The following is a 144,179-nucleotide window of genomic DNA, read 5'->3' on the forward strand; positions in this document are numbered from 1 at the left end:
TTGCACATTCTTCCCATGTCTGTCTGAGTTTCTTCCAGGTGCTCCGTTTTCCTCCCACGGTCCAAAGATGTGCAAGATAGGTTGATTGGCCATGCCAACATTTACCCTTAGTGTCCCAAGCCATATAGATTGGTGGGGTGGGGGTAGATGTGTGGGGTTGCCAGGATGGGGCAGGTGAGGGCTGTTGTGCCTGGGGAAGATGCTCTATTGGAGAGTTCATGGACTCAACGGGCTGAGTGGCCTCCTTCTGCACTGTGGGGTAATACCAGCTGCCAGCTGTTTTCTCCTCAACCACATGCCACTGCACAGGGCAGCAGTGATGGACATCAAGATCCAGCTGGGAGGAGGTAAGACTGCATAACAGGGGATCAGCGCCCTAGACCTGTGTGAGCACCGGTGCCTTAGGAGGCCCAGGCTTTCTTAGTAGCTCATTGTTGATGTCTGCAGCCTCCAGCGACAAGATCTCCTTCCCAGTGGGCCAGGCTTAAATGCATTGCAAGTTGCCACCAAGGTGGCTATCACTAGGGGAGTCAGCCCTGCTATTACTCCACCTCCTGACCACGACAAGCATCATCCCACGTCAGTCCCTCAGATAGCAAAGCAGGTGAGAGTCAGAGATCGGGGTGGGGGGGGTGTGGTGGGCTTGCAGGTGGGAGTGGTGGCAACCATATAGATATAGATCTCCCCATTCCTGGGGTTTTTGAAGTCCCGCAAATTAATGTACTGTTTAACATTCGAAAGCCGCCACAGTCCATTTAAGTAGAAATCCTTCCTTTGGCACATTCTGCATGTCATCCTGCCCACCCTCTCTGATTGGACAGAGAATTCGGAAGCAGGATGTAAATGTCCTGGTTGAGTTAAAGAGTCAGAGGATAGTCCACTGACAAAACAACAGGGTTTCTGACCCCGTAGCTGATCCCTCTGCTGTGTTTAAATAAAATTTTATTCAATTACAATTAAAATATAGGGGTGAATTACAATTATCTCCACCATCTGACCTGCTTCCCTCAAAGGTATGTAAGCATGATTGCTGAGTTTAAAGTCTTCATTCACCATGTGGAATTCTAGAATCCTACAGTGCAGAAGGAGGCTATTCAGCCCATCAAGTCCGCACCATCCAGATCCCATCCCCATACATTTACCCTAGCTAGTCAGCCTAACATTAAGGGGCAAATTAGCATGGCCAATCCATCTAATTTGCACATCTTTGGACTGTGGGAGAAAATCAGAGCGCCCAGAGGAAACCCACACAGACACAGGAAGAATGTGCAAACTCCATACAGGTAGTGACCCAAGCCGGGAATCAAACCCAGGTCCCTGGCGCTGTGAAGCAGCAGTGCTAACCACTGTGCCATCATGCTGCTCCATGAAATTCCATGAAAGGTTACTAGTTATGTATAAGTATGAGATCAGTTTAGCTCAGTTGGTTGGACAGTTTTTTCATGATGCAGAGCAAAACCAACAGCGTGGGTTCAATTCCTGTACCGGCTGAGGTTATTCATGAGGGCCCCGTCTTCTCAACCCTGCCCATTGCCTGAGGTGTGGTGATCCTCAGGTTGGATCACCCACCAGTCACAATCCATGGTCATCTGGAACTGTTGTGACTCAACCTTTACAAGTATGGGATCTTTTGCTGTTTGTTAAATGGAGGCAGTGGCCATTTGAAACTACATCAAACGCCTGTGATAACAATGCCTGTGCTACAGAGAATCCTTTATCATCCAACCAACTCTACTGTTCCACTTGCTATCAAGCTTCCAATTAATAATACTATAAAATAGCTATAATATCAAAATGTATGGTCTACGCTCTATCTCTGCAATCAAGTCCAATTAATCCTGCCAACCAGTGACAGTTGAAATGAAGACTAGATTCCTCCCATTGACATTGCCATGGAAGATTAGTTATTATCTATAACACGATGTTGCAATCTGTTTAAGATCTGAACTATTTCTTTTCCAGATATCACTAGCAACATAGCGCTGACCACTTGAAATATAACAATGTAGAAAATAAAGAAATAAAGGGGAAAAAGCACCTTTCACAACCTCAGAACATCTTGAAGTGTATGTATCAATGTAGTATGAAGCACAGAGTGATAGGGAAACAGTGTTCCGTAAGCCAAGTGATAAATTTGTGAATTTGGGGCAAGTAAGAATTAGGGTTAGAGGAAGAAGGACCCTTGTTATTTTACCTCCAGAAATTGGGAGTCTCCAGGTCAGGAGACTACCTTGCTGTTGCTGCTCTTAAGCAAATAGGCAACTAGTTAATTAATCAAATAAATAAATGAGGATAAATGTGACAGTAGTGGTGAGTTTTTTTATTTCATTCAATTTTGGCATTACTGGCTGCTGCTCTTGACCATCTCGGTGGCAACAGTTGTGAGTTTGGAAGCTGCTGTTGAAGGAGCCTTGGTGAGTTACTGTAGTGCCTCTTGTAGATGGCACACGCTGTGCTGATGGTGGAGGGAGTGAACGTTCAGAGTGGTGGATGCGGTGCCAGTCAGTGGGTTGCTTTGCCCTGGATGGTGTTGAGCTTGTTGACTGTTGGTGCAGTCATCAAGGCAAGTGGAAAATATTCTGTCACACTCCTGATTTGAGTCTTGTGCAGGCTAGGCTTGTATCCATTGGAGTTTGGAAGAGTAAGAGATGACTTGATTGAAACGTGTAAAACCCTGAGGGTCTTCACAGGATGAATGTGAAAAGAATATTTTCTCTTGTGAGAGAATTTAGAACTAGGGATCACTGTTTAAAAATAAGAGGTCATCCACTGAAAACGGAGCTAAGGTTAAAAATATTTCACTCAGAGGATTGTAAGTCTTTGGAACTTGTGGCAGCAGTCTTTGAACATTTTTAAGGCAGAGGTGGATAAATTCTTGATAGGTAAAGGGATCATAGGTATCAGGGGTATACAGGATGCAGATTTGAGTTACTCTCAGTTCGGTCATGATCTCATTACATGGTGGAGCAGGCTCTGGGGGCTGACTGGCCTATTCCTGCTCCTTAAAATCATAGAATCCCTACAGTGCAGAAGGGGGTCATTAGGCCTATCAAATCAGCACTGACCCTTACCCATCTTACCCAGATGCAAACTCCCACCTTATCTTCCTAACCCCACATGTTTACTCCAATTCCCCCTAATCTACACATCTTGGGACACTAAGGGGCAGTTTAGCATGGCCAACCCATCTAATCTGCATATCTTTGGACTGTGGGAGGAAACCAGAGCACCCGGAGGAAACCCACACAGACACGGGGAGAATGTGCAAACTCCATACAGCCAGTCACCCAAGGCCGCTATTGAATCCAGTGCTAACATTGTTCATTTGTTTGTATTTATATGGCTGGTTCAGTCCAGGTTCTGGTCAATGGTAATTTAACCTGTCTACATCTCTTTGCAGCCTCTTTGTGCCCTCCTTCCAACTTAAATTCTCAACCAACTTTGTGTTATCACCAAATCATTACTGACGGTGTCTTTGCCTCTGGATCAGAGGAGAGAAAAGGAGAAAGAAAAACGACAGGATCCTAATTCGACAAAGGAATTGCAGCAAAGGCAAGTTTCATGAAACAGAACTTTAGGTTTGGAGGTGGTGCAACAGCTGAGATGGAGGAGGGGAAACACTGCTGGAAAGGGAGTCGCTGAATATTATCAAAATAGGAGATTTGACTTGGGATGGTGAGAGATATGTGTCAGTTCGGGTGGAAAAGTGTGACGCAAAAGGAAATTAATAACTGGGAATCATTATAGACCATCTGGCCAAGAGGAGGAAACTGATATGGAATTATTTGAACAAATATGAAATGAATTGGAGAAAGGATGGAAGATAACTATGAAAGACTCTAATTATATGGATTTAAAATAGAATGGAGGAAGGGAAGGAGGCTCCTCGGAAAGGTCGTTCTGTGTAGCAATGAGAAATTGAACTGAACATAACGATGAGATATTCCACAATCCCAGTGGAAAGCAAATTCTCATGCAGTGCAGAATCGAATCAGAGCGTCCTCAAGCTCTGGTCTGCACGTATACTTCTCCTTTTATAGTGCAAGGATCACCATTCAATTGTCAGAAAGACATTACCTTCATTAATAAAAAGAAAGGGAATGTAACTCTGACAATCCATGCAAAGCACACAGCTCCGACAACAACTTTTAAAATGTACTCATTCAGGGAGGTATGGATGTCACTAGCTGGGCTAGCATTTGTTTCACATCTCTGATTGCTCTTGAAAAGTTGGTGGTGAGCTGCCTTCTGGAACTGCTGCATGTCCACATGGCGTAGGTAAATCAACAGTGCTGTTAGGAAGGGATTTGCTGGATTTTAACTCAGTGACAGTGAAAGAACGGCGAGATAATTCCAAGTCACAATTGGAGGGGAACTTGCAAGTGATTGTGTTCTCATAGATCCGCTGTCCTTGTTCTTCCAGATTGGAGGAATTGTTCCATGCAGAATCTCCCATTCAAACTTACCTGTTTGACTGGGATTTTGAAAACTGGCCCCAGGTGCCACACAAAGAAGCTTCATGAGTCACAGTAAGAAGTCTCACAACACCAGGTTAAAGTCCAACAGGTTTATTTGGTGGCACGAACTTTCAGAGCGTTGCCCCTTCATCAGGCGAGTCACTCAGGCCTGTCCAATGTACAGGCAGTAAAAAGTCTGACAACGTCAGGTTTCAGTCCAACCGATTTAACATTAACACAGGCCTGCTGTGACTCATGAAGTGGAGTTGCTGGCATTGGACTGATGAATGGTGGGGCAGGCTCGAAGGGCTAGATGGCCTACTCCTGCTCCTATTTCTTATGTTCTTATGTAAGTAGTCTCACAACACCAGGTTAAAGTCCAACAGGTTTGTTTGGTAGTACTAGCTTTCAGAGCATTGCCTCTTCATCAGGTGAGTGACTCAAAGCTCCAAAAGCTCGTGCTACCAAATAAACTTGTTGGACTTTAACTGTGACTCATGAAGCCTCTTTGTGTGGCATTTGGTGCCAGTTTTCAAAATCCCAGTCAAACAGATAAGTTGGAATGGGAGATTTTGCGTGGAACAACTCATCCAATCACAAGCCAGTTCTCCCCCACATTTGCAGCGTTAGGCTCACTCGTGCCCAGGAGCGGAGAACCAAAGGGTGGGAAACTTATGGCTGAGGATCCCAGGAATGGCGGGAGTGGACCTGGGTAAGATGCTCTGACTGAAAGTTGGTACAGACTCAATGGACCATATGGCCTCCTTCTGCACTGTGGGGATTTTATGATTCATTCTATTCTATGAACATAATGTCCTCCAATATCTGCGGTGGATTGAAAATATCCAGTGGGAAACAATAGTTCAGATTGATGGCATAATTTGTACTACCAATAATAGTCAAATCCTGATTTTTAATGTTATCTTTTGAATAAATCCAGTAAACATATCCTCCCTAGGAATTAAGCTCGATAAAAATAAATCTTAGATTTGTTCTGTTCTGAAGAAAACCAGTAACACCCATAACTTCCAGGCTCTGGAGCATCACAACTGTCCAAAGATGTGGTGGGGATTCCTACCCTTCCCAGAGGTCCCCAAGTAAGGATTGCCTGGAAATTGCCTGGGCTGTTGCATTCAGATTCGTCAAAAAGTACAATTTAAATTGCGGTGTTTGAATGGTTCCAACTGTCTTACAGGAGTAGTTACCCTGGAGAAGTTAGAAAAAATAAAATCACTTCTGACTCCTGAATAACTGTATTGAGCCCCAATTCTGACCCCCCATGGATTTCCCTAATCTGCCGACCATCACCTCCAACCACCCAGCCCCATTCCCCTCCCCACTGACACCCTCCTCAACAATTCAACCGTCCCCCCGAACAGCTGATCCATACCACCTCCACTGACCATCCAACATCCCCCACTGATCATCAGACATTCCCCTTACAAAATAACACCCTCTCCAACCAATCCGACAGATCACCCCCTGAATGTCTTCCTGAACATCTGTCCGCCCCCCCCCCCCTTCCATAATCCTGCCCCCTTATCTTGCAAACAGTTAATGCCATAAAAATAGGGATGTGGGCTTCCTTACCTCCGACTCTGCAGCCCTCGACTGAAAGCCTCAGGATCGTGTTGCCCTCCACACTTCTCGTCCGGCCTAAATTGGAATGTCGGACATGAAAGGTTCAGTTGGAGTTCTAGATAAATAATTGAGCGGAGTGACAATCCCACTCCGATTGCCACTGCAGGGATGTTCAGGCCTATCAGACTCAAAACTCTCTTTCTTTCTCCACAGATGCCGCCAGACCTGCTGGATGTTTCCAGCTCTTCCTGTTTTTATTTCAAATCTCCAGCATTCGCAGCATTTTGCTTTTAGGTAAGATTTAGCTGTGAGCAATCAGTCCAAGCAAATCCATCTTCCTTAAATCTTCAATTTAAATCTTTACCAATGAAAAGTATACTACGAAAAATAATATCTACATCTGGGGGTGTCTATTATAAACTAATTGACAGAGAGTGGTCGCCAGCATTTATTGTTCATGGCCTACATGCTGTGTTGCAACCATTCTATGATTCTACTGCTAGGATGTTCAAAGACAAACAAATCTTTTACCATCTAGCAATTCCTATGTTCCTTAAAGATTGGAAAAACATTTTTTATTCATTCGTGGGACATGGGTGTCACTGGCTGGCCAAATTTATTGCCCATCCCTAGTTGCCCGAGGGCTGTTGAGAGTCAACCACATTGCTGTGGCTCTGGAGTCACATGTAGGCCAGACCAGGTAAGGACAGCAGATTTCCTTCCCTAAAGGACATTTGTGAACCAGATGGGTTTTTCCAACAGCCGACAATGGTTTCATGACCATTAGTAGATTATTAATTCCATTATATGCACGAAAAGGACAATAAATTAAAATGTTTAAAAGAAGAATAAGTATTTCCCTGGGAACCCAGCGGTGTGGCAAAATTGTTGGAAATTCAAATTAAAAAATGGTGAGCTGCTTGTCTGACGAGCTGGCAAACTGACTCGATTCACAATGACCCAGCTCGCTTCCTATGTTCTTAATCCATGCCTTCAACTGGCTGAAAAACAGGACTTTGGAGAGAATGAAACCTGCCCTCCGTTCCCAAACACCGGCAATTGCCGGGAGACATTTAGCAGAGTAGTGGTCTTCCCACTGAGCACCACAGCATCTATGCGTATCCAGCACCAATTTTTTGGCGTCATCAGCTCTGCACCGTGGAGCTGATTTCCATATTTACATTTGAATTGAAATCCCATTAGCTAGCCTGGGACTGAACTTTCCAGGCCCGCTAGCATCTCCTCACCCCTCTCCCCCCACCATCCCCCAACCCCCACCACCAGGAGTGGTTCACTCCAGCGGGGTTTACTCCTGCTCCCCACTAACGGGGAGCTGGCGGCCAAATCGCTGTAGGGAAGAGAGACCATTGAGGCTTCATCAGTAAGTCATGGGTAATGGGGAGAGTTCCCCCTGGGCAGTGCCAGCCTGGCCTGGCATTGTCCAATTAACAATGCCTAAGGGGCACCTTGGCACTGTCCACTGGAGATCAGGCAGTGCCGAGGGAGTGCAGCCGCGGGGTGGGGGGGGAGGCAATTGGTGGAGTTGGGCGGGGTTCCACTGCTACTCTGCAGTCGGGATCAGTGGCAGAGGGAGGGAAAGGCTGATCAGGGCTGATCATTCGGAGGGGGGGGGGGGGGGGGGGGGGGGAGGGGGTGCAGGGGTGGGTGGTGTGGAGGGGTGTGTGGGGCCTGCAGGGGAGGTAGGGAGGGACATCGGATTGGTCAGCGATTGGGATTTGGGAGGTCGGAAGGCCAGTGATGATGGGTTACTGTGCTGGCCAGCGATCGGGGAGTGGGGGGGGTCAGAAAGACAGCAATGTGGGGTTGCTGTGCTGGCCAGTGATTGGGAGGTGGGGGCTGGAAGGACGAACGTTACAGGGTTGCGGGGCTGGCCAGCTATCGGGAGGCAGGTAGTGCAGGGTGACTGCGCATGCGCCGATATCATCTCTGACAGATCGGCGCATGTGTAGTGACCCACTCAGCACTATGCTGCTGGACTCTCCAGCGGGAATAGCTCACTGATTTTCAGTGTGAATCTCACTAGGGCACTCTGCAGGGTACAGAGTGTGGGAGATTCATTCTGAAAATCCCACTCTAAAAACCAGCAGGAGTCACTCCAGTTTTTACACAAATTCGGCACTTCGAATTTCTTTGGGAGAATCCCAACCATTGCGTTTACTTGGCAAGGAAAATGTTTAAATTCTAGAGAGAGACAGGTTTCTGTTCCAGACTCTCTGTAAAACCAGTATCTGACTCTGCAGAGGATGCTGGTGAGTGGATAACACTGAATGCACCACAGAAATATATTGACACAAGAATCGTCACATTGATAAGTCAACCTTTGGAATTGTTGTTGCCTAATTGAGTTAGTGTACCAATTGTGCAGGGCACATTTTTAATCATAAATAATCTGTATTGTTTGTGATTTATCAGCAGATATTTTTCTGGTTTACTCCAAAACTGGGCTGGTCAGCTATATTCATGTGACATGGGGCAGCACGATGGCACATGGTTAGCACTGCTACCTCAAGCACCAGGGATCCGGGTTCAATTCCAACCCGGTCAATTGGGTGACTGTGTGTAGTTTGTACGTTTTTCCTTGTGTCTGTGTGGGTTTCTTCCGGATGCTCTGGTTTCCTCCCACGCTCCAAAGATGTGTAGGTGAAGTGGATTGGCCATGCTGAATTGCCCCTTAAAGTCCCAAGTCACTCACCTGATGAAGGGGCAGCACTCCAAAAGCTTGTGCTATCAAATAAACCCGTTGGATTTTAACCTGGTTTTTGAGACTTGTTACTGTGCCCAACCCAGTCCAATGCATCCCCACACCAAGATGAGTAAGTTAGGTGGATTAGTGGCATATATATGTGGGGTTACAGAGATAGGGGCTGGATAAGATGCTGTATCAGAGGGAGTCAGTGTAGAGCAGATGGGCTAAATAACTTTCTTCTGCACTGCACTGTAGCAATTTGTTGACTTCATGTCTCTGTGATTACAGTGCTGTCACATGTTTTGAAACAAGCTGGAACATCCAACTGTCTACGAGGTCAGTGAAAGTACACAGGCCTTGTATGGCCTGGTTATTGCCATCATTCCATCAGTGCAGAGCTCCCCATGACCCTCCCTTGTCTGCCTGCCTCCTAGAGCTGAATTCAATATCATTCATAGCTTAGAATCATAGAATCCCCACAGTGCAGAAGGGGGAGCATTTGGCCCATTGAGTCTGCACTGACTCTCCGGCACTCCCTATCCCCGTAATCACAAGTATTTACCCCACTAATCCCCCTAACCTACACATCTTGGGACACTAAGCGGCAATTTAGCATGGCCAAACCACCTAACCTGCAAATTTTTGGAGTGTGGGAGGAAACCGGAGCACCCAGAGGAAACCCACACAGACACAGGAAGAATGTGCAGTCTTCACACAGTGACCCAAGGCTGGAATCAAGCCTGGTTCCCTGGTGCTGTAAGGTAGCAGTGCTAACCACTGTGCCACCGTGCTGTCCCCTGTCACATGAATATAGCTGACCAGCCCAGCTTTGGAGTAAACCAGAAAAATATCTGCTTATAAAACACAAGCAATATGGATTATTTATAATTAAAAACATACCCTGTATAAAGATACACTAACTCAGTTAGGCAACAACAATTCCAAAGGGTTGACTTATCATTGTGACAATTCCAAGGCTAGAATCGAACCTGGGTCCAAGGCATTGTCAGGCAGCCATACTAACCACTGTGTCATCGTGCTTCTTAAACATAGGCTGCATTTTTAAAAGAGAAGTGAATTGTGTGACCTGGGAAAGAACGAAGAATGCACAACCTTGTTAGAGAACATTCGCTGAGGATTTTGATTGGCACACTGAAGGTCTGGATGGAGGAGTTGTCTTCTCCATAACAAGCAAGTCATTTGGGTCACTGCCCAGTGTTGAAGAAATAAGATGGACCTCCTGAAAGGGAAGATGGATCTCCAGGAACACACAGAGGGCACCAGTGGAAGATCCAGCGGGAAATTCATGCCAACATAACACCGATTTTTGAACTCCCGCCGAATTCTCCTCTATCCGCCCGCCATTTAATCCACCAGTGGACTTATGGGAGAATTCTGCCCCTAGTGTTAGAAAGATGAACTACAAAGGCATTACATAATAAACCAAAACCCTTCAGTTCCAAAGAGGCCTATACGGGAAGTATATCACATAGGCAACAGACTAGAGAAAAGAAACCAGCGACAACATTATCCGATACAAAAAGAGAGCACAAATTCAAGATGGTGAAAGGTTAAAAACGGGATGTGTTTCTCCACACAGAGGATGATTCACAGCTGGAATGGGCTTCTACGGATAATGGCTGAGGCCAGGACACTGAAGTCAGTTAAGAAACAGCCATGACAGTTAAGAGGGTTGATATTCTGAAAGGATCAGATCAGTTGGGTTGAAAGGTCTTCTTTATCTGAACCTATTGTGTGATCTTATGTTCCCATCCACATTCCCACAGTATTGGAGCAATAGTTTCCAGCAATACTGAGGTGATGTTCCTCTTGATCATTCCTTGCCTCCTCCTTTCTAGACTTCCTTTAAGCATCAAATGAAGGAACTATGGCCTGTGCAGAAAAAAACTGTTCTCTCTAGATACCCTATCAATACAACTTGTGTGGGGGGTTGAATGCCAAAGAAAACATGTGTAAATGCTTACTGAAACAGTTTAGTTTGGAAATAGCGCATGAGGGTGGGGAGAGCTCAGAAATGTCATGGAATGTGTCCAAATCTGCCGGAAAGAAGCCGTGTATGCCCAGCTCACCCCGAGTGTCATGGAATTTCCTGCAACTCAGCTGAAAATACAACGAGGAAATTTTCTCCACTATTTCCAGTTGACGAGGGATGTTCAGTGGGAGGAGTGGGGAGTTGATTTTATAATTGTGATTGCAGATTCACAAACCTGAAACTAATCCGGAAAAGCAAGTCATTAATCATTGAGTGGGAATAGAAGCATTGAATGAAATGCTGTGTGCCCGTAACTATTTCCATCTGCTAATTAATTAACAGAAGGGATGGGATGTTACAGTGTGAGTCCCCTTCCCAATGGCATATTTTCTGATGGTGGAGACTGTAGTAAGTCTTCAGAGGCAGAAGTCCCTTCTCCAGAATTCCTTTATTTACAATTCCAATAACAGTGCACAGAGTGCTATCAGTCAGCAGTCTACCTTCAGGAGTGTCAGAGGAACTGACACTCCTGATTAGATACAAGGAAAAGACTCCCTCTTTGGCCCATCAATTGACTCCTTAATCAGGGGAGTTCATATTCCAATAGGTCAACCTCTTTGAAGTCATTACAGAGACAAACCACCAGTGGCCAGGGATCTTCAAGTCCTGCCAATATTTATTGGGGTTTGTGTGGTCCCCGTCACCTGCCATCAGGGAATGCACTGTGGATAGAGCCACCATTGACGGGACTGGAAGATCCTGCTAGTGGAAAGGACTGGAATATCAGGTCTTTGGCCAAGGTCCTTTTATTATTTTGTGGGGAATATTGTGTTCCATATGAAAAGACCAAAAACCAGAAGCTTCTGGCCTTTGTTGCTGCTACCTACTAGTTACTCTGATAGTTTATACTAAACTGAGAACCTCTTTAATCTATTAAGTTGACTTATAAAAACTTCAAAGGGAGCCTGAATCTCTGGCCAACAGCCCGCAACGCCCAAATAATTTGAAGTCACTGCTGCTTGATGAGGCTGTGAGGGGGATTACATAGCAACAGGAATAGGCTAGTCAGTCCTTCAAACTTGTCCTTCTTTCTTCACTGATTGGAGTGATATCTGGCACAAAGGAAGGTCGTTGTGCCGTTGGAGGTCAGTCATCTCAGCTCCAGAACATCACTGTAGGTGTCCCTCAGGGTAGTGTCCATGGCCCAACCATCTTCAACTGCTTCAGCAACGACCCTACTTCCGTCATAAGGTCAGAGTGAAGAGGTTCACTGATGATTGCACCATTCGCAACTCCTCAGTTATTGAAGCAGTCCATGCTCAAATGCAGCAAGACTTAGACTTAGGCTGACAAGTAACATTTGTGCCACACAAGTACCAGGCAATGACCATCTCCAACATGGGAGGATCTCGCCATTGGCCATGACATTCAATGCCATTACCATCACTGAATCCCCCACTATCAATATCCTAGGGGATTCCGTTAAGCAGAAACTGAACTGGGCAAGCCATATAAATACTGTGGCTACAAGAGCAGATCAAAGGCTAGGAATCCTGTGGCAATTAGCTCACTTCCTAACTCCCCTGTTCACTGTCAACAAAACTTAAGTCAGAAGTATGATGGAATACTCTCCATTTGCCTGGATGAATGCAGCTCCAACAATACCCCACCCTTGATGGCGGCGCGGGCTCGTTGGGCCGAAGGGCCTGTTTCCCGTGCCGGGTTGTTCTTTGTTCTTGATACCATCCAGGATAAAGCACCCTTCTTGATTGGCATCCTACCCACAAACATTCACTCCTTACACCATTAACACACAATGGCAGCCGTGTGTATCATCTACAAGATACACTGCAGGAACTCACCAAGGCTTCCTAGATAGCACCTTCCAAACTCATGACCATCGAGAAGGACAAGGGCTGCAGATATATTGGAAAACAACCACCTGGATCTCCTCCAAGCCACTTCCCATCCTGACTTGGGAGTAACTTGCTGTTCCTTCACTGTTATTGGGTCAAAATCCCGGAACTCCCACTCTAACAGCGCTGTGGATATACCGAGACCACACATACTGTTCAAAAGTACAGCTCATCACCACCTTCTCAAGGGCAATTAAAGATGGACAATAAATGCTGGCCTAGCCAGTTATACCCACATCCCACGGATGAATAAAAAAATAGGAACAGCGGTGCACTGGTCAGTCCATTAAATCTTTTACAAAGGAGCAGGAGTAAGCTGGTTAGCATCTTCCACCCTAACTCCATTTACCCGCTTAGTTTGAAATCCCATGATACTATTAGCCATTAAAAACCCATCAATCCCAAGTCTGTAAAATATTAATTAACTGCCAGCATCCACAGCTTTTTAGGGAGAGAGAATTCTGGACTTACACTACACTCTGTATAAAGATGTGGTATCCCCTAAATAGCCTTGCTGTAACTTACAGATATCGCCTCTCCCCCCCGCCACTCCCCACACCTCCACACCTCCACATTCTGGGTTTCCCTCAGCAGTGGAAATAGATTATATCTTCCTGATTGAAAGTTTTTATAATCTGAAAGACCTTGATTGGATCACCCTGTAATCATCACAAAGCAAGATATTAGAAGCCAGATTTATGTGACCTACCTTCACAGTTTAACCCTTTATTAAGTTTAAGTTTATCTAATAGTGTCACAAGTAGGCTTACATTAACACTGCAGTGAAATTACTGTGAAAATCCCCTAGTTGCCATATTCAAACACCTGTTCGGGTACACTGAGGGAGAATTTAGCATGGCCAATGTACCTAACCAACATGTCTTTCAGACTGTGGGAGGAAACCAGAGCACCCAGAGGAAACCCATGCACACATGCGGAGAACGTGCAGACTCCACACAGACAGTGACCCAATCCAGGAATCGAACCTGGGTCCCTGACGATGCAAGGCAACAGCGCTAACCACTGTGCCACCATTGAATTTCAATTGTCCATGAGGCAGGATATGAAATCCGCACTGTCAGAAGGCGTGCCAGTGTTCCAATGCATTTGGGAGTCATTGCTGTTTTCAAAGCAAGGGTGTGAGGGATAAGAGGAGTTTGGAAACTGCTTGCCTCAGATTAATTTCCTGTTAAGTTTCTTGAGGAACTTGTTGATGGGTTGGGGAGAGTCAGAAGGTGATTTCCAAATCACAGAATCTTAGAATCCCTACAGTGCAGAAGGAGGCCATTCAGCCCATCAAGTCTGCACCTACAACAATCCCACCCAGGCCCTATTCCAGTAACTCCATATATTTAGCCTGCCAATCCCCAACACTAAGAGGCAATTTAGCTTGGCCAATCCACCTCACCTACACATTTTTGGAGTGTGGGAGGAAACCGGAGCACCCAGAGGAAACCCACACAGATACAGGGAGAATGTGCAAACTCCACACAGACAGTGACCCAAGGTCAGAATTGAACCTGGGTCCCTGGCGCTGTGAGACAGCTGTGCTAACCACTGTGGCACTGTGCCAGATCAGCAAAATCCAAACAGCTTCAGTGCATGGCAGTCCGATGCAAGATGGGGATCCATCTAGTGATGTTTATGCTGAAGAAGGTTTTTGGCAAAAATGGTTACTCTGTTAGAGTGGGCCTATTGCTACCTTCTCATTGATTGTTCAGCCACTTTTGCTGGCCTTCTGATCTTCTGCTTGCCCTATTCTGCAAGGTAATGGCAACCCCAGTCACGACTGCTTTTGAGGATTTTACTTGGAATCAGCTCCTGCCTCCTGGCAGCTCTATTTACTGGGCATAGAGCTCGCTTCTGCTTTAATTAGAGGATCTACATTTCAAGATAAAGTTGTGTTGGCAGTGCAGACACAGGGCAGGGTGAGGACCCTGACATAATCAGGGCACTGAACTCCCAAGTTCCAAGAGGGGAATGGGGTTTAATCAAGATTTCACACAGTGAAGGATAGATAACTTTTGCATTTTTGTACTCCAATCACCTTGACATACAGCCTGCATCCTATTAGCCTTTTTGATTACTTCTTGGGCAGGATTTTCTGATCCCTTTTTTGGTGGTTGCCCAGTGGCAATCCTGAGCTGCACTGGTTCAGGGCCTGCTCCTCCCATTGCTCGTTAATTTAATACATGGACCCTGAAATGGAAATTAGGCCACTTATTTGGACATGAAAGGAATTTTACGCTTGTTTCAGGGAGATGCAACGGGTGCCTGTCCAAATGCCTATTTAAATATGGTACCCCGAGACTGACCAGGGATATTACGTGTTGGAACTGGGCCCCTTCACAGGCAAAGCAATGAGACCAATTTCTAGCCCATGGACCTGTTTTCTTGACGAATACAAAAAATGGTTCCTTTGGACGGGCTAGACCATTTCTCCGAGTGAAAGTCACACTTGCAGAGAACACATTTGTTAAGATAGTTGCTGGCACAGTTTTTGATTCTGTATCTGTCGTAAAGGAAAAGCCATTGGCCAGGTGCCCACGAGATGCTCTCTCAGCACTTGCAATGGATTACTCCTATTGCAAGTGCTGGACTACAAAGTCATCAGTTGCTACAATTTCCTCACAGTTTTCCTTGAATTGTTTAATATTATGATTATCTCACTTGCAAGTGTGGTCTGAGCGGACAGTAACAGGACATTGCCATTCATGTCTTGTAGTGGAGTTGTTTAGAAGCCTCTTTCTTGTTTAGTTAAATCCATAATTGACTACCTCCCGGTGGACTGGGAGGAACAGTGGGTGTGTACATTGTCCTTTCCAGCCTAGAACATATTCTGTGACATAAGCACCCATTAAACATGCCTGCCGATTGTAAATGTAGTAATCTCCACTCAACACCAGTAGACGTGGATTACAGTGCAGAACACTCAACGCAAATTACTATCAAAAAGTTAACCTTCCTCAGAGAAAGAAGTCTCTGGTTTAACCTGGTGTTGTGATGCTTCTTACTGTGCCCACCCCCATGCCAACCCTGGCATCTCCACATCATGGCTCCCTCAGAGAGATCACGTCTACTGCGGGAAATGGTTAAATAGACACTGCTGCAATAAGGCATGTTTTCCTGGAGTTCAGATCCAACATTATATTGGGTAGAGTGAGAAAAGAACAATACAGCACAGGAACAGGCCCTTCGGCCCACCAAGCCTGCGCCAATATACGGTTTCTATCCCTCTGCCATCTGCTCATGTGTCTATCAAGATGCCCCTTGAATATTACTAATGTGTCTGCTTCCACCCCCTCCACTGACAGTGTGCTCCTCTGAGTGAAAAACATTCCCCACACATGGCCCCTAAACTTACCACCTCTCACCTTAAACCTGTGCCCTCTTGTAGTTGACCCTTCCACCCTGGGAAAAAGCCTTTGACTGTCAACCCTATCTATGCCTTTCATAATTTTGTCCACTTCTATCAGGTTACCCCCTCAGCCTCCATCTTTCCAGTGAAAACAATACGAGTTTATCCAACCTCTCCTCATATCCAAAACTCTCCAGACCAGATAACATACGGGTAAACCTTCTTTGCACCCTCTCCAAATCATAGAATTCTACAGTGCAGAATGAGGCCATTCGGCCCATCGAATCTGCACTGACCATAATCCCACCCAGGCCCTATCCCCCTAACCCCATACATTTACCCAAGCTGGGCTGTGTTGACACTAAGGGGTAATGGCCAATCCACCTAACCCACACATTTTGGCATCCACGTCCTTCTGATGACCAGAACTGCACCAGACCAGAACCCCAAAAACGTGCTCTTAGGCTGATTGGTGTAACAAATTGTCCCTAAATTAGTCTTCCCTCAATCTTCCTCAATAGGCGTAGACAAAGGTCATAGGTAGAGGAGGGCACTCACAATGTTAAAATGGCGGCGCGGGCTCGTTGGGCCGATGGGCCTGTTTCCCGTGCTGTGTTGTTCTTTGTTTGCACGCAATATTCCAAATGCGGCCTAACTAAAGTTACGTGGAACTTTAGTTTGTACAATTTTGAATAGCTGGAGCTCTACTGGACAGGAGCTGTCGTCAGAGAGCTATGACACAATAGAACAGATTCTCTAACACATTCACATTTAATGAGACCTCACAGCAGTCACCAGGCCTCACACATTTACTCCTCCATCTACCTGCAGTGTACCTTATCCGTGAATGCATGGCGCAAACGCGGAATAGCCAATACAGAAAGGTGCAATTATTTCTTCAACACTGACATCCCACACAAAAGGAATGTATCCAAAATACCAACTGAGTAGCTTTTTACTGGTATTGGTAACTTAATACTTTGCCAATAATAACATGCAGTCTTTCCATTCAGAGAAACAATTTTATATTTACAAAATAAATGCTGTGGGTTGTCACATTTTGCTTTAACCTGTGGATATTTGGTGAAGTGGAATATTCTTATGAAAGCAGGTCTCATGAATGCTTAGACTGCTCTCCCTCTGACAGGAATCTCTCATTGCAGTGTCGGGTGTACACAGATCCTACTGGGTGGCTGTCAGGATAAAAGATGTTGCCATGGGAGTGCCCAACCATTTCCCCCTATTAGGAAACAAAACAAGGTACGATTGGGAAGACCCACAATGAGGAAACGTAGCTGATGAAATTGACCCTCACTCAGAGCACAAACGACCGAGAAAATTGATGCTTCGTGGAGCCAAATGAGAACCTCACAGGTTACCATTGCTGGACAGACAATGTTAAACTTTGTAAGAAGTCCGACAACACCAGGTTTAAGTCCAACCAATTTATTTGATAGTAATCTCACAAGCTTTCGGGGTTTGTCCCTTTGTCAGGTAAATGGAGAGTTCTGGCCTCAGACAGAGCATATAACAGCACAGACAGTTTACAGATTACTGATTAGATGCGCAATCTTCTTGGAGATCCTCTCCATTTGGATCCGGCAGTTTGCGGCGTCGATAGTAGTCGTGATGTGGAATGCGCAATCTTCTTGGAGATCAAAGACTTCACCATTCATCCAAACTTTAGTCCACATGGTAGCACAGTTCCAGGTGACAATCTATAAGACAGTCACTGATAAATCCAATAGGGAATTCACAAGAAACTTCTTTGCCCAACAAGTGAACCTGCAAGTGGAACTCATTCTCAGATGGAATGGTCAAGGCCAATAGCATAGATGCATTTAAGGGAAGTTGGATAGACATGAGAGATGGAAAGAAGTGTAGGTTTAGATGAAGAGATATAGGAGCTTAAACCACAGCATTAACATGTTGAGCTAAGTGGCCTGTCTCTGTGCTGTAAGTAAAGTCCAGGGAATTTTCAGAGGAGGGTGAGGAGCTGGTATTCTGTTCTGAATCTTTGGGTTGGATTACAGGCAGAGCTGCAGCCACTGTAGCAGATACCCCAGGGTCTGGCTGAAATACTTGTAACTCTTATAATACAACTCTACCCATGATCTTTTTGAGGATTGATAGGTCACTCATGGCTCTAAAATGTTAGAATCATAGAAGCCCTACAGTGTAGAAGGAGGCCATTCGGCCCATCGAGTCTGCACAGACAACAATCCCACCCAGGTCCTATCGGCACAACCGCATGTAATTACTCTGCTAATGACCCCTGACATTAAGGATCAGTTTAGCATGGTCAATCAACCTAACCCACACATGTTTGGAGTATGGGTGGAAACCAGAGCACTCAGAGGAAATCCATGCAGTCACAGGGAGAGCATGCAAACTCCGCACAAACAGTGACCCGAGGCCAGAATTGAAACTCAATTGAGTATTGAGGAGTAATAGTATTTTCATTAAAAGGTCCATACCATCCTCCTATCTTTCAACTGCAACCTCAAATCCCACCCCCCCCAAAACACATTAGCGACATAAAGAGACATTCCTTTAAATGTCAAGTTTGGTTAAATGGGGTGGAGAGGTAATCTAACTGAGGTGGGGTGGGAGTGGGGATGATTAAGTGGACGGGGCTCTGCACAACCAGCAATAGATTGGAAGTTTCTTGGGCAAATATAAATGCCTTTTCTGTCACCTCAAAAACTGAGTGCACTCAGGATTTCGCTGAGAAGCTTTAAGGATGGTCAGCTAGATTGCTCTCTGTCTGGTACAAGTGGGTGGAGCATTTGCAGCTGTAATTCCCATTGCTCTCTCCAAGTTTCATTGGGGTCCCAGAGCTTGCACCAGACTCCTGAGTTGAGTAATTATACACTGCTTTAGGAAGGTTCTGCTAGCTGGCTATTTTGAGATCCTGCTCCAAATCCAAGGGTCTGTGTTCCCCCGAATTTAAAGAGTGATCTAGCTGAGGTGTATGAGATGATTCCAAAAACAAAAATGCTGCATTTACTCAGCAGGTCTGGCAGCATCTGTAAATTGAGAAGCAGTTAGCATTTCATCTTGATGATCTGTGCTGACAGCAACATGCTTGGCCAGGATTCTCCCAGAACAAAATTAAGTGACTGATGTAGGTGGGGCAAATTAAGTTAAGAAATACATAACCATTCAGGAACACCAACACGATACTAACTTTAGAATGAATGATGTTGGATTATGGGAACGTAAGCCAACCAAAGAAGAATATGTCCCTGTCTACATCAACAGGGATGAAGTAGAAAGGGTTGCGAACTTCGAGTTTTTAGGTGTCCAGATTACCAATAACCTGTCCTGGTCCCCCCATGCCAACACTATAGTTAAGAAAGCCCACCAATGCCTCTATTTTCTCAGAAGACTGAGGAAATTTTTCATGTCTTCTACAACTCTCACCAACTGTTACAGATGCACCAGAGAAAGCATTCTTTCTGGTTGTATCACAGCTTGGTATGGGCTCCTGCTCTGCCCAAGTTCACAAGGAACTGTAGAAGGCTATGAATGTAGCCCAATCCATGACGCAAACCAGCCTCCCATCCATTGACATTGTTTACACTTCCCGCTGCAAAGCAGCCAGCATAATCAAGGACCGCACACACCCCGAACGTTCTCTCTTCCACCTTCTTCCATTGGGAAAAAGATACAAAGTCTGAGGTCACATGCCAACTGACTCAAGAACAGCTTCTTCCCTGCTGCTGTCAGACTTCTGAATGGACTTACCTCGCATTAATTTGATCTTTCTCTACACCCTAGCTATGACTGTGACACTACATTCTGCACTCTCCCATTTCCTTCTCTATGAATGGTATGCACTTGAAACAATACTTTTCATTCTATGTTAATACATGTGACAATAATAAGTCAAATCAAATATTTCTCATTTAACACATATATTTTGAATTTACAAGGTGGATGTATTTTGCTTTTGGTTACATTTTGTAAAACGTCAGTCAGTGACAAAATACTGAGAGGGAAGGAACAATAGATTCAGTAAAGTAGTGGTGATATCAGCAGTGGTCGGGAACAAGATGGCTACCAATGTTAGCCTTATGAATAGAGTCATACAATTCCAAGAGATAACGCAGGTGGTGAGCAGACATGAAGAATTTCTCAGGGTCGGATGAGAGTCACGTGGGTTTAATCCGATGGGAATCATTTCACTGTCCAGCATCCCATATTGCTGAGCAACAGAAGGGAGGTAACATCCGTATTTAAGAACAAATGAAATCCCATTAGATCATGATGTGTGTTGGCGCTAATGGCAAGACCATTATTGACTGATTTGTATTAATATTTATTGGATAATGCCCACTGGAAAGGTGGACAATATGATTTTGGGAATGTACAATTGCCTTCACAGAGACATTGTTCTTCCAACTGATATCTGGCTGCCCACATTTCTACTGAGTGCAGAGCTTGCTCATATCATTCTCCCATTTGACCGTTTGGTTAAATAAAGTCATGTCCTCAACATCACTACACTGCATTGTGAGCCTTTGTATTAGCTTTAGTAGCTATCCATAGCCTTGAGAGGAAGCCCTCGTCGACAATTTGACCCTGCTCGCAGCACCAAATTGTAGAAGGGGGTTTCCTCTCAAGGCTATGTATGTGCTTAAACTTAAGCTAAATACAAAGACTCAAAGACTGCAAAGACTCAAACCACCTGCCCCACCCCCCCCACCCCCCTGCCACAATGTCCAGCCCTGACCTCCTCCATGAGCAGGACCTCCCTGCCCTCCCCGCAATGGTGAGCCCTGATCATTCTCCTCCCCCCCTCTCCCACCCATCCCACTTGCAGAGTGGCAGCAGGTACCCACCCGCCCCCCGCCCCCCCCACCACCGACTACTCTCCAACAGGCCCTGCCCTCAGTACGTCCCACTCCCTTTGGCCCGAGCCCTTTGGTACTGTCCGATGCCCGGTGCGCAGTGCCAAGGTGCCCCTTCAGCAGTATTAGGGTGCTTCCTTGCAACACCACCCCTTGCCCTGAACACCTGACCTTTGCCCCATTAGTGGGGAGCATTTGTAAAGCCCACTGGTGAGAACACATCACTCAAAACCATGATTTATTAATACAAGCCTCCACGAAAATTTACAGGCAAAACCCACATTCCTGCCCAAACCTCAACTCAAACCTCCTCAGGATTTAGTCGCTACCCTTAAACTATCCTTAAATCTCAGCTCCAATACCCCTTGCATCTGGCTGATACTCCCCACACAGTTGGTCCTTCAGCTTGTAGCTCTAGGTCTGTGAATCTGATTCACCATTCCCATTTCTCCTTGGTAAACTGTCAGGCAAGACTCAACTGTCTTGATCTTTTTATTACAAAACTTTGTCAAAAGTGTCAAAGCATGTTCCCTGGACAAAGAACAACACAGCATGGAAAACAGGCCCTTCGGCCCAATGAGCCCACGCCGCCATTTTAACATTATGAGTGCCCTCCTCTATCTATGACCTTTGTCTACGCCTATTGGGAAAGATTGAGGGAAGACTAATTTAGGGACAATTTGTTCCACCAATCAGCCTAAGAGCACGTTTTTGGGGTGTGGGAGGAAACCGGAGTACCTGGAGAAAACCCACGCAATCACGGGGAGAATGTGCAAACTGCCGCAGACACTGGCCCAAATCCATGTATCTGTGCAACAAACAGTGATAGTCACTGAGCTGTCATGTTGCCCCATCAGATGGTCCAGTTTAAGCGTACACTAACGACGTGAAGCACAAGGCAACTCTCGAAGCAACATCCAAGAGCAGCCCTCGCACAACCCACCGCGTGTATGCTCCTTGTTGGACAACAAGGCGGACTGAATCACCTGAGAAGTAAAAGAAAAGACATCAATAAACATGCAAAACTTAGACAGACATTTACGGAATCCCCAGAAGCTCTTGGAGAATCCCATTTGGATGGTCAGTGCTTTAATCTCTTTCGGCCCACTTCCTGCCTTGGTCCAGACAAAGGCCGTAATTTTACCCGAACTCCTGCCCAGAAATTGGGATGGGTGAAGCTTGCGGAACAGTATTTTCCATTGGCCTTGGGCGGGATCCTACGAGCCTTGGTCAGGCGTGCCGGTAAAATTCCAGCCAAAGCATTCATCACGGTATTGGCCGAAATTCTCCAACCTTGCCACGGCTGGGATTCCCCAGTCCCACTGCTGCGAATGGAGATTTGGCTGAGCACTGCTTCCATGGCCGAAACAATGGTCCCCATTCGGTGTGATGTCTTGGGCTTCCAAGTTGATATCTATGTGATAAAGCCCATTTCCCTTTGACTGTTCATGGTGTTTGTTTGTATATTGTCAGGGGCCTTCACCTCTCATCATTCCCCAGTTTCTCAAATTAGATTGTCTGATGGCCACCATTTTGTCTTTGTGATGATAATGTCCCAGTATCATGACACAATATCGACTTAGTTTTGAAGATTATCCCTGTCCATTGCCTGTTTACAGTGTTTATGTCCAGGAAGCTTTTGAGGTTTTATAGTTATTAAAAGTCCAGTGGGAATGGATTCTGATCCAACAGTTAGAAAGGGAAAAGGGCTCCTGTTGACTTGTACGGATGTGCAATGTGAAAAAGACCAGGTTCAGAAGTGATGCCAACCATATCTGAACATCCTACTGACTTATTGGCTGGAATTTTACCGCCTTGCCCCCTCTGATTTCGGGGCAGACGAGGTTTGCAGAATGGAATTCTCTGTTGGCCTCACGTGGGATTTTACGAGCGAGGTTGTAAAATCCCGCCCATTGCCTCATTGTTTGGAGGGGCTATACTTGATTTAGTGTTGGGTAATGAGCCGGGGCAGGTGGGTGAGGTAGAGGTAGGCGAACATGTGGCTAATAGTGACCACAAGTCCATCTACTTTAGGATAAAAATGGAAAGGGACGAGTGCCGGCCGAACGGGAGTGTGCTGAACTGGGGAAAGGCGAGCTATAGTAGGATTAGGAGGGAGCTGCAGGACACTGATAAGGAGGGACTGTTAGCTGGAAAGTCCACGGTTGGCAAGTGGGAAGCTTTTAAGGGCAAAATGAAATGGTTGCAGGGGAGGTATGTTCCGGTTAAGCGGAAGGATGGGAAAGGTAGGATTAGAGAGCCGTGGATTACAGGGGGTATTGAAGACTTGGTCAGGAAGAAGACGGAGGCGTATGTTAGGTCGAAACGACTGGGTACAGAGAGTGCGCTGGAGGAATATAGAGAGAGTAGGAGGGAGCTAAAAAGGGGAATTAGAAGGGCAAAGAGAGGGCATGAAATGGCTTTGGCTGGTAGGATTAAGGAAAATCCAAAGGCATTTTATTCCTATATTAGAGGCAAGAGAGTAGTTAGAGGGAAAATTGGTCCTCTTAGGGACAAGAGTGGAGAGTTATGTATTGAGTCGGAGGGAATGGGGGAGTTCCTGAATGAATACTTTGCGTCGGTATTCACGAAGGAGAGGGGTTCGGAATCGTGCGGTCTCTTGGAGGGAGCTGAGGATCAGTTGCAGGAGATATCTATTACGAGGGAGGAAGTGCTAGGGCTTTTAGGTAGCGTAAGGACGGATAAAGCTCCGGGGCCTGATGGTATTTATCCCAGGCTGCTTAGGGAGGTGAAAGATGAAATTGCTGGGCCTCTGGCGCAAATCTTTGTCTCTTCTTTGGACACAGGTGAGGTCCCAGAGGACTGGAGGGTAGCAAATGTGGTACCACTGTTCAAAAAAGGTAGTAGGGATAACCCTGGAAATTATAGACCGGTGAGTTTGACATCGGTGGTAGGGAAATTAATGGAAAAATACTTAGGGGTAGGATGTATGAGCATTTGGAGCGTTGCGATCTGATTAGGGATACACAACATGGCTTTGTTAGAGGGAGGTCTTGCCTTACGAATCTGGTGGAATTCTTTGAGGAGGTGACAAAAACGGTTGACGATGGGAGAGCTGTTGATGTCATCTATATGGATTTCAGTAAGGCGTTTGACAAAGTCCCTCACGGTAGGCTGGTAGAAAAGGTTAAGGCGCATGGGATACAAGGCCAGGTAGCTAGGTGGATTGAGAACTGGCTGGGTAATAGGAGACAGAGGGTAGTTGTGGAGGGGACCTTGTCGGGCTGGAGGCCAGTGACCAGTGGTGTGCCGCAGGGCTCAGTACTGGGACCTCTCCTCTTTGTAGTATACATAAATGACTTGGAAGAGAGTGTAGGTGGTGTGATCAGCAAGTTTGCTGATGACACCAAGATGGCAGGGTTGGCGGGTACTGAACTGGATTGTCAGGTGATACAACAGCATATAGATAGGTTGGTGCATTGGGCAGATAGGTGGCAGATGGAATTTAATCCTGACAAATGCGAGGTGATGTATTTTGGAAGGAATAATGCAGAGAGGAGCTATGTGATAAAAGGTAGACAGATTAGGAGTATAGACATACAGAGGGACCTGGGAGTGCAGGTTCACAAATCCATGAAGGTTGCGTCACAAGTGGAGAAGGTTGTTAGGAAGGCATATGGAATGTTAGCCTTTATAGGAAGGGGTATAGAGTATAAAAGCTGCCGTCTAATGCTTCAGTTGTACAGAACGTTGGTTAGACCGCATTTGGAGTACTGCGTCCAGTTCTGGTCACCTTACTACCGGAAGGACGTGGAGTCTCTGGAAAGGGTGCAGAGGAGGTTTACCAGGATGTTGCCTGGCATGGAGGGGCTGGGTTACGAGGAAAGGTTGGAGAAACTGGGACTTTTCTCCTTGGAAAGACGGAGATTGAGGGGGGACATGATAGAGGTATATAAGATACTGAAGGGAATAGATAGAGTTAATAGTGAGAGACTGCTCCCTAGACTGGGTACAAACACGAGAGGTCATGATTTAAGGGTGAGGGGGGAGAGGTATAATTTGGAAGTGAGAGGAAGGTTCTTTACGCAGAGAGTTGTGGGGGTATGGAACGCGCTACCGAGTAGGGTGGTGGAGGCAGGAACGTTGGACTCGTTTAAGGTTCAGTTAGATAGACACATGAGTGAAACGAGGATGGAGGGTTATGGTAGGGGCTATTAAATAAGGTTAGAACCTCAGGAGACACCGGAAAAGCAGGCTTGTAAGATTAACGTTTTTGTCTTTTTATTCCGCAGGTGGAGGTCCACCTCGTGTCAAACGAGGGGCATGCACACGGTGGGTCGTGCGTGGGCTGCTCTTGGAAGTTCCGGGAGTGGCCTAGTACTTCGTGTCGGTGTGTGTGCTTGATCCTGGACCGGTAGACGGGTGCTGCAACAGCTCGGTGACTAGCACTGCTAGCTGTGCAGATACATGGATTTGGGCCTGTGTCTGTGGGAGTTTGCGCATTCTCCCTGTGGTTGCGTGGGTTTCCTCCGGGCGCTCCGGTTTCCTCCCACACCCCAAAGATGTGCTCTTAGGCTGATTGGTTTTACCAAATTGACACTATTCTCCCCTGAATCTGGCTAAGTTAGGGGTTCCATTCGTAGACATGCAGGGTAGAATAGGTGTAGGGTGATGCGGCAGCACGGGCTCGTTGGGCCGAAGGGCCTGTTTCCCATGCTGGGTTGTTCTTTGTTCTTTGTTTGTTTTTTGTTTGTGGATGATATATTGGAAGTCTTGTATTGCCTTTGGGACGATACCACAGCATGAGTAGGCATCACCAGTGGAGTGGAAAATATTTGTAGTTCTAATGAATGATGAAGTGGCGCTCAGGTAAGGAACCGACATAAGGAGCGGACAACTGTGGGACTGCCGCAACTGAAAGGAATGGTGAAGAAGCACTCTGATAGATCACCTTAGCTCAAATCATAGAATTCCTACAGTGCCTGAAGGAGGCCATTGAGTTTGCACCGACAACAATCCCAAGCAAGCCCTATCCTCGTAACCCCACATATTTAACGTACTAATCTCCCAGACACTAAGGGACAATTTAGCACGGCCAATCCAACTAACACGCACATCTTTGGGAGAAAACCGGAGCACCCAGAAGAAACCCACGCAGACACAAAGAGAACGTGCAAACTCCAGACAGTTACCTCAGGCCGGAATCGAACCTGGGTCCCTGGCTCTGAGAGACAGCAGTGCTGACCGCTGTGCCACTGTATATTTGGCATGTACATAAAAATCTACCTTTTTCTAAAAATGTGGTTGCATCGGCACTTTCAAAAATGTACAGTTTGGACCCAAGACTTTGTAAATATAAAAATAATTCTGAGTAGCTGGACGTAAAAACAGAATGCTGAAAATACGTAACATGTGCCATCTGAAAAAGAAGCTTGGAATGCTGGATTGGGTATTCATTTTAGACAGGGGAAAGAAACCAATTCCCTTATTTATGGAACTTAATGACTTGCTGTAGTGCAAGCACCTTGCTGTGTGAGATCACAAATGGCTGGACCACAAACTACAAGGAGAGGAAGAAAACATGGCTCCCAGGTTGTTGTTTTCCTCTGCAAGATTGGCGCTGAGTTGGAACAGGTGTGTGGGAGGGAACCTCAGGAAATCCATCACAAGGCCAGTCAATCCCCTCAAAACCGGGGTTAGTCAGTAGCTCTATTCACGCAGCCACAACAGCCAGCAGCAACAAGCAAATGGAGTGTGTCAGATAAAGCCAATGTATTGTAAATAGGATTAGAATATCGGGAGCAGAGGGCCACCGCTGTACAGCGTGTCCCCGGGGTGATTATCTCTGACTGGAGCTCGGACAGATTCACCCAGGAAGGAGGACAAAGTGAAGAGCTTTATCAGGAGGAGCCTTCATGTCCTGGGGCAGGCAGAGGTTGGCAGGGGTGGGGGTGGGGGTGGGGGGGGGGGGGTGCGGGGGGGAATGAATAGCAAAGGGCTGATGAATACGTTAAGTGGGGCACCTGGAGCTATGGGCTGACGCATCCCCAGCTTTTGTCAGTCTGTGTTACACAAAACAGGTCCTAGCTACGCCTTCCACCACTGCAGGGGATAAACCTGACAGGGGTGTAGGAAGCTCATTCATCAACCTTCCTGAAGGAGCTAAGGAGCAAACAGAGCTAATTTAATGTTAACCCTCTAGGTGATGGTGTCCTCCTCCTCTCTTTTCAGCTGTCTGAACATTTTGAAAGGAAGAGCTAGCAGAGACACTGTTGTAAACATTCAGTCATTCATTAGATAAAGGTGCAGTGGCAGAGGACTAATGAATAGCAGTTCTATCAGGTATTTAAGAAAGGAGATGGAACTATAGATCAGTCAGTTTAACACCAGTTATGGGAAAATATAATGAAATCCCTACTAAAGGCAGAAATAAAAATATCTAGAAATCAGAGACACAATAATTTATAGTCAGCATGGATTCCAAAGAAGAATGCCTTACTTGATCAAGCACACTGAATTTCTTGAATAGTAGATAAGGATAATGCAATTGATCCAAGCAATGGCCTTGTGGTATTATCGCTAGACTGTTGATCCAGAAACTCAGGACTCAGGTTTGATTCCCACCACAGCAGATGGTGGAACTTGCATTCAATAAAAGATATCTACAATTCAGAATTGATCGATGACCGTGAAGCCATTGTCGATTGTTGGAAAACCCATCTGGTTCACTAATGTCCTTTAGGGAAGGAAATCTGCCATCCTTACCTGGTCTGGCCTACGTGTGACTCCAGATTCACAGTAATATGATTGACTCTCAGATTTGCATCATTATAGAATACCACAGTGCAGAAGGAAACCATTTGGCCCATCGAGTCTGCACTGACCACAATCTCATCCAGGCCCTATCCCCATAACCCTATGCATTTACCTAGGTAGCCCCTGTGACACTAGGGGACAATTTAGCGTGGCCAACCCACCTAACCCGCACATCTTTGAACCGTGGGTGGAAACCGGAGCACCCGGAGAAAACCCACGCAAACACAGAGAGAATACTCTACACAGACAGTGACCCAAGCTGGCAAACAAACTTGGGTCTCTGGCACTGTAAGGCAGCAGTGTTAACCACTGTGCCACCGTGCCACTCTCAACTGCCCTCGAGCAACTAAGGGCGGGCAATAAATGCTGGCCAGTCAACGACACCCATGTCCCATGAATGAATAGAAAGAAATTCATCTAGATTTGAAAAAAGTCTTTGTTAAGGTATCTATTAATAGATTCATGACTAAGGTCAAAACATGTGGAGGGTATGACGAGACACAAAATGGATTCCTAACTGGCTGCATGACAGATAGCAGGGACCATAAGACCATAAGATATAGGAGCAGAAATAGGTCATTCAGCCTATCGAATCTGCTCCACCATTCAATCATGGCTGACATGATTCTCATCCCCATTCTCCTGCCTTCTCCCCATAACCCTTGATCCCCTTATTGATCAAAAACCTATCTATCTCAGACACTCAATGACCTGGCCTCCACAGCCCTCTGTGCAATGAGATCCACAGATTCACCACCCTCTGGCTGAAGAAATTCCTCCTCATCTCAGTTTTAAAGGAGCGTCCCTTCACTCTGAGGTTGTGCCCTCGAATTCTCATCTCTCCCACTGGTGGAAACACCCTCTCCATGTCCTCACTCTCCAGGCCTCTCAAGTCTTCTGTAAGTTTCACTTAGATTTCCCCCCCTCATCCTTCTAAACTCAGTCAGAGGTAGATCCAGACTCCTCAACTGCTCTTCATATAACAAACCCTTCATTCCTTGGATCATTTTTATGAACCTCATCTGGAGCCCCTCTAAGGCCAGCACATCCTGAGGTATGGGACCGAAAACTGCTCAAAATATTCCAAATGGGTCTGACCAGAGCCTTATACAGCCTCTGCAGTAACATCCCTGATCTTGTGTTCTAATTCTCTAGAAATGAAGTGGGGTTGCCAGCGTTGGACTGGGGTGGGCACAGTAAGAAGTCTCACAACAACAGGTTAAAGTCTAAAAGATTTATTTGGAATCACAAGCTTTGGAAGCAGTGAAGTGCTCCGAAAGACCATGAATCCAAATCGACCTGTTGGACTTTAACCCGGTGTTGTGGGACTTCTTACTCTAGAAATGAACGCTAACATTGAATTTGGCTTCCTAACTGCCAACTGAACCTGCATGTTAACCTTCAGAGAGTATGGGTAACCTGTCAAAAGGCAAAAAAGTGGGGTCCAACTAAGATTAAAGCTGCTTGGTTATGCGAGTGTGCGGCTGCACAACGGTGTCAAAGGCAACTTTCAGGTCTTGTTCGAGAGCAAGTAACATACATGAGCACTGTACAAAAACATTTAATGACATTGACATACTGAAAAAATAGAATCATGCAAACCAACCCAATTTTAATGGGGCCACTGCTGTCTACGGTATATATGAATGAGATAAACCTTGGAATCAAAATGACAATTTCTAAATTTGCAGACAGCAACAATTTGTGTGGGGTAGGGAGGGAAGGATAGGGCAGTGAATAGTCAATACTGAGAAAGACTGTGACAAAAGATGACACAAATAAACTTGCAGAATGGGCAGAGAATTGGCAAATAAATATCGACATAGATAAGTGTGAGATAGTACATTTTAGTAAGAAAAATAAGAAGGCCAATTTACTTGAAAAATAAGAATCAAAAATGGGGTCAAGGAGCAAAGGGATCTGGGAGTACACATACACAAATCACTAAAATAGTGGCGTAGGTTAACAAGGCCATAACACAAAGGTTCATTTCTTGAGGAATAGAATTGAAAAGTAAAGAACTTACATTAAACTTGTATCTAACCTTTGTTAGCCCATACTGGGAGTAATCTGAATAGTTCTGACCATATTACAATGAGGATAAAGAGAGATTTACAAGGATGATACCAGAAATGGGAAGTTATTCCCTATCAGGAAAGACTCAACAGGCTGGATCTCTTAACTCCTGAAAAGAAAAGGCTGCAAGGTGACGTCAGGGATGTCCTTACAATCCTGAAAGGTTTTGATAGAGTGGGCACAGAAAGGGTGTTTCCTCTTCTGGGGAACAGCATAACTAGCAGTCGACAATAAAAGAGAGTCACCAAGGAACTCGACAGAGAATTCAGAGGTAATCTCTTTACCCAGAGAGTGGAGGAAATGTGCTCACGCTGGTAGGTGAATAGTGGAAGTGCATTTAAGTAGAGGGCAGATAAGCATATGAGTGTAAAGGGGATAGAGGTTTATGTTGACTGAATTAGATGAGGAAGTTCAGATGAGATTTCAGAGAAGCATAAACCGCCAACGAGGATTGATTGGACCAAATCATAGACTCAGAATCCCTACAGTGAAGAAGGAGGCCATTCAGCCCATCGAGCCTGCACCAATAACAATTCCACCCGGGCTCTATCTCTGAACACTCATGTATTTACCCTAATTAATCCCTGTAACAGTAAGAGGCAATTTAGCATGGCCAATCCCTCCAACCCACACATCTTTGGACTGTGGGAGGAAACTGGAGCACCCGGAGGAAACCCACACAGACACGGGGAGAACGTGTAAACTCCACACAGATGGTCATCCAAGGCCAGAATTGAACCCAAGGCCCTGGAACTGTGAGGCAGCAGTGCTAACCACTGTGCTGCCTTTTCTGCACTGGATATCTATGTAATTCTCTAATACTACCCAGTTTTTACTGGTCTCTGGGATTTTATTTGAAAGAGAGATGGAGGTTGAATTGAATCAGGTCATTTGTAGAGGGCTGTTGCTCTGTTAATTCAGGTGATCTGTGGCCATGAAATCCTCACTAAGTGTGGAAACCATGAGTGTCAGGGCCTTGCATATTGACCAGTATAAAAGACTGCAGATTTGAAAGAATCTATACTCAAAGCAGGTAACCTTAACTTGGGATAATGCAAAACAGGCAACATGGGATCAGCCATCCATTATACATCTCTTGTGATTCTTATTTCCACTGTAATCGCTAGAAATACATCACGCTTAGATTTTGATCCTGTGCAATAGTGGAAAACAGGGGACAGTGAATTGGCAGCACATTTTACCTCTTTTCTTGTTTTTTATTTCTCTTGAGTTCAATGGAAGTAAAACGAGGAAAGCAGATCCACTTGATCGCCTAATTTCCTCAGTCGATGAAAATCAGAATTGTCCACAGTAGCTCAGTAACCGCAAGAAGGAAGTATAGTTGTGTCTTGGATTCTTCTGGTCATGCTAGCTTCTGTAAATAGTGATCCTATCTCAAATAAGAAACCACGGCAGCACCAATAGCACATAAAATAACAACGCTTAGCTTTTGCAGTGGAGGAAATGAGCTTGAAGATAGCAGACGGATTCCGTTTAGGTTTAATTTCTGTAGTCATGATTTGCATATTCTTGGTCAGAAAGTTAAAGATTAATTTCATAAAAACAAACTGTGCTGTTTCTCCTGTACCACCTCCACTCCGCCGTCACTGGGCGGCATGGTAGCAGTGTGGTGAACACTGCTGCCTCACAGCACCTGGGACCCGGGTTCAATTCTGGCCTCAGGTGACTGTGGAGTTTGCATGTTCTCCCCATGTCTGCGTGGGTTTCCCTAGGGTGCTCTGGTTTCCACCCAGTCCAAAGATACTGGTCCACCGTCCAAAAGTAAATTGGCCATGATAAATTGCCCATTAGGGTCAGGGGGACTGGCAGGGTAAATATGTACAGTTACGGGAATAGGGCTTTGTGTGGATTGTTGGTGCAGAATCGATGGGCTGAATGGCCTCCTTCTGCACTGTAGGGATTCAATGATTCATCTTATATCCACCCACCAAAATTCACACCAATCCATTCAGCCAGTTGCAAGAAATTAGTAGTATATTCACCAAAACCCTCAAAAACCCAGGACTGTCTGAAACATATACTTGGCTCTGTGACAAGGAGGTTGGACTCTTGAATCATATTGCAATCTATCCAGTATGGACACTTACAATGTCTATTTGAAATATTAGAACTCATATTAGACCCAGAATATAGAAACAGAATGATAAGAGAGCATTCAAATGTTAACTTTATGACTATACCGAAACTCTATAGGTACCTGCCCAATGTGCAATATAATAGAAACCCTACAATCCCCACAGTGCAAAAGGAGGCCATTTGGCCCATCAAGTCTGCGCCATCTAAATGCTGATAGCCTGTCTTTCACAGATATGGAAACTTCAATACTTTTGCGTACTTTAAGTTTAATGAATTGAATTTCATTGTAGCAGTTGGAATTGGCACTCATATCCCATTGGAGCTCTCTGCTCACCTATAAATTGGTTAGACATGTTGCTGTGAGCTTCTTATCTCACTCCACTGTTGTTTCTGGAGTCTAAAATTGGCCCACAGATTCTCAGGGGAGTTTGGGCAACACGGTAAGTCAACGCATTTTAACCCCTCACCTCATTAAACAAAAACTCCCAAAAAGAAAGCTTCAGCCTGTTAAGATTTAAAACAGACAACTAATATCTAAATATTTGGAAATCGCTCAGACTGAAGCTATCTTCTGTGTGTTACAGTACAATGATAAAATAATCTTTAAAATGTGCAGAAAACTCCACTCCCAAAGCTTCTGTGCCTGCTATGTGACATAGAACATAGAATCTGTACAGTGCAGAAGGAGGCCGTTCAGCCCATCAAACCTGCACCGACCCTGCAACAGAGCACCAGGCCCACCCCTGTCTTATTCCCATAACCCCGTATTATCCCACTAATCCCTCTAATCTACACATCTGCGGACAGTAAGGGGCAATCTATCATGGCCAATCCACCTTACTCACATATAGATCATAGAATCATAGAATAATACAGTGCAGAAGGGGATGTTCAGCTCATTAAGTCTGCATCGATCACAATCCCACCCAGGCCTTATTCCCATAACCCCATATATTTACCCTAGCTAGTCCCCCTGACAGTAAGGGACAATTTAGCCTGGCCAATCAACTTAACCCTGCACACCTTTGGGACTGTGGGAGGAAACTGGAGCACTCGGAGGAAACCCATGCAGACAGGGGAAGAACATGCAGACTCCGTACAGACAGTGACCCAATCCTTGAATCCGGGTCCCTGGCACTGTGAGGCAGCAGTGCTAACCACTGCACCACCGTGCTGCCCACCAGCTTTGGACTGTGGGAGGAAACCAGAGCACCCGGAAGAAACACATGCAGATACACAGAGAACATGCAGACTCCACACAGACAGTGACCCAAGCTGGGAATTGAACCTGGACCCTGGTGCTGTGAGGCAGCAGTGCTAACCACTGTGCCACCATGCCACAAAATGGCAAATGAAGCAAAGTTTTACATGGAGTGATTTCATTTGGAGGTATTTGTACAGTCTGAGAGTGGCTGCTCTGGAATCAGCTCTGTAACGTCTCTCACAGGTGTCCCAGCCAAGGCCAAGCTTAAACATAATAAACATAACAGATAGCATATTCTCCAAAAATAGAAACTGCAAATAGCACCAGCATCCAGCACGATGCCCATTATAATGCCCATCCTGTATCTGTCCCTCTCGCTTAACACTGATGGCAGATCATCTTCATTCCTTCCACGGAATGTGGGCATCACTGGCAAGGCTGTTGTTTGCTGCCCATCCCTAATTGCCCTGACTGGCATTCTAAGCTATTTCAGAATACAGTTAAGAATCAATCACATTACTGTGGGTCTGGAGTCACATATAGGTCAGACTAGGAAAGGACAGCAGATGTCCTTCCCTAAAAGACATTTGTGAACCTAATGGGTTTTCATGGCAATCAAAGATAATTGTCATGGTCACCATCACTAGCTTTATACTCCAGAGTTGATGAATTCAATTTAAATTCTACCAGCTGCCATGGTGGGGTTTGAACCCATGTGACTGGAACTTTAATCTGGGCCCCTGGATTGCTAGTCCAATGACATTATCATTACTCAATCATTAATCTAAAGGCCAGGGTATTCAGCCGAGTCCAGTGATGGGACACTGATTACACAAAGTGGTTATTTGTTAAAGGATGACATCAAGGAAGCCAAGGAAAGCAGAATTCAATGGTGGAAGGATTTAATGTGAAAAGCCACAGAGGCCAGTTCTATCCTGAGTGGTGTGTCAGCTGTACCCTCCAAACGAAGGCAAAATGTTTCCGTGCGCTCCTGATCTGAGCTTTGTTGATGGGGAAGAGGCTTGAGGGATCAGGAGGTGAACTGTTCATCATATATTAAGACTGGAATTTTTCTGTCCCGTTGCCACAGGAATTGTAGCAGGGCAGGGCGGAGAGAGGGGCGTTAGGATCACGCAAAGGTCCGTTGACCTCGAGCAGGAACTTCTGGCCTTGGGGCGAACATGGCTGGAAAATCCCGCTCTAAATGCCCTGCTCCTGTGACCACACTATTGATATGGCTGACCCTGTTAGGTCTGGTTACAATGGTGCCATTAAAGGTCAATGGGAGAAAGCTGGGCTGACATTACCTGTTCACTTGTCACCCTCGGTCTGAATGTTATCCAGATCTTTCTGCAGATGCCGTGAGCACCTCTGTTATCGGAATGAATTGTGAACAGAGCTGAACACTCAGGAATCAGCCCCTCTCCTGGCTTTGTAACGCAGGGTAGGTCACTGATGAAGCAACTGGGGACGGCTGAGCCTCGAATGCTGCCCTGAGGAGCCCCCTTCATACTGTCCTAGGGCTAAGGAAAATTAGCCTCCAACAATCCAATCATTTCCCATGTCATAGAGTCATTGAGTCAGAGAGCATGGAAGCAGGCCCTTCAGCCCAACTTGTCCATGCCATCCAGTTTTTAACCATTAAACTAGTCCCAATTGCCCACGTTTGGCCCATATCCCTCTAACCCCATTTTACCCATGTAACTATCTAAATGCTTTTTAGAAAACAAAATTGTACCCGCCCCTACTACTACCTCTGGCAGCTTGCTCCAGACATTCACCACCCTCTGTGTGAAAAAATTGCCCCTCTGGACCCTTTTCTATCTCTCCCCTCTTATCTTAAACCTACTAGTTTAGACTCCCTTACCTTCAGGAAAAGATGTTGACTGCCTCATCTATGCCCCTCATTATTTTATAGACCTCTATAAGATCACCCCTGAGCCTCCTACGCTATGGGGAAGTAAGTCCCAGTCTATCCAGCCTCTCCTTTTAACTCAAACCATCAAGTCCTGGTAGTATCCTAGTAAATCCTTTCTGCATTCTTTCTAGTTTAATAATATCCTTTCTATAATAGGGTGACCAGAATTGCACACAGTATTCCAAGTGTAGCCTTATCAATGTCTTGTACAATTTCAACAAGGCATCCCAACCCCTGTATTCAATGTTCTGACCAATGAAACCAAGCATGCCGAATGCCTTCTTCACCACACTGTCCACCTGTGACTCCACTTTCAAGGAGCTATGAACCTGTACTCCTAGACATACTCCAAGCAGGCAGAGTCCTGACCTCCTTTAAATTCAATTTTTCTAAGGCAGCTTGCTGTCACTTAGTCCAATGCTGCTATCATGTTTCATATATTTATTCTCATTTTACTTTAATATTGTATATTTTTCCACTTTAGAAAGGGTGTGAGTGCATTGGACAGTGTGCTGAAGAGGTTTAGCAGAATGTTTCCAGAGGAGGAACTTCAGGTATGAAGATAGAATGGGGAAGCTGGGACTTTTCCTTAGAGGAGAGAAGATTGAGACAAGATTTGATAGAGATATTCAAAAGCACGAGGGAGATGGCACAGATTAAAACTGATCAGCAGCGGGAGCAAAAGCGACATGAGGAAAATCTTTTTCACTCAGTGAGTGTTAGGGTCTAGAATAATTTGCGTAAGAGTGTGGTGGAGGCAGGCTTAATCAGAACTTTCAAAAAAGGAATGGATGATTATCTGAAAGAGGAGAACGTGCAGGGTCACAGGGAAAAGGCAGGAAAATGCCACCAAGTGAAATGTTATTCAGAGAGCTGGTGCAGACACGATGGGCTGAATGGCCTCTTTCTTCACTGTAAGAGTTTTGTGATCCTATGTCAAAGCAGCCACCTGCAACCCTGTTCTGGTATGGAAGGTTCTTCTCCATCAAGAACAAGATCTGGAACTGAATGGTGCTGGTGGAACCAAACTGAGCACTAGTGAAGGAGTTATTGGGGAGTAGCTGAGGGAGCTATTCACGAGCAATTGCTTCTTGAGAACACCACTGATAACCATTTCCATCAATTTTCTGATGGCCGGGCATGTTGTATCCATTGGCGTTTAAAAGAATGAGAAGTGATCTAATTGAAACATATAAGACATAAAAGCTGGAAAATCTCAGCAGGTCTGACAGCATCTGCAGAGAGAGAATAGGGCTAACGTTCCAGTCTGGATGACCCTTTGTCAGAGCTGCAGAAACATATAAGATCCTGACGGGGTCTTGACAGGGGGAATGCTGAGGAGATGTTTCCCCTTGTGAGAGAGACTAGAACTGGGAGGCACAATGTAAAGGAAAGAGGTCCCCCATTGAAGATGGAGATCAGGAGGATTGTTTTCTCTCAGAGGGTTATGAGTATGTGGAACTCTCTTTCCCAGAGAGCAGTGGAAGCTGTCTCCTTGTTCAAGGCTGAGTCAGACAGATCATTGGTTAACAAGAGAGTCAAAGGGTTGCAGGGAGAAGACAGGAAAGTGGAGTTGAGGCCACAATCAGATCAGTGATGAGCTTATAAAAGGGTGGAGCAGGCTTGATGGACTGAATCGTGTAAACTTGATTTTAATTCATATTTATAATGTTACACGGTGGCACAGTGATTAGCACTGCTGTCTCATAGCTCAAGGGACCCAGGTTCAAGTCCAGCCTTGGATGAGAGTTCATGTGGAGTTTGCACATTTTCCCCGTGTCTGTGTGAGTTCCCTCTGCGTGCTCTGGTTTCCTCCCACAGTCCAAAAATGTGCAGGTTAGTGGATTCCCCATGCTACATTACCCCTTAGTGTCTCAAGATCTATAGGTTAGGGGGATTAGGTTGGGGTGGCACAGTGGCACAGTGGTTAGCACTACTGCCTCATAGTGCGAGGGACCTGGATTCAATTCCAGCCTCAGGTGACTGTGTGGAGTTTGCACGTTCTCATGTGTCTGCGTGCGTTTCCTCCGGGTGCTCCGGTTTCCTCCCACAGTCCAAAGATGTGCGGGTTAGGTTGATTGGCCATGATTAATTGTCCCTTAGTGTCAGGGTGATTAGAGGGGGTAAGTATGTGGGGTTACAGGGACAGGACCTGGGTGAGATTGTTGTCGGTGTAAGCTCAATGGGCCAATGGCCTCCTTCTGCACTGTAGATTCTCTGATTCTTGGGGTAACTGGGCTACGGGAATAGGGTAGGGGGGGTGGGTCTGTGTCAGATGCTCTGTCAGAGATGAGTTGATGGGCCAAATAGCCTCCTTCTGAGCTGTAGGGATTCTATGGTCCTACGCATATTAATTTGCTGATAGAGTAATAATTAGTCAAATTGTATCCCCAAAACAGAAACTGCTGGAGAAACTCAGCAAGTCTGACACCATCTAAGAAGAGAGAATAGAGCCAACATTTTCTTTCTGGATGACCCTTGTCAGGACTGTTAGTTTTGTCCTGCTTTTTGTAAATAGGACAAACCTAGACAATTCTGTGCATTTTCAGATAAACACAATGGCCAGTTCTGTACTGGAACAGCTTAGCTGGTGGTTTGGTAGCTAGGCTTTTTTGAGATTCAACCAGCTTGGCCACACTGGTGACACTACCAAATGACTCCTGGCGAGGGACATTGAAATTGGAACAAAGTCTGTGCCCATGTTTCCTGGAGAGATTCACCAAATGGAGGATTAACAAGTTGGCACGATGGGCAGCGATCAGTGGGATGCTGCCTGATCGAGATGATTCTGTGATCATTCTTTAGCAGCTCTTTTGAACTGTACATCAATTGCCAGAGGTTAGTGAGGAGGATTGGCAGAATTGCCTGGGCTGAGATTGTCTCAGCTGCATGGTGTAGCATAGCGCATAATATTGCTTTACACCAAGTGGGCCATTGGAGGTTGACAAGATAGTGCGCTGTCTCACTCACATGGAGGCTAATCTGGAAAAAGGATGGTAGCATCTTCCTTCTCTGAAGGGCAATATTTTTCCTGATATTAGTCCAAAATGTCTCTATTGAATTCAACACTGACAGTCATTGGTCACTTGCATTACTTGGAGCGGAATAACCTCAATGGGCAGATAAGGGGAGGCGATGGCCTAGTGGTATTATTGCTAGACTATTAATCCAGAAACTCAAATAATGTTCTGGGGACCCAGATTCAAATCCTGCCACGGCAGATGGTGGAATTTGAATTCAATTTAAAAAACTATCTGGAATTCAGAATCCACTGATGACCATGAAACCATTGTTGATTATCTGAAAAAATCCGTCTGCTTCACTAACGTCCTTTAGGGAAGGAAATCTGCCGTCCTTACCTGGACTGGCCTACATGTGACTCCAGATACACAGCGATGTAGTTGACCCTTGATTGGCCCTCAGGGATGGCCAAAAAGTGCTGGCCTGCCAGTGATGCCCACATCCCTTGAATGAGTAAAAAAAAATTGCAGAAAGCTAGCCACATGGATCTTAGTTTTTTCTGTCATGAGAGAGAACCAGTGGTGTAATGGTAATGTCACTGGACTAATATACCGGAGACCCAGGCTTATACCCTGAGGTCATGGGTTCCAATCCCACCAACACAGCCATTTAAATTGAATTAATAAAATCTGGAATTGAACCCTAGTTTTAGTAGTGGTGACCATGAAACTATCATTGACAGCCCCAGAGTCTCGCCTCGCATGTGTATTCCTCTCTCCCTGCCACGCCACTATACTTAACCCTTTACGGAACTTGGTCTAACATACTCCATTATACACTGGGGGAGGTGATGGCCTAGTTGTATTATCGCCAGACTATTCATCCAGCTAATGTTCTGGGGACCCAGGTTCGAATCCCGCCACGGCAGACGGTGGAATTTGAATTCAATAAAAAAATCTGGAATTAAAAATCTACTGATGACCATGTGGGTGGCACAGTGGTTAGTCAGTATTGCTGCCTCACAGTGCCAGGGACCCGGGCTCAATTCCCGGCTGGGGTCACTGTCTATGTGGAGTTTGCCCATCCTCCCCGTGTCTGCGTGGGTTTCCTCTGGATTCTCCAGTTTCATCCCACAATCTGAAAAACGTGCTGGTTTGGTGCATTGTCCCAAACAGGCACCAGACTGTGGCAACTAGGGGAATTTGACAATCATTTCATTGCAGTGTTAATGTAAGCCTTTCTTGTGATCGATAAATAAGCCTTAAACGGAACCATTGTCGATTGTTGTAAAAACCCATCTGGTTCACTAATGTCCTTTAGGGAAGGAAATCTGCCACCTTTACCTGGTCTGACCTACATATGACTCCAGACGCACAGCAATGTGGTTGACTCTCAACTGCCCTCTGGAATGGCAGCTAGGGATGGGCAATAAATGCTGGCCAGCCAATGACACCTATGAATGTCCCATGAGCTACCACACTTGAGCCTGACATCTGTCTGCAGGCTCGCAGAGTAACCTGGCAAAGTAACAACAACTCTCATCGGTTCTGAGCCATCGTTGCAAATTATGGTTTCCCTCTCGAAGTCGCTGAAAGTTGTTACATTTGTCAAGGCAGAGAGAAGACAGCGTAAGTTTGCATCAAAAAAAAAACTCAACACTTGATTCCGGCCACAGATTTCCTGCCTTAACGTTACCTAATGTTTCAAGCACGTAAATGAGACATTGTAGATGTTATCAGACTTACAGGAACACAGCCACATGCATGGGCAAGGGCAACGCAACAGTCTGCCTCTACAGGCCTCTTTCCTAGCCCATGGTGGAATCTGTCTAGCCTGCAGCCATAATAATGATAAAGCCCCACCAGGAGAAAGCTGAAATCTCTATTGTCACCACCTGACAGGTAATAAGCGGATGAAGAAATAATTATGACTGGAAAATAGACTTACCCTCTAATGCTCTGACAGACCCTGTACAGCTGTTACAATGTTGAGTCCAGAATTTCTCTGAAATTATTCCAGATTCCTCACACAAGACAGCAAGTTGCAACAAGGGCAGCTATCACAGAAAAGCCAGATTTTGTTACCTGTAATTTTGATTCCAGGCCTCCCTTGCCCCTAGAAATGAGCTACCACAGTGACAAAACAATACACTAGGTTAGCACAATGTGGCTTTACTACTGGGGCTAACCGTTGCACCCACTCAAGACCAGTGGGATGAGGCCCTCTTCTGTCTCGCGCCAATGCGTCTAACAAGCACGTCTTCAGATTGTGGGAGGAAACTCCATGAAAGCTCCATGAAAAATAAATTGCGCTGTTTCGATACAGAAGACCCAGAATGCAAAATCAGGTTTGCCACTTGGAGTTCCAACTTGAGCAGTCTTAAAGATTGCTGGTACAGGAAATAGATTGGAATAGAATCCCTACAGTGCAGAAGGAGGCCACACAGCCCATCAAACCTGCACCAACTCTGATGGAGCATCTTACCCAGGCCCACCTCCCCAACTTATCCCTGTATCCCCATATATTAACCATGCTAATTCTCGTTCTCCCCATGTCTGTGTGGGTTTCTTCCGGGTCTCTGGTTTCCTCCCACAGCCTGAATGATGTGCTGGTTGGGTGCAAGGCGGCATGGTGGCACAGTGGTTAGCACTGCTGCCTCACAGCACCAGGGGCCCGGGTTCGATTCCCAGCTTGTGTCACTCTCTGTGCGGAGTCTGCATGTTCTCCCCATGTCTGTGTGGGTTTTCTCCGGGTGCTCCAGTTTCCTCCCACAATCTGAAGACATGCCTGTTAGATGCATTGGCCATTTTAAATTCTCCCTTAGTGTACCCGAACAGGCACCGGAGAGTGGTGACTTGGGGATTTCACAGTAACTTAATTGCAGTGTTAACATAAGCCTACTTGTGACTCTTATAAATTAAAAAAAATCCCCTTAACCTACCCATCTTGGAACAGTAGGTGCAATTTAGCATGGCCAATCTAGCGAACCTGCGCATCTTTGGACTGTGAGAGGAAACCCACGCAGACATGGGGGGATAATACAAACTCCATACAGCCTCCCAAGGCTGGAATTAAACCCGGGTCCTTGGTGCTGTGAGGCAGCAGTGCTAACCACTGTGCCACTGAGCCATGGAAAATCAAATCAACTTGCTGCAAATTGAAGGCATCTTTTCTCTTTGGTTAGTGAAGCTACCTGGCCTGTGGTTGCAGCAGGTAAATTGGGCAGGATTTAAACTGCAACAGATGAGGGTGGGGGAAGGGTGGCGGGGGGAGGGGCAAGGGAGATGGCTTGGGTGCCCGCATAGGCTTAAATGACTGGAAAATGCTAGTGTGCCAGAAATCCACCGCGATCTTCCTCACGTCCAGGTTTAACTGGAGCGGGTTCTGAGGCGAGCAGGGACCCCACCCTCCCCCCCCCATCAGCTATTAGCTGATTGGTCATTTAAATATTCAAACAAACAATGAATTGTGGCTTTATCGCAGATTTTTGGTTTTAACAGATAGGGCATGGATTTCCTCATTTAACTCACGAGTGAACAAGGTGCGAATACAGCAGGGCAGAATTGATGAATGAAATGGAGAAGTTGGAAAGTCTTTCAAACAGAGAAACCCAACTTGTTTATCTTCATTCCGACACCAAATTGTGAAGCTTCTTTCGCAGCCAGTTCCATGGGTGCTGTGATTTCTACTGCGGTCAAAACAAAGAACAACACAGCACAGGAAACAGGCCCTTCGGCCCATCAAGCCCATGCCGTCATTTTAACATTATGAGTGCCCTCCTCTACCCATGAGCTTTGTCTACGCCTATTGGGGAAGATTGAGGGAAGACTAATTTAGGGACAATTTGTTACACCAATCAGCCTAAGAGCACGTTTTTGGGATGTGGGAGAAACCGGAGCACCCGGAGAAAACCCTTGCAATCACGGGGAGAATGTGCAAACTCCTGCAGACACCGTCCCAAATCCATGTATCTGCACAGCAAACAGTGATGGTCACTGAGCTGTCATGTTGCCCCATCAGATGGTCCAGTTTAAGCGTACACTAACGACGTGAAGCACTAGGCAACTCTCGAAGCAACATCCAAGAGCAGCCATTGCACGACCAAGCGTGTGTGCCCCTTGTTGACCAACAAGGCAGACCGAATCACCTATGAAGTAAAAAACATGTTCAGTTGGCAATCTTCTTTGGATAGCCTCATTCTGGAGACCACAAACTAGATGATCTCGAGCATCTTTTAATGACTCACCCATCTCAGAATATTGTGCCAGTCTTTTTAACATTGCCACACACTGAACAATGCTTTGGCTTTCTATTTGATTCCTTTAGTGGAACCTGAACCGTTCCATGATGAACGTTGGCTTTGGAGAGAAATGCTCTTCAAGCCACCATAGGTTTTGGTCCCTGACTTTGCTGGATGAATCAAATTCTAAGCAAAACTGGAGATTTTATGTCCTCTTGTACCGTGAAAAGAGCAGTTCTTTCAAAATTTTATTCGCCTGCAACAAGTATTGAAAACAAAGGAACTCCATGATTCATTTTCCTCATTGCAAGTGCCCATGGATCCTAATTGGTCCATCACTTCTCTTGCAGACACTAGCAACTCGAGACTGCTGAGTATATTTTTTTTCAAACGACCCCAGCCGCAAAGCAAAGCATTCCTCTTTTCAAATATGCCAGCTACAGCCTGGAATCTCACCCTTCTCTGATCAGAAAAAGAATCCCCTTTTAAAACCACACCTTTTTCAGGAGAAGTAAAGTCCCTTGGAAACCAAGAGTGAGGCCATTCGATATGCCGACCAGAAGAGGGAAAGAGCACCAAGGCAGAAACGCATTCCAATCGTCTTCTTAAAATGCTCTTGGTGTAGTGGGGAGAGTGCCAGCCTGGGCCCCCAGGCACTATCCAAGGGGCAAAGTGCTAATGCTCAGGGGGCACTTTGGCACTGCCCACTGGGCATGGGGAAGTGCCAAGGGGCTGGGGCCTAATGGGGGGTGGATCTGATGGGCTGGGGCCTCTGGGCAGGGGGTGATCATTGTGGGTGCGGGTTCCTGCTGCCACTCTGCAGCTGAGATCAGTGGGAGAGGGAGGATGGCCAACAGTCAGGGCTGGTCAATGGGGTGGAGGGGGATTTGGGATGGCAGGAGGGGGTTGGGACTGCTAGTGTGAGGGGTGACTGGGGGGACAGGAGATTGGGGCTGCCGGGGAGGAGGGATGGGGAGGCGCTGGACCCAAGCATGTTTGGGAGGCCAATGATCTGGCCATAGTGGGGTGGAGGGCTGATGATGCAGGAGTCACAGGGCTGGCCTAAAGTTGGGAGACAGGGGTCACTATGCATGTGCCGATCTTAGCACTGACAGATCGGCGCATGCACTGTTACTTGCTCAGCACTATGCTGCTGGCCTCCCAGGCAACACAATTGGGAAGAATGTCCAACATTGAGAGCAGAGTGTCACAACTATGGGAAGTTGGGATTTTTTAAATTGTCTGGCAATTAAAGACACAGATAGCCAAAAGAAAGATAAAATATTAAGGGCAAACCACAGTAGAAGAACCACAGAATGGGAAATAAGCTCCATAGGAGAGGTGCGTGAAACAGAACATAAATATTCGAGCATTAGACATGAAGTGGAGGGAAATCCTACAGAGTTTAAAATTAGACACAGGTATAGGTGCTTCAGGTTTATCTAACTAAGTGGCTTTGGCACATCACACCACAAACATCATCCAAACAGATATAAATTCCAGCTGGGATTGTTATAATCCAGATCAGAAACTCCAAGGTATTTTATGAAATCAGCCTAGACAATATGTTTTGCATTTGGAATTTGGTGCATGTAAGTATAAAGGGGGGGGGGGGTACTCCCAAAAAAATTCCAAGTGTTGAATTGACATGAAAACTGGAGTAAATCGCGCTGGTTTTCTCAGTGTGAGTTTAAAAATGAATCTCCCACATTCTGTGCACTGCAGAGTGTGCCAGCATAAATCGCACGAAAAATCAGTGGCGGGGCGGGGGGCACCTATCCCCGCCCAGGAGGCCAGCAGCATAGCACTGAGCAGGTAACTGTGCGTGCGCTGATCTGTCAGCACTAAGATCAGTATATGTGCAATGGCCCCGTTCTTTTGGCCTCCCAACTGTAGGCCAGCCCCATGACTCCTGCATCATCAACCCTCCACCAGCCCATGGCCAGATCATTGGCTCGCAAACATGCCTGGGTCCAACGTCTCCCCGTCCCTCTTCCCTGGCAGCCCCGATCTTCTGTTCCCCAAATCAACCCTTGCACCAGCTGTCCCAACCCCCTCCCGCTATCCCAAATCCCCCTCCCAAAAGGTTTCCCCCTCCACCCCATTGACCAGCCCTGACTGCTGGCCATCCTCCCTCTCCCACTGATCCCAACTGCAGAGTGGCAGCAGGAACCTGTATTCCCACCAATCACCCCCCCAGAGGCTCCAGCCACATCAGGCCCACTCCCCCATTAAGCCCCAGCCCCTTGGCACTTCCCCATGCCCGGTGACAGTGCCAAAGTGCCCCCTATGCATTGGCACTTTGCCCCTTGGACAGTGCCTGGGGGCTCAGGCTGGCACTGACATGGTGCCAATCCCTAGGAGACAGCCCCCCACCGCCCAATGCTCTGGGGGCCTCGATTTCCCCCCTTCATTCCAGCAGGGCTAGGTCACCAGCTCTCTACAAGTGGAGAGCTATAGAAATTCCCACTGGAGTGAAATATTCCTGGTGGCGGTGGAGAGGCTAGCGGTCCTAGAGACATCAGTTCTAGGTCCGCTATGCTACTAAAATTACATTTAAATTACCTGCCACATAATTTATGCAACTCCGCGCTAGCAGAGCTGACAGTGCCAGAAATCCGGCACTGGGAATGCACTCAGGATTGGATGTGGATCGTGCTAATTCGGGGCTGCTTAAATCTCCAGCCCACTGTGCTAAAAAATCAGCACAGCAGTTGGGAGAATCACCCCCAAGATGTTTCACTCCAAATATGATTCAAATGGCCCAGTAGGAAGCTTTTATCAAAAAAATTATTTAAGAATATAAAAAGAAAATTAGCAATAATTTTTCCCAATTACAAACAAGAATCAGCCATGATATTGTATAAATCTTAACAAATAAATGTACCGTTCCAACCAAACAAGCCTACTTACAAACATACACCCATCCCAGTTTTAGCGCAGAAAACAAGGATGCTTACGTTGGATTTTTTGAGCTCTGCAACACCTGCTGTGCAGTTGTCCTTTGGAGAGAGAATTGAAACTTTGACTTCCCAGCCCTGTAACTTCCACCAGACCTCGAGGTAGAGATAGAGCCACTGCTGGTCTCCAACTTTTAGCGAACAAACCATTTCAAGAGACAGAGGCAATCCTAGCCTCCGGCCACCAGCCATCCAGCCACCAAGAGCTAAGTTTCCAATACCAGGGAGAGACACAGGAACACTGCTTTTCAATCTGGAGTCCAGTAATTAGCCAGCAGTCAAAACTGGAAGTAGAAGAACTCCAGGAAGAGGAAAAAAAGACTCTCCAACCTGACCTGTCAGTCAATTTCGCGGCAACGATTCAAATGATCGCAGACTCCCAGAGAATGCATTTGGCCAAGATTAAAAATGAACAAAACCCCATTTAACCGGCAATAAAAGGATATTGAATCAGACAGGTCGGCAGCAAGCACAAAGGGTCTTCTTAAAAGAACTGCAGAGAAACATCATGAAAGTACATTTCTAAAAGGCACAGTAGGCTCACAGGATATACTGAAAATCACTGGCAAAATTTAAATACAAGGGTGGAGAAGTAATTGAGCCTCTGTAGGTCAGACAGAACCAAGAATCGTTACTGTTAAGCAGGAAGGTAAATTTATAATTGAAGTTAATGTATAATGTTGACGTAGTTCTGCTTCTGGAGACCCTCTAGCAGAACTAGAGGGCACAGCCTCAAAATAAGGGGGGAGCGCAGTTTAGAACGGAGTTGAGGAGGAACTTCTTCACTCAAAGGGTGGTGAATCTCTCGAATTCTGAGCCCATTGAAGTGTGGAGGCTACCTCGCTAAATATATTTAAGTCACAAGTAGATAGGTTTCTGATGGACAAGGGAATTAAGGGTTATGGGGAGAAAGCGGGAAAGTGGAACTGATCCACTTCAGATCAGCTATGATCTTGTTGAATGGCGGGGCAGGCTGGAAGGGCTAGATGGCCTACTCCTGCTCCTATTTCTTATGTTCCTATGTTCTGTCAACCTAACCCACACATCTTAGGAGTGTGGGATGAAACCGGAGCATCTGGAGGAAACCCACGCAGACATGGGGAGAACGTGCAGACTCCACATAGACAGTCACCCGAGGCTGGAATTGAACCCATGCCCATGTTTATGAGGCAGCAGAGCTAACCAATGTGCCACCATACCACTCCAGTTAGACTTCTGATTTTGATTAACTTCCCCCCAGAAAAACAATGGGGTAAAATTCAACATTTCCGGGAACACAGAAGACATGGAAAGGGATTATTGACTCAGTGCACACAGTTTCCTTTCCATTCCCAATCCTGCACCCTCTTTGCGTTTAAAATTTATCCTCAATGTTAGGACAGGTCAGAGCGGAACTCGAAAAATCGGGTAAAAAAATCATTGGTACTCATTTTTAAAATTCCAGTTCACCAACCCCTCCTTCCCGTTGTCTGCTGAGAATGCCAGTTCACACTGGTACACGTGTGTCTCCTCCACATCACACCCAGAAAGCCAGTGCTGAGATATACCTGGCGCAGTCATGTCTTTAGGTAGCATCCATGCTTCATGGGAAACATCACTGGATAGTGATCAGTAAACACGTCTAATTTCTATTACATTAATATAATTCATATTAATTAATTAATGACATTAATAACATTTTTTAAAAAGACTGCACGTGTTGTCATGTGAAGCATCTTGGAATTCAGTTGAGCTACAAACCTTTGGCAGCTGAACCCAACCCTGCGAACCATCCAAAACCCAACTTGATCACCTGGCTAGCTGCCAGATTGAGATGGCAGGGGGATCTTGGGCAGAGTGAGAAAGGTAGCATGAAGAATGCAGGCCATCAAAGGGTTAACTCCAGGGTCCTGTTGCTTTCTGCAGGACGTACTCAGTATCAGGAAGCGTTGCAGACTCCAGGCCTGGCTGTTTGTTGTTTTTCTCATCTTCCGTTCAGCTCTGCTTACTGAAGCATGATGAATACATCGGCACCTACAGAGGCTATTTTTATTTTTTTACCAAGTTTAACATTCGTTTAAAAATTACTCTCCAGGATGCATATTTGTGCAGATATCGTAATGATTTAAAATGCTGGCTGCATGATTTGATCGAGTCAGTATTGCCAACAATATAGGATCCCAGAACTCTGTAAGTATCAGCCAGATCATTTCTGACCATTCCCAGCGCCCCAGTGTTGTAACAATGCTAGTGTGACTGTGCCATACACTGGAAACAAGCTGATTGTGACATTAAACTGTGTCACATGCTGATTTGATGAACAAATTGCCACTTTGGAATTCACAGGCCCCGTTACTGATCTCTCTTAATATTAACTCCAAGCTAAATATGCATTCAAATACATGAGGAATTCCCTCATTAAACCTACCCCAAGCCAACCATGAAGGGCCAACCATCCAACTCACAGATGAAGAGCTTTTGGTTGGTTCAGAGTTTGGCTCATGTACCTCCTCTGCCAACCAACAAGAGTGAACCGTGCACCTAAACTGAGAGCCATACTGTGAGTGGGAACATCATTGAGTACACTGAAACAATAATTGTCCAGACCATCTGGAGGGAGACTTGGAGCACTCACCAGAGCTTGTTTCCAAGTTCATAGTAATCTGCTGCATCCTCCACAACCTCGATAATGCTCAGTCCTTCCCATCAAGACTCTGAGGGCACCTCTAGAAATGGAGGAAAAGGAGAAGGAAGGAGAGGAGGAAGGGAAGGAGGAAGTGCAGATGGAAAGGGAGATGGAAGCATCTGGGCCCCGTCCTCCTCAGATGACCACCAACCCTGTTGAAATCTCACCCCCATATTACTGTTAATCTACATTTCTTCATCTTTCCACCTCTGAGTGGCGCAGTAGTTAGCACTGCTGCCTCACAGCGCCAGGGACCTGGGTTTGATTCCCGGCTGTGGTCACTGTGCAGAGATTGCATGTTCTCCCCGTGTCTCTGTGGGTTTGCTCCGGTTTCCTCCCACAGTCTGAGAAGCGTGTTGGTTATGTGCATTGGCCGTGCTAAATTCTCCCTCAGTGTACCTGAACAGGTGCTAGAGTGTGGCGACTAAGAGATTTTCCCAGTAACTTCATTGCAGTGTTAATGTAAGCCAACCTGTAATACTAATAAAATAAACAATCTCCTTGTGGTCATATTCCTGAAATAAAAGCAATAACAAAAAATCTTCATAATAACTTTATTCCACAACAATAATCCATTTTATAAACCATACGATACTGAACTGTTCACCCTAGTATTTGAATTTCCAAAAGGCATTCAATAAGTTGCCACATAAATGTTACTACACAAAATAAAATTTCACGGTTAAAGCATATTATGTTAGTACATATCATCATAAAACCTCCACAGTGCAGAACGAAGCCATTTGGCCCATTGGGTCTGCACTGATTCTCCAACAGAGCATCTTACCAGACCCTATCCCCATAGCCCCATGTATTTATCCCACTAATCCCCGTAATCTACACATCTTGGGACACTAAGGAGCAGTTTAACATGGCCAATCCCACCGATCCTGCACATCTTTGGAGTGTGGGAGGAAACCGGAGCACCCGGAGGAAACCCATGCAGGCATGGGGGGAATGTGCAAATTCCACACAGACAATGACCCGAGCCGGGAATAGAACCCAGGTCCCAGACGTTGTGAGGTAGCTGTGCTAACCACTGTGCCACCATGTAGAGGATTGGCTAAAATAACAGGAAATAGAGGAAGAGAGGAGAGATTGAATGGGTTATTTTCAGATTGACAGGTTGTAACTGATTGGGGTGCCTCAGGAATCAATACTGGAGTGGAACTAGTCACAGTCTACATTAATGATTTGGATGAAGGGACAGGCTGTCTTGTCATTTATTTGCTGATGATACTAAGAGAGATAGGAAAGCAATTTGTGAGGCAAACACAGAGAACGTAAATTTAATCTTGGTGTTGGGGGTCTTGCCCACCAGCTGGAGAGTCGGTAAGAGCCCCACCTTGCCTGTGTTGGGGGAATGCCCGTCATATTACATGCCTATCGGGACTTAGCTGAACAATGGTAGACCTTCTGTAGGATTCAGGGCCCAGGTGTGGAAACCCTGCTGCTCAAAGACTACTGGCCATCCAGAGACAGGCATTTCCCCAAGGCCCAGCAATGCCAGTGAAAGCTGCTGGCAATTTACTCACCAGAGGCCTCACTCGGATCACTGAGGGAGCCAGGACAGGGGCTCGTGGGGACTGGGTGAGTCACAGGAAAGGGTTGCTGGCTGTTGGTGGTTTCAAAGGTTAAAGCGGGCTGCTGGCCTGCAGTGGGCCTCCCATTCCTAATGCTGGCCTGCAGTGGGCCTCCCATTCCTAATGCTGGGGCCTTTGATCAGTATGGACATTGCCCCTCAATCTGCTGCATTGCCCTAAAAGAGGTAATTACCACAATTGGGCACTGAATTCCTTTGAACAAAGGACCCCTCTTGGGATTGCACAAGTAAACACAACAGGGTTCCCACATAGTGAGTCATAGAATCATAGAATCACACAATGCAGACAAGGTCCTTCAGCCCATTGAGTTTACAAGCAAGAAACACCTGAACTCCCCTCAATCCCATTTACCAGCAGTTGGCCCATAACCCTGAATGTTACGATGTGCCAAGTGCTAATCCAGGCACTTTTTAAAGGATGCGAGGCAGCCCAGCTTTATAGGGACTCCATAGCGAGTTCCCCCACTGCTGTGCTTACTGAACTCCAGCAGCAGTGGGAGGAGGCCCTAAAGTGGACATTCATTACGGAGTTGTCTTATGAGGAAGGGTTGATCAGGTTAGACATAAACTCATTGGAGTTTGGAAGAATAAGAGATGATCTTATTGTAACATATAAAATCCAGAGGGTGAATGCTGATAGGATGTTTCCCATCTTGGGGTCACAGTTTCAAAATAAGGGGTCTTCCATTTAAGGCAGAAATGAGAAGAAACTTTTTCTGCCAGAAAGCAGTGGATGTTGGCTCATCGCATAGACTCAAGACAGTTAGATTTCTGATCAAGGATACCAATGATTATGGAGGCAGTCAGGAAAGTTCACAATCAGATCAACCATGATCTTGTTGGTCTTTTTAAGGACACAGTGGTTGACACTGCTGCCTCACAGCTCCAGGGACCTGGGTTTGATTCCTAGTTTGGGTCACTGTCTGTGTGGAGTTTGCATGTTCTCCCCATGTCTACATGGGTTTCCTTCGGATGCTCCAGTTTCCTCCCAAAGATGTGCAGGTTAACTTGATTGGCCATGCTAAATTGTCCCTTAGTATTCCAGGCTGTGTAGGTTAGAGGAATTAGGGGGACAAATAGGTGAGGTTACAGGGTTAGGGCCTGGGTGGGATTGTTGTCGGTGCAGACTTGATGGGCCGAATGGTCTCCTGCTGCATTGTAGAGAATCTATGATACTATGAATGGTGGCCAAAAGAGGCTGTGGGGCCAAGTGGCCTACTGCTGCTCCGGTTCCTTATGGTCTGAGACACAACATCAAGCAGGAAAGAAATAAAGCAAGCAATGAAATACTTCTGAGGTGTATTCTGAGGTGGATAAGTGAGCAGCACACAGCAAGACCCACAAAGAGCAATGCAAGATATTATCTGTTATTTTACCCCTGCACTTCTGTTGCATGAATAAGTTTATGCAAGTCAATGATTTGATCAAATCTATGATCATAGAATCTATGATTCTATAAGGTTAAAGAGAGTGTCCTGTTGCTTGCCCTGTTCACATGTCTCCTTCCTTCTCTCTGCCACTCTCAGCTCACACCTTCAACAAATTTGTGGACAAAAATATTCTGGAACTGAGAGGCGCAGGGGCAAATCTACCCAGGGAGCCCTACTGTATAAAACCCAGCTCACTGGGGTCAGCTATGAAATCCCTGTAATGGGAAGGGAGAGTTAGCAAAGTGGAGAGGTTTAGGGGAGGATAGAAAATGACAGAACTCCCCAAGGATCTCCTGAAAATATTGACAGACTCCAAGAGACTACCTGGAATCCCGGCAAGCTCCCCAGGAAACATTGAAAATATTTGAAACAGTGCTTCAGCTGTAAGATTTTAAAACCAGTGATACATAATGATACAATTGCAGACAGCAGGAGTGACATGGTGGCACGGTGATTAGCACTACTGCCTCACAGCACCAGGGACCCAGGTTCAATTCTGGCCTCGGGTCACTGTCCGTATGGAGTTTGCACGTTCCCCCGGTGTCTGCGTGGGTTTCCTCCGGATACTCCGGTTCCCTCCCACAATCCAAAGATGTGCAAGTTAGATAGATTGGCTGTGGTAAATTGTCCCTTTGTGTCTCAAGGTGTGTAATTAGGTTAGAACACGGTAAATGTGGGGGTTCCTGGGATAGGGTGGGGAGAAGGCAGAGTTGGCACAGCCTTGATGGGCCGATTGGCTTCCTTCTGCACTGTGGAAATTCTGTGGTTCTGTTCTATGAACATCCATCAGTATGCAACAGCAGAAGTAATGTGCTGGTAAGCTAACAAATCGAGGAAGATGTGGAACATGGGACTACTGAAGGTGCACATCCCCACACAGACCTGACCTGACGACCCTGGAGCTAATTGCTGTGCAGGTTCTCCCGGCTGGTAAGGTGATACCGTGAGGGTGGCTTTGGAATTGAAGGAGTTTGCAGAATTGGAAATCATCCACCAATTAGCTTTTTTATATCTCCCCAATGAGTGTTGTGTGATTTACTTTGCTTCAACTCCGTCTGCTCTTTCTCTAGCTGCTGACATTCCTTATCGGGAAGCCCTAAAGGATGATGTGTTCGGAGATCTCATGGTCCTTCTGATGAACTCACCAGCTGCGCCATGAGGGACACCGCTCATTTGTCCGACAGCCATGTCAAAAAAAACCTATAATTTAAATGCTTTCTGTCATTTAATGAGGTTCATAAACACGTTATTCAGGCCAGGGAATGTCTGCACACGGGCTGCGATACAATTGTCAACACTCAAAAGACTGGAATCTGGCCCAGAATGGGCAAGAAAAAGAAATTCTTGCCTTTTGACATCTGTCAGTGTAGATCTTGGAGAGGCACGGTGGCACAGTGGTCAGCACTGCTGCCTCACAGCTTCAGGGATCCGGGTTCAATTCTGGCCTTGGATCATTGTCTGTGTGGAGTTTGTACATTCTCCCCATGTCTGCGTGGGTTTCCGGTTTCCTCCCACAGTCCAAAGATGTGCAGTTTAGATTGATTGGCCATGATGAATTGTCCTTGGTGTCAGGGGCCACCTGACGAAGGAGCAGCCAGTTCCGAAAGCTAGTGGTATTTGCTACAAATAAACCTGTTGGACTTTAACCTGGTGTTGTGAGGCTTCTTACTGTGTTAGGGGGATTCGCAGGGAAAATATGTGGGATTATAGAGATAGGGTCTGGGTGCGATTGTTGTTGATGCGGACTCAATGCATATTTCCTTTTAATCCTTTCACAGGATGTGGGCATTGCTGTCTAAGCCAACATTTATTGCCCATCCCTAATTGCCCTTGAGAAAGTGGTAGTGAGCTGCCTTCTGGAACTCCTGTAGTCCTTGAGGTGTAGGTGCACCATTATGCAGTTAGGAAGGGAGTTCACGGTTTTGACCCAGCGACATTGAAGGAATGGAGATATATTTCCAAGTCAGGATGGTGTGTGACTTGGTGGGGAACCCGGAGGTGGTGGTGTTCCTATGTACCTGCTTCCCTTGCCCTTCTAGATGGTAGTGGTAATGGATTTGGAAGGTGCTGTCTAAGGAGCCTTGGGGGTTTGCTGCAATGCATCTTGTAGATGGTACACACGGCTGCTACTGTGTGTTGGTGGGGGAGGGAGTGAATGTGGTGGATGGGGTGTCAATCAAGCGAGCTGGGTTTGTCCTCGATGGTGATGATCTTTTTCAATGGAACTGTGCTCAGCCAGGCAAGTGGGAAGTATTCCATCACACTCCTGACTTGCGCCTTGTAGATGGTGGGAGGCCAAGAGATGAATTAATCGCTGCAGAATTTTCAGCTTCCGATCTGCCCTGTGTAGCCAAAGCATTTTTGCAGCTAGTCCAGTTCAGTTTCTGGTTAATGGTAACCCCAGAATGTTTATAGTGAGAGATTCAGTGATAGTAATGTCATTGAAATTAAGAGAAGATGGTTGGATCCTCCCTTGTTGCAGATGATCATTGCCAATAGCTGCCCAGGTTCTGCTGCAAATGGACGTGGTCAGCTTTAGTGTCTGAGGAGTTGTGAATGGTGCTGAACATTGTGCAATCATCAGCGAACATCCCCACTTCAGAGCTTACGATGGAGGCAGGGTTATTGATGAAGCAGATGAAGATTGTTGGGCCTGCGACATTACCCTGAGGAACTCCTGCAGAGATGTCCCAAGGATGGAAATGATTGATTTCCAACAATGTCAGCTATCTTCCTTAATGCCAAGTATGACTCCAACCAGCAGAGAGTTCCCTCCCTTTTCCCACTGACTCCAGTTTCCAGACTCCTTAAAGCTGCACATGGGTAAGTGAGGTTTGATGTTAAGGACAGTCACTTTCACCTCACCTCTTGAGTTCAGCTCTTTTGTCCATGTTTGGCCCAAGGTTTTAAAGATGCCAAGAACTGAGTGACCTTGGTGGAACACAAGGTAAGCAGGTTATTCCTGAGTAAGTGCCACTTGATAGCACTGTTGACGACACCTTCCTTCACTTTGTTGATGATGAAGAGTAGCCTGTTGATAAGTATGTTGGTATTCATATCTAACATCTACAAGGATAGGACAGCGGATACATGTGGTTAGGTTGAATTTGTCCTGTATGCATTTTTATAGCACCCAGCTGTATCTCACCGCCACTTGTATCGATGCCTCTGATCTGTCATGTTGATTAGTCAACATCTTCACAGAATCCCTACAGTTCAAAAGGAGGCCATTTGGCCCATCCAGCCTGCACCGACTCTTTGATAGAGCATCTCACCACACCTGCACCCCTGTCCTATCCCCGTAATCCTATGCATTTATCCCACTAATTCCCCAAGCCTACACAACTTGGGATGCTAAGGGGCAAGTTAGCATGGCCAGTCCACCTAACCTGCACATCATTGGACTCTGGGAGGAAACTGGCGGACCCAGAGGAAACCAACACAGACACGGGGAGAATGTGCAACCTTCACACAGTCACCCAAGGCCAGTATTGAACCCAGGTCCCTGGCGCTGTGAGGCAGCAGTGCTAACCACTGAGCTGCCATGTATTGGATGAGCAGCTGGACATTGGGAAAACCATAGTTATTGTCTTTTGTCCCCAGCATAAAGTCCATTCCCTAGCTACTGATTCCATTCCCCATGCTGGTCATAAACTGAGGCCAACCCAGATTGCGGGCAGTGCCCTATACGGACCTGCATTGAACCTTTGACTGCACATTGATTCAATCACAATGAAGGCATGCAGTTGGCTGGTGTTGTTTCTCTCTATTTCAGCTTTGGGTGCCCTGCCTCTGCGGAATGAATAAATACAGAGAACACTGGGAACACTCAGCAGTTCAGGCAGCACCTCTGGAGAGAGAAACAGAGTTGGCACTGCAGGTCAATGACACAGTATTTGACACTTCACCTTGATTTTCTGGGCTAAGATTCTCCCTCTCTATGACCTTTATGTCAATGTTTATGATCAGGGACTTACTCTAAGGCCAGAATATAAAGGTGTTCACACAGGCAGGGATATCCCATCCTGCTGCAGGGAACAGAGATTTGGCTGGGTGCCAAATTCTCCAACCTCGGTGCAGTGGGAGCATGCCATAAACAGCTGGTAAATCGCGCCCAAGTGTTTTTGAATTTAACTTTTCCTAACTTCATCTATCTATTGCTCCAGTTTCCTGACTCTCCAGGACCTACCCTGGTTCACGTGGACTCTGTCCCAACACTACAGCCCCCTCTTTCCCCAAAATGGTTCCACAAGTTGGAATGTCTTCCTCCCATACCAATCTCTCTCTGCCTTGCATTTAACCTCCTAACTTTTTCATCCCAGTGCTATTTTGCGCTTAGCTCAGATTATTACCTGTGACATTGTGCATTTACTTTAGACCGCAGCTCCTCAAACTATCTTGGCAGAATGTCATTCCTAGCCCTACTGATGTAATTGGTTCCAACATGCACCATGACAACTAGATCCTCATCCTCCCATTGCAATTTCATCTTCAACCATAAGGAGATATCCATAACCCTGAAACTAGGCAGGTAAACACAGTAAGAAGTCTCACAACACCAGGTTAAAGTCCAAGAGGTTTATTTGATAGTAAACCCACAAGCTTTCGGAATGCTGTCCCTTCGTCAGGTGAGTGGAGAGTTCCACAAGTGTTGTCAGACTTCTTACTATGTTTACCCCAGTCCAACGCTGGCATCTCCACATCATGTCAGGGCAGGTAACACAGCCATCAGGGCTCCAAGTTGAGAATGGAGGGAACAGTATCTCTCCCCTTGACTCTCCCACTTATGTGATCCACTGTATCATAGTGCAGTGGTCAGTTTACATTCTGCACACTTTAGATTTAAGTTAATGTAATCATCCGGCCCATCAAGTCTGCACTAACTCTCTGAGAGAGCATCTTACCCAGGGCCTCTACCCCACACTCTATCCCTGTAACCCCAACATTTCCCTTGGTTAATCCATCTAGCCTGCACATCTTTGGACACTTTGGCAATTTAATATGGCCAATCCACCTAACCTGTGGAAGGAAACCAGAGTACAAAAAGGAAACCCAGGCAGATACAGTGAGAGAGCAAACGCCATACAGGTAGTCACCCTAGGCTGGAATTGAACCCAGGCCCCTGGAGCTGTGAGGCAGCAGTGCTAACCACTGTGCCACACTGTGCTGCACACTTTTGCCCTCATCCTCACAGGCAGCAAAAACCTTGTACCCGTTGAATAAGGGCAAAGAATGAAGCTCCACCTACACTGCAACAGGGGCCTCTTCAATTGCTTGACACACTCCTGACCTTGATACTAGTCAGATCTGGACCACTTCCTAACCGATGGGGTATGACTGCTTCCCAGTATCAAAATAACTCAAAACGTCCCCAGTGCCCCACAACCTCTGACTCCAACTCAACCACACTGAGCTGATGTTTGCCAATATGCAAACATTCATTGTGGATATGGTCACCATCCAGCATCACAACACACTTCATTCTCATACATGCTGTACTGTGGCACACCCCCGCACCCAAGCTTTTATAACCTTTGGTCGTTTATGTATTTGATTAAAATACATGCAGTTAATCACTTCAGCTTATACTTTTGAGTTTAAACTAATTGCTCTACCTAGTTTAATTCATTGCAAGATTAAACTAAATTTCCAAAGTACAGCGAGCAATGTATAGGAAAAGCAGCCAGAGGGATGAACTTTGTAGAGAGCTGGTAACCTACCCAGTCAGATCACTGCCCAAGCCATGGAGACAATTAATGTTTGAATTCTACAATACACACCCAGTGTAATCCCAATAAGTACTAGATTCCATATTTACAGGGTAAAACTGGCTCCTTCCTGCATCTGTTCCCAAGCAGGACAGGAACACCAAGTTCCCTGGATCATAAATTTTGCTGGGTGAACTAATTCAAATTGTTTCTTTAAATAGTTTCAATGTGAGAAAGGGCAAGTCAATATCATTGAAACCAAACAAATTTTTCGAGTTGAGTTGGAAAGTCGCACCCAAACATTATCTTAGCTGTTGGTCAGCCAATTGTACATTTCAAATATTTTCCCTTTGGAAACTCAAGAGGTGAGAAATGACCATTAGCAATAATAGCCAATGATCTGTATATTCAGCTTGCTCTTTCAATAAAAAATATTTAAGTATTTAAAGTGGTTGACCTAGTTGGTGGAGAGTCCCCTGCCTATTCTCCAACACATTTGATTAGTTGACAACTTGCAATTCAGCATAAGAAAAATGTATAATACTGATATTTTGAAATTCCGATGGTTGCTGTCTCTATACTTGATCAAGTGTGTCAGTTAACATGCTGCAATAGTTTTGTGAGACTATTGTGGCCCATTGGGGTTGAGTCTTTGAGTTCACATTTCTAACTCAACCTTTCACACCCTCACACAAAACAAAAGTTGACTCGAGAAATGTGACACTGTTGAATAATAATGGTGAGATTGGGAAGTTGGGAATCATACTACAGTTCAATTCCAACGCAGACTGATGGGGCAACAGGACATCTCTGCCCTTGGTCTGCTGCTATGTTCCAGTGAAGCCCAATGCAAACTAGAGGAACAACACCACACCTTCTAATTAGGCACCTTACAATGTTCTGGATTTAGCATTGAGTTCAACAACTGCAGGCCGTGAACTCTGTCCTCTTTTTTGATCTTTTTTTTCTTCTTTCTTTTTGCCCCAACTCTCATCCCTCCCCACAGGGCTAGCCTGTCATTTGTTCTTATGATTTGCTTTCAGAGAGTGCTCCCCTTGTTCTGCTATTGATACATTCTGCCATCTGACCTTTAGGCCACTATTTAGTTTTCCTTTAACATGACCATTAGTACTCCCCTTGCCTTGTGTCCACAACACCTTTGTCAAATTTCCCCTGAGCTCCCAGCTATCCCAGACTTTCTATTATGCTCCTCCTCTTCAACAGTATAAAATCCAATACATTTCTACACTCTTCAGCTCTGAAGATGAGTCACCCGGATTTGAAATGCTAACTTTGTTTCTCTCTCCATAGATGCTGCCAGACCTGCTGAGATTTTTGAGCATTTTATGTTTTTATTTAAGACAAAGGTGACTTCAGTTCATTCACCTTCACAGAGTTTCTGACTTGTATTGTCTTCCATTCCAACAGTGCACGATTTTAAAGTTCTTTTCATCATCATAGAAACCCTACAGTGCAGAAAGAGGCCATTTGCCCCATCAAGTCTGCACCAACCACAATCCCACCCCCATATTCCTACATACTTACCTGCTAATCCACGCATCTCAGGGGTAATCTTTTAGCATGGCCAATCAACCTACCCCGTACATTTTTGGACTGCGGGAGGAAACCGGAGCACCCGGAGGAAACCCATGCAGACACGAGGAGAATGCACAAACTCCACACAGACAGTGACCCAAGCCAGGAATCGAACCCAGATCCCTGGAGCTGTGAAGTAGCAGTGCTAACCACTGTGCTACCATGCCGCCCTTAATTCTCATTCCTGTTTTCAAATCCCTTTATGGCCTGACCTCTCCCAACAACTCTCCTGCAATTTTGGATTCTTGCACGCCCCATTATCACTTGTGACCATACCCTTTTGTATTCTTTCACAGGATGTGGGCATTGCCAGCAAGGCCAATATTTCTGTTCATCCCTAATTGCCCTTGACAGGGTGATGATAAACTGCCTTCTTGAACTGCGGCGTATGTACACCAATTGAAGTTAAAAGTTAAGGTTAAAGTTTATTTATTAGTCACAAGTGAGGCTTATATTAACACCACAATGAAGTTACCGTGTAATTCCCCTAGTAGCCACACTCCGGCACCAGTTTGGATCAATGCATTTAAGTGGCATGTTTTTCAGACTGTGGGAGGAAACTGGAGCACCCGGAGGAAACCCATGCAGACATGGGAAGAACATGCAAACTCTACACAGACAGTGACCCAGGTGCTGTTATTGTACTGTTATTTCACCCCACAGTTTTGGCTAGAATTTTCAACTTAAATTTCTCTGTTTCTCTTTCACCCTTTAAGGGAGTCATTAAAAGCTATTTCTTTGACCAGTGGTTTGGTCATCTGTCCTAATATCTCTTTATCATAGAATCCCTACAGTGCAGAAGGAGGCCATTTGTCTCATCAAGTCTGCACTGACCACAAACCCACCCAGGCCCTATTCCCATAACCTCATATATTTACCCTGCTAATCCCTTGACACTAGGGTCAACTTACCATGACCAATAAATCTAGCCTACACATCTTTAGACAGTGGGAGGAAACCGGAGTACCCGGAGGAAACCCGTGCAGACACGGGGGGAGAACATGCAAATGTACGTGGTTCAGTATTGAATTTGTTCAGTAACTCTGTTGTGCTGCACCTCAGGACGTTTTACTGTGTCAAAGACCAATTGTTCAGACAAATATGGAAAGTTTGGTCACATCATGGGTTTGAACTTGTAAGATAACAACCACTCAGTACCTACTGACAATCTCAGAGAGACCAAAAAGGTAGCCCATGTTGGAAATGATGGAGTTGGTGATGCAATATCATGATCTTTAAGGACTGGAAATGCACTGGCAGCAGTATTGTGGCTTTTATGTCATTGGTACTGACACTCGGCACAAAGATTTGGAAAACTCAGACCTTGGGAAAGATAAAGAAAGCAATTGGTAGGTGTACTGCCCAGTGTGAAACTGAGTCATGGGGCCTGAACAGCTTAGAATCATAGAATCCTACAGTGCAGAAAGAGGCCCTTCAGCCCACCGAGTCTGCACCGACCACAATCCCACCCAGGCCCTAACCCCATATATATTATACCCACTAATCCCTCTACGCATCTCTAGGCACTAAGGGGCAATTTCTTAGCGTGGCCAATCAACCTAATCCGCACATCTTTGGACTGTGGGAGGAAACTAGAGCACCCGGAGGAAACCCACGCAGACACGAGGAGAGCGTGCAAACTCCACACAGACTGTGACCTGAGCCGGGAATCGAACCCCGGACCCTGGAGCTGTGAAGCAGCAGTGCTAACCATTGTGCTACCGTGCCGCCCTATTCAATTCATAGCTTCTATTCAAACACTGAGCATGAGACCTTAGCCATCATCTTTGGCATAACCGGGTTTCACAGCCAGCTTCTATTAACCTATAGCTGCGAGGGCACAAATCCAATTCACACTGACTGGATGTTTAACACTGATCTAAAAGGGAGAGGGTAAATTCGCTGGCATCTCATTGAGGAACTGGGGCCAGGCCGTTCCACTCCTTCCCACTAACAGGATCTTCATTTCTACAGACAGAATAGAGATGTTTAGCAAGGCGTTACTTAATCCACCTCAGGTCTTCCTGCTGTTGAAGAAACCACACTGCGAGCAGCAAGTACAGTACACTGGGTAGGGCAGCAACGCAGGTCAATCCCTGCCTCGCCCAGAAGGTGTTTGAGGCTCTGAAAGATGGAAGGGCAGGAGGTGAGAGCAATCAAGTGGGGAAGGAACAGGTGTTTGAGGTGACGGAGCAGTGGGCCCGCGGGGTGGCGGTGGGAATAGTCACTTCGGAATGCTGAAAGGAAATGGAGCGAAAGATTTGTTCGCTGGTGAAATTGTGGAAAAGGGAACAGGAATGACCAAGAATTATCCATCAAATACAGAGACTTGTGGGGTGGGAGCTGAAAATAAGCAGATCCCCTGTAGTATTTCTGGGAGGGAACTTTAGATCTTTCTTGCCTAGTTATGCAAGCATCACTTACCATGTAGATGCCTTAGGAAACAACTCCTTTTGAGACAAGTTTCTACTCATTATTAGAAAATGAGTTATATCTGTATTTTCTTCAGAACAAAATAAGCCCAAACTATGGCATTGAGTCTGAGAAGTTCCCTTTGAGAGGGTGGACGTGAAGAGGTCTCAGAGAGGGAAGATTAGAGAGGATCTTATTCAGAACTGCGCTGAGGGATCTGAGAGTGATCTGAGAAAGAGATCTCATTTAGAAAGTGGTCTGAGGATTTCCATTCATTGAGTCAGTCTCGGGGATCTTACTGAGAAACCAGATCTAAGAGCAGCTCAGGGTTCTCATTAAGTGAATGAATGAGGGAAGTATATTGTGGTTAAAGAGATTACTTAGCGTCAATCCGGATTACTAAGAAAGCAGCCCAGAAGGATTTGATGAAAGTGAGTGGAGGACTTGCGGCACTGTAGCACAGTAGTTAACACTGCTGCCTCACAGCTCCAGGGACCCGGGTTCGATTCCTGGCTTGGGTGACTGTCTGTGGGGAGTTTGCACTTTCTGCCCATGTCTGTGTGGTAGATCAGGAAATCCATTTAACCTGCACATTTAATTGACAAAAATAAATTGCCCCTTTGTGTCCTAAATGTGTAAGTTAAATGGATTAGCCATGCTAAGTGTGTGGGGATACAGGGATAAGGCAGGGGAGAGAGCTTCTGTCAAGACAGTTGTTGCAGACTCGATGGGCCGAATGGCTTCTCCTGCGCTGTAGGGATTCTATGCTTCTGTGACCCACTGTGAGCAGATTGGAAGGGATTGTGAGCAGGTTTGAGGGGGTCACATTCAGGAAACAAATCAAAGGAAACACGTACACTGGATTGTGTTGGTTACTTGCAGAGAGTAAAGGCAAGTCAACAAACAAAGAACAAAGAACAAAATCAGCCCGGGAAACAGGCCCTTCGGCCCAACGAGCCCGCGCCACCATCTCAACACCACCAGTCCCCCTCTCTACCCATGACCCCTATCTAATGTTTTATTGCCATCCAGATTGAGGGAAACTGATTTAGGGACAATTTATTCCTGCCAATCAGCCTAACAGCACATCTTTGGGGTGTGGGAGGAAACCGGAGCACCCGGAGAAAACCCACGCAAGCACGGGGAGAATGCGCGAACTCCCACAGGCACCGGCCCAAATCCATGTGTCTGCACAGCAATCAGTGATAGTCACTGAGCTGCCGTCTTGCCCAGTATCTTGTCCAGTTTAGGCACACACTAATGACATGAAGCACTAGGCCAATCTCGAACAACCAAGAGCAGCCCCAGTACGACCCATCGCGTGTATGCCCCTCGTTGGACACGAGTCCCTTGTGTGTTCACCGCAGGTCGCAATATTTACCAACTCTACTATCATTCAGACAAGAGGTAAGCTTGATTTGTGCAGACTTATCTTTACAAGTGAACACTGATCAATTAGTTAATCGCCTTGACTTCGGCATTCAGATCACTGTGGGAGTGGGGGGTTGGGGGGAAGGCAGGGGGCGGGAGTCGGGGATCCCAAAAAGAAGTGGAGTGCAGGACACCACTAGCCACAGTTCCAGATCCCCATCTATCCTTACCTAACAAACATCTTTCAGCCTCAGAGTTGACGCAGCTTTTTAGAGCAGAGCATTCCAGATTTCTACTCCCCGTTGTGTGGGGAAATGACCCCTGAACAGCCGTGCTCTATTTTTAAAATGATTCCGCCCTGTTCAAGACTTCCCGCCAAGGAAATTGTTTCCCACTATCAGCCCTGTTAAATTCTTTAATCCTCATTAACACTTCAAGTAGATTAGCAAATAAATCTGTTGGACTTTAACCTGGTGTTGTGAGACTTCTTACTGTGTCCCTGTATTAGACACGTTCAGCTTTCACCCAGGAAGTGAACGGCAGAAGACATATGGAGGTTTAATTTACTGTCATTCTATTGAATGCAAGTTGAATGTTTTTTCTTTTCTCCTGTATTATTGCTCCACAGAGCAATACATATGTTTACTTAGTGCACGTTCTTGGAGCTTAAATCTATTTGGAAGCATAACGACAACTGCCACATTAATCAGAAATCTTTCATCTTCCTCAGCCAAGGCCCTGTGAGTATTCCTGAGATGATGTGGAGATGCTGGCATTGGACTGGGGTCAACACAGTGAGAAGTCTCACAACACCAGGTTAAAGTCCAACAGGATTATTTGGCAGTAAACGCCACTAGCTTTCGGATATTCTCTGAGATTCAGGGAGCATGATCACAGGAAAAGAAGAGGCGATGATTTTGTCTGTCCCTGTGGAACATGACCTTGGAGTTTGCTACATCATTTTGTATACATGTTCGAGCATACCAATTAAGAGCAGGAGACCACTCAGCCCCTCAAACCTGCTGCACCATTCAATCTGATCATGGCTGATCTGTTTGTAACTTCACCTCATGCAGTCCTGATAACCTTATCCCTCTTGTTAATCGAGAATCTTGGAGTACTGTGTGCAGTTCTGGTCATTACAAGAAGGATGTGGAAGCTATTGAGAGGGTGCAGAGGAGATGTACAAGGATGTTGCCTGGATTGGGTGGCATGCCTTATGAGGATAGGTTGAGAGAGCTCGGTCTTTTCTCCCTGGAGAGACGAAGGTTGAGAGGTGACCTGATAGAGGTTTATAAAATGTTGAGAGGTATAGATAGGGTGGATTCTCGGAGGCTATTTCCCAGGGCTGAAATGGTCGCTACGAGAGGACACAGGTTTAAGGTGCTGGGGAGCAGGTACAGAGGAGATGTCAGGGGTAAGTTTTTCACTCAGAGGGTGGTGAGTGAGTGGAATCAGCTGCTGTCGGTGGTGGTGGAGGCGAACTCGTTGGGGTCTTTTAAGAGACTTCTGGATGAGTACATGGGATTAAATGGGATTGAGGGTTATAGATCGGCCTGGTAGGTAGGGATATGATTGGTGCAACTTGTGGGCCGAAGGGCTTGTTTGTGCTGTAGTGTTCTATGTTCTATGTTCTATTAATCTGTCTCACTCTGCCTGAAAAATATCACTCTTCTCCTGCTGCCTTTTTGAGGAAGAGAAGTCTAAAGACATGCAACCCACGCATTGTTTCTCCTCATCTCTGTCCTCAACCCTTTATTTTTAAACAGTGGTCCCCCACTATGAGATTCTCCCACAAGAGAAACCTTCCTCTCCACATCCACCCAGTCAAGATGCCTCAGGATCTTACATCTTTCAGTCCAGGTCATGTCTTACTGGTTTAGACTGCAGCAGATGCAAGCCGAGCCTGTCCAAACTTTCCCCATCAGACAACACAGCCGATCCAGGTATTGGTTTAGTGAGCCTTCTCTGACACCGGCAAGCCTTGCTTTACCGAGAACACGCGCTAATTTAAAGAGTGTCCCAATCTTGAAGTGAATTTGGAGACGCCCCTCCCTCTCCCCACAGCCATTGGGACCCCACCCCTCCTCAGTGAAGACATGTTTCCCTCCCCTCCTCCCCAGTATGGATCACTGGCATTGGAGTGCCCCTAATGAGACACCTTCATGCACCACCTTCTGAATGACCCCCTTCATGCCCCAACCCCCCCAATGCCCTCCCCTTCATGGCCCCCACAGGTTCCACCACCCCCCCCCCGCAAGAGGCCCTAGCCCCTTGGTACTTCCCCCAGCACCCTGGCAATGCCCATTTGGCAGTGCCACCTTGCATCCTTGCCAGGTTGCCAGTTAGCATTGTCAGAGTGCCAGGTTGGAACTGCCAGGTTGGGACTGCCAGATGGGCACTGACCAGCTATGTCCCAGACCTCATGAGGGTCTCCAAACTCCCTTTGACTTGGCCATCACTCCTGGCCTCCGTTAGTGGACTCCAGTAATGATTCTCACCAGGTTCCCTCTGTTCCCAGGATCCCCAGGAGCAGGGAGAATCCAGCTTGAAACAGACCAGGCATATTTAAATGCCACTTAAGTGTGGTAATCTGGTTAAATGTGCTAGACCCCTCACCTGCAATTCTCCGACACCACACCATTCCAATGTGATCTGGGCCAAACGCAATACAGCAGGAAAATCGCAGCCCAGGACACTGGGTGACAGAACCACAACTCTGTCACATCCACATAATTGTTAAATATTTGAATCAGTGCAAAATAAAAGCAGAGAGGGAGAGTGAATATGACTGGGAGATTGCTCCAACACCCCAAGGGGCAGTACAAAGGCAATGGGCTGAATTACCTCCTGTGGTGTACCTTTATATGACTCTATTGTTAAAGTATCAAAGGCAACCAGTACAGCAGCACTGAAAAGATAATGGCAAAAGTAAGAGATGTTTTTGGTGTCCCCTCCATACTAGTGTCACCCCAAGGCCAACCAGCATTGAAGGCAGAGGGCCGCTGCCATGAGGTCCAAGAATCCCAGTGACACGATCTGTGCATTGTGTGACTTAGGTGTCACCTGCCTGAAACTCACTGAGACACAACGGGAAGAATTTTCCCAAAAAAAGTGTCATAATGGTGAGAGAATGAGGGAGAACCACTTGGGTCTTGCAGACACGTTCCATATGGCAAGCTTCAGACAGGATTTTACGACCTCGTTTGAGCGAGACCAGAAACTCCCGCCCGAGGTCAACAGACATTGTCCACCCCTCGCCCACTCAGATTCTGTGGTGGGCGAGGCGCTAGAATTCTGGCATCAGTCATTTTTTCGAGGGTTGCGAGCTTGGCCCTGGTACGGGGAAGGGGGGGGCAGAGCCTAAATACACTGGTGAAACCAGCTACAAAGCGCTCGGCCACCATTTTGCAATGACTGATACTGAACATGCCGTTGTGGCATGGTAAACTGTTCTACCTTTGCTGGCCCTCTCTGCACTGAAAATAAAAGTGCCTCAGACCTGCTGACGATGTATCCGATGCTACAACCGTCTGTAATTCTTGGTTGTAATGAGCCAAAATTTCAAAGGAGATTAAAAGCTGCTTAATCCTTTCAAAAACATTTTGCTGGTTCACGTTCCAGTGCCTCGATTGAGCCGGTCTCAATAGCTGTCTGAAAGGCTCATTGACCTCTGCCAAGACTGGTAGGACGGTGTCTACTCGGTTGACCATCCTGAGGAACCTCTGAAGCTCAGAAACGTTCCTGGGATGCGCAAATTCCCTGCTTATTTTTTTGCGGATCAGTTGTGATTCCAGTGGATTATGCTACGTGACCTGTACTCTGTGAAACTTGGTCTGGCAAACTCACATTTTTCATTCAGTGCTGGGCCTGTATTCTCTCAGCCTCTCAGAGTTGCTCTGTTAATGTGATCATACTGTTCACTCCTCGGGGCAGCACAGTGGTTAGCATTACTGCCTCACAGCGTCAGGGACCCGGGTGCAATTCCTGGCTTAGGTCACTGTCTGTGTGGAGTCTGCATGTTCTCCCCGTGTCTGTGCACATTTCCTCCAAGTGCTTCAGTTTCCTCCCACAGTCCAAATGCCCTCTGTCCACATTGCCCTCTTATCTTCAGCCTCACCTCGCATCCGACTCTTTGAACCTTTGTTGCAATGGCTGAATGAGTCCCGTGGCACAGCGCTGCCCAGACAGACACTGCTGTGTGGCCCTTTGGGGGAAGGACACCCCTGTATCCATCAACCCCAGACACTGTACTGATACACAATTATTATCATAGAATCCCTACAGTGCAGAAGGAGTCCATTCGGCCCATCACGTCTGCTCCAATCACAATCCCACCCAGCCCTATCCTCTTAGCTCCACATATTCACCTGGCTAGTCCCCCTGCCAGTAAGGGAGAATTTAGCATGGCCAATCCACCTAACCCGCACATGTTTGGAGGGAAACCAGAGCACCCAAGGAAACCCACGCAGACACGAGGAGAATGTGCAAAGTCCACACAGAAAGTGACCCAGGCCGGAAATTGAACCCGAGTCCCTGGTGCTATGAGGCAGCAGTGCTAACCAGTGTGCCATCGTACCGCACAGTACGGTGACACAGGAGGGTCCAGCAGCAAGGTGCTATCCATGAAGACCAGCTTGGCATGGTGATGGAGGGCAGGAACTGGTCTTCCCCAGCAGAGTGGTGAGCAGTGTATCAGGAGCATGTCAGAAAGGCTTTGCTAAACTGACTGCCCAAAGTCTCTTGTGAACTGAGAACCACATTGTGCACGCCACTCTTTGTCACTCAGGTTTTAGATCAACTGTTTCCCGTTGGCGTGACACAATGTTGGGAGGCCTAACGTGATGCTGGGAGCTGCTGTTTTAATGAGCTTTCACTAGATAAAAATGAATGCAAATGACATTCACACCACAAGCCAGCGCTAAGGCGACTCACCATTAACCCAGGAGAATTACAACGGGACTTTCCTCAACCCGGTTTCTGATTTTTTTGGCTCCCGCTAGATTCTCCGCTCCCACCAAACCCGATCCAGGCGGAATGGGAGAATTCCACCCATTGAGTCAATCATCTCTTGGTTGAGGGGAAAATAATGGATAGAGCTCTTTGATCTTCTTTGAAGCAGTGCCGTGGGATATTCTACATTGACCTGAGAGAGTAGGCAGGGGGTGGGATCTTTCAACCGTGCTTGCCCCAAAGCTGGAAAATCCCATCCAAGGTGAACAGACCTTTGCACGATCTGTGTCCTGCCTGCTCCCATGGGCAGGATGGGAAAATTCTGCCCAGGATCTCAGTTTAGTTTCTCATCAAAAGACAGCATGTCCAGCAATGCAGCACTCCTTCAGTACTGTACCAGCACGGCTGCCTTGATTTTGGGGTCAAGGGTTCTGCAGTGGGACTTGAACCCATGGCCAATTTACACAATGAGGAGGACAAATGTCCTACTCACTGAATTGAACAGGCAATCCAAGATTTGGTTATTCGTCTGTAACACCCTTCTCTCTCCTTCTCGTGAAAGGATTTTGTTTTAATCTTAAGTGTTATCACCCTCCCATGAGAAAGAGTATGAATTCAACACAATTAAATAAACTACATTCAAATTGGAATGAATAAGCCCTCTTCACGCTGCCAAGGTTCAGCATGTTTTTGATTTTAATGGTTGACTGCCTGATTCTCCAGGCAAATCAGTTTGTTGTTAAAGCAATAATCAGTTCAAATGAGACGTAAGCTTCCTGACAAACTGTGACTTTAATTGTTACAAACAGTTCAGACAATTGATTTTTCTCAGTCCCTCCTTCCTACTCAGCTTCCTGAGAGTATATCCTGTCCCCAACACAGAGACTAGTCTGTGCTATCTGTCGACCCTCCATCTAACCCAATGAGCCTGAGGCAAACTCAGGGCAAGACTGCCTAGCCAGGCTGACCCCACTCACCCACAATTATCCACCTGCTAATGAACAAAGCTAAGCACGATTGAGATAACTTCATTAGCGGGAACAAGGCAGCCGCTCCTGCCTGTGTGGTAACATTCTTATCGCAACATCTTCCGTTTCCATTTACTTTAAGCATGATACATATCTTTTGACTGAGCTTAAAGAAAACAGCGCTTTTCATTCTTACAGACACATACTTCCCAAACACAAGGACAATGACTGCCCTTACACTCACCACTCACCTTCAGTAATCGCACCTAACACACTCACTTTTCAAGCACACACACACTTGCTCACTTATTCAAACACACATACACACTCACACACACACTCTTACACACTCATTCACTCTTGCTCACTTGCCTACATTCACTTAGACACACACATGCAGACATACTCACACTCTTTCACTTATTCAAACACACACACAAACTCACACATGCAGACACACACACTCATACAAACACACACACGCACTTGTTCACTTACTCAAACACACACATACAAAGACACACACACTCGTTCACTTAAACACACACTCTCACACATACACAAGCTCACACACACACAAGCTTTTACACACACTCACATTCACACACACTCTCACACAAACTCACATGCACAAACTCTTACACATATAGACACACAAGCACACACACTCTCACACGCTCAAACACTTATACACACACATAAATTCACATATACAGACACACTCACTCTCTCTCTCTCACACACAATCTCACACACCTACAGATGCACTCACTCTCTCTCACACACAATCTCACACACCTACAGACACACTCACTCTCTCTCTCTCTCACACACACACAGACATAGACTCACACACACTCTCATTCACTTTTACACACATACATTGACACATACAAACTCACAGATACACTTGCATGCAGACTCACATGCGTACTCTCACAGACTCATATCCACATACTCTCACACACACTAACTCTCTCTCACACACAGGCTTACACACACTCATATAGCATGCACACACACATACAGACGTTTCTCTAACACAAGACACAGATTCTCTCAAATAGGCTGAGATTCAGTAACATTTATCTAACATTAACAATTGGTAACTGGGATCTAGTCTACCTCATAAGTTTAATGAATTTACCCCCTTCGACCAATAGGGCTTTGCCAGGGCTTCACCTCTATTTGGAGACAGCTCCTGACCTCCCAGCTCCTGTTCCTGTTGAGGCAGACAGCATGCAAACTTTGGGCCCTCCTCCCCATTACCGTGATCTCTGAGTGCAGTCCAGCGTGACTCCTGCACTGCTGGGTGGCTGCATTTATAACAAGGATCTAACAGCGTGTGAGTGTTGCAGTTAACTTCCAACTGTTCTGAGTCACAGGAAAATGTTGCAGACAGACTGTCACAAGGGGATGGATCACTGGGATCTGCAGCTCACTGAGTTATGGAGGTGGATGGGAGGAGAGAGGGACGGGGTCAGGAGACGCTCACGGCAGACTCTTTGGGGGAATGGAAGCAGGTGGCCAGGGAGGCAGACTCTAGGAGCCTGACCCCAATGACCTAACTTCAATTCCGTGAAAGATTTAAAGAGTTCACAGGAGTGATAAATGTCGGTGAATTTCTCTCCACACGGCATCTTCTGCACACACCAGCACCCTCTCTTGTTGCTCTGTCCATCACTGACCCAGTCCCTAACACTCAGGACATACAGCTAACATATACACCCTCTACCTCATTCTCACACACCTTCCAGTGATAACAGCTTCACACACTCACTGCCACCACATCCCTCCAGCTGTGGCAGGCACATCACCCAACACAATCACTGACATTCTGCTCTTAGAACACAAAGTGACACACAGCGGAGGGAGAGCAGCAGAAAGACATCTCATCCAGTGAAGCCAATGGAAGAGGTTGTTGTCTGCATCATGGATCCAGATGTGACGTATCCTGAAACCATTCATAATGCTGATCTTATTTAAAGCTCTTCTCAACATCTTCTTCACCCTCAATCTGTTCTCTGATCTAAAGTTCACGCCACAGATGCTGTTACCATGACGACTTGCTTTCCTCCCCAACCTTAACACTGCCACCAGGGACCCGGGTTTGATTCCTGGCCTCGGATCACTGTCTGTGCAGAGTTTGCACTTTCTCCCCATGTCTGCGTGGGTTTCCTCCCACGATTCAAAGATATGTGGGGTTGGTTGATTGGCTGTGCTAAATTGCCCCTTAGTGTCCAAAGATGTGTAGGTTAGAGGGTTAAGCAAGCTAAGTATGTGGGGTTGTGGGTTAGGGCTTGGGTGGGATTGTTGCCTGTACAGACCCAAATGGCCTCCATCTGTACTGTCGGGATTTCATGAACCTCTGTCCATCAACTCCCCTTTGGATTTTATACTATCAAATAATTGGATGAACAGAGGGAGAGAAATTCCATCCCCATGATGAGGAAGCAATGACGCATGTTTTGACACTCACAGTTACCAACTCATGTATTAGCACTGTGTCTACCCCAGTGCCAGTACAGAGTGAGGACCAGCATGAGGTGAATCATCAGACATGAGAAACCTGCAGTCAGCCAGGGGTAAGGGGTATGTGCCAGCTTACAGAGGGCAAGATCACAGATGGGCTCTTCTACAGTGTTCTTGGATGGGGGCATCAGTGGAGCCAGGTAAAGGAGAACTGTAGTCAGCATGCACTGTGAGGTAAGTGCTGGAAAATCACAGCAGGTCTGACAGCATCTGTGGAGAGAGAATAAAGCCAACGTTTCAAGTCTTCAGATCATCAAACTTTGGTTCTAGTCTCTCTCCACAGATTCTGTTAGAAGTGCTGAGATTTTCCAGCATTTTCTGTGTTTGCTGCAGATTCCAGGCTGGATTTTCTGACCTCGCCTGAGGCTGAGATTCTCCAGTCCCGCTGCTGCAAACGGAGATTCGGCTGAGTGCCAAATTCTCTGCTCTCACCAGCAGCGATGGCAGGGTGCAACCAGCCCCCAGCATCCACAGCAATTGGTTTTATGTAGATTGAGATGTTGGGTGCGGTGGCAGAGCTGTTAGGCAGACCCCTCTCATTGTCAAAGAGCATGAGGAGTCCAGCTCCAACATGGCAGAGCTTGGAGCCCACTCCTTCACTGTGGAAATGGCCAACTCCTCAACAACACAGCACGGATGCACAGTGGTTAGCACTGCTGCCTCACAGCATCGGGGTCCCGGGTTCAATTCCTGGCTTGGGTCGCTGTCTGTGCAGAGTTTGCATGTTCTCCCCGTGTCTGCATGGGTTTCCTCCGGGTGCTCCGGTTTCCTCCCACACTCCAAAGACAAGCGGGTTAGGTTGATTGGCTGTGCTAAATTGTCCGTTAATGTCGGGGGAATTAGAAGGGTAAATACATGGGATTATAGAAACAAAGAGCATCCCAGCACGGGAAACAGGCCCCTCGGCCCAACGAGCCCGCGCCGCCGCATCTTCCCACACCTACCCCGCCCTGTGTGTATGTGAGTGGAACCCCTAATGTAGCCAGATTCAGGGGAGAATAGTGTCAATTTGGTACACCAATCAGCCTAAGAGCACATCTTTGGGGTGTGGGAGGAAACCGGAGCACCCGGAGGAAACCCACGCAACCACAGGGAGAACGCGCAAACTCCCACAGACACTGGCCCGAATCCATGTATCTGCACAGCTAGCAGTGATAGTCACTGATCTGTTGCGGTGCCCATCTGCTGGTCCAGGATTAAGCACACACAACGACACGAAGTACTAGGCCATTCCCGGAACCTCCAAGAGCAGCCCACGCACGACCCACCGTGTGCATGCCCCTCGTTCGACAACAAGGTGGACCGACCCTGTGGAATAAAAAGACAATACGTTAACATATAAAGCTACATTACCGGTGTCGTCCCAAGGCTCTGACCCTATTTAATACCCTCTACTATAACCCTCCATCCTTGCTTCGCTCATGTGTCTGTCTAAGTAAACCTTAAACAAGTCCAATGTGCCTGCCTCCACCACCCTACTCGGTAGCGCGTTCCATACCCCCGCGACCCTCTGCATGAAAAACCTTCCTCTCATATCCAAATTATACTTCTCCCCCCTCACCCTTAGATCGTGACTAGATTATTAGGACAGAGCCTGGGTGGGATTGTTGTCGGTGCAGGCTTGATGGGCCAAATGGCCTTCTTCTGCACTGTAGGGGTTTCAATGGTTCTATGAACCATTGAACATGAGCGCAGACATCATGCTGCAACATCTGGAGGCTGTTACTACTGCTGCTCTCAGGGCAGTCCACGAGGAAGCCACCCAGCCTCTGAGTGCTGCAATGGAAGCTCAGACTGAGGCAATGAGATCCACTCTCACTGTCACCCCCTTCGATCATTCCCATGGTGACTGCGGAGATCAGTGGTCAAAGGGACAAACGGGCTCTCCTGAAATCCCCACTTCCGCATGTTACTGAGATTCCTGAGGTACCATGATTGGAGAATCTCTCAGTTAGCTCTCATTGGTAAAATGGTAGTGGAAATTTTGTGATGAATTCTGCTGATGAGACTGCAGGCACATCATCAATGAAATTGGTTTGTTGTGATTCATGATGGTTTACATAGCCGGATAACACGGTGGCACAATGATTAGCACCGCTGCCTCACAGTGCCAGGGACCCGGGTTCAATTCCCAGTTTGAGTCACTGTGTGTGTGGAGTCTGCACATTCTCCCTGTGCCTGCATAGGTTTCCCCCAGGTGTTCTGGCTTCCTCCCATAGATATGCTGGTGAGGTAGATTGGCCATGCTACATTCTCCCTCAGAGTATCCGAACAGGCATCGGAGTATGGCGACTAGGGGATTTTCACAGTAACTTCATTGCTGTATTAATGTAAACTTACTTGTGACTAATAAATAAACTTTAAAACTTGGAAGAGAAATGAAATCTTGAAAGATAAAGAAGAAACTTACATTTATAGATTATCTTTTACAATCTGAGGAACTCCCAAACATCTTCACAGCCAATGCGATACTTTTGAATATTGAAAAATGTGGCACACAATTTGCATACAGGAAGGTCCGATCAATAATGATGGGATGAATGATCGGAGAATCATGTTTAGTGATGTTGGGTGAGGGATAAATGTTGGCCAGGACATTGGGGTGAACATTCCTTGCTTCTTTTTGAAATAATGCCAGAAGATATTTTAGGAGCTCTCTCAGGGAATGTACATGAGAGCAGAATTATAACACGGGTAAAAGACTTGCTCTTGTCATCATCTGTTCATGCCTTAGGGAAGAGTAAGTTTGGTCACTATTTGTTGTGTGAATATAAGTTTTGAAAGTGTTTAGTGATACAGTAGAAATTCTAACCAAAAACATATTCACAATGTCATCATACATAAACATTGGGTGGCACAGTGGCTCGCACTGCTGCCTCACAGCACCAAGGACCTGGGTTTGATTCCCGGCTTGGGTCACTGTCTGTGTGGAGGCTGCACGTTCTCCCCATGTCTGCATGGGTTTCCTCCGGGTGCCCCAGTTTCCTCCCACAGTCCAAAGATGTGCTGGGTCGGTGCACGGGCCAGGCTAAATTCTCCCTCAATGTACCCGGACAGGCGCCAGACTCTGGCGATGAGGGGAATTTCACAGTAACTTTATTGCAGTATTAACATATGCCTACTTGTGACACTAATAAAGAAACTTTATTTTACTTTACATGGGCTTAACTTCATAGCAGAAACTAATGGAGTGAGGGAGAACTGCCTAACTTTCTCCTGGAGTATCTCCATGGGTGGCACAATTTAAACAGTGGAGGCTCATTAACATCCAGGCAGCCAGCTCTCCATCTGAAATGGATGGTAATAGGCTAGTGATTGGGGGGAGGTTGGTGATAATTAGGGACCCAGTCACTGGCTTCTGGCCCTGTGTACAGCAGGATGGTGCTGGTTTGTATGGACTGGATTGAGGGTTGCCACTCTGGCCTGAGAGATATTGGGCTGAGGAGGGCATTTCTCTTTCTGCCCAGGCAAAGGATTTTCTTTGCATACTACTTGGGTCATCCACTGATATGTATGGCTGCCTGTCAGGACCAAAACAATCAGAGTGGTCAGTATAACGTTGAAATTGTCTCAAGGTTTTTATTTGAGTAATGGAATCCCAATTAACACCCATTACTGAGAGAAGCTTTCTGACTCAGGTGGGCCCCTGCAGTATCGCAGAGTTAAAATTACCCTGGGATTGGAATCAGATTGGGAAAAACTGTTTGTTTTCTGTCTGTCTTTGTTCTGCCATTTGCACATTCTGATCTCCTAATGGCCACTATTAGCACCCTTCCTAGACATGATCACCATCATCTAAGAACATAAGAACATAAGAAATAGGAGCAGGAGTAGGCCATCTAGCCCTTCGAGCCTGCCCTGCCATTCAATAAGATCATGGCTGATCTGAAGTGGATCAGTTCCACTTTCCCGCTTTTTCCCCATAACCCTTAATTCCCTCGTCTATCAGAAATTTATCTACCCGTAACTTAAATGTATTCAACGAGGTAGCCTCCACCACTTCAATGGGCAGAGAATTCCAGAGATTCTCCACCCTTTGAGTGAAGAAGTTCCTCCTCAACTCCGTTCTAAACTGTCCCCCCCTCTCTTATTTTGAGACTGTGCCCTCTAGTTCTATTTTCCTTTCTAAGTGGAAAGAATCTCTCTACCTCTACCCTATCTAGCCCCTTCATTATCTTGTAAGTCTCTATAAGATCCTCCCTCAGCCTTCTAAACTCTAACGAATACAGGCCCAGTCTATTTAATCTCTCCTCATCTCCAGTATCAGCCTGGTGAACCTTCCCTGTACTTCCTCCAAGGCCAATATATCCTTACGCAAATACGGCGACCAAATTGTATAATATATATTCCCTTTGTACATAATATATATAATTATATAATATATTCCCTTTGTCTTGTTGTCTCTGACATCTTTGTCAATGACTCCCTCTATCCTCCCCCCCACCCCCAACCTTACAGTATTAACCTTGTCCTATTTTCCTTCAGCTCTGACAAAGGATCATCCTGACTCAAAATAAAAGCAAATTGCTGGAATCTGAAACAAAAAACAGAAAATGCTGGAAAATCTCAGCAGGTCTGACACGGTCAGTGGGGAAAGAATAGAGCCAACGTTTCGAGTCTAGCAGACCTAGATCAAGGTCTGATGAAGGGTCTTCTCAATTCGAAACTTTGGTTCTATTTTCTCTACCCACAGATGCTGTCAGACCTGCTGAGATTTTCCAGCGTTTTCTGTTTTTGATCCAGACTCGAAACGTTGGCTCCACTCTGTCTCCACACTCTGTCTTTTATTTTCCAGCAGTTTCTGTTTTTGTCTTAGATTCCAGCCTCCTCAGCAATCTGCTTTTATCCAGGAAAATGAGTTTGTCAGTTTCAGTTTCCATTCTGACTCTGTTTCCATTGGCAGGAGTGAGTTAGTGTTCTTCCTACCATACCAGGGCAATTCTGTCCCTCTTTTGATGTGTAAATGGCCTTGAAAAACATGGCAGAATTAAACAACAAGGCAGAGATACTCCGATGCCACACACCCCACCACTGCTGCCAGCAAGAACGGAGAATCTGAACTCAGCCAAAATTCCATTCATTGCAGCGGGACTGGAGAATCCAGGCTGTGGACAAGAACCATAGAACCCTTCAGTGCAGAAACAGGCCTTTTGGCCCATCGAGTCCGCACCGACCGCAATCCCACCCAGGCCCTACCTCCATATCCACTAATCCCTCTAACCTACACATTCCAGGACACTGAGGGGCAATTTTAGCATGGCCAATCAACCTAACCCGCACATCTTTGGACTGTGGGAGGAAACCGGAGCACCCGGAGGAAACCCACACAGACACGAGGAGAATGTGCAAACCCCACACAGACAGTGACCCGAGCTGGGAATTGAACCCAAGTCCCTGGAGCTGTGAAGCAGCGGTGCTAACCACTGTGCTACTGTGCCGGTCGGAGAATTCTAGCCAAAATCTTCAGGAGCAGCAGAGGATGGCAACAGACAAAATAAAATAATGACTTCTGACAAATAAATTTGAATAAATACTGAAGGCGTTGCAATAATTTTCAATATTACCAGCTGGAGGGAAGTATCTACTCAAAGCAACGTGTGGTGTGACAGAGCCTGAGATGGAATTGTTTCCACAGATGCAGTTACGTTTATCATTACCATGTCTTTCTCCATGCACCGGTGTGTCTGCTAATAGCACCGTGCCACAACAATTGTCATCTTCGTTGCAAAGCGCAAAGTGGAGACAAAACACCAATTATTGCGTCTACAGCTATCAGTTGTTGCTAACGGTGTTTGTGTGGGAATGCTGAAATCAGGGGGGAGCCTTTTCCCCACACAGCTGCACCCAGACTGTTTGTCGTATCTACTCAGGCAGAAATCACATCTGAAAAACCTTTGGCAGCATCTGCTGCAAGAAGACACAATCAGATTGTCATTGCCAGGCCTGCAAATTGTACCTTTACCACAAATATTTGTAGCAGTTCCTGCACACTTTAGTACAGGGGAAGTAGTGCAGGGAGGGGAGAAAGCCCAGTGTGTGACAGGCCCCGTGCAACATATCACCTGATACTCCCCATATGCTACACGCTGGAATTGTCAGAAAAACCTTTAAGAACATAAGAAATAGCAGCAGGAGTAGGCCATTTAGTCCTTCGAGCCTGCCCCGCCATTCAATAAGATCATGGCTGATCTGAAGTGGATCAGTTCCACTTTCCTGCTTTCTCTCCATAACCCTTAATTCCCCTGTCTATCAGAAAGCTATCTACCGACTTAAATATATCCAGCAAGGTAGCCTCCACCACTTCAATGGGCAGAGAATTCCAGAGATTCACCACCCTTTGAGTGAAGAAGTTCCTCCTCAACTCAGTTCTAAACTGCCCCCCCCTATTTTGAGGCTGTGCCCTCTAGTTCTGTTTTCCTTTCTAAGTGGAAAGAATCTCTCTACCTTCACCCTATCTAGCCCCTTCATTATCTTGTAAGTCTCTATAAGATCCCCCCTCAGCCTTCTAAGTTCCAACGAGTACAGGCCCAATCTAGTTAATCTCTCCTCACAAGCTAACCCCCTCATCTCCGGTATCAGCCTGGTGAACCTTCTTTCATTTAAATGACATTACTGCCTGGGGCCAGGTTAAGCAAAGGCAGAGTCCATAGAATTTCTACAGTGCCGAAAGAGGACATTCAGCATCCACTTTGTACCAATTACCTGACAGAGCATTCCACCAAGGCCCTATCCCCACAACCCCACGTATTTATCCCACTAATCCCCCTAGCTATCACATCTTGGAACACTAAGCAGCAATTTACCATGGCCAATCTACCTGATCCGCACATCTTTGGACTGTGGGAGGAAACCAGAGCACCTGGAAGAAACTCATACAGACACGGGGAGAATATGCAAACTCCGTACAGACGGTGAGCCATGGCTGGAATTGAACTTGGGACCCTAGTGCTGTGAGGCAGCAGTGCTAACCACTGTGCCACCATGCTGTCCCAGTTCATTATGCTTTCAATGTCGGTGGGTTAAGTCCTTGTAATGAGTCCCCTCTTGCCCAAATCTGAGTTACCATCTCTTGGTTTTGCCAGCTGTTAGCTGTCTTTCTTTGAGAAGTTAAACAATTCCAAAGGACACGCCAGCTCCTGCAGATCCACAAATCTACTTTTACATATACTTCAAACTGCAGGTGGGAGTCACTTAGCTCAGTTGGCTGGACGGTGGGCTCATAATGCAGAGTGATGTCAACAGTGCAGGTTCAATTCCCGTGCTGGCTGAAACTATTCGTGAAGACCCCACTTTCTCACCCTTGCCTGAGGTGTGGTGACCCTCAGATTAAATCACCACCAGTCAGTTCTGGCCCTCAAAAGGGAGAGCAGCCCATGGTCAGCTGGGACTCTGGTGATTTTACATTGCATGTCTCCGTTCACTGCTATTGGAACACTTTGTCTCGTCACCTGTAAGTTTGAACACTCTTCGTGCAGTTCGTCCCAAGTTCTGTGCTGCAGAAACTGCATTCTGCTCACGTCCAAATTCAAACTAAATTCCTTTCCCCTCTAATCTCTGTTGGCTCCTCAGGATGTCAAATTCGAGATTCTTATCCTCACCTACTAAGGTCCTCTGAAGTCTCTTCCCTCCATTTGCTACAGTGTCGAAATCTGCCAAGCCATTGCGTACCTTCCAATACCTCACTCTCCATTATTAGGTGCAGAGAGCTCCAAGAATTATAGGGCAGTTATAATGGGCAACTTAAATTACCCAACTATAGTCTGGGCTAGTAGAAATGTAAAGGGGAGAGGGGGGAAGAGTTCCTAGAATGCGTTCGAGAGTATTATCAAAGGCGGAAGTTCTCCAGTTCAGTAAGAACAGAGGGATTATTACACCTGGGAATGAGGTGGGTCAACTGGATCAAGTCAGTTGGATAATATTTGGGGAACAGTGATCATCAGGTTTAGGTTGGGTTTGAAAAAAACTAGGAACAATCCAGAGAAAGAGTAATTAACTCGGGGAAAGCCAACTTTAGTGGGGTAGCAATGGATCTGTCCCTGATCATTGGAATCAAAGATTGGCAGGCAAGTCTGTAACTGAGCATCAGTAACTGAATCTTTATCGAAGAGATATCTCGGGCACAATGTATATTCATACAAAGGGGAAAGGCAGGGTAAATAAACCCAGTGCAAAAAGACTCCTGCAGACATCTTTGTTTTGCAGGGAACACTCCAATCTCACAGGTTCAGTTTAAGGAGGAGAAGCCGTTTTCAGCCTGGACATTCAACCAGCACACTTTGGGAAGCTGGGATTAGCGCTGATCGGGTAGCTCTACAAGGAGGCAAGAAGCAACTCTAAATATTCAAATGCCCAATAAAGGGACAATGCTTTGCTGAAGGCAAGTCGAGCTGCTGCCTCATGGTCTGGGGACCCGGGTTCGATTCCCAGCTTGGGTTATTCTCCCTGAGTCTGTGTGGGTTTCCTCTGTCTTCCTCCCACAGTAACAAGTCTGACAACACCAGGTTTTAGTCCAACCGATTTATTTGATAATAGACTCACAAGCTTTCGGATTAGTCCCTTCGTCAGGTGAATGGAGAGTTCTGAGGCCAGAACTCTCCATTCACCTGACGAAGGGACTAACCCGAAAGCTTGTGAGTCTATTATCAAATAAATCGGTTGGACTAAAACCTGGTGTTGTCAGACTTTTTACTGTGTTTACGCTAGTCCAACGCCGGCATACCCACATCATTCCTCCCACAGTCCAGAGATGTGCAGGTTAGGTGCATTGGCCATGATGAATTGCCCCCTTGGTGTCCTGCGATGTGTAGGTTAGAGGGATTAGCAGGGTAAGTATGTGGGGTTAGGGGGATAGGGTCTTGTTGCCGGTTCAGCTTGATCGGCGGAATGGCCTTCTTCTGCCTTGTAGGGATTCTATGTATGAAATCATAGAAAGCCTGTAGTATAGAAAAAGGCCATTCAACCCATCGAGTCTACACTGAACACAATCCCACCCAGGCTCTACTCCCATATCCCCACATATTTTACCCACTAATCCCCCTAACCTACACATCTCAGGACATTAAGGGGCAATTTTAGCATGGCCAATCAACATAACACGCACACCTTTGGACTGTGAGAGGAAAGCGGAGCACCTGGAGGAAACCCACGAGGAGAATGTGCAAACCCCACACAGTGACCCAAGCTGGGAATCGAACCCAGGTTCCTGGAGCTGTGAAGCAGCAGTGCTAACCACTGTGCTACCCTGCTGCGTATGTGTGGGAAGCTGCAGGCTGAATGCAGACCAAGGGAACAACTATTTTTTAACTGGAGGCCTCGAGCAGAGAAAGCTGCCATTGTGGGCCCTGTGTTTATAGCTCAGTGGTGCTTCCCCAGTTGAATTTTAATAAAATTTAAATGCTGCTTGGTCCCACCTGGCAAGGTTCCAGGGCCCGTGCAATCCTCAGCCGTGGCCACCGCTCCTTGGTGGCGCTACTGAGGCTGCTGAGATGCCAGTCCCCCACTGTGCTGACAGGTCTAGAGGATGGGCAGCTATCCTGCACAGGGGGCTAATCCATCAGCAACTTGTTAATGAACTGATGCTGGTAAAATTGTGTGTGTTACCAACAATTCAGATTAGCCAAAGGAACTCAAAGCAAAATTTCATTTAACTTCATTATAAAATCCCTACAGTGCAGAAGGAGGCCATTTGGCCCATTGAGCCTGCACTGACCCTTTGGAGAGCATCCCACTCAGGCCCACCCATACCCTTGCCCCATCTCTGCAACCCAGTGCCATCATACCTAATCCACCTAGTCTTCACACTAGGGGCAATTTAGCCTGGCCAATCCATCTAACCTGCACATCTTTGGACACTAAGGGGCAATTTATCATGGCCAGTCCACCTAACCTGCACATCTTTGGACACTAAAGGGCAATTTATCATGGCCAATCCACGTAATCTGCACATCTTTGGACACTAAGGGGCAATTTAGCATGGCTGATACCCCTAACCTACACATTTTTGGACATCAAGGGGCAATTTAGCATAGCCAATCCACCTAACCTGCACATCTTTGGAATGTGGGAGAAAATCGGAACACCCGGAGAAAACCCATGCAAGCACAGGGAGAACATACAAACTCCACACAGACAATCACCCGAAGGCAGAATTGAACCTGAATCCCTGGCGCTGTGAAGCAGCGGTGCCAACAACTGAGCTAGCGATTAAACAAAAAAAAGCAATATATTTTTGGTTATCGTGATCAAATGCAGTTATTGATAGGTCAGTGAGGCCTTGGCAATGTAGCATCCTGTCCACAATTGAAAGGAAAAGATGTAAATGAAGCTGTCAGGGGAACTTCATTACTCTGGTCAAGGAAGGGCCCCGAGGAAAGTGGCACTGACTGGAGCCAAGAAGGAGAATGGCAGACATTGAGGGAACTCATTGCTCATGGTCAGATAATACCTATCCCGTGCTCCAAACTAGATATCAAAAGGGACCCAGACTCATTGTCAGAAGACTATCTGATGGAGTCTAACCCATTGTCAAATGAATACCTGAAGGATTATATTCACTGGAGTTTAGAAGAGTGAGATGGGATCTCAGAGAAACTTATATAATTCTGACAGGGTTAGACAGGGTAGATTCAGAAAGAATGTTCCCAATGGTGGGGAAGTCCAGAACTAGGGGTCAGAGTTTGAGGATAAGGGGTAAAACATTTAGAACTGAGATGAGGAGAATTTTTTTCATCCAGAGGGTAGTGAATGTGTGGAATTCGCTTTCACAGAATGTAGTTGACAAGGTTGTTTACTTATTCCTATGGGCATACACCTCTCCTTGGTGTACATATCTAGTCTCCTCTTAAATACATCCAATGCCCTTCAACTCAGCTCCTGCTTACCCACTCTTTGGGTAAAGAGATTTTTCCCAAATTCCCTGCTGGATTTATCGTAGTTATTTTATATTCATGGTTCTTAGTTTTGATCTTGTCCATAAATGCAAACATTCTTTCTACATGGACCCTGTAAAACCCTTTCATAATTGTAATGATTTCTGTTAGGTCACTCCTCAGCCATCTCTTTTCCAGAGAAAAGAACCCCAGCTTGTTCAGATCATTTACAGTTCAAGAAAATCCTCTCGGTTCAGGCATCAACCTTGTTGATGCCTAATTTCAAAAAGAAATTAGAAATAGCTCTTGGGGCTAAAGGGATCGAGGGAAATAGGGGGAAGAGGGGATCAGGATATTGAATTTGGTGATTAGCCATGATCAAAATGAATGGAGGAGCAGGCTTGAAGGGCCGAATGGACGATTCCAGCTTCTAGTTTCTATATTTTTAAAATCACCAGGACTTTACCATTAAAGAATGATGGCCATTTACCTTAAACAAACAGGGCTATCGCATCAGAGTAAATAAGGAGAGCATTGTAATTCCAGGATTTTACGTTATACATTGGACCTTGTACAGTTTAACATTTAATCCCGATATTTCAGTGTGCTCGTATTTCTCACAATGTGTCTAAATCCATCGAGTAGCCTACCACAAGTAGAAGATTAAGTCCAACATCAATACAATGTGAGAAATATCAAACAGGTGCATGCTCTGCTGTGAGCAATCATTCCGTTATAGACTCAACATCGAGCACATCAGCTGTAAATAAGTCCACAATAAAAAAATCTCCGTGTTTTGCTTTGGCTCGTTCATTTATCAAAGGAGTCTCTCATATCAGAAAAGTGATGCAGACGATTGTTCTGCATAAAATGAAAAGCAAATTAAACAGCACTTTCAAGGTTTCATATACATCTCACAAGTATTAAATCTTCCTGATGTGTGCACGGGGAGCTGGCTATCAGTCCCCATCCCACACTGTCTGGCTGCCTGTCAGGATTACATACAGGTGCATGGAATGTACAGCACAGAAACTGATCATTTAGTCCATGAGTTCCATACTGGTGTCTAACTCCACACAAACCTCTTGCCTTCCCTGTTCACTTATTCCTATGGGCATACATCTCTCCTTGGTGTTCATGTCTAGTTTCCTCTTAAAAACATCCAATGCCATTCAGCTCAGCTCCCGCTTACCCATTCTTTGGGTAAAAAGGTTTTTCCCAAATTTCCTGCCGGATTTATTGACTATTTTATATTCATGGTTCTTAGTTTTGATCTTGCCCCCAAATACGAACATTTTTTTCTGCATGGACCCTGTAAAACCCTTTCATAATTGTAATGATTTCTGTTAGGTCACTCCTCAGCCAGCTCTTTTCTAGAGAAAAGGACACCAGCTTGTTCAGGTCATTTATGGTTAAAGAAAATCCTTTCATTTCAGGCATCAACTTTGCCATTCTTTTCTGTCCTTTTCCAGTCTCAATATAGTTTATAACAGAGGAGCTGGGACTGAGCACAGTGTGGGTCTGCAATATCATAATCCTATTTGTCAATGTGCTGTCACTGTTCAATGATGTCTGTTATGAGGCATCTGTCATCTGGTGTTCTGTAATGTGCAACACACAATTACAATTGCACCCAACTTCATTGGTCAGTATGGTGACCCTGCCTTCATTTTCCAGCAGTCTAGACGTCTGAGCCATTGTTTCACTCAACAAATGGTGACCCGCATTCAAACATGACCAAGGTCTAGACTGCGGATTGGTCTGGAGGTTGGTTTGGGACCTCACAACTTAGACCTGCACAATGAACCAAACATTCACCCTTCAAAAGTTCCATCACAATAGATGGATTCAAAGTAAATGATGGGGATGCACGTGTTCAGTATTCAGTTATTCCAGCAAATAAATGAGTAGGTATTTTTGACCTGAACAAATCTGTGTGATAATGTGGTATTTCCCAATGAGAACTTGTCACACATTTCAAGGGGACATTGGTCCCCATGTTTGCGAAAGGATATATTGGCCTTGGAGGGAGAACAGAGAAGGTTCACCAGACTGATACTGGAGATGAGGGGGTTAGCTTATGAGGAGAGATTAAATAGACTGGGCCTGTACTCGTTGGAATTTAAAAGGCTGAGGGAGGATCTTATAGTGACTTACAAGATAATGAAAGGGCTAGATAGGATAGAAGTAGAGAGATTCTTTCCACTTAGAAAGGAAACCAGAACTTGAGGGCACAGCCTCAAAATAAGGGGGGGAGGCAGTTTAGAACGGAGATGAGGAGGAACTTCTTCTGTCAGAGGGTAGTGAATCTCTGGAATTCTCTGCCCATTGAAATGGTGGAGGCTACCTCATTGAATATGTTTAAGTCACGGGTAGATAGATTTCTGATCGATAAGGGAATTAAGGATTATGGGGAGCAGACAGGAAAGTGGAACTGATTCACTTCAGATCAGCCATGATCTTATTGAATGGTGGGGCAGGCTGGAAGGGCTAGATGGCCTCCTCCTGCTCCTATTTCTTATGTTCTTAAGTGATCACAACGTGACTGAACCTTTGTTAACCTTGACCTATAAGGGCATTGGGTTTGCACAGTTAACACTCTAGAAACTGCATCTCGGCACATTTCATTATGTTAATGGAACAATGCAAATTGTTATTGTTATTATTCATGATCTCTTAACGTAAAACCTTTGAACGTACAAACAAGGAGTGGGAATAAGCCATTTAGCCCCTTAAACCTGTTGTGCCATTTAATAAGATCAGGGATAATCTGATGGTAACCTCAAAAGTGCATCCTGCCTACCGCTAATTACCTATCAACTTCGTGTTTATCAAGATGTTATCCACTTCTGCCTTAAAAATATTCAAAGACTCTGGCTGGAATTCTACGGCCATTCATGCCCCACTGCCACTGCCAGAGAGGATGGAGAATTTGGCCAAATCTCCGTTCACTGCAGTAGGATGGGAGAATCCCCATAGCGTGGACAACTGGACACTCCTCAGGATCGTATATGTTTCAATCAAGTTGCCACTTACTAAACAAGCTGAGATACAAACCGAGCCTATCCAATATTCCCTCACAAAACAACCTACCCATTCCGGATATTAGTTTGGAAACATTCTCTGAGCTACTTCCAATGTATTTCCATCCTTAAATAAGGTGATCAATACTGTACGCAATACTCCAAATATGGTCTTACCAATGTCTGTACAACTGAAGCATAACATCTTTACTTCTGAAATCAATTCCCCTCACAATAAATGACAACATTTTATTCGGTTACCTAATCACTTCAAAGTGGACTTTCACAGTAACTTCATTGCAGTATTAATGTAAGCCTACTTGTGGCACTAATAAATCAAAAAACTTGCTGTATCTGTATACTAGCCTTTTGTGATTCATGCACTAGAACACCCAGATCCCTCAGCACCTTACAACTCTGCAATCTTTCTCACTTAGGTAATAAGCTTCTTTTTGTTCTTCTTGCCAAAACGGACAGTTTCACATTTTGCCATATTATGCTCCATTTGCCAGATCTTTTCACTCACTTAACCTGTCTATATCTTTTTGTAGCCTCTCTACGTCCTCTTCACAATTTGCCTTTCTACTTATCTTTGTGTCATTGGCAAATTTGGAATCCATACCTTCGATCCCTTCATCCAAGTCATTTATATACATTGCAAATAATTGCTGTCCCAGCACTGAACTCTGTGGTACTCGACTCGCTATATCTTGCCAATCTGAAGAAGACCCATTTATGGTTACTCTCTGCATCCTGGTAGCTTCACAACGCCAGGTTAACATCCAACCAGTTTATTTGATAGTAAACTCACAAGCTTTCGGAAATGCTGTTCCTTTGTCAGGTGTGTGAAATGTTCTGATCAGAGGAGGGTGTATAAAGTCACACACAGTTTACAGAATACTGATTAGAATGCAAGTCTTTACAGCTAACCTGCTATTCAAGTCTTAAAGATGCAGGCAATGTGAGTGGAGATAGCATTAGACATAGGTTAAAGAGATGTGTATTGTCTCCAGACAAGACAGTAAGTCAGATTTTGCAAACCCAGGCAAGTCACGGGGGTTACAGATAGTGCGACATGAACCCAAGATCCCGGTTGAGGCCGTCCTCATGTGTGCAGAACTTGGCTATCAGTCTCTGCTCAGCGACTCTGCGCTTTCGTGTGTCGTTAAGGCCGCCTTGGAGAATGCTTACCCGAAGATCAGAGGCCAAATTGGCCCAACGAGTGTGCACCGAGCACACACCCACCCAGGCCCATTCCTGAAACCCCACGTATTTACCCTGCTAATCCCCTGATACTAGGGTCAATTTAACATGGCCAATTCACTAACCTGCACATCTTTCGGACGGTGGAAGGAAACTGACGCACCCGGAGGAAACCCATAGAGATACAGGGAGAATGTGCAGGCGCGACACAGACAGTAACCCAAGCCAGGGATCGAACCGGGTCCCTAGTGCTGTGAGACAGCAGCGCTAACCACTGTGTCACCGCACCGCCCAACCATTTCCGTGTTTAACGTCCTTTTAAAAATAAAGGACATTCAGGAGAGGGGGAATTTCAGAGAGTAGAACGCAGTTCAAAGCCCTGCCACCAGGCGTAAAAGAAGGAACCTGCACAAGATGCTGCATTTAAATGGAAAGAGTATTTAGTGCAGGTGTGTGAGTCTGTAGGAGCTTGCGTGTTTCCTTTTAGTTATTTGTTCACTGGATGTGGGCATCACTGGCAAGGCCAGCATTTATTGCCCAACCATAATTGCTCTTGACAAGGTGGTGGTGAGATGCCTTCATGAACTGCTGCAGTCCCTGTGGTGTAGGTACACCCAGAGTGCTGTTAGGGAGGGAGCTCCAGGAGTTTGACCCTGTGACTGTGAAGGAATGGAGATATAGTTCCAAGTCAGTATGGTGAGTGGCTTGGGGGAGACTTCTGGGTGGTGATATCATGTATCTGCTCGTCAACAATAATCCCCAGGATGTTGAGAGTTGGGGATTTAGTGATGCTAATGTCATTTAATATCAAGGGGAGGTGGATAAGTTCTCTCTTGTTGGAGATAGTCATTGCCTGACACTTGTGTCAGCCCAAGGCTAGATATATTTACAGTTCTTGCAACATATAATGAGATTGAGGGTTATAGATAGTTCTATGGCCTGGTAGGTAGGGATAGGATCAGGGCAACTTGTGGGCCAAAGGCCCTGTTTGTGCTGTAGTGTTCTATGTTCTGTGTTCTATATAACATATGTATATAGACAGGGGAGGCAATGGCCGAGTGGTATTATCACTAGACTATTAATCCAGAAACTCTGCTAATGTTCTGGCAATCCATATTCAACTGCCCCACAACATATGGTGGAATTTGAATTCAATCTGGAATTAAGAATTTACTGATGACCATGAAACCATTGTCGATTGTCATAAAAAACCCATCCGGTTCACTAATGTCCTTTAGGGAAGGAAATCTGCCGTTCCTACCTGGTCTGGCCTACATGTGACTCCAGAGCCACAGCAATGCAGTTGATTTCAACTGCGCTCAGGCAACTAGAGATGGGCAATAAATGTTGGCCAGCCAGCGACGCCCATGTCCCAGAAGTGAATAAAAAAAGATAGTTTCAGTATTTCTGGAGTCGCAAATGGTGCTGAACATTGTGCGAACATCCCCATCTTATGATGGATGGAAGGTCATTGATGAAGCAGCTGAAGATGGTTGGGCCAAGGACACTAGAACATAGAACATAGAACATAGAACATTACAGCGCAGAACAGGCCCTTCGGCCCACGATGTTGCGCCGACCAGTTACAAAACAATGACCCACTAACCTAAACCAATCCCTTCTCGTCCATAAACCTATCCACGGATCTCTTAAACGCCCCCAAACTAGGCGCATTTACAACTGCAGCAGGCAGGGCATTCCAATCCCTCACCACCCTCTGGGTAAAGAACCTACCCCTGACATCCGTCCTATAACTACCACCCCTTAATTTAAAGCCATGCCCCCTCATGCTAGATTTCTCCATCAGAGGAAAAAGGCTATTACTATCCACCCTATCTAAACCTCTAATCATCTTATATGTTTCAATAAGATCCCCTCTTAGCCGCCTTCTTTCCAGCGATAACAAACCCAAATCCCTCAGCCTCTCCTCATAGGACCTCCCCTCCATACCAGGCAACATCCTGGTAAACCTCCTCTGCACCCTCTCCAAAGCCTCCACATCCTTCCTGTAATGTGGGGACCAGAACTGCACACAGTACTCCAAGAGCGGCCGCACCAGAGTTGTGTACAGTTGCAACATGACGCTGCGACTCCTAAATTCAATCCCCCTACCAATAAACGCCAAGACACCGTATGCCTTCTTAACAACCTTATCTACTTGAGTCCCAACTTTCAGGGATCTATGTACACATACACCTAGATCCCTCTGCTCATCCACACTATTCAAAGTCCTCCCGTTAACCCTATACTCGACACATCTGTTATTCCTACCAAAGTGAATTACCTCACACTTCTCCGCATTAAACTCCATCCGCCACCTCTCGGCCCAGCTCTGCAACCTGTCTAAGTCTTCCTGCAAACTATGACACCCTTCATCACTATCTACCACACCTCCGACTTTGGTGTCATCAGCAAACTTACTAATCCACCCAACTATACCCTCATCCAGATCATTAATAAAAATTACAAACAGCAGTGGCCCCAAAACAGATCCCTGAGGCACACCACTCGAAACCGAACTCCATGATGAATATTTACCATCAACCACCACCCTCTGTCTCCTATCCGCTAGCCAATTCCTGATCCAATTCCCTAGATCACCCCCAATCCCATACATCTGCATTTTCTGCAGAAGCCTACCATGGTGAACCTTATCAAAGGTTACCCCGAGGGATTCCTGCAGAGATGTCCTGGGGCTGAGATGACTGACGTCCAACAACCACAACCATCTTTCTTTGTGCTTGTGGTCAGACTGTGGGTGAAACTAAAGACTGGGATAAAAAAAAGTAATTTTAGCTGTTGAAAACAATGTGCCAGCGGGGACTGAGGTATTGGACAAACAAGACTTACTGTAGGATATCCTGGAATTGTGGAACTGTATTTTAGTAATATGCACCACCAAACAATGCTTTCAACAGCTCGAGTCAATTTTCACAGACAATTATAAAGTAAATTTTAAGAAGTATTTGCTGTACTTTATATTTTATTCCTAGTTTCTTCTTTATGCTATTTAGCATAAAAGTTGAAGCTTTATAGAACCTTAGTTAAGCCGTACTTGGAATATAGTGTTCAGTTCTGGTCGCCACACTACTAGACGGATGTGGAGGCTTTGAAGAGGGTACAGAAAAGATTTGCCAGGATGTTGCCTGGAATGGAGGGCATTAGTTATGAGGAGAGGTTGGAGAAATCATAGAAACCCTACAGTAAAGAAAGAGGCCATTCGGCCCATCAAGTCTGCACCGACCACAATTCCACCCAGGCCCTACTCCCATATCCCTACATATTTACCCACTAATCCCTCTAACCTACACATCTCAAGACACTAAGGGCAATTTAGCATGGCCAATCAACCTAACCCGCACATCTTTGGACTGTGGGAGGAAACCGGAGCACCCGGAGGAAACCCACACAGACGCGAGGAGAATGTGCAAACTTACACAAGCTATACTCCAACCAAACATTAACCAAATGAGGGTGCCTAGAATTCGTTGTTGTGGGAAGTAGTGGAAGCAGATCATGGAATCATTACAGCGCAGAAGGGGGCCATTCGGCCCATCAAGTCTGCACCGACCACAATTCCACCCAGGATCTATTCTCCTAACTCCCCATATTTACCCTGCTAATCCCCTGACACTAAGGGTCAATTCAGCATAGCCAATCAACCTAACCCGCATATCTTTGGACTGTGGCAAGAAACCGGAGCACCTGGAGGAAACTCACGCAGATACAGGGAGAATGTGCAAACTCCACACAGACAGTGACCCAAGGCCAGAATTGAACCCAGGTTCCTGGCACTGTGAGGCAACAGTGCTAACCACTGTGCCACCAGGCTGCCCTCCACATCGTGATAGTGATTTTTAGGGGGCATCTTGACAAATACATGAATAGGATGGGAATAGCGGGATATGGTCCCTGGAAGGGTAGGGGGTTTTAGTTTAGACAGACAGCGCGGTCAGTGCAGGCTTGGAGGGCCGAAGGGCCTATTCCTGTGCTGTAATTTTCTTTGTTCTTTAGATTTTTGCTAATATTTGATTTGATTTATTGTCATATGTATTAGTATACAGTGAAAAGGATTGTTTCTTGCATGCTCTACAGCCAAAGCATACCATTCATAGAGCAGGAAAGGAGAGAGTGCAGAATGTAGTGTTACAGTCATAGCTAGGATGTAGAGAAAGGTCAAATTAATGCAAGCTAAGTCCATTCAAAAATCTGATGGCAGCAGGGAAGAAGCTGTTCTTGAGTCGGTTGGAACATGACCTCAGACTTTGGTATCTTTTTCCCGACAGAAGAAGGTGGAAGAAAGAACGCCCTGGGTGCATGGGGTCCTTAATTATGCTGGCTGCTTTTCCAAGGCTGTGGGAAGTGTAATCAGAGTGAATGGATAGGAGGCTGGTTTGAGTGATTTACTGGGCATTACGGGCCCTTTGCTGTTTGTTGTGGTCTTGGGCAGAGCAGGAGCCATACCAAGCTGCGAAACAACCAGAAAGAATGCTTTCTATGGTGCATCTGTGAGAGTTGGTGAGAGTCTTAGCGGACATGTCAAATTTCCTTCGTCTGTAGAGAAAGTTGGTGGTATTACGTAAAATTATACAAATAGCATATTACATGTAATATTGCTCATATATAATCCAAAATGAATTATTTTTCAGTTCAAGAACATTACTTTGATCTCACTGTCACCATGTTGGTCACATGACAGAGACGATGGAGACTTTTGACAGACAACAGTTTTCAGTTAACTGTTCCCATTACCACATTCCCCAGAACAAACACTACCATCTGCTATAAAAGCAACCATGTCAGTACTAAGGACCAAGCCCCTATTGCTACATTATCAGGATTTATTGAATCTTTGAAGCCAACAAGCTGACCATTATTGGCCTTGATGGCCAATTGCTCCAGGTCTCAATCAAACATTAACCAAATCAGTTACTCATTTTCCCTTTATTCATTCGGAGACGTAGGTGTGGCTGGCTGTGTCAACATTTATTGCCTATTCCCTAATTGCCATTTTAGATCAACCACATTGCTGTGGCTCTGGAGTCACATGTAGGCCAGACCAGGTAAGGATGGCAGATTTCTTTCCTAAAAGACATTAGTGAACCAGCTGCGTTATTTTGTCAATCGGGGCAGCACAGTAGCACAGTGGTTAGCGCTGCTGCTTCAAAGAACAAAGAACAAAGAACAAAAACAGCCCGGGAAACAGGCCCTTCTGCCCAATGAGCCCGCACCGCCATTTTAACACCACCAGTCCCCCCCTCCACCCACGACCCTTGTCTAATGTTTTATGGCCATCCACATTGAGGGAAACTAATTTAGGGACAATTTATTACTGCCAATCAGCGTAACAGCACATCTTTTAGGTGTGGGAGGAAACCGGAGCACCCGGAGAAAACCCACGCAAGCACGGGGAGAATGCGCAAACTCCCACAGACACCGGCCCAAATCCATGTGTCTGCACAGCAATCAGCGATAGTCACTGAGCTGTCGTCTTGCCCAGTATCTGGTCCAGTTTAGGCACACACTAACGACATGAAGCACTAGGCCAATCTCGAACAACCAAGAGCAGCCCAAGTACGACCCATCGCGTGTATGCCCCTCGTTGGACACGAGGCGGACCGACTTAAAACCTGTGAATGAAAAGAGAAAAAAAAAACATTATTGTTGTACCATATCCATTTGCCTTACCAGGGATAAAGAGCTCCAGGGACCTGGGTTCGCTTCCTGGCTCAGATCACTGTCTGTGTGGAGTTTGCACATTCTCCTCATGTCTGCGTGGGTTTCCTCCGGGTGCTCCAGCTTCCTCCCACAGTCCAAAGATGTGCAGGTTAGGTTGATTGGCCATGCTAAAATTGCCCCTTAGTGTACTAGGATGCTTAGGTTGTAGGGATTAGCGAGTAAAATATGTAGGGATATGGGGGTAGGGCTTGGGTATGATTGTGGTCGGTGCAGACTTGAAGGGCCTCTTTCTGCACTGTAGGGTTCTATGATCTATGACAATGGTTTCATGGTTAAAAGTGGACTTCAGGTGGGATTCTCCAGCCACATGTGCCCCAAGACTGGAAATTCCCACCCAAACTCAGTGGACCTTTGAACGATCCACTGAACTTTTACTACAATTCCCACAGCAGGCGAAACGGGAGAATTTCAGCCATCCGGATTTTTATTGAATTCAAATTTCACCATCTGCTATGGTGGGATTTGAACCCAGGTGGCCAAAGCATTCCCCTGGATCGCTGGATTATTAATCCAGCAACTAGTCCACTACGCCACCACCTCCAATGAGATTGCTTTTAAAAAAGGCAATACAAAGAGAACAGTAATGTGATGACTGTTGGTGATCACTAACTAACTTAAAATTGACTCACCATTCTTTCACAATACATGTCGATGGATAGCTGGATGGACTGGTGCATAGATAGATGGTAAGTGATGATCCTTCCTATAAGGAATTATTACAATGGGCAGGATTTTCCAGACCAGCCGTGGCAGAACATGCCAGAGGGCATGCAGCAGGAAAAACCCAGTGGCTAATGGGACAGAAAAGTCCCAGCTCATGTCACAGTTATTGGGTAGTGTTTAAATGTGTTGAGGAACAGTTATGAAAGAGGTTAGCATTTACACTTCCATGTTCCAAGCATGTATCAGGACGGCAGATCGAAATTTTGAGTCACCCATGGTGTTACCAGTCATTAAAATTAAGGTGGAGTATCATAGTTTCATAGTTGTATCGGCCTCACCTCTGTCTCTCCAAGGTTAACTCTGCAAAAACAAATTGAATAAATATTATCCACACCATAAAAATGATGATACACTTTTTCTGGGTGCTCCAGTTTCCTCCTCCATTCCAGAAGACATGCTGGTTAGATGCATTTGACACACTAAATGCTCCCTCAGTGTACCCGAACAGGTGCTGGAGTGTGGTGATAGAGGGTTTTCACAGTAACTTCATTGCAATGTTAATGTAAACCTAATTGTGATACTTATAAAATAAACTTTAAACTTTTCAAATTAAGTAAAATAATAATGCTTCTTAATATATTGTTTTCTTTAGGAAAGGATATAGTGTCAATAATTGAAAGAAGTCTCACAACACCAGCTTAAAGTCCAACAGGTTTATTTGTAGCAAATGCCACAAGCTTTTGGAACTGACTGTCCCTTCATGTCAATAATTAACAGAGATAATTTCAACAAACTGTGTAAGAGGGGAATGAATTGTTTCTCATTTGGTAATAACTCAAAGGACTGAAGCACATTTTCCTCCAAAAAGGATTTAGACTTAATTTGGTGTTAAGTGCTTTGTATGAACTTTGGCCTCTGACCCTTGTCAATTGTTAGACTGACCACATCCATGGCCCTTTAATCACTGACTGTGTGTGAAGCTTAACCTCATTTCTCATGGTGTGACGCACCTTTTTAACTCTCCACAGCATCTATCTGTGTGGCATTGATTATCCTCAGGAGCCTTCCCTCTCCAGCTGTGTGATGTGCTGGTACAAAGGGGCAGAAATTTTCTGAGGCATCAGGAGGTGGCTGGAGAGCTGGCGGGAGAACCATACTGCCTTTTTCTGGGAAGACTAGCCAAGCCACATGGTAGTGGTGGACATGATTTCCCCCAAAAAGCAATCAGAGGCCAGCAATTCTTAGGCTAAGCAATGTGATGCAGGAACATAATATAAGAAATAGGAGCAGGAGTAGGCCATCTAGCCCTTCGAACCTGCCCCGCCATTCAGTAAGATCATGGCTGATCTGAGATGGATCAGTTCCACTTTCCCACCTTCTCCCCATAACCCTTAATTCCCTTGTCTATCAGAAATCTATCTACCCGTGACTTATATATTTAGCGAGGTAGCCTCCACCACTTCAACGGGCAGAGAATTCCAGAGATTCACTACACTTTGAGTGAAGAAGTTCCTCCTCAAATCTGTTCTAAACTGCCTCCCCCCCCACCTTATTTTGAGGCTGGGCCCTCTAGTTCTGGTGTGCTGCTACCGGGAGAACATGCACCTGGCATTCCAGGATCACAGAGCAAGCCAGGGAGGGAGGGGTAGTTTCTTGGGATGGGGTCATGGGGAGAGGCGTGTAAGGGCGTTGACAGCAAGTGCAGGGGAGGACAGCTCCCAGTTAACCAATCCAAGGTGAAGTCCATCAATTAGCTCCCCGCCCCCCCCCCCGCACCTCCTCTCACCCCTCACCTTCACACACAGAGGCTCATAAGCTGGCTGCAGGGTTTAGCTGCTCTGCATGCCACATGACAACAGCCCTGCCAATGGTGATGGAATGAGGGCTTTAGCTGGTCATTAATTGGCCATTTCAGAGCTTCAATTGGCGATGGGGCAGGGGGACAAGACAGTGACCATGAGCCTTCCCGTGCTGGAGACAGGAAGGTGGTGAGGTTCAGGTACACCCACCATCATGCTAATTAAATGTCCTACCTGTCTCCAAGCTTGCCACCACTGAGGGCAGGAATGTTCTGCCAAGTACAGCATCCTGTTTTGCGGTCATACAAAAGCAGAAGGCAATGTGCTATGGGGACAAGGTTTGAAGGAATTTGGCATACTTTGTTATAAAATGGAAGATGTATAAACAATACACTGCCTGTTTTGGTGGAGGGAATATCTTCACAAATTATCTGAAACACTAGCACCTGGAAAGGTGTTTATATCAACTTATCATTGGAAATACTTATATACAGAACCCACTCCTACAGCCAGAATGCTACAGTGCATTATGATGATAGATTACTAGATGAAGCAATGTTTGTGAGGTAAATATGCAAATTAAGATTAATCCGTTTTTAAGAAGGAATGACAAGTTAAAACAACACTTGCTCCTGGAACAATTCCCCAAACTAGATAACTTCAAATTACTGAGAATTCAAATAGTATCAGTGTATCACTCCCTGAACTTTCCATTGCTTTTCTGTTTCTTTTTGACACTGCATCTTGCATTCCCTGCTATAAGTTCTTTTCTCCATTACCTGTTCATTGCATTTTATATTGTTGTGTTTATGAAGGCAACAGATGCCTCTGAGTCTAAAGGTTGTGGGCTCAAGTCCACTCCTGGGGATGTAATCCAAGCTGGCACACCAGTACAGTGCTGAGGTAGTGCTGCATTGTCAGAAGTGCCATCCATCTGATGAGGTGTTTAGACTGAAGAACCATCTTACATGTGTGTCAAAGATCCCATTGTACTCTTTCACAAAAGACCAAAGGATTTCTAATTGTCTTTTGGCCAATCCCTCTTCTTTAATCAACAATGATAATAGTTGAGGACTCTTGATCTGTACTCACTGGCGTTTAGAAGGATAAAGGGAGATCTTATCAAAATTTACAGGATACTGTGAGGCCTGGATGGAGTGGATGTGGAGAGGATGTTTCCACTAGTAGGAAAACCTAGAACCAGAGGGCACAACCTCAGGCTATAGGGACGATCCTTTAAAACAGAGATGAGGAGGAATTTCTGTCAGCCAGAGAGTGGGGAATCTGTGGAAGTCTTTGCCGCAGAAGGCTGTGGAGGCCAGGTCACTGAGTGTCTTTAAGACCGAGATAGGTTCTTGATTAAAATGGGCGGCACGGGCTTGTAGGGCCGAAGGGCCTGTTTCCTGTGCTGTGCTGTTCCTTGTTCTTTATTATTAATAAAGGGATCAGGGGTTATGGGGGAAAGGCAGGAGTATGGGGATGAGAAAAATATCAGCCATGATTGGATGGCAGAGCAGACTCGATGGGCCGAGTGGCCTAATTCTGCTCCTATGTCTTATGGCCTTATGATAAACATTTATTTATTTATTCACCATCACATTAATGTTAAGGATTCTTGCTGTGCACAAATTGGGTGCCTTGGGCTAGATTTTTCTCTTTTGGGCAGGAATCACAGGCAGGAGATTTCTTAATGTCACAATCCTGGCAATGCCTACCTGAGTTCCTGTCAGTGTGGGGTGGTGAGAATTGCCTGGAATCCAAGCTAGCACCTTCAGAAGCAAACCCAAATTCTGCACATGAGCGTTAGGGACTCTAGCCCCGCTGATGCCTCCCCCCCAGACACCACCACCTACCCCCATACCCCTCCATACCCCAGGCACCCCATATCCCCAAATTCCTCCTCCAATCCCTCACATCCACTCAAAACCCTCTCGCAACACTCAAATCCCTCCATTTTCATTCACCCAATATCCACTCTGCACAGAATTCATGAGCCCTATAAGAATATTGCAGAGTCTTTTAGATGCTCAAAAATAATGAACAGCCATTTAAAAACCTCTTCAAAAACCATAATTCTCTTAGAAACTGTTGATCTAAACAAAGCTGATAATCCCCTTTATTGCCATGGTTCCACTGCTTCATAGGGTCTGATCTGAAATCAAATAAAATATCAAAGCACAGGGTCCAGCTGACACATTAACATCTAAATATGGTTCTGTTCAGTGCAGAAGAATACTTAATCTACTGGATAAAGTATTCTCATACATCTGAACACTTGCACAATGCTAATCAACTTAATGATCACTTCCCTTTTCAGAACAAACTCTATCAACAATACATTAAAATGTAGTTAACTTATATTACAGCATCTAATTATGACAGGTGAATTAAAATTTACCTATCAAAGATTCCCGAATCATTTGTGTTCATGACCCTTTTGACCTGGCATGAACTACATTGCTGTTGGAAACCTTCCAAAGCTGGCACAGTTGCATGAAAATTCCAAGGTTCTAAAATCGCCACCTGGCAGAATGAAACCACTGACTTTGGGATTAGTGATTGCAGGATATTGACTCACACCCTTACCCTGCACCCTTAAATAAAGGAGAATAGGAAAGGGGTTCAGGAATCCTAGAATTGAATCCCCTCTGTCTCTTTTATGCACAGCCCAATATGCCATGAATTGAGAAGGTAAAATCCAACCTTGTGTTTCCTACTTGGCTATGTTTCAATGGCATGTAATTGTTTAGATTATATAATCCCTACAGTGCATAAGGAGGCCATTCAGCCCATCAAGTCTGCACTGACTCTCTGACAGAGCATCTTACCAAGGCCTAGACCATGCCCTACCCCTGTATTTACCCCAGTAATCCACCTAACCTGCACATCTTGGGACACTAAGGGCAATTTAGCATGGCCAACCCACCTAACCTGCACATCTTTGGACAGTGGGAGGAAACCAGAGCACCCGCAGGAAACACACGCAGACACAGGGAGAACATGCAGACTCCACGCACACAGTCATCCAAGGCCAGAACTGAACCTGATCCCTGGCACTGTGAGGCAGTGGTGTTAACCAGTGTACCACCATGCCGCCCATTCTGCAGTTGTGAAAGGCATTGTATAATTGTTGGATTTTTCTTACTCTAATTCATCACCATCTAGAGTGTGGAGATTTATAACAAGTACATTAATTAATCAGCAGCAAGTTACTGAGAAATCAAAGCAACGTCACTATTTGCCAATCACATCAGTGTCTTGTCCAAACACTCTCAAAAACTGTCATTGCTTCTCTCTTTCTTTACTATAGTGTATCTTCTCATTGTTGCTGTTCTTTTGTAATCTCTTTATTACTTGCTTATTGCTCTTAGTCTATGTATGCTTTGGTACTTAACAAAGAGAAGGGTGCTAATGTTAGCATCATTGAATATCCTCAGTTCAGGTAAGATATAGCGCCCTGTGTGGAAATGCTCTTTCTGTTCCGCTTTGCCCACGTGTGTTGAAGACAAGCCCAGAACAGGAACGCAACCGTCCACGTGCACTACCTCTCATAACTGAAGATGTGCATTAAAAATATAATTATTGCACGGATCTGTTGGTGTCTGATAAATGCAGAGATGTGTTACCTGAGGAGTCTCAGGTGCTGAGCCATATAATCTTGCTTTTGAAACTCAATATTAACTCCACAAATTCTGCAACATCTTGTCATGCATCAATCCTGCAATGGTAGCGAGCAGGTTGTCTGATTTTAGTGGCCAGGCTTTACCTGACCATAGAAGGACCAGCAGTACTGGGCAGCAGAAAGGCCCCAGCAGAATAATTGCTGGCACAAGATTCGCATTTACAGAAGGGAATCCCAGTTAGGAAAACAAGGTGGAGGAGAACCAGGATTTATCCTGAAATCCCTGTGGAGCACAAGGAAACTCTAAAGAATATATTTAGCATTTAATCTCAATGTGTTTCTCTCAGAAGTGGTATTCTGGTCCTGTTAGTTTTGGGCTGAAGGGGAAGTTATCGTTCTTCCTTTCTTGGGGCCCAGGTTAAAATAGTAGATTAGGCCAGACCTGCAGAGAATCCTGATGGCTACAGGTGGATGTTCTTTGCAGTTTAACATTGCGTATTTCTGTAGTACTGTACACAGCATGTTGCTGCCAATCAGATGGATATTTCCAGCTCAGGGAAAACATGAGCCGAACTACAGTGAAAATAAAAATGACCATTCTTTCATAACAGACAGTCAATGCACAACAGTGATATTGTGCTGAGGTGACAGGCCGTAAATCTACCCTGTTAGGCCCTAAGTCATAAAAATCATAGAATCCCTACAGCGCAGATGGAGGCCATTTGGCCCATCGAGTCTGCGCCAACAATCCCACCCAGGTCCTCTCCCCATAACCCTACATATTTGCCCTGCTAATCCCTCTAACCTATGCATTCCAGGACACTAAGGGGTAATTTAGCATGACCAACCAACCTAACCCGCACACCTTTGGTGTCAATAGGTTTTGGATGAGTTAAAGTTGGGCCATTGAGTATGGGATCTTCCCAAATAGAGTTAATCCTGCAAATATTTAAACTATTTTCCTGTTAATCCATTATGAACACTGGCAATGGAAATATAAAAGATGAGTTCTGAGCACGAGGAATATTTATTTTCACAGGAATAATGGGCAGGCAGTACTCACAATTACCTCACCCTGTGAACATTTTCTTCCTATGAGCCACACCAAGTGACGGTTCCCCACCCACGACTGAACGAAAGTGGGAATAAGTGGGAAAATTCCATTACTCATGGCATCCTCCATTGTGCAAGATTCACGAGAAACAATTCTGTTAAAGCATTCCTCCCTAAACAATTAAAGTCAATAAGGTGACTAATCATCTCTGGCCGTGAAATACGTTAATGCAGGGTTCTATTGGAAATATGAATGACTTGGGGAAGTTCCTGAACATTAAGGGAGGGTGGACCCAGCTTGGACAACGCAGTGAGCTTGAATTAATTGCATTGTTTCCAGTGAAGTAAAAAAAGGTCCCTGTAGATTGCAAGTGGAAAACTAGAAAACAGGCTACAAATATTTTGATGATGATAAAGAATTGTGAAAGAATCAGAACCGCAGTGGCACCCAGAAATACTCAAAAACGAACGTAATTTCTTGAAATGGCTTACACATTGCACATTCGTCACAGGGTGGGCAAATGGGTGGGAGATGCAGTTTAATGGCGAGTTATAAGGAGGATATAAATATTTTACGGAGAGATATTGACAGGCTAAGTGGGTGGGTAGAAACTTGGCAGATGGGATTCAGTGTGGCAAAAGCGTAAGGTTGTTACTTTTCGGAAAAACAAATGAGAAGGTGGGTTATTATTTAAATAAAGAATGACTGTAGAAAGTTGTAGCAAAAGGGACCGGGATGTCCTTGTTCATGAAACCCAGAAAGCTAGCCTACAGGTGCAAAAACTGTCAGGGAAGGCAAACAGAATGCTGGCTTAGCGGTAATAGTCACATGGGGGATATACTGGACCACGTGGTTACCGACTGTGGTTGTGTACAATTCTGGTACTGCTCATGGAAAGACATGCCGGATCATCGACACGGATGACATCATCACACGTGAGAACACCATCCACCAGATACACGGTAAATACTCTTGCAACTCGGCCAATGTTGTCTACCTAATACATGGCAAGAAAGGATGTCCCGAAGCATGGTACATTGGGGAGACCATGCAGACGCTACAACAACGGATGAATGAACATCGCTCGACAATCACCAGGCAAGACTGTTCCCCTCCTGTTGGTGAACACTTCAGCGGTCACAGGTATTCGGCCTCTGACCTTCGGGTAAGCGTTCTCCAAGGTGGCCTTCACGACACACGACAGCGCAGAGTCACTGAGCAGAGACTGATAGCCAAGTTCCGCACACATGACGACGGCCTCAACCGAGATCTTGGGTTCATGTCGCACTATCTGTAACCCCCATGACTTGCCTGGGTTTGCAAAACCTCACTTACTGTACTGTCTGGAGACAATACACATCCCTTTAACCTGTGATCAGTGCTCCTTCCACTCACATTGTTGGCTACTTTAAGACTTGAACAGCAGGTTAGGTGTAAAGATTCACATTCTAATCAGTAATCTCTAAACTGTCTGTGCTTTATATGCTCTGTCTGAGGCCAGAACTCTCCATTCACCTGACGAAGAGGGGAACCTCGAAAGCTTGTGGGTTTGCTATCAAATAAATCGGTTGGACTTAAACCTGGTGTTGTCAGACTTCTTACTGTGTTTACCCCAGTCCAACGCTGGCATCTCCACATCATGACTGCTCACGGACCCAGCATCTCGTGGATGCCCACTGTTGAGTTGCTCCATCTGTTCAAAATCTATCCATTTGGCACGGTGGTGGAACTGCAAAACAAAATGGGGGATATCCTCAATATGAAGGCGACACTTTCTGGTCTCCACAACTGGTTATTCCTACCAGTGCTGTCATGGATAGATGCACCTGTGACAGATTGGTAAGGTCAAGACCAAGTAGATTTTTCCATCTTGTGGGTTCCCTCACCACCTGCCGCAGATGCAGCCTGGCATCTATGCCCTCAGCAACTGGGTCTGCTCAGTCAGTAATGGTAATGCCAAGCCACTCTTGGTGATGTTTATTGAAGTCCTTGCGTCACCCAGAGTACATTCCATGACCTTGCCACCCTGACTGCTTTCTGTAAATGGTGTTCAACATGGAGGAGTACAAGTTCATCAGTTGAGAGGAATTGGGGGTGGCAGTGGGGAGTAATCAGCAGGAGGTTTCCTTGCCTATAATGCCACGGTCTGGGGTCAGTATTGACTCCTTCCTGACTCTGTAACGCTCTGCTGCCCTGACCCTAGCCTGGCATACCCAGGGATGCTGATGCCAGGGATATTATCTGTAAGGTCTGATTCTGTGAGATCAGGCAGATCAGGCAGTTGCTTGGCTTGTCTATGGGACTGATCTTGCAATTTTGTCACACGCTCCCAGATGTTAATGAGATGGACATTGCAGCATCGACAGTACGCTGTGTGCCATTGTCATTTCCAGTCTCAATATCAATGTTGGCTGGCCATTCCTTTTTGTAGGCTTTGAAGCAGCTTGCTACAACTCAGCAGCTTCAGGGCCATTTCAGATTGAGAGTCAATCATATTGCTGTGGGTCTGGAGTCACATGTAGATCAGACCAGGTAAGGGCAAAAATTTCCTTCCCTAAAGGGCAATAGTAAACCAGATGGGTTAAAAAAACCAATCAACTATGCTTTTGTGATCACTATTGCCAAGATTAGCTTTATATTGAAGGTTTATTAATGCATTTTGAATATGGTGGGATTTGAACCTGTGATCCCATAGTATAAACCTGGCTTCCTTAATCCAGTGACATCACCACTATACCATCACCTTAGATGAGCTTTTTTTTTTACTTAGAGGTCTCAGTAGCTCAGAAGTTCAGTAGTGGGTGCCTAGAACTTGTTGCCGGGGGAGGTAGTGGAAGCAGATATGGTAGTGACTTTAAGGTGCGTCTTGACAAGTACATGAATAGGATGGGAATAGACGGATATGGTCCCCGGAAGGGTAGGGAGTTTTAGTTAAGTCGGGAGCATGGTCAGTGCGGGCTTAGAGGGTCGAGGGGTCTGTTCCTGCGCTGTAATTTTCTTTGTTCTTTGTTTCTTTCTGCGCTTTAACCATTTACAATTAGGCCGATTTAGATTTCAGTAAACTGATAAATTTACAACATTAGCAAGGGGTGCAAAGTGGCTGGGGTAGTGGGTGAGCCATGATCCAGAATGGCAGAATAGGCACAAGGAGCTGAATGGCCTCCTGTCTCTATGGCCCGAGCTGCCTGTTAAAACAGGAGTTGGTCTCATTCCTCTTTTCACTCAGTCCCAATTACAATTCTGTCATTTTCACTTTGAATTTCAGATTGCTCCTACGGTTGTTATGTGGATGAAATCCCATGGTTCCAATCACTTACCCATTTAATGTACATGATATTTTGGCAGCCTTTGACCTATCTTTGTAGATTTGTTGAGAATTGACCGATGGAGTCAGTTACTAGATCTAGAGGTTTCGCTGTTTTACGGCTACCAGTAACTCAGTCCATAGGAGCTGCTGGATCTGAATCATTAAAAACATGGGAAGTGAAACAGAATAAAAAATCTCTTCTGAAAATAAAGATCAAAGTTCAATTCAGTCAAACTTGGGCAAAATGTGGAGAGGTGGTGGAATTGTCACTGGACTGATAAGCTCAAGAGTGTTACCCAGGGTAATGCACTGGGGACCTGTGTTCAAATACCACCATGGCAGATGATGATGTTTTAATTCAATAAAAATCTGGAATTAAAAGTCTAAGAATAACCTTGAATCTATCTTTGTAAAAACCCATCTGATTCATTGTGTCTATTAGGGAAGGAAATCTGCCATCCTTACCTGGTCTGGCCAACTTATGACTCCAGAGCCACAGCAATATGGTTGACTCTCCATTGCCCTTGAGCAACTAGGGATGGGTAATAAATGCTGGCCAGCCAGTGACCCCCAAGTCCCATGATTAAATTAGAATTAAAATGACAGGAAATGGATGGACAGATGGGCGGATGGATGATGTTAGGGAAGACAGAAAGTCTGTTGCCATTAGTACATGGGTCAACACGCTGGGAATATCAATCACCTCTAATTCTTAATGACCTTCTGACTGTTCATGTCTACTTACAGGTACCTACACAGTTCCATGAGAGATTGTCAACACATCAGATATAATGAACTCATGCGCACCTTTATAAAAGGTTCTGGAATTGTTCACATTCTATCCAGCCTCAGTAGGGGGCAGCACGGTGCCACAGTGGTTAGCACTGCTGCCCCACAGCGCCAGGGACCCGGGTTCGATTCCTGGCTTGGGCCACTGCCTGTGTGGAGTTTGCACGTTCTCCCCATGTCTGTGTGGGTTTCCTCCCACAGTCTGAAAAACGTGCTAGTTAAGTGCATTGACCCGGAGTCAATGGCGACTAGGGGAATTGCACAGTAACTTCATTGCAATGTTACCGTAAGCCTTACTTGCAACTAATAAATAATTTTATTATCGCAACATGACATCGACAGAGTTCATACCTGTGCCAGTGTGTGGTGTCTATCCTCCGCCAATCATAACATCAGCCGTGTGGTGCATGGTATTGTTGTGTGGCTTCCTGTGGGTCACCACACTGTTACAGTTCCTGTCTCTAAAGTGTGACTTCCTGACAGCCACAGTGCTCCTACAGCATCTTGTGCACTGTCTGGACAATGACATCAGGCTGCACCAGTTTACCACAATATCTCCATTCTGTCTATGGGCCTTCTTAATCACACGGCAGGTCAACTGGTTAGCAGTGACAGAGGTCACCCTGGGTCATGCACTTTATTACGGCATTCTGGTAACACCATCCAGCTTCTGACACTGCGTGCTGCAATTCAGGGGCGACTCCACATGAACTCCAAGAGTCAGCTAATGCTGAGTTAGTGCTTGAGTCATCTCTGGGACCAAGGTTTGACCTATACTGATAGAAAGAAAATATTGCTTCAGTCCCGACGGGAAAGATTGTACGTGATTAGATGCAAGGGTAGCAACAATCCAGTTCTTAGAAGTCCAGGATTCAAAGCCAGAAACAGACAAACATTTGGTGCAAATGGTCAGAGTTTCACTGAGAGTAACTAACACGGCCATGGAAAATACACTTCTGTGTGATGCAGGGGAGGGTGGAAGGTTTCTGAGTCTTGGGCCAGAACTGTACTAAACAGTTAACTGTCAGTTCAGAGGCACAGATAGGAGGGCTGGAAAAATGGGAGCTGTGGGCCAGAAGTCCAATGTTGTGACACCTCTGTATAAGGTAATGAAAGGGACGGATAGGGTAGAGTTAGAGAGATTCTTCCTGCTCAGAAAGGACAGCAGAACTAGAGGGCACAGCCTCAAGATAAGGGGAGGGGGGCGTGCAGTTTAGGACAGAGTTGAGGAGGAACTTCTTCACTCAAAGGGTGGTGAATCTCTGGAATTCTCTGCCCGTTGAAGTGGTGGAGGCTACCTCGCTAAATATATTTAAGTCACGGGTAGATAGGTTTCTGATAGACAAGGGAATTAAGGATTATGGGGAGAGGGCGGGAAAGTGGAACTGATACACTTCAGATCAGTCATGATCTTAGTGAATGGTGGGGCAGGCTCGAAGGGCTAGATGGCCTACTCCTGCTCCTATTTCTTATGTTCTTATTTTCCTATGTTCTTCCATATCTTACAGTAGCATGAACAACGGAAGGTGGACTTATGACATTGAGATGGTGAAACACTGGTTGAAGACTTTAGAAGTTCTGTTAACCTGATTTATTACAGGGAGATTTGGATTTTAACAAGGGCTCGTTGGCTAGGGGGCTTTGGAAGATTGTCCGGTGAAAGGAGGTGGCAGTGAAACCAGGGGCATCACGGAAACCCTGTTTACTGCTCTCTCTCCATCGGAGAGCCAGTGTACAGTGTTAGGGAGGGGAGCACACCAACAGAACTGTAAGAGGCTGCAGAAGGTGGGATAAATGCCAGATCCTTGGGGCACATGGGCACTGTGACACTTGCCCCAAGGAGAACATTTGGGCAGGTTTTGGGTGTGCTGAAGTGGAGAAAGTATAAGTTTCAGGCCGTGGGCATTTCTCACCCAGACCTCAAGATGCCCTTTGAGGACGAGGAGGAGCAGCTCAGAGGAAGGTAGGTCCTGACACCAGGCAGGCCATATCACAAACTTCATAACCAGCTAACTTCAGGGTGGGTTCAGCTGACAAGGGCGCAGAGGGGCACACTGAAAGCCATGTGTGTAGAAAAATGCTTATCCCAAGCAGAGGCTGTGCTGAAAGGCTGAACTTCCCTTAATGTCCAAGTGGCAGTGTCAGCACAGACTGGGGCTGGCTTGGGCATCACTTTGCCATGCTGCAGGACAAGTTGACATCCAGTGCCAGTGACCCTGAGGATCACTATCGCACTCAACTTCCATGCCTCTGGATCTTTCCAGGGATTTACCCAGGACATGTGTGGGATCTGCTAATTTACTGCCCATTGGTTCATTAGTGAGGTAGCCAATGCCCCATTGAAGAGGGCTGGAGACTACGTGTGTTATCTCACTGATCTCAAAGTCAGGTGAACAGGATCATTGGATTCACACAGATGTAGGAGGTCATTGACTGGACACACGTCCAACCATCGAGGTTTCCCTGGGCCAGGAAGGGTTTTCACTTTATCAATGTCCAACTGGTCGAAAGATGTGCAGGTTGGGGTTGATTGGCCATGATAAATTGTCCCTTAGCATCAGGGGCACTGGCAGGGTAAATGCGTGGGGCCATGGGGATAGGGGCCAGGTGGAGTTATGGTCAGTGCAGACTTGATGGGCCGAATGGCCTCCTTCTGCACAGTAGGATTCTATGATTCTATGGTCTGTGACCACCAAAAGCAGATCCTTCAGTTCTGTGCATTCTTCCCAGGTAGTAGCCACAATTCTAGCATATTTTGGCTAGGTGTCCTTTTCCAGCCCCCTGCACGCATTCATGGATGGAGACAAGGGCTACTTATTGAATACGTATCAACTCACACCTGTCAGGAACTGTCATGCTCTACCACAGGTCAACTAAAATGGCCTTCAAGCAGGTTATTGACCCTTTGAAGCTGTGATTTAGGTGTGTTGACCAGTCTGGTGGAACTCTGCGATATACCTCAGTGAGGGCCATGGGGATCTGCATTGAATTGAACATTGGCATTGAACAACAATTCCTAATCGTGATGTCCCCACCAATGATGAAGATGTAAAGGAGGACGCTGACCCCAGGCATTGTGAGACAAGGGATCAATGGGATGAGGGTTCAATGAAGAGTTCAGACAGGCATGCCAGGAGGAGCACCAGGCATACTTAAAAATGAGGGGTTAACCTAGTGAAGCTACAACACAGAGCTACTTGTGTGCTAAAGAACGGAAGCAGCATATGATAGCACTAAGTGACTCCACACCCACGGTGGTGGATAATGCCACATCTAACAAGAAGAGCAGAAGGTGCACAATATCCTCATTCTCAATGTTGTGGGGGGGTGCCTAGTACATCAGTGCAAAGGACAAGGTTGAAGCATGGGGGTCGTGGGAAAACTCACCACTCGTTGGAGTAACACCCTAGATTTGTCAGTGGTTATACAGTCCAGGGGAGTGTGTTTATATTTGAAAGAGTTCCACTGCACATTAAAGTTTGAAAGCTAACCAGGTAAGGGAAATTTTATTCGACATCCAGTACATGTCATTCCCTGTTTGGGAGTAACTGGTACAGAAATTGATACACAAAAGGTGGGGATATTTGCACCAAAGCTCTAACTCCTGCAGGTGTAACATAAAAGGACTTGTAACTGCCCGGGTACTGCAGACAAGTAAAAGGTAGACTATCAGTGGTTACAATGTTTTTTTTCAAATTTCTCTGCACTGTGCAGCTTCAAGTGTGCTCTTTGGCTTAAAGGAATTGGCAAATAAACCATTTATTCTTATATTTAAGAGATGAGTAATGATGCATCATTATGTGCAGGAGTGCATACACTGACACTACGTCCCACCCCACCCCACACCTCACACCCCACCCCCCACACCTCCCCACCCCGCCCCCCACACCCCCCACCCCCCCCACCCCCCATGCCACCTCCCCACTCTCCCCACCCCCCACACCCCACCCCACCCTCCCACACCCCACCCCACCCCACCCCCCCCACACCCCCAACCCCCAACCCCCCACACCCCCCCACTCCCCACCCTACAGAGGCCACTTCCCAAATCAGGAATAAGTGTGTAATTAGAGCAACAGGGATGATCACAGTGTTGTAGTGTAAGGTAACATGAAGAGGAAGCCTTGAGTCACAACTCGAACAATAGTTAAACAATATACAAACCAGCTCAGTACAGATACAGGTCCATTCACACCAACTCCCTGGCTCACACTGCAGGTTCCACCTCCCAGGACCTGCGCCTAACACCCTATAGGCTGAGGTTTGCATGCTGCATCCCATTAGGCCTGGGAGGGTCGTATGGCCCAAAAACAATCACTCCTTAAAGGGCCCACACTATCACATCCCTCCCTCTTTAAGTTTCCTCACCATCTTATAAAAAAAGCTCTGATATACAACTATGTACAATCAAAACAAAATCTTTTAAAAGGGACCATTCGGCATAGTTCATACGGTCAATCAGTCTGAGGACTTAACTTGCAAAGCATCCAGGTCAGAAACTCCAAGATATTTTATGAAGTCAGTGTAGACCATCACTGGAATTCTACCACCCGGTCTGCAATGGAAATCGCAGCAAGTCAGGGGTGGACTACAGGAAGCTCCATTGACTTTGGGTGGGATTTTCCAGTCTTGGGTCAAGCCAAGCCATAAAATCCCACCCTGAATGTTTTGCACTTTGAATTTGGCATGGGTAAGCATAATAAGTTTCACTCCAGATATGATTCAAATGACTCCCTAGGGAGCTTTTATCAAAGTTTATTTAAGAATACAGTTAACGTATAGAAAGAAAATTAGTGATAACATTCATCAATTACAAACAAGAAAAGAAACCAACCCTGATATTGTATAAACCTTAACAGCTCAATGCACTGTTTCAACACAACAAACCTCCTTACATACACAGCCACCCCAGGTTTAGCACAGAAAGTAAGAATTCTCATGTGCAATTGTGAATTAGTCCTTTGGTTGGAGAATTCAAACTCTAGCCTGTCCGTCCTGGAAATCACAGCACCTCAAGGTCGAGATAGAGCCAAAGCTGGTCTCTAGCTAGCAAACCACCAACAGGAGGCAAGAAAACCTGCTTCCAGCTAGCTAAAAGAATCTCTAATACCGTGGAGAGAGACAAACACTCTGCCTCCAGCTTGGAGTCCAAACATTTTCTAACTATCCAGCAGCCAAAACTGAAAGTAAAAGAAAAGGGGAAAAAAAGCTGTTCCACCTGACCTATCAATCTCTCTTCCCACAAGAATTCAAAAAGGGTCGTAAATTCCCAGAGAGTGCATTAGCCCATTTAAGCAGCAATAAAAGATATCACTTCAGACCTCATAGTGCTGAGAACAAAAAAAAAGAACAGATTTGCAGGGAATGTGATTGAAAATATATTCTTGAAGGCACAGTAGCGTCACAATTGCAACTTTACAACTGAGTTCTCCAAGCAGGAGGTATCAGAGTCTCCTGTAGCAGTAGGTAGGTTGACAGATTCCAATGTTGAGTCAGGGCCAAAGTCCTCATCCTCTTCTTCCACTGACAGAGAAGATTTTCCTTGGGGAACACTCAGTTCTGCAAGTACAGACTTGGCTGCTGACCCACTGCACTCCATTACTAAGACCTGATGATTGACAACAGGGTATTGGGGCTGCAGCTTTCCATTTCCTGATGTGACTGATGTGTTTCTGCACTTCACGGCCCTGCAGGTTAACGATATAAGTTACTGGGCCAGTCCTGGAAATTATCTTCCTGGGGACCCAATGCCAACCCCCACCCCCTGCCTCGAAATTACAAACTAATCCAAGTCATTTGTCAACCGACCTTTCTCCCCTAGCTGAATCATAGTAATCATTATGTGAGGCTTGCTTAACCTCCACCCTCTCCATCATATTGGAGAAAACAAAGTCAAGGTGGATTCTAAACTGCTGACCCTAGTAACGACTTATGGTGTGAGATGATAGCCGGTTGTAAACATCTCGGTGGAACTCCTTGACAGTGGATATAGTTGCCAAACTCTTTATCAATCCATGAAAATTTCCTTTCAGCATCAGACAGGGTCCTGGAGGCAAAAGCAACAGGCCGCTCCAAACCATCTTCCATCTCATGGGGAAGTCTGGCCCCTATGCCATAAGGCAATGCATCACACGTCACTATGATCTGCTTACCTGGGTCGAAATGGGTGAGTAAGGTAGATAAACAGAAAATCAAGTTGAATTGGCTGGAAATATTCACCCTCACAGATGGGGTTTTCCAAGAGCTCTTGTGCAAATGTCGAGAAGAAAGAGAGCTGGGGTGCATATCAGGAATTAAGGCCAAAATTATGTGAGCCAATGGACCAACGCCAAATATTTTAGAGCCTGGCCTGTCTTTTACACTCTACAACAAGAAGTTAAGGTAGAGTTGAAGCAATTGGAAGACTTAAGGTAATTAAACCAGTACATTTCTCAGAGTGAAGGGCCTGTTTTATTTGGTCAAAGGCTTTCCTCTGAGAATCTTCCCTTTGCTAACTTTGATATTGTTGACAAGTTGGTGCAAGAGTGCCAAAATGGCAGACAGCTTTGGTAAAAAATGGTCCTAATAGTTGACTATCCCCCTGTTGCATTTTTTGGTGCAGGCACCTCTTTTATTGCCGTGACCTTTTCTCCTAGTGGGTGCAATCCTTTTGCATTGACTCTGAATATAAAAGCATGGCTTCAAAGGACTGGAAAGTACATTTTTCTCTTTTCATGCAGATACCAGCTTCCTTGAATTGTTTGAGAACTTCCAGCAAATTGGCCCTGTGCTCCTTGGGTGAAGCCCCTTTTATTAAGACATCGTTCAGATACAGGACAACTCTGTGGCCTTGCAGAAGGATATCCATGGTGTGCTGAAAGATAGTGCACTCAGACGAAATGTTGAAGAATAACCTTGTATATTGAAATAAGTCCTTGTGTGTATTAAGGGTGACAAATTTCCTTGAGTCTTCCTCCAGCTCAATCTATTAGTACATGAGACATAAGTCCAATTTTGTGTATTTCAGGCAGCTTGCCAGTTTAATGTAAAGCTCTTCTATCCTAGAGTAGGATATCTATCTTTCTGTTAATAGTCAACTTGTAATCCCCACTGTGCAGTGTGGTTTTAACACTGGGAGTATTAGTGTAGCCCACTCTGAGAACTGTACTGGTTTAATTACCTTAAGTCTTCCAATTGCTTCAACTCTATCTTAACTTTTTGTTGTAGAGTGTAAAAGACAGGGCAGGCTTTAAAATATTTGGCATTGGCCCATTGGCTCATATAATTTTGGCCTTAATTCCTGATATGCACCCCAGCTCTCTCTCTCTTCTCGACACTTGCACAAGAGCATTGGAAAACCCCATCTGTGAGGGTGAATATTTCCAGCCAATTCAACTTGATTTTCTTCAGACAGACTGGTGCCTAAAACTCTGTCCTTTCACTCCCGTCAGGGGTAGCTTTTAATCTTCCTTAAGGACTTGTCCTTCCCCCATTCCAGATGTTAATGTTTCAGTGACTGTAGACCAATTTATTCTCATCACCAATGTTGTAATGCTAGGTAATACAACGTGGAAATCTTAAATCACAATGGTGATTTATTGAATGGTAGGTAAAACTATTATACAAACAAGCTCAGATTGGATACAGAGGTGGCACAGTGGCACAGTGGTTATCCACTTTGGCAGAAATAATAGTAGGAGGGATTATTATTTAAAAGGCGAAAAGCTGCAGCATGCTACGGTGCAGAGGGACCTGGGGGCCCTTGTGCACGAATCGCAAAAACCCAGTCTGCAGGTGCAGCAGCTGATCAAGAAAGCGAATGGAATGTTGGCCTTTATAGCGAGGGGGATAGAATATAAAAGTAAGGAGGTCTTGCTGCAACTGTACAGGGCACTGGTGAGGCTGCAGCTGGAGTATTGTGTGCAGTTTTGGTCGCCGCACTTGTGGAAGGATATATTGGCCTTGGAGGGAGTGCAGAGAAGGTTCACTAGGCTGATACCGGAGATGAGGGGGTTGGCCTATGAGGAGAGATTGAATAGACTGGGTCTGTACTCGTTGGAGTTTAGAAGGCTGAGGGGGGATCTTATAGAGACATATAAGATAATGAAGGGGATGGATAGGGTAGAGGTAGAGAGATTCTTCCCGCTTAGAAAGGATAGCAGGACTAGAGGGCACAGCCTCAAGATAAGGGGGGGGTGCAGTTTAGATCGGAGTTGAGGAGGAACTTCTTCACTCAAAGGGTGGTGAATCTCTGGAATTCTCTGCCCGTTGAAGTGGTGGAGGCTACCTCGCTGAATATATTTAAGTCACGGGTAGATAGGTTTCTGATAGACAAGGGAATTAAGGGTTATGGGGAGAAAGCGGGAAAGTGGAACTGATCCACTGCAGATCAGCCATGATCTTATTGAATGGCGGGGCAGGCTCGAAGGGCTAGATGGCCTACTCCTGCTCCTACTTCTTATGTTCTTATGTTCTTATGCAATGCTGCCTCACAGCGCCAGGGACCCAGGTTCAATTCCATCCTCGAGTCATTGTCTATGTAGAGTTTGCACCTTCTCCCCAAAGCTACATGGGTTTCCTCCAGGCGCTCTGGTTTGCTCCCACACTTCAAAGATGTCTGGGTTAGGTTGACTGGTCATGCAAAATTGCTGTTTACTGTTAAGGGGATTAGTAGGGTAAATAGGTGGGATTATGGGGATAGGGCTGGGTGGGATTGTGGTTGGTGCAGACTCAATTGGTGAATGACCTCCTTCTGTCAGGATTCTAGGTCTCATCTCACCAACTCCCGAGCTCTCACTGCAGGTTCCACCTACCAGGACCTGCACTCTAATGCCTGATAGGCTGAGAACTGTGCGCTCCACTCCAATAGGCCCAAGGAGCATCATGTGGCTCAGGAACAATCGTCCCTTAAAGGGGCCACGCTATCATGCACAGTCACTCATTTGTCTCCTTAATTTCAAACAAACAAGAAAAACAATCTGAATCAAGAAATCAAAAATGCTAGGGATACATAGAATCCAAAAAGGAAAAAGACAGGGTGAACTGAGGAGAGGAAATAAACTAATAATATTATGTTCCCTCCAGAGATGTTGATGGGTCGAATGGGTTTCTCCTTTTTCGTAGACTGCGCAGGTTCATTCATTCCAATCAATCTCCTCCCAGTCTTCACACATCTATACAGAGCTGCGACTGCATTAATGCGAGTGGGCATATTTGAAATCAGGTTTGGTATTCATAGGGTTAATCTAGTATGACAACATTCTTGAAGGTGCCTTAATCTGAGGGTCGCCTTCAAACTGGGAATGTGTAACTTGAAGGGGGAGAAAAAAAGTAATGCTGATTGTTTTAATACTTTACCTTATGCCCTCGTCAGGGGCATGGCTTAAAGGTCATAACCCCAGGCCCCAGGGCTTCTGAAACCCATTTTAGCAAAAGAGCAGATAAGCTGGGTCATGCACTTTGCTTCTCCTGTGTTTCTCCTCTCTTCATGGGACAGTTTCAGACAGTAATTTCTGTTTTAACCGACAGTATTTTCTCATTGAAAACAAATCAATGCAAAGCAGACTGAGTAGAGGAAGAATTTGCTCTCTGCGAGCTCTAACGTTTTAATTAATAAGGTTTAGTGAGCTTACCAGAAGCTCAGAAACCGTCACTTGTTCGATATGTAGAGCAGCCTCAGAATCGACCCATCAATAATTTGCACCCAGCAATCGGGAGAACTATGATTTCAAAATTTGCGGATGGCACCAAGTTAGGGGATATAGTTAACGATGAGACAGGCTGTGACCAAAGAGGAGAAGGCATTCACAAACTATCAGGATGGGTGTGTTCCTGTCAGATTTATTGCAGTATAGATACAGTGGGCGGTGGTGCAATTCTGTTGGGAAAGATATGGAAAATAGGAATGATCCAGGGGTTTCTGTACATGTGGAGCATGGGCCGTTTAACTGAATGGCCTGTTTCTGTGCTGTACATTCTCTGTGGTTCTATGGAATTTTTTGCAATCTTTCCCGCAATGCCTGGGGGCTGAAATGTCAACTTGTTGATATTCAGACATTTTCGACGGGGTCCACAGTTTCCTTTTCTTATTGAGGCAGCCAGGGGTGGCACGGTGGCACACTGGTTAGCACTGCGGTGTCACAGCGCCAGGGACCTGGGTTTGATTCTGGTCTCGGGTCACTGTCTAATGTGGAGTTTGCACATTCTCCCCGTGTCTGCGTGCGTTTCTTCCAGATGCTCTGGTTTCCTTCCACAGTCCAAAGATGTGCAGGTTAGGTTGATTGGCCATGCTAAATTGCCCCTTAGTGTCAGAGTGGCTGGCAGGGTAAGTTCACAGGGATAGGGCCTGGGGTGGGATTGTTGTCGGTGCAGACTCGATGAGCCAAATGTCCTCCTTCTGCACTGTCGGGATTCGATGATTCTAGTCAGTTGCCTCTCTATAGAGTCGCATGGGCCACATTGCAACACATCTAAACTCACCCATTCGCTCCACTCTCCCTCTCTGTGACTAAAGGTCCAGTCACGTGTTAACCATTTGAAGCTGCTGTTCAGTTCAGGAACAGACTGCAAAAACACCCTGTCAGCCAAATAGTCAGAGTCTGCACAGCACGAAAGAATTACCATTTTTAGACAGCACCATCTGATTTCAGGATATTCCAAAGCATTGCTCAGCCAATTGTACACTTTAAAAGTTTGGCCACTGTATCGATTTGATTTGATTTATTATTGTCACATTTATTAGTGTACAATGAAAAGTATTGTTTCTTGGGTGCTATGCAGACAAAGCATACCGTTCATAGAGAAGGGAAGGAGAGAGTGCAAAATGTAGTGTTACAGTCATAGCTAGAGTGTAGAGAAAGATCAACTTAATACGAGATAGGTCCATTCAAATGTCTGATGGCAGCAGGTTGGTACATGACCTCAGAATTTTTTCCCAATAGGAGAAGGTGGAAGAAAGAACGTCCAGGATGCATGGGGTCCTTGATTATGTTGGCTGCTGTTCCCAGGGATGTGCAGACAGAGTCAATGGGTGGGAGGTGGGGTTGCATGATGGACTGGGCATCATTCATGACTCATTGTAGCTTCTTGCAGTCTTGGGCAGAGCAGGAGCTGCACCAAGCTGTGATACAACCAGAAAGAATGCTTTCTACGGTGCATCTGTAAAAGTTGGTGAGAATCATAGCAGACATGCCAAATTTCCTTAGACTTCTGAGAAAGTAGAGGTGTTGGTGGGCTCTCTTAACTATACCACTGGCATGGAGGGACCAGGACAGGTTGTTGATGATCTGGACACCTAGAAACTTGAAGCTCTCGAACATTTCCACTTCATCCCGTTGATGTAAACAGGGACTTGTCCTTCGCTACACTTCCTGAAGTTGGTGACTGTCTCCTTTGCTTTGTTGACATTGAAGGAGAGAGTATTGTCACTGCATCAGTTCACCAGATTATCCCTTTCCTGTACTCCATCTCGTCATTGTTTGAGATCTGACCCACTACAGTGGTGTCATTAGCAAACTTGAAAATCAAGTTGGAGAGGAATTTGGCAACACAGTCATAGGTGTATAAGGAGTATAGTAGGGGGCTGAGGATACAGCCTTGTGGGGAGCAGTGTTGAGGATGACCATGGAGGAGGTGTTGTTGCCTATCCTTACTGAAGGCTGAGCTATAGTCAATAAATATGAGCCTGACATAGGTACCTTTGCTATCCCGGTGCTCCAGGGTTGAGTGTAGGGCCAGGGAGATGGTGTCCGCTGTGGACCTGTTGTGGCAATAGGTGAACTATAGTGGATCCAGGCAATCTGAAGGTCAGAATTGATTAGTGCCATACTAACCTTTTGAAGCACTTCATAATGATGGATGTCAGAGCCACTGGACAATAGTCGTTAAGGCAAACCGCTTGGCTTTTCTTTGGCACAGGGATGATGGTCACCTTCATATAGGAAACACAGCAGTCAATTTGCACACAGCCAATATGATAAGGATCAAATAGTCTAGTTTAGTGAAGTTGGTTGAAGAGTTAATATAACCGGAACACCAGGCAGAATGTCCCTACTCTTCTCTCTTTCCACTCTCTCTCATAATACAATCTTTTTTCTCCCTCTCCCTATTTTGTTTTCTGTCCCTAGTTTGATATTGGATTCAATGTTTCAAACTACACTTCCTGGTTCAAACTCTGCGCTGCTTATTAATGATTCTTCAGTTTGATTGGTTAAGGAGATAAACCATAGATGTCTTTGTTATCAAGGGTTGAGTGTGAGGCCAGGGAGACGGTAATATTTACACAGGCAATGTAGAAGCTGTTATGCTTCTGGGCTGATTGGCTAAAATAAATTTGCCATGCCAAGCCCATAGAAAGACCATGTACAAGTCCAACGAATAGTCAGCTGTTTGTTACCTGCCCAGTGCAAAATTCAGCCCATTAACCATCTCAAAGGAAAACAGTTATGAGGCACAGAAAGATCACAAGGAACCAACCATAACCACAAAAGATGTTGCAGGAGTGTGGCAACTTTTTGCAAGATGGCCCCAGCATACCCTCCAATTCTATCTTTTATTCTCGTTCAATGCTTTTAAAACTGTATTCTAACTTTTTCAAACTCTCCAATAATATTGTTTGATCTTTCTCTTTACCCTAGCTGTGACTGTAACACTATATTCTGCACCATCTCTTTTCCTTCTCCCCTGTGTACTCGATGCATGGTATGCTTTGTCGGTTTGGCATGCAAGAAACAATACATTTCCCAATACATGTGACAATAATAAATCAAATCAATAACAGTGCGGCTGCATGGCAGGAAAATAGTTCACTTTTCCACCATGGCCTCCACATTATCTTCCCTACAGTATCTTGTGTGTAGGAAGGTCATCAACAAGACTAAAGGACGTGGGTCTGACAATGCACAGTTAATAGCCCCTGCAAACTCCTATTTCTTTCCCAGAGTCCTTTAAATCAAACTCTCGATAAAAGAAATCCATGGGCAACTTTGGCAATCTTTCATAAATGGAATGAACTTGCGTTAGTAAAGCACCCTTCATAATCTTAGGAGTTCCAACAGATGAAGTATTCTTTGGGATTGTGGTCGCTGTGGTAATGCATTGTTGTAGTGGGAAATGCAGCAACCAATTTCTACACAGCAGGATCCCACAAGCGGCAGTTGGATCAGTGACCAAGTTAATCTGCTGAGATGGTGTTGGTTGGTTGAGGACTAAATGTTAGCCAGAACTCTATCCTGGTATCATGGGATCTTTTACATGCACTTGAGATGGCAGACATAACCTCATTTAAGGTCACACAATAGAACCGCAAGTAATTTAACTGGATAATCATCTGATCAAGGGATCTAGGTGTGCGCAAAGTAGTTACCATGCTTGCTAACTTAGCAATGGCACTTGAAAAGTAATTCATTGTGAAACATAGCCGAGACACATGGTACAACATATGTGAATATTGAATGAATATTTTACATTCCCCCCCCATGGGCGGCACAGCGACACAGTGGTTAGCACTGCTGCCTCACAGCGCCAGGGACCCGAGTTTGATCCCCAGCTTGGATCATTGTCTGTGTGGAGTTTGCATGTTCTCCCCGTGTCTGTGTGGGTTTCCTCCGGGTGCTCCCGCTTCCTCCCAAGATGTTCAGGTTCAGGTCATAGGTAGAAGAGGGCACTCACTGAATGTTAAAATGGTGGCACAGGCTTGTAGGGCCGAAGGGCCTGTTTCCTGTGCTGTGTTGTTCTTTGTTCTTAAGCGCATTGGACATGCTAAATTGTTCACTAGTGTCGGGGGGTTAGCAAGGTAAATACATGGGGTTACGGGATAGGGCCTGGGTGGGATTGTTGTCCGTGCAGGCTCAATAGGCTGAATGGCCTCTTTCTGCACCGTAGGAATTCTATGAACAGTGATTTTGGTGCCAGTTTTTTTTTGAAAATAAGTTACTTCAAATTATTTCACTTGAATTTTTAAAGGAAGACACAGCGCTCACCTTCAGATCCTACGTTTCAGCTGTCCAAGTGTAATTTGTAAAATTTGAGCGAGCTCGGGCTGGGAGGCAAAGGAGCATGTCCCTTTAAACAAGGTCATCTCTGTGGCTCAGAGCTTCTTGCTCTTGAAGTGCCGTTTCCTGCGCTTCAGTGGGTTTTTATCAGGCGCTCCTTGCACCGTTGGTGGTATCGCTTCAGTCCTTTGAGGTTGGGAAGTGGAATGTTGCCGAAGGGTCCTGTACCTCAGGTAGAAGGAGATTAGCAACCTTGTTCACTACCGTGGGCCATTGCAGCACTATCACTCAAGGAGTCGGTTTAAATATTTTTACATGTTATGTCACTTTGTGTTTAATCTTTAATGTGGTTTCAAGCACCCTGGGTCGGGCACATCACCCGCCAGTAATGGCGAAATGGGCAATTTACATTTTTTCATTTCGAATTTCAGGGCTAATTGTCTGACCTGACTGCAAAACGGCAAATTCCTCGGAGCAATACAGGTCATTATCTTGACTAGTGGCAGAAGTACACACATTATAGCTTTTTCAAAGGGTTTGACATTGACACTGCCTGAGATACAAACACAGCTGGGGTGGATCAAACCACTCCCCCCCACCACCACCACCACCTCTCCGCAGCGACTGATACCCCCACCATCTCATCAGTCGGAAACCAAAAAAAAACAAGTTGTGCATCCTGAACTGAGCCAAGTGGACAGAAATCCAAAGTTTTATGTTAGAGGCCATGACGTGAAGTAACTTTCCAGTGCAGTCAACAACATCAAGGGCCAGTGCGATATGTATTTGGCAGTCTGGTAATCACAAGCGTTTAATCGCGTTCGTATCTATCTCGGAAGCAATTGCCTTGAAAACCTTTTCAATCGGCCAATATTTGCCAAGCTGTGAAATCTAAAGGCGTGTTACGTTGTAACTGGATGCAGAGTATTTCTAAACCATATCCTTTTATCAGTCTCTACCCCAGTCAAAGGATCTGTTTTATTTTAATAAAAATCTCCAGGAAGTGATGAGGTGATTTTTTGTTTGATTCAGTTCAATTCCAGGTGGACAGAAGCCGTAAAATCTGTGGATAAGTTGAACTGAAGGAGCCTTATCACATTATGTTCTGAGTAAACTCCCTTTATCTATAGAATGAGTTGCATTCCAATAATCAGTGTGTTGATGTTCTGACTATTTGAGAGGTGCAGCGGGGGGGGAGGGTGGGGTAGTAACAGAGGGGGTGAAGTGTTTTTGCAGCAAACCAAATAGCGACATGAGTACAGAATGAGTTAGTCCTCATTGGAGATCCTACACTAGCTCAGATCCCAGTCGATCACTGGTAATCTTCAATATTTCAACAATATTGCGATCAGGCAACTTATTGATAACTTGGTACAGGATCATAGAATTCCTACAGTACAGAAGGAGACCATTTGGCCCATCGAGTCTGCACCGACCACAATTCCACCCAGGCTCTATCCCTGTAACCCCCCAGCTATTTACCCTAATAATCCGCCTAACACCAAGGCACAACTTTGCATGGCCAATCAACCTGACCCGCACATCTTTGGAAAGTAGGAGGAAAACAGAGCACCTGAAGGAAACCCACGCTGACACGGAGAGAACATGCAAACTCCACTCAGATAGTGACCCAAGGCTGGAATTGAACCCTGGTCTCTGGTGCTTAAAGCTCTTTCCACTCACATTGTCTATACCTTTAAGAATCGATTAGCTGTAAAGACTCACATTCCAATCATTATGCACGTAAATTGAGTTTGTGTCTTTGGGTCCTTTTTACGATCAGAAGTCCCAGCCACCTGACGAAGGGACAGGCTGTCCCGAAAGCTTGTGGCTTTTGCTACAAATGAACCTGTTTGAACTTTAAACTGGTGTTGTGGGATTTCTCTCTGGTGCTGTGAGGCAGCAGTGCTAACCACTGTGTGCCCCAGGGTACTGCTTATCTTAATTTCTCCTCTCCAAAAAAAAATGTTTTTCTGGTATTTATCCAAAAGTTAAAATTAAAACTTTATTTATTTGTCACAAGTTAATACTTTAATGAAGTTTCCGTGAAAATCCCCAAGTCACCACACTCCGGCACCTGTTCCTGTACATTGAGGGAGAATTTAGCATGGCCAATGCACCTAAACAACATGTCGTTTGGACTGTGGGAGGAAACTGGAGCACCCGGAGGAAACCCATGCTGACACGGGGAAAACATGCAGACTCCACACAGACAGTGACCCAAGCCGGGAATCAAACCTGGGTCCCTGAAGCTGTGAGGCAGCAGTGCTAACCACTGCGCCACCGTATTAGCAAGACTGATTGAGATATCTTCAAGTGAAAGGTAGACGGAGACATTGAAACGTTAACATGGAAATTCATCATGGCTTGATCCAAATGCTTTAACGGGAAGAATTAATTTATCCATTTTACCAGCTTTTAATCTCTTTACACCAAATAATGCTTGCCTTGTCTTTCAGTTAGCAGCAGCAGTGAGCAGTCATTAATATATTTAAAATGTTATCGAATCGTAGAAACATACGGTGCAGAAGGTGGCCATTCAGCCCATCATTTCTGAGATTAAAAAGAACTACTCAGCCTAAACCCACCTTCCAATTCTTGAACCATATCATTACAGGTTGTGATTAAATGCTTTCTTGTTGGAATTGGTTATTGCCAGAAACATATGTGGTTTGGATGTTATTTGCAATTTATGAGGCTGAATGGTATCCAATTCTTCTGCATGTGGGCAAGGGGGCTGTTCATTGTCCAAAGAATCGCAAGTGGTGTTGAACATTGCACAATGAACATCCCCATGTCTGACCTTATGATGGAGGGAAAGCACAGTCCACTGCCAGCAACTCCGCATGATGGAGGGAAGATCATTGATGAAGCAGTTGAAGATGGTTGGGCCTAGGACACTACCCTGAGGAACTCCTGCAGAGATGTCCTGGAGCTGAGATAATTGACCTCCAACCAACACAGACATCTTCCTTTGTGCCAGGAATGACCCCAATCAGCAGAGACTCCCAGCGACTTCAATTTTGCTGGGTCTCCTTGATGCCACACTCGGTCAAATTCTGCCCTGATGTCAGGGGCTTTCAGAGGCTTTCAACCTTCCCTCACCTCAGGAACTCAGCTCTTTTGTCCATGTTTAGACCAAGGCTGCAATGAGGTCAGGAGCTGAGTGGCCCTGGCAGAACTCAGACTGAGCAAGTTATCTTGGGGTAAGTGTCACTTGATAGCACTGTTGATGGAATCTTTCATCACTTTGCTGATGATCGAAGACTAGACTGATGGGGCTGAAATTCACCAGGTCGAATCTGTCCATCTTTTTGTGGACACAACACACCTGGGCATTTTTCCAAATTGCTGAATATATACCTGTTTTGTAGCTGTACTGGAAGTGTGGCTGGAGCAGGAGCCTGTAGCATTGACAGCAAGAACACTGTCAGGATTATGAGAATTGTGGATCTAGAAAAGGCAATCTGGCGTAGTGGTTAGCACTGCTGCCCCACAGCACCAGGGATCAGAGTTCAAATCCGGCCCTAGGTTGCTATCTGTGTGGACATTCTCCCCATGTCTGCGTGGGTTTCCTCCAGGTGCTCCAGTTTCCTCCCACACTCCAAAAATGTGTGAGTTAGGTTGATTGCCTATGCTAAATTACGCCCTTGTGTCAGGCGGATTAGCAGAGCAAATACATGGGTTATGGGGATGGGGCCTTGGTGGAATTCCAAAAAATCAAAATGGCTACCTCTACTCAAGCAAAATCCATAGAATGAGTACACTGAATTGCCTCCTCTCTCTCAAGTTCCTGAACCATCAGAACATTTATGTTCTATATGTGGTGCATTAAGAAAGCTGGGTCAGTTTGTGTCCATGATTCTAGTGTTTAAACCCTAAAATAGGCCATGTCCTATCAGTTCATTATTTAGGTGGCGCATAGTGGTTAGTACTGCAACCTCACAGTTCCAGAGACCAGGGTTCAGTACCAGACTGGGGTAACTGTGTGGAGTTTGCACATTATCCCTGTGTCTACGTGGGTTTCCTCCAGGTGCTCCAGTTTCCTCCCACACTTCCAAAGATGTGCAGGTTAGGTTGATTGGCCACGCTAAATTGCCCCTTAGTGTCAGGTGGGTTTGCAGGGTAAGTACACGGGGTTACAGGGATGGGGCCTGGGTGGGATTGTTGTCGGTGCTGGCTCAGTGGGCCGAATGGTCTCCTTCTGCACTGTAGGATTCTATGAACTCATTCACTTTTCTGTTGAATGAGGATTTTTGCCCTGAGGGACCCTTGAATTCTTGGTGATTAACTTCAAGTCCAAATTTGGTATCCACCTGAGTGTTTGTCAACTATTGTGACTGTAAGATCCTGAGAAATATTGACAGGGTGGATGTGAAGTGAATGTTTCCTCTTGTCAAAGAATCTAGAACTAGGGGCCACTGTTTAAGGGGTTGCTCTTTTAAGACAGAGATGAGGAGAAATGTTTTCTCTCTAACGCTCGTCTCTCTTCCCGAAAAGGCAGTGGAAGCAACATCTTTGAATATTTTAAGGTAGATTCTTGCTTAACAAGGGGTGAAAGATTATTGAGTGTAGGCAGGAATGTGGGGTTGAGGTTATAAGCAGTTCAGGCGTGATCGTAATGAATGGTGGAATAGGGTCAAGAGGCACCTCACTGAACTGATAAGACCTTCATCATATATTCAAATTATGAGACTCTTAATAAGCTGCTTAATCGTTATGAAAGAAATATCATTACAGACAAGAAGAATTAATTACATTGCATTTATTATGCCAGAACACTGTACAGCTGATTGACTACTTTTGAAGTAATGGCAAGGTAGCAGAGTGGTTAGCACTGCTGCTTCACAACTTCTGCACCTTCTCCCCGTATCTGCATGGGTTTCCTCCAGATGCTCCAGTTTCCTCCTACAGCCCAAAGACGTGAAGGTTAGGTGGATTGATCATGCTAAATCACCCCTTCGTGTCCCAAGATATGTTGGTTAGGGGAATTAGCAGAGTAAATACGTGGGGTAGATAGGGAAGGGGTAGATGAGCCTGTTCTGTCAGAGAGTCAAGGCAGACTCGATGGGCCGAATGTTCTCACTCTGCACAGTAGGGATTCTATGACATGTAATCACTGTTGTTATATTAACAAATGTGACGGCTAATTTGGACAATGCAAGATCCCACTCAACATAATGAACGAATGGCCAACTCATTGGATTTGAGTAGTGTTTATTTCATGAGGAGCTGAACAGTGTCCAGGCCATCTCCCTGGTCTGTTTGAAACAACCATCCAAACATCAAAATGGAATCAATTACCCTTAACTTAGCGCAAAATTGAATTCCCAAAAGTGAAACAAAATGCTGCAGATGTTGGAAGTCTGAAACAAAAGCAGAACATTGAGAAACACTCAGGAACACAGGCCTTATCCGTACAGAGAAAATTAGAATTAACGGGCAGGGTTTTTATGGAGGAGGTGGGAAGCCTGAGACAGGAAACCTGCCAAGTCAACAGGCTCATCTCCTTCGTCAGGGCCCCTGCCCGGTATATCTTCATTCCAGGCTGTCAGGGACAGAATACAGTCACTCACCCCAGAGGCAGCCACGGAGGTGTGTTAGTGTTAGTGTTGAGGTGGGCTGGTTAGATGACTGGTTAGTGTTAGTGTTGAGGTGGGCTGATTAGATGATTGGTTAGTGTTAGTGTTGAGGTGGGCTGGTTAGATGACTGGTTAGTGTTAGTGTTGAGGTGCGCTGGTTAGATGACTGGTTAGTGTTAGCGTTGAGGTGGGCTGGTTAGATGACTGGTTAGTGTTAGTGTTGAGGTGGGCTGGTTAGATGACTGGTTAGTGTTAGTGTTGAGGTGCGCTGGTTAGATGACTGGTTAGTGTTAGCGTTGAGGTGGGCTGGTTAGATGACTGGTTAGTGTTAGTGTTGAGGTGGGCTGGTTAGATGACTGGTTAGTGTTAGTGTTGAGGTGGGCTGGTTAGATGACTGGTTAGTGTTAGTGTTGAGGTAGGCTGGTTAGATGACTGGTTAGTGTTAGTGTTGAGGTGGGCTGGTTAGATGACTGGTTAGTGTTAGTGTTGAGGTGGGCTGGTTAGATGACTGGTTAGTGTTAGTGTTGAGGTGGGCTGGTTAGATGACTGGTTAGTGTTAGTGTTGAAGTGCGCTGGTTAGATGACTGGTTAGTGTTAGTGTTGAAGTGTGCTGGTTAGATGACTGGTTAGTGTTAGTGTTGAGGTGGGCTGGTTAGATGACTGGTTAGTGTTAGTGTTGAGGTGGGCTGGTTAGATGACTGGTTAGTGTTAGTGTTGAGGTGGGCTGGTTAGATGACTGGTTAGTGTTAGTGTTGAGGTGGGCTGGTTAGATGACTGGTTAGTGTTAGTGTTGAAGTGCGCTGGTTAGATGACTGGTTAGTGTTAGTGTTGAGGTGGGCTGGTTAGATGACTGGTTAGTGTTAGTGTTGAGGTGGGCTGGTTAGATGACTGGTTAGTGTTAGTGTTGAGGTGGGCTGGTTAGATGACTGGTTAGTGTTAGTGTTGAGGTGGGCTGGTTAGATGATTGGTTAGTGTTAGTGTTGAGGTGGGCTGGTTAGATGACTGGTTAGTGTTAGTGTTGAGGTGGGCTGGTTAGATGACTGGTTAGTGTTGAGGTGGCCTGATCACAAGGCCTACCTCAGTTCTGTGGAGCCCAGTTGTATTAAAGACTGTTAGGCCTTCTGGCCATCACTCTTCAAACTCCCTCATACTTCCACACTCCATTCCCTCTCATATTCCCTCTTGCTCTCTCATATCCCACACCTCCTTCATACCCCTCATATCCCATGTGCCCTCCATGACCCATGCCTCTTCCACATGCCTTACACTATCTAATGCCAATTCCATGCTCTCTGCTCATTCACTCAGTAAGTAAAGAAACAATGAGTTAAAGATAGTGGCTAGTCTTAGAAATGCTCATGAATAAAACGGAAAGAGGGACAAAAAAATCTCCTCTTATAGTAAGGTGGTTAGCACTGTTGCCTCTCTGCATCAGGGACCCAGACTCAATTCCAACCTTGCCTATGTGGAGTCTGCACGCTCTTCCCATGTCTGCGTGGGTTTCCTCTGGTGAACTGGCACAAATCTGCTCTTACATTAAGTGGGCATCTTAACTAGATTCTCTTGGGACATACTGCCTCTGTGGCTGCCTCTGAAATGCCTTTGGAGACAGTGGGCCTGACTCCATTCTGCCCCTGCCATCTCAGATTGGGAATATGTCAGGCTGAGGCCCTTTTAAAGGAGCTGGACCTGCCAAGCTGGATGGTTTCCTGAGTCAACCTTTCCACTCCCCCACAAAATGTCAGTCAGACGCTGCCATTCGTAGTATCAATGACAGAAGCTTTATCCCACTTTACATCTCTTAAACCTTGTAAGAATAAATGGACAGACTTTGCATCAATGAAAGTATAATTTTCATAATAATCTCATAAAGATGGCAATAAATAAAGGCTAACAAGCTTTCTGAATAGATCGCCGCCAAACTGATTATATTAGTGAGTCTTGGAGCTCAGCCAAGCATTCATAAGGAGCTCACCTGGAGAAACAGATGTCTGGCCATCTGTTTCCATCGATGCAATTAGCAGATGTCATGTGACAAGGTATGGGGGGAGTTGAGGGAGCATGAAAGGCCATGGGGTATTATGAGGGGGCATAGATGGAACATGAGGGTTATAAGTCAACATAGAAAGGGCAAGGAGTCATGGCGGGGGCATGGGAAAAGCCTCTGCCAAAACATGCTCGAATCCAGATGACGACCTTGAGCCCTTGAGAAGCTGGCTGGACTCCACAACTATTAGAGGGGAATGTGAAATGCCTACCCATGAAATGGAGCTGGCTGGGTCAGGAATGCAGGATGTGGGCTACCCGCCTTGCCAAAGATTGCCAGAAACAGGAATGGGGCAGGAATTCTGGAATCAGATCCTGACCAACATTTTTGCTGGCCCACAGAGATGACCCAACTTTGCAAAACTCAGGGTCAATGAAGCAGATCAGTGACCTTTCATCAGGACTGACCTGCCGAGTACTTTACAGCCTTTGCTGCTTTTGCATTGATTTTCCAACTTTGATTATGTACAGGAATCTTGGATTCATCCCTGAATTCACAAGCTTCTAACTCAAAGGCCAGAATGCTGCCATTGACCAAAGCTGACATTTGGCTGGTTTTCCAGCATTCATCGTAAACTGGGCGACATGAAATCAGTTAAATTGCACTTGTTGGCAGTTTTGTTTGGCAATCATTGAAATCTAGAAATATAATTCTTAAACTTTCATTTTGAAATACAATCTGAAAAAATCCATGTAACTCACCAACCTTCACTGAAGCAGATTCTTAAACATAATTGTTGGTAACACAGTGGGTCTGAGCTCGGTTCTTTGCATCGTACTTCTCCCCCCTGTTTTCACATAGCAAAAGTTTAAAGTTTATTTATTAGCAGGCTTACATTAACGCTGCAAGGAAGTTACTGTGAAAATCGCCACACTCCAGCGCCTATTCGGGTACACTGAGGGAGACTTTAGCACGGCCAATACACCTAACCAGCACATCTTTCGGACTGTGGGAGGAAACTGGAACACCTGGATGAAACCCACGCAGACACGAGGAGAAAGTGCAGACTCCACACAGGGAGTGACCCAAGCCAGGAATCGAACCCAGGCTGTGAAGCAGCAGTGCTAACCTCTCCACCACCATGCTGCCCCCCCTAGTGAGTAACCTATGTGAAAATAAATGAGTTCATGTCTGAATTAAAATTGCCGGCACAAAGATCGTATGGACATCTTAACCATTAATTAAAAAGTATTGACAGTCTGCAGTCCTCATAATCGTAAAGTTGGTGAGATAAGAATATTCTGTGGGAATAAAACAAACCTCTCAAGCTTCAGAAGTCTGACAGTCCTGACTTCCAGCTTGATTCCTGGATGCCTTGTCATGCGGATAACAGGCTTCGCTCCTTGTAGAGTGGCTGTGTGCATTCATGTACTCAATCTCAGGATTGCCGAGTGAGCGATCCCTTCCTGTTCTGTGTCAGAATTGCAGAAGATCAGTTAAAACTTCAGTCCAAAGCCATTTATAACATTAATGAAAATCTGATTGCTGCGCTGTTTGACTGCAGCCTGACCAGGCATAAGCTTTGAACTGAAGGGAATAACTCAGTGTTATTAATGCAAAATGACAACTTCTTAGTTTTAAAGCAGGAGACTTGTTCTTTTCCAATCTCTCAGTTCCTTTCTCCGCCACCATCTCTATCTCTGAGTGTGTCATCTTCTCCACTTGTCCCTGCCCTTCTTTCCAAACGTGTTTAACATTTTTGTATTTTTAGTCTGTTTCTTTTTTTCTAAAGCATCATTATCTCCCTTGGTACCAAAAGTCAGGTTTCTTTTCCATAGGCTAAATCTTAATTTATAAAGTAAATATCAGCAAACAAGTAACTGTGTTGGTTAAAACAGCAATTCAGTACTTTTCTTCAATCTGACTGCTTCCTCGGGGTAATGTCTCTCTGTCCTCGCTGTATTCTGGGTGGTAGGGTTGTCAGCTGCAAATTCATTCACCCAAGTGCATATGCAGTTCCAATCTGACTGACATCACAGTGATAGAGTAACCCAAACTACACTTGGATCAGGTTGAGACTCACAGCGTGAGTCAGATTAGGTTTGTGCTGCAAGTAATATTGAGGCTACTGGTGAGAGTAGGTTTGGCTTAGGGTTGCTAATTGGGATCTGGGTTGGATTGAAATGGGGTCATGTCTGGGTTGCCTGGGGGAGTGGGGTCAGGTCTGATTTTACAGTGGTGCAGGCGGGGGGCAGTTTCAATCTGGGTTACCTCCAGGAATGGGGGTAGGCCTGTATTGCTGAAGCTATTGGGGCCAGACGTTGGACAACAACAAAAGTGGAGCCAGTTCAATGGTGTGGTGTGAGTGAGGTCTGATCTGTGCCAATCCAAAACTCAAGCCTTGCTTAATTTGCCCATACGATGTAGGTAGATGCTGGGTTGGCAACAGGAAAGGAACTAAGCATTGTGTTTACTGGGGTATTGCATTAATAAGAGACATATACCCCTTCATAGACACCCGTTCACTGATGAATTCTCCACATAATTGTTAGATATGCAAATGTTGCCCGTGTTCATTTGATAAACTCTCACTCTGACAGGGAGTTCAGGAAAGAATTTTTATTCACATGCACTCCAGAGGAAAACTGCAAATGCTTCTTAGCATTTTCCTCTAATTTCATAGATTCATTAAATCTCTACAGTGCAAAAGGAGGCCATTTGGCCCATCTAGCCTGCACCGACAACAATCCCCGTAACCCTCCCTATTTACTCTGCTAATTTCCCTGACACTAAGGGACATGTGAACAAGGCCAATCCACCTAACCTGCACATCTTTAGAATGTGGGAGGAAACCGGAGCACCCGGAGGAAACCCATGCTAGGCATAGGGAGAACGTGCAAACTCTATAGTGTCACGCAAGGCCGGAATTGAACCAGGGTCCTCAGTGCATTGAGGCCGCCATGCTGCCCTAATTGGACTTTCACCAATGATCATAAACATATTATAGATTGCTACCATTCTGAACAGTTGCCTGGATTGGGAGGCATGCCTTATGAGGATAGGTTGAGGGAGCTAGGTCTCTTCTCCCTGGAGAGATGACGGTTGAGAGGCGACCTGATAGAGGTTTATAAAATGTTGAGAGGAATAGATAGGGTGGATTCTCGGAGGCTATTTCCCAGGGCTGAAATGGTCACTACAAGAATGGTCACTACTTAAGATGCTGGGAAGCAAGTACAGAGGAGATGTCAGGGGAAAGTTTTTCATTCAGAGGGTGGTGAGTGAGTGGAATCGGCTGCCGTCGGTGGTGGTAGAGGCGAGCTCGCTGGGGTCTTTTAAAAGACTTCTGGATGAGTATATGGGGTCTAACAGCATTGGGAGTTACAGATAGTTCTATGGCTTGGTAGGTATAGATGTGATCGGCGCAACTTGTGGGCAGAAAGGTCTGTTTGTGCTGTAGTGTTCTATGTTCTATGTTCTAAAACAGATACCAGTGGCACTAATAACCATCATCCATCCCAGACACTACCTGGGAGTTTAGTTCAATCAATTTCACACCCAGCACCAGAGTAAAATATTTTTTCTTCCTGAATGAATAAAGTTTCATGATTCAGCTTAAATATAATAAATGTGCTCCTGCACTAAACTCCTTCACTTCAGGAGTTTTAATCCAAGCAGAAATATTGCAGGAAAATCTGGTGCTCTGTTTCGATAAGGGTCCAGCTATATTTGTTGCAGCCTGCGTCAAAATGTCCCTAACACACTAATAGAACATAGAACATAGAACATTACAGCGCAGAACAGGCCCTTCGGCCCACAATGTTGCGCCGACCAGCTTTTAAAAAAAAAACAACACTAACCCACTAATCTAAACCAATCCCATTTCGTCCATAAACCTATCCACAATCATTTCCTTTTCTTGGATTTTCTGTGATTAAGAACTTGGTAAACCCTGTAGGTCTCAAGTTCAACAAATATTGATGGCAAGAGACAATACCAGCTGAATGTGAAGGTAAATCAGACGATAACTCGGATTGGGCCCATCTCCTTCGCTGGCCAGGGGCCCACTGCTTCTGTAAAGACTCTAAATCTTCAATTGGTCAAAGGCTGGAGCCAGCTTCTGCTGTACAAACACAGCTAGTCCTTTAAACGTGGCACCCCGATCTCTGTGCAGTCGGGTTTTGCTGGCATCAAACACACCCCCCTTGTCTTTTATGGCCGAGCATCATAAGAACTCGTGTCTGTGTGGGTTTCCTCCGAGTGCCCCGGTTTCATCCCACAGTCCAAAGATGTGCGGGTTAGGTTGATTGACCGTGCTAAAAATTGCCCCTTAGTGTCCTGAGATCTGTTAGAGGGATTAGTGGGTGAAATATATAGGATATGGGGACAGGGCCTGGGTGGGATTGTGGTCGGTGCAGACTCGATGGGCTGAATGGCCTCTTTCTGCACTGTAGGATTTCTATGATTCTATGATCTGGAGAGAAAACCGACTGGTTTCTCTGGAGAGAAACATGCTTGTTTTCTAGCTGGAAACACTCATCATTTTTTGGTAAGATTTCACCCAATGGCTATACATAGTATCACTAATTTAAACAGTTCTAAATAATATTAACCAAACTATGTTATGATTGTCAGAAAACCGAAAGTGTATTATGCAGCCCACCTGGATCATAAGTTTTAATTTGAATTTGACTAGGGTAAGCTTGATATGTTTCACTTCAGGTATGATTCATGGTGGTACAGTGGTTAACATTGCTGCCACACAGCGCCAGGGACCCAGATTCAATTCCCCGTTTGGATCACTGTCAGTGCGGAGTCTACACATTAGCCCCGTGTCTGCGTGGGTTTCCTCCGGGTGCTTCAGTTTCCTCCCACAGTCCAAAAGATGTTCTGCTTAGGTGCATTGGCCATGCTAAATTCTCTCTCAGTGTACCCGAACAGGCATCCGAGTGTGGCAACTAGGGGATTTTCACAGTAACTTCATTGCAATGTTAATGTAAGCCTACCTGTGACACTAATAAATAAACTTTAAGCTGACCCACTAGGGAACTCTTATCAAATGAAGTTCACTTAAGAATATAGTTAACATGTATGGAGAGAAAAGTAGCAATATCTTTTATCAATTACAAACAGGAAACAAACAATCATGATCATAGATCATAGAACCCTACAGTGCAGAAAGAGGCCCTTCGGCCCATCAAGTCTGCACCAACCACAATCCCACCCAGGCCCTACCCCCATATCACTACGTATTTTACTGCTAATCCTGCTAACCTAAGCATCTTAGGACACTAAGGGGCAATTTTAGCATGACCAATCAACCTAACCCGCATATTTTTGGACTGTGGGAGGAAACCGGAGCACCCAGAGGAAACCCACGCAGTCATGAGGAGAATGCGCAAACTCCACACAGACAGTGACCCAAGCCGGGAATCAACCCCAAGTCTCTGGAGCTGTGAAGCTGCAGTGCTAACAGTGTGGGGCAGGCTCGAAGGGCTAGATGGCCTACTCCTGCTCCTATTTCTTATGTTCTTATGTTCACCCATGATATTACAACCCTTAATGAGTAAAGGAGCTGACCCAATCAAACCAATCTCATAAACAAATCCTTCCCCACGTTTAACACAGCAAAAGTTAATGCTCACGTTATACTCAAACTGAGTTTTTTGGATGAATACTGCAGTTCTATTAGTACACTCAGAATAGTTTGAAGTTCAAACAGCTTCCCAGGACACCAGGAAGAGACTCTGGCTAAGCCACCAGTGGCAGATTTTCCCAAACCAGCAGAATTTCCCAAAACTAGGGAGAGACAGAGAGAGAGAGAGAGACACTGCTTTCAGTCTGTTCCCTACCATGTGGGCAGCAAGGTAGCACAGTGGTTAGCACTGCTGCTTCACAGCTCCAGGGACATGGGTTCAATTCCCAGCTTGGGTCACTGTCTGTGTGGAGTTTGCACATTCTCCTCATGTCTGCATGGGTTTCCTCTGGGTGCTCTGATTTCCTCCCACAGTCCAAAGATGTGCGGGTTAGGTTGATTGGCCATGCTAAAAAATTGCCTTAGTGTCCTGAGATGCATAGGTAGAGGGATTAGTGGGTAAATATGTAGGGATATGGGGGTAGGGCCTGGGTGGGATTGTGGTCAGTGCAGACTTGATGGGCTGAATAGCCTCTTTCTGTACTGTAGGGTTTCTATGATTTCTAAAACTCAAACCTGCAGCTCAGAACTAAATATGTAAGAGTCCCTGTCACTGACTTGCAAACATTCTTTCTCTTGACAATACAGAATCATAATTCCCAAAGTAAAAACAAACAACCCCCATTTAACCAACACTTAAAGAGCAATAAAATGGTTCCGTGTAGACAACCCCGCAACAATGACATCAGCTGGGAGCTGTAAGCTACAGAGAACATGACTTGTTTTAAAAACTCTAAAAGGTACAGTACAGTCATAACTACCTTCAGAGCTAACCCTCCCTAAACTGCTATGCAACATCTTACAGTTTTTAAATTGATAAAAATCCAGTAACTGTTACCTCACAATGTAGTTACATGTCTTAGATTTGATTCTTAGGTAAACCAGCAGCTTGCTTTACAAATCGGGCTTCATTCATGTACTGCTTTCTGGGAGTTAAAGAGCTATTCCTGTTGTCAGCTAAGACCTATGAAAACAGCTGTTCATAGGTTTCAGTATCTCCTTTAATACGTTTTTCCCTTTCTCTCCCAAACTGAATTGCTTTCATCTCTCGGTTTTAGCTCTTTGCATTTAAAAGCAAGGAATGCTCACTTCATGAACCTTTCTATGACCCTTGCACCTTTCTTCACACCTTGCACCTTTTCTTTTGAAGCCTTAACAACTTACCCAGACCTATTCGTGGTCTGTCCCCCACTGTTACCAGCTTACCTGAGGTAAACATCTGTTTACAGTGTTGCTAGGCTCATTAACATGTCAAAAACACTATTTCCATTCACACGGTCACTCTTTTCCCTGCCTTAATTATTTAAAATCTTCCAGCAGAAAATATTCCAATTTCTTGGATTTCCTTGATACTTTCAGGACCAGCATTTTCCTGACACTGCACATAGTACTTAAAATATGGTCTTATCAATGCTACGTTCAATTCCTTTTGCATTAAACGACAGCATTCCATTAGCCTTCTAAATTACTTGCTGTACCTGCATGCTAACATTTCATGCATGAGAACACCTAAATCCCTCTACACCTCAGAATTCCTCTGTTATATTCCAATTAATTAATGCCCTGCCTTTTTATTCTTCCTGTGAACAACTTCTCGTTTTCCCACATTATACTCCATTTGCCAAATGCTTGCCTGCTCACTCAACCTATCCATATTCATATGGAACCTCCTATGTTCTTCCCAGCCTGCTTTCCTACCTAATGTTTAAATCAAATTGTAGAAGTGAATGGGTATGAAATTAACCTCCCTACTGCTGTTGTTTGGGTGATGTGGTACTATTTGGGGACCAAAATAGCATTTGACATACCTGAGCATATTTCTCCTGTGAATCATACTGCACAGAAGAGGCCCCATTGAGTCCACACCGACATATGAGAAACACCTAAACTACCACCTAATCCCATTTACCAGCACTTGGCCCATAGCCCTGAATGTTATGAGGTAACAAGTGCTCATCCAGATACTCTTTAAAGGATGTGAGGTAACCCACCTCTACCACCCTCCCAGGTGGCGCATTCCAGACCGTCACCACTCCTGGGTGAAAAAGTTTTTCCTCACATCCCGCATAAACCTCCTGCCCCTCACCTTGAACCTATGTCCCCTCATGACTGACTCTTCAACTAAGGGAAACTGCTGCTTTATATCTACTCTTAATCTTGTACACCTCTGCTTAGAGGGGTTAAAAGGCTGGAAATTCAGCATCCATGTGAGCATATCTATTTCTGGTGCTAATTGGTTCTGAAGAAGGATGTATGTCTATGGGGATATTGCTTAAATTGGAATTATAGCAATGGATGCCTGTTAAGAATTACACTTTGTCATGTTTAAGTATTTTAATGAGTAAAAGTTATGCTGATTCTTTTTGTTACATTCTAACTATGTCCTTAAGTAAAGTTTGTTTTAATAAAAGCTTTCTTGTGGGTCAATAGAATCACACCTGGAGTGAAACACCTTATGTTCATTATAATGCCAAAATCAAAATATTGGGGTCTAGGCTAACTTTGTAATATTTGTAATTGGAGTTTCTAGTCTGGTCCCTAACAATACCATGCATGGGGATAGTACATCGTGCATGAGGGAAGGTATACAATGCATTGGGAATAGTATACCATGCCTGGGGGACAGTATAATCTTGTCTGGGGATGGTATACTATATATGGATAACAATATACCATGCATGGGAATAGTATACTATGCATGGAGATAATATGCTATCAGTGGGAATAGTATTCAGTCTATGAATTGTCCTGTAGAAAGAGTAAATTGCTTAAAGAGAGATCACAGGTAGCTGGAAACAACACTTTTGAATTTGGTCAATATTGCAGGGACAAATTATAGGAGCAGACACGCATACTACACTTCTCTCAGCTTTGAATTCAGTAGAAATGAACATTATCGGAGATGTGAAATAGGCAGATTTTTTTTAACAAGATGTGGGCATTACTGGTAAGGCCAGCATTTGTTGCTCAACGCTCATTGCAAATGTCTCATCAGGCCATTCCAGAGGGCAATTAAGAGTCAACCACATGGTCTGGGTCTGGAGTCCAGATGTAGAGATGCTGGCGTTGGACTGAGGTAAACACAGTAAGAAGTCTCACAACAATACTATCAAATAAACTGGTTGGACTTAAGCCTGGTGTTGTGAGATTTCTTACTCTGGAGTCCTGACCAGGTAAGAACAGCAGATTCATTCCCTAAAGAACATCAGTGAACCAAGTGGGATTTTACAATCATCAATTCACAGTCACTATGACTGTGTTTAACTTTTAATTCCAGTTTGTATTAATTGAATTTAAATTCCACCAGCTCCTGTGGTAGGATTTGAACCCATGTCCCCTTAGCCCTCTGGATTACGTATCCAGTGACATCAACACTAAGCCACAGCCTCCCCCTATCAGTATATTATTCAGAGAATCACAGAATCTGCAGTGCAGGTTCATTGAGCCTGCTCCGACCACAATCCCATCCAGGCCCTATTCTTGTAACCCCGCACATCTACCCGGCCAAATACCCTGACACTAGAGTCAATTTAGCGTGGCTGATCTACCTGACCCTCACATCTTTGGGGGCTGTGGGAGCAAACCGGAGCACCTGAAGGAGACACACGCAGACATGGGAAGAATGTGCAGACTCCGAACGGACAGTGACCCAAGGCCAGAATTGAACCCGGATCCCTGGCACTGTGAGGCAGCAGTGCCAACCGCTGTGCGGCCTAATGTTAAAGGTTTGCCCAATGTGAGGTCAATGTTCCACCACAGAAAATATACACATGCTTTGAAAGATGTTCAGCCTCGGAAGGGTTAAAGCTCCATTCGCAGAGAGAAAGCCAAAAGAATTAAAGCACTCCCTTCGTCTCCCACTAATAACAAAGGCTTCATGTGGTGATCTGCACAGGAGTACATTGCCCAGGTGATCCTCAGCAGACTTTTTATTGCCCAAGGTTAAACACCTGCAATCATGTACACCTTAGCTCTTGCGGTAAGTTCTCGAATTCAAAAGAATTAAAATTTTTTAAAAAGTTCCTTACATATTAAAAACAAGAAAAATAGCAGGTTACTGACAGTGCAAATGGTATGCATTGTCTTTAAGGGACATGCACAGACTGGGTGTTGGGATCAGCAGGGCTTTCTTGTCTGAATCTCGGCTACATACCTTCTCTTTATCTGATTCCCCCCACTTTGAGGCAAGGCTGCTAAACGCCCATTATAATCCTGCCCTCTTTAGCCAGAAAGGTGGGACAATCCAGGCTGCAGGCTCTCAAATCCAGCATTGTTGCCTCTCCAGGGATTACTGGTCTATCAGCCTTCTCTACATTCCCAGCCCCCTGTACTTATTGCACAGGCTGCACTCCCTTTACAATAAAGTCTAATCAGACACAGACTAATGAAGTTCATTCAAATAATTTAGTGAAGCGATGTGGAGACCAGGGTTAGATTACTAATATCTCACACATCTAAAAGCAGCAGCACGGTGGCACAGTGGTTAGCACTGCTGCCTCACAGCGCCAGGGACCTGGGTTCAATTCCGGCTTCGGGTCACTGTCTACATGGAGTTTGCATGTTTTCCCGTGTGCGTGTGTGTGGGCTTCCTCCAGTTGCTCTGATGTCCCACCACAGTCCAAAGATGAGTGGGTTAGGTTAACTGACCCTTACTGTCAGGGGGATTAGCAGGGTAAATACATGGGGTTATGGGGATAGGGTTGGGGTGGGATTGTTGATAATGCCAGTTCAATGGGCCAAATGGCCTTCTTCTGTACTGTAGGAATTCTAAATACATTGTGACTGAGACACAGGGCAACATTTCAGTGTTTACTGATGATGTCAATTTGGAAGAGCTGTGAGGCAAATCAGGCTGGGGTGACAGACAAACACATGCAGAAAGGTATAAATTGATACATTTCAGTAGGAAGAACAAGAAGAGGTGATGACAGAGATGGGGATGTTCATTGATGACTGCACAATGTTCAGCACTATTTGCAATTCTCCCGATAGTGAACAACCCCAAGCCCACACGCAGAAGAACTGGACACTGTTCAGGCTGAGAAGTTGCAAGTTACATCCATACCATGTATGTTTTAGGCAATAACCATCTCTAACACACTTTCTTGTTAGCCTCCAAAGATACACAGGGGAGGTGATGGCCCAGTGATATTATCACTGAACTATTAATCCAGAAACTCAGCTAATGTTCTGGGGACCAGGGTTCAAATCCCACCACGGCAAATGGTGGAATTTGAATTCAATTTTTAAAAATCTGGAATTAAGATGACCATGAAATCATTGTCGACTGTCGGAAAAACCTATCTGGCTCACAAATGACCTTTAAGGAAGGAAATCTGCCATCTTTACCTAGGCTGGCCTACATTTGACTCCAGACCCACAGCAATGTGGTTGACTCTCAACAACCTCTGGCAATGAGGAATGGGCAATAAATGCTGGCTAGCCAGCGACACCCACGTCCCATGAATGAATAAAAGATATATATTAAATAAAGGGGAGAATTTTAGAAGGGATTGCAGATCGACTTAGGGCCTTATAGACACAAACCATTTAAGGTGGCAGGACCAGTTTATGAAAACACATAATGAGGCATGGACTTTATTTAAAGGAGCGTAGAGTTCAAACTCTATGAGATTTAACCTCATGTGGCAACCTACCATGCGGTACCTTGTCAAAGGCCTTGCTAAAGTCCATGTAGACAACAACTGCACTGCCCTCAGCTACCTTCTTGGTTACTCCTTCAAAAAACTCAATTTGTGAGACATGATATTCCACTCACAAAGCCATGCTGACTGTCCCTAAACAGTCCTTGTGTCTCTAAATGCCTCTAGATCCTGTCTCTCAAAATATCTTCCAACAATTTACCCACCACAGATGTGAGGCTCACTGGCCTTTGGCTCCCAGGCTTTTCCCTGCAGCCTTTTTTAAACAGAAGCACAACATTTGCCACTTTCCAAACTTCAGGCACCTCACCTGTCTCTAGCGATGATTCAAATATCTCAGCTAGGGGACCCACTATTTCTTCCCTAACCTCCCACATTGTCCTGGGATACACTTCACCAGGTCCCAGGGATTTATCTACCTTGATGCGCTTTAAGACTTCCAGCACTTCCTTCTCTGTAATATGTTCTCTGCGCAAGACATCACTATTTATTTCCCCAAGTTCCCTAACATCTATGCTTTTCTCAGTAGTAAATACTGATGAGAAATATTAATTTAGGATCTCACCCATCTCTTGTGGATCCACACACAGATGACCTTGTTGATCCTTAAGAGGCCCTACTCTCTCCCTTGTTACTCTTTTGCCCTTTATGTATTTGTAGAAGCTCTTTGGATTCTGCTTTGCCTTATCTACCAAAACAATCTCGTAGTGTTAGAGTCATAGCTAGGGTGCAGAGAAAGATCAACTTAATGCAAAGGAGGTCCATTCAAAAATCTGATGGCAGCAGGGAAGAAACTGTCCTTGAGTCAGTTGGTACGTGACCTGCGACTTTTATATCTTTTTCCACAAGCAACATTCAGATGAATGATCAGATAATCTGTATTAAGTAGCATTAGTTGAGGGATTAATGTTGGCCAAACCATTAAAAGAACTCCCCTGCTGTACTTCAAATAATACTACAGGATCTTTTACTTTCGAGTGGCAGATGAGGCATTGGTTTAATATTTCATCCAAAATTGGAATCTCAGTATCTGGATTATATGCACAGGTCTCTGGAATGTGACTTGTAAGCTCAAGGCCACCCAAGTCAGAAGAGGTACTGATCCAGGGCCAGCACCTTATTTAGCAACTGGAAGAAATTGGATAGAAACCTGTCAACAATATACAGCTTTCTCCATGATTCACAAACTTATCAGTCAGGAGCTGAGCTCTGTGAATTTTAAAGGCAAAAGGAACACGTCCAAGCATTGCACATTTCTTTAAATTAAAGGAAAAAGACCCATACGGCCCATCGAGCCTGCTCCACCATTCTGTATAGCCATGGCTGAAATTTTCCAACGAATGGGCCAAGAACATGGCAGGTGGAATATAATGTGAATAAATATGAGATTATCCACTTTAATAATAAAATAAACCAAAACCACAGAGAGGTTCATAAATGGTGAAAGGTTGGGAAGTTTGACGACCAAAGGAATCAAGGTATCCTTGTTCATGAGTCGCTAAAAATTAGCTTGCAGGTGCCTTCATCACAAGGAGATTGCAGTACAAGAGTAAAGACGTCTTTCTGCAATTATATAGAACATTAGTGAGACCACACATGGAGTAATGTGTTCAGTTTTGGCTCCCTTATCTAAGGATGGATATACTTGCTATAGATGGAGGTTCACCAGATTAACCGCTGAGATATTGGGATTGTTTTATGAAAAGAGATTGAGGAAACTAAGCCTGTATTCTCCAGAGTTTCGAAGCCCACCTAAGTCCCTGCTTTCTCAGGAGGCTAAGGAAACTGGTATGCTTTGTCTGTATAGCATGCAAGAAATGATAATTTTCACTGTATCCCAGTATATGGGACAAAAATAAATCAGATCCCATTGAAACGTTGTGACAGGGTAAATGAGGATAGGATGTTTATCCTGGCTGGTGAGTGTGGAACCAAGGGTACAATCCCAGAAGAAGAGGCCATTTAAGACTGAGGTGAGGAGGGATTTCTTCACTCAGAGGAATCTTTGGAATTCTCTATGTCAGAGGTTCAATCATTAAGGACATTCAAGAAATCGATAAATTTTTGAAGACTAATGACATCAAGGGATAATGGGGAGATAGATTGTAGAATTAAGTGCTCAGGCACGATCTGTTTGAGTGATGCAGCAGGCTCAGTGGGCAGATGTCCTACTCCTGCTCCCATATTCCCATGTTTCATTTTCCTGTCCCATCCTCATATCCAATCATTCCTTTGATCCCCAAGAATCTATTGATATCAGTCTTGAATACATTCAACAACTGAACCTTCAGCCATCTGGGATAGCAAATTCCCAACACTCACAACCCTCTGACTAAAATGGTTTCTCCTCATCTTGGAGCTAAATGGTTAATCTCACAATTGACAATATGGTCTTGTACTTCAGGACATCAGGACTTTCACCCTGGAACCACTTGGGGGCCCCAAGTCTAATTGTTAGCAGAGAGGCCAACTCAGCAATCTTCTGGGGGACAGTCTCCTAAATGGCCACCTCCACGTTTGCCCACTTATTAAGGAAGGTGGCTAGGGTTGCAATGGGGACCAAACAGAGGGCCAGCAGCTCTGGAGACTAGACAACCCCACTGAGAGAGGTGGACCGTGGATAGGCCGGAGATAGCCAGGCCGCCTAACTTTAGAGACCACCTTTCTGGGCTCACCCTTAACTGTGATCTTGAGTAGTATAGTTGGCTGCCTGCCTTCATGAAGTGAGCAGCCAGTCTGATTTCCAGCCCCTCTTGGCAAAGGTTCCCAATGGCAGCAATGTCCCAGGGTGCCATCACAACATAGTTCCCATATCCTGTTGCAGAGTCAACCAAACGAGAAAGATTAACTCTGATCTCTCTCCACAGATGTTGCCAGACCTGCTGAGATTTTCCAGCATTTTCTGCATCTTCTGTAGCAACCCCATCAAACAGGGCCAGAACAATTTTGCCACCATGGACATAATATTAACTCACCCAAAGCACACGCACAAACACAGAGTTAAAATGTCTCTTCACTCTAGACCTCCAGCCATACATTTCAGTGAGATCCCACCTCATCTGTCTAAACTTTAGAGAACCTCTCAACCTCTCCACACAGGTCAATCTTCTTATCCCAGGAATCAATCTAGTAGATCCTTGTTGCAACCACTATACATGATGTGGAGATGCCGGTGTATGCGGAGATGTGGCAACAACTATACACCAGATATGACTGGTGACTGAGATAATCTCCCATTGCAAAGGCCCCTTTCTAGTTCTGATGCCGATGAAAGTTGTTATGACCACAGCAAAGAGCTGACCAAACTAAATCCCAGAAGGAAACTTGGCTTATGGGCCATAGCCCTTTCTTTGTATTCTAAAAATAAGAAGAAAACATATTAATTTCAGCAGCAGGAAGTCCAGTATGCATTTAAAATGTAAAAGTAAAAGAGCTATTAACAAAATGAAAAGAAAACTTAATCATGCAAGATTACAGTTATATAGTTAAAATAATCTTACAATATATCCTCCCCAGAAGACTTCCTACTTTTCCTGACACACAAGTAAACACCTTCCAAGCAGCACTGCCTTACAGATGTTTAACTAGAAACATCCAGTAATATTACCCAAGGCAAAGTTGCAGTCACTTTAATAAAGTACACCACATGACCTCTCAAACTCACTCCCACTCAGCTGTGGAAATCTAAATCTTCAAAACAAGACTGCTTTTTGCCGTGCAAGATTTTTCTGTCTTAACTGGATAGATGATTCAAATTATATCTTCTCCCAGCCCAGGACAGGTTCTTGGAGACCTTCCACACAAAACCAACACCAAATCAATTCAACATCTCTTCTTAAAGATCAGTTTTCCCCGGCATCCACAATTCCATTGTTCTTTTTAACCCAGCTTTCCAAAATATAGAACTCTTCCTATGGCCCCCCCACTTTCAAGTCAACCAAAATTTGATAATCATCCCTTGTTTGTTCATGAAACCTTTGCAAATTATGGGAGCTCCTAACTCCCCTTGAAATTTAATAGCTGAGAAAAATAGGTCCCTTTCTAGCTCCGAATGCAAATGTCTAAACCAAGCCTCAAACCCACCATAATATCTAATTACAAATGCACAAACCTAACACTTCTATGCTTTCCTGTCTTAAACCTCCCAGACAACCTGTCTGTAATAACTTTTCCCCAACTTAATTCAATCATTTACACTAACAGACGCACAGCATTCTTCACTGAAAAACACAATATTCCCAGAAAACATATTTTTAAAATAATGGGGGGCATTAGAACCATAGACCCTTACAGCACAGAAAGAGGCCCTTCGGCCCATCGAGTCTGCACCGACCACAATCCCACCCATATCCCTACACATTTTACCCTCTAACCTACACATCCTAGGACACTAAGGGACAATTGTAGCATGGCCAATCAACCTAACCTGTATATCTTTGGACTGTGGGAGGAAACCGGAGCACCCGGAGGAAACCCACGCAGACACGAGGAGAATGTGCAAACTCCACACAGACAGTGACCCGAGCCAGGAATCGAACCCAGGTCCCTGGAGCTGTGAAGCAGCAGTGCTAACCACTGTGCCGCCTGTCCTGCCTGCCACAGGAATCGTAGCAGGCGGGTGGTGGGGGGAGGTGGAGAGAGGGTGCGGACCACACAAACGTCCATTCACTTTGGGTCGGATTCTCCAGTTTTGGGGTGAGCGCAGCCAGAGAATCCCACGCAACATCCATTCTCACAAAGGACAAGCTTTGGGCAATGTCTGAGTTCCGGAAACTGCCTTTTGTCTTGTAAGTTGCTGGGTGTGTCAGTTGATAATAGTCTGGCAAGATCAAAAGGAATCCGGTGTCTTGGCAAACACTGGAGCCAACAGCCCTGGGCGGAATGTTACTGCACCAGGACTGGAATTGTAGCAGACAGGATACAATCTTGGCAAAAATCCGTTGATCTCAGGTGGGATTTTCCACCTTGGTGTGAGTGCGGCTAGAAAATGCCATCCTCTATCTCCTTAACAAATAAGATTTAAGGATAAAGAAAGAAATGGCAGGGAAATAAATAAAGTGGAGTAAAATTAGATGCAGAAAGAGAAACAGAGAAGGAAAAAGATTGGACTGAGAAAATAATGACAGAAAAGTAAGAAATGTTTAATTTAAATGTTTTAAATGCTTGGAAGTAAGTTACTACTTCTGGATCTACGAGTTGAGGGGGATTGAAGGAACTTAAATCTCACAATTAAAATTCACAGAACACCTTCATTGGGTTTTGTTTTTGCTAAAATGTACTTTATTCATAAAATAACAGAAAGAACATTAAAGATCATTTCAAAATATCCATCACAGAAAGTGCAATGATTCAGGTTTTCTATATAGGACATGTCACACTCTGTGAGGTGCTTCAATAAAAGCAACATTACAGGCATTTCAAAACGGTCATTACAGAAAGTGCAGTGGCATTTACATTTTCTACATAGATCAGAGAAACATAGAAACTAGAAGCAGGAGTAGGCCCTTCGAGCCTGCCCCACCATTCGTTTTGATCAGGGCTGATCACCAAATTCAATATCCTGACCCCTCCTTTTTCCCATATCCCTTCATCCCTTTAGCCCCTAGAGCTATATCTAATTTCTTCTTGAAATCAGACAATGTTTTGGCCTCAACTACTTTCTACACATTCACCACTCTCTGGGTGAAGAAATTTTTCCTCACCTCAGTTCTAAATGTTTACCCCTTATCCTCAAACTATGATCCCGAGTCCTGGATTCCCCCATCATCGAGAACATTCTTTCTGAACCTACCCTGTCCAACCCTGTTAGAATTTTATCATGAAAGGTCTCCTATCTGGATCTGAGCTAATTCTTTATCAGATTGATATTGGGGTTAAAATGGGTAAATGATGGGAATTCCTCTTGGGTTTAGAAAGATTAGGGGGTGATCTAATTGAGTTGTTTAAGAAGATTTTAGAAGTTTCTATCTTTTAAACTTCAGTGAATATAATCCTAATCAATTTAATCTCCCCTTATATGACAGACCTGCCATCCCAGGAATCAGCCTGGTAAACTTCACCATCCTTTGAGATGCTTCAATACAATTCTGACCCATGTAATGTTCACCTTATGGTTCAATGTGAGTAATAAAGCCTGAGAGGTTACAATTTCCAGCCCCTTGGTACACCATGACAGAAAGGTCTTAGACAGCGACCTTTTAAGTTTCTATGATGAGTTTACTTTGTTTTTAAGAGCCCAGATATAGCACTTTTTTTGTCACTCAAAGGGCAACAGGCTCCTGTTTTTCTGTGGAGGGTGGCAAATTGTCCAGTCATTTGTGGCGACTCGCAACTCACCGTGTATTGCTCGCACTCCACAAACTGCAGACTTTAATCTTAACAGACCGATAACCGGCTGCACAAGTAAGTCGCCACCAATATCCAGGCAAATTCCGGTTCATTGTCTCTGGTCACTGACTAGCTGCACAGTGGGTTCTTTCTCAGCCGCCGCGATGAGACGAGGGTTCAGACTCATCTGTCTAATGACCACCCCCCTCAATCATGGGTTTTATCTGCTACGCTCAGGAACTGTACACATTCAGTGACAGGCTTTAATGCTCAAATTGTTATTGTCTGAAGAAAAATTAATCTGCCCTACTGGCATGAAGTTCACCCAGCCCCCGCTAAGACTTAAATGTCATGGGAAAGAGATTTTCACAAATTAGCCAAAATTTCTGTTTGACGTCCCTGAACAGTTCCTCATCCAGGCAGTCATGCTGAAAATATCTGCACAAGGCTGAGTGACTGACCATTGCACATGCTACTTAGAATTAGGAAGTGCCTGGAAGGCAAATGAACTTAACCCAAACCCTGCCAAGGTCTCGCTAGACTTCTTTTTTCTCTCTTGTAATCTTCAGGGTTTAGGAACCAGTGACTAAAAAAACTGCAATTTTCAGGGAAGTCTTTCTGCGGCGAGCAATGCAAATTAGAAGCTGAATATTCTCAAGGTGGAATTGATAATGTTGAACATTAAGGACATCTTAAGAATCATGCGCGGTGCAGCAGTGGTTAGCAATGCTGCCTCACGGCGCAAGGGATCTAAGTTCGATTCTGGTCTTGGGTTACTGTCTGTGTGGAGTTTGCACATTCTCCCCAAGTCTGCAAGGGTTTCTTCCAGGTGCTCTGGTTTTCTCCCACACTCCAAAGATGTGTAGGTTAGGTTGATTGGCTGCACTAAATTGCCACTTAGTGCCACAACATGTGCAGGTTAGGGGAATTAGTGGGGTAAAGTGGGGTACTGTGGGCGGCATGATAGTACAGTGGTTAGCACTGCTGCTTCGCAGCACCAGGGACCTGGGTTCGATTCCCGGCTTGGGTCACTGTCTGTGGGAGTTTGCACATTCTCCTCATGTCTGCTCCGGTTTCCTCTCACAGTCTGAAAGACGTGCTGGCTAGGTGCGTTGACCCGAACAAGCTCCGGAGTCTGGCGACTAGGATATTTTCACAGTAACTTCATTGCAATGTTAATGTAATCCTTACTTGTGACTAATAAATAAACTTTAAATACATGGGGTTACAGGAAAGGACATGGGTGGAATCGTCTGTCAGAGAGTGGGTACAGACTCAATGGGCCGAATGGTCTTCTTCTGCATTGTAGAGATTCGATGATTCCAAGCACAGAAGGAGGTCACTTGGTCCAACCTATCCATGCTAGCTCTTTAATAGGTCTATCCAACGATCCTTATTTACTTACTCTTTCCCCATAGTCCTTTTCAAATATTTGTCCAATTTCCTTTTGAAAGTTAAGAATGAATTTTCTTCCACCATCCTCGCCGCTCAGAGAAAAATCCTCCTCATTTTGCTACCAATTATTTTAAATCTTTGAACGAGGTTTTCCGATCTCCCATCCTCATGGCATTGAACATGCACTCATTGTCTTAACCAATGAGATATTGAGTGCAAGGATTCTCAATAGAGGAGGAAAAGGGTGGAGCAGAAGAAGGCAAAGACGGAAAATCTTTACACTAAAGTTTTAAGGGGCATGAGAGTGAACTGCCACTACACTTAAGGGTGGACTGAAAGCATTATTCATCAGGGCTTCTGTCTGTCTAACTTTAGCCAGTTTAGAGGATGGAGGAATCCAAATACAATCCCTTTGCCTTCATTAATCGAGGAATTGAGTTTAGGAGTCGGGAGATATTGCTGCAGCTGTATAAGACCCTGGTCAGACCCTACTTGGAGTACTGTGCTCAGTTCTGGTCGCCTCATTACAGGAAGGATATGGAAGCCATAGAAAGAGTGCAGAGGAGATTTACAAGGATGTTGCCTGGATTGGGTGGCATGACTTATGAGGATAGGTTGAGGGAGCTCGGTCTTTTCTCCTTAGAGAGACGAAGGATGAAAGGTGACCTGATAGAGGTGTATAAGATGTTGAGAGGTGTTGATCGAGTGGATTCTCAGAGGCTTTTTCCCAGGACTGAAATGACTGCCACAAGAGGACACAGGTTTAAGGTGCTGGAGAGTAGGTACAAAGGAGATGTCAGGGGTAAGTTTTTCACTCAGCGGGTGGTAGGTGAGTGGAATCGGCTGCCGTCAGTGGTGGTGGAGGGGGATTCGATAGGGTCTTTAAGACTCTTCTGGATAGGTACATGGGACTTAGTAAGATAGAGGATTATAGATAAGCCTAGTAGGTAGGGATATGTTCGGCACAACTTGTGGGCCGAAGGGCCTGTTTGTGCTGTAGTTTTTCTATGTTCTATGTTCTAATCCCAGCTAATATCCCTTTACCAACCATCATGCTCAGTGGCGCAGAAAGGAATTGATATCTGAAGAGTTTTAAATAGGATGTATATAATGTGATATATGTGTGCAGATATATACTGAGCAAGCAGCTTTCACTC

General features: G+C 45.4%; 1 long non-coding RNA gene across 1 annotated transcript; it reads left to right on the forward strand.

The window, feature by feature from the left end:
- The first annotated feature begins 3,455 nt into the window (after positions 1–3,455).
- LOC145359129 (uncharacterized) lies at positions 3,456–52,425 on the forward strand. The gene is made up of 3 exons (XR_013889549.1): positions 3,456–3,552; positions 6,252–6,332; positions 51,870–52,425. It is a non-coding gene; the product is annotated as an uncharacterized LOC145359129 (long non-coding RNA).
- The last annotated feature ends 91,754 nt before the right edge of the window (positions 52,426–144,179 follow it).

Source organism: Carcharhinus amblyrhynchos, chromosome 27 (assembly GCF_965287045.1).
Source record: "Carcharhinus amblyrhynchos chromosome 27, sCarAmb.v2.hapA, whole genome shotgun sequence".
Taxonomy (NCBI): domain Eukaryota; kingdom Metazoa; phylum Chordata; class Chondrichthyes; order Carcharhiniformes; family Carcharhinidae; genus Carcharhinus; species Carcharhinus amblyrhynchos.